General features: G+C 37.9%; 6 protein-coding genes, 2 long non-coding RNA genes, 1 other non-coding gene and 2 pseudogenes across 14 annotated transcripts; 5 read left to right on the top strand and 6 right to left on the bottom strand.

Moving 5' to 3' along the window:
* Nucleotides 1-3,079: 3,079 nt before the first annotated feature.
* On the bottom strand, nt 3,080-4,690 carry LOC103322568 (uncharacterized). Of its 2 annotated transcripts, XR_016123840.1 has the most exons (4): nt 4,460-4,690; nt 4,310-4,383; nt 3,704-4,234; nt 3,080-3,586 (listed from the first exon to the last, which is right to left on the bottom strand). XR_016123840.1 is itself a non-coding variant. In XM_008224496.3 (3 exons), the coding sequence occupies exons 1-3, from the start codon at nt 4,544-4,546 to the stop codon at nt 3,952-3,954; spliced, it is 444 nt and encodes a 147-aa protein (XP_008222718.2). In that variant the 5' UTR covers nt 4,547-4,690; the 3' UTR covers nt 3,080-3,951. The 2 variants fall into 2 exon arrangements, 1 of the variants encoding a protein (XP_008222718.2); XM_008224496.3 differs by having other exon boundaries at nt 3,080-4,234.
* Nucleotides 4,691-12,028: 7,338 nt separating this feature from the next.
* LOC103322567 (cysteine-rich receptor-like protein kinase 26) lies at nt 12,029-14,897 on the top strand. The gene is made up of 7 exons (XM_089045211.1): nt 12,029-12,884; nt 12,973-13,101; nt 13,176-13,303; nt 13,393-13,603; nt 13,715-13,952; nt 14,044-14,194; nt 14,307-14,897. The coding sequence occupies exons 1-7, from the start codon at nt 12,074-12,076 to the stop codon at nt 14,622-14,624; spliced, it is 1,986 nt and encodes a 661-aa protein (XP_088901337.1). The 5' UTR covers nt 12,029-12,073; the 3' UTR covers nt 14,625-14,897.
* Nucleotides 14,898-43,493: 28,596 nt separating this feature from the next.
* LOC148920366 (uncharacterized) lies at nt 43,494-45,008 on the top strand. Its single transcript, XR_016123839.1, has 2 exons — nt 43,494-44,320; nt 44,412-45,008. It is a non-coding gene; the product is annotated as an uncharacterized LOC148920366 (long non-coding RNA).
* A 4,361-nt stretch (nt 45,009-49,369) lies between these two features.
* Nucleotides 49,370-53,094, top strand: LOC103322566 (cysteine-rich receptor-like protein kinase 26; annotated as a pseudogene). Its single transcript, XR_001677439.2, has 7 exons — nt 49,370-50,387; nt 50,489-50,617; nt 50,900-51,027; nt 51,111-51,321; nt 51,414-51,651; nt 51,745-51,895; nt 51,983-53,094. The product of XR_001677439.2 is annotated as a cysteine-rich receptor-like protein kinase 26 (transcript).
* Nucleotides 53,095-53,698: 604 nt separating this feature from the next.
* LOC148920365 (uncharacterized) lies at nt 53,699-54,752 on the bottom strand. Its single transcript, XM_089044609.1, has 3 exons — nt 54,708-54,752; nt 53,926-54,627; nt 53,699-53,776 (listed from the first exon to the last, which is right to left on the bottom strand). The coding sequence occupies exons 1-3, from the start codon at nt 54,750-54,752 to the stop codon at nt 53,699-53,701; spliced, it is 825 nt and encodes a 274-aa protein (XP_088900735.1).
* Nucleotides 54,753-54,903: 151 nt separating this feature from the next.
* Nucleotides 54,904-62,667, bottom strand: LOC103322565 (Nucleic acid-binding proteins superfamily). 4 transcript variants are annotated; one of them, XM_008224487.3, is made up of 10 exons: nt 62,223-62,664; nt 59,922-60,081; nt 59,171-59,232; nt 57,632-57,791; nt 57,411-57,531; nt 57,181-57,262; nt 56,967-57,070; nt 55,472-55,550; nt 55,294-55,344; nt 54,904-55,177 (listed from the first exon to the last, which is right to left on the bottom strand). In XM_008224487.3, the coding sequence occupies exons 1-10, from the start codon at nt 62,484-62,486 to the stop codon at nt 55,094-55,096; spliced, it is 1,167 nt and encodes a 388-aa protein (XP_008222709.2). In that variant the 5' UTR covers nt 62,487-62,664; the 3' UTR covers nt 54,904-55,093. The 4 variants fall into 4 exon arrangements, 2 of the variants coding, with proteins under 2 accessions (XP_008222709.2, XP_088902700.1); XR_016124333.1 differs by lacking the exon at nt 54,904-55,177 and adding an exon at nt 55,654-55,783 and having other exon boundaries at nt 55,292-55,344; nt 62,223-62,667; XR_016124332.1 differs by lacking the exon at nt 54,904-55,177 and adding an exon at nt 56,618-56,687 and having other exon boundaries at nt 62,223-62,667.
* Nucleotides 62,668-65,705: 3,038 nt separating this feature from the next.
* Nucleotides 65,706-70,584, top strand: LOC148920364 (uncharacterized; annotated as a pseudogene).
* A 14,670-nt stretch (nt 70,585-85,254) lies between these two features.
* PDS3 (phytoene desaturase 3) lies at nt 85,255-97,013 on the bottom strand. The gene is made up of 14 exons (XM_008224486.2): nt 96,579-97,013; nt 96,348-96,480; nt 96,070-96,158; nt 95,475-95,532; nt 94,545-94,700; nt 90,854-91,002; nt 89,796-89,915; nt 89,209-89,422; nt 89,012-89,114; nt 88,369-88,416; nt 87,779-87,824; nt 86,695-86,882; nt 86,065-86,227; nt 85,255-85,682 (listed from the first exon to the last, which is right to left on the bottom strand). The coding sequence occupies exons 1-14, from the start codon at nt 96,771-96,773 to the stop codon at nt 85,641-85,643; spliced, it is 1,704 nt and encodes a 567-aa protein (XP_008222708.2). The 5' UTR covers nt 96,774-97,013; the 3' UTR covers nt 85,255-85,640.
* LOC148920363 (uncharacterized) lies at nt 91,533-93,782 on the bottom strand. The gene is made up of 2 exons (XR_016123737.1): nt 91,746-93,782; nt 91,533-91,575 (listed from the first exon to the last, which is right to left on the bottom strand). It is a non-coding gene; the product is annotated as an uncharacterized LOC148920363 (long non-coding RNA).
* A 37,584-nt stretch (nt 97,014-134,597) lies between the features above and the next one.
* Nucleotides 134,598-134,670, bottom strand: TRNAE-CUC (transfer RNA glutamic acid (anticodon CUC)). The gene has a single exon. It is a non-coding gene; the product is annotated as a tRNA-Glu (tRNA).
* A 163-nt stretch (nt 134,671-134,833) lies between these two features.
* On the top strand, nt 134,834-136,920 carry LOC103322562 (large ribosomal subunit protein uL10z). Its single transcript, XM_008224485.2, has 5 exons — nt 134,834-135,353; nt 135,431-135,499; nt 135,959-136,057; nt 136,145-136,537; nt 136,639-136,920. Exons 1-5 carry the CDS (start codon nt 135,096-135,098, stop codon nt 136,777-136,779), a joined length of 960 nt encoding a protein of 319 aa, XP_008222707.1. The 5' UTR covers nt 134,834-135,095; the 3' UTR covers nt 136,780-136,920.
* The last annotated feature ends 7,259 nt before the right edge of the window (nt 136,921-144,179 follow it).

The following is a 144,179-nucleotide window of genomic DNA, read 5'->3' as shown; positions in this document are numbered from 1 at the left end:
CCTAAAGGTCGTGAGCCACAATGACCAACATTTTTTGTGAGAATCCTTATTCTTAAATGTTAATATTTTATTACTTCAGTAAGTATTAAATTATAGTAATTGTATATATAAATAATAGTTGACTTTATATATATATAATATATAATTTAATTAATTACATATATAGCTCAATTTGATTGGTTCTTACAGTGAGTTTTGTTGGTTATTCTTAACTTCTAGTTTATATATGGAATCTATGGTTTTAATAATTGCTTTGCTTTTTTTTTTTCTTTCTAATGGGTGCTTTGATAAATTTTGGTTGGGTAAGTAAAAGATAAAGTAGGTCTCTACTTTTTTCAAAGAAGTTGGAAGTGTTATTCATTTGAGGCATGGATATTCATCTTTCATCTAATGCATTGTTCGGTGTAGTTGGAATTTTCCACTAGTTTGCATATCACTTTTGCTATCAAAGCATGAGGTGTCTACTTGATATTATTGGAAAGATTGTGTTTAAACTATGTGTGAGGAGCAAGCAAGTTGGGTGGCTTTTTTACATAGTGATGGCGTTATGTAAGCTGGAGGTGGCATGTTAGTTTTCATCTTATTAACACCTTCCAATAATATTCAATTGTTCAAACAAAAGGGTTTGATAGATATTTAGGCTTTTATTTGAACAATAAGTTGTTATGTTGTTATCCTTTAGTAGCCGCCAATTGCTTCATCCAATAGAAAATGAAAATGTAGCCAACATTCCTTTAGTATAAATAGGAGTGCAATTGTTTCATTTTGAAATGCACGGCATGCATGATTTGCATAGGAAACAATAAGAGATAAAGGAAGGGAAATACTAGAAAGAATTTGAGTGTGAATGCGGTGGAAATTAGGGAGTCGTCTTACAATTCTAGCAAAAGCTTTGGTGTCAAGTAAAGGGGTTTCTTTGGGACCTTTTGCGGGAATTGATTTCATTAAATTTCATGAGCACTATATTATGTGTGATATTATAATTTGATGGATGTTCTTGATGTTGGGTGTTTACGTGTTATTAACCATTTGAACAATGTTGGCATAATTATATATACATTGGTGATGTTTTAAATTGTTACATTGTTAGGATATGTAAAAGACATATTTATATCATGTCATAGAAATTGGCTGAAATTGTTGGATTGAGAAAATAATGATGGAAAAGAGGGTATATAAATAATCTTTAGTGCAGTTGAGTCTAACTATAGGTAGGTACTAGATCTCGGGGATCCCACAATGAACATGGTTTTTATTAGTTGATGCGGGACTGGCAACAGGGAGTTAGACAAGATGACTAACAAAAGGGGAATTATGAGATGATTGAGATGCATGTTTGTTCATATAAATGGACATTTGGGACCAAGTGGTATAAGCATGATATGGGACGTGTAGGTCTGCTTGTCCAATTAAATGAATTAACGGGAGTAGTTGAAGAGCATTCATGCACTATTATTATTATTATTAATATGATAATTGGTTGTGTGATTGCTTGTCACTTAATTTAGTTATATCAACTTACTATGGAAATGTTTATGTCCCTACTGAGTTCTGGTTTCGCTCACCCCTTAACAGATTTTGCAAGTGCTAAACCTGAAAACTAGGATTTGAGATGAACTGGTTTGTCTGTAGAAGTGTTGTGTACATAGCTTGTGGTTGAATAATGAGCTACTTGTTTAATAAACTCTCGAGTAATTCTTAACTTGTAAAATATTGTAGTGATGTAATATTTTGAAAACTTTACGCTGGAAATTCTATTTGGGAGATGTTTATTTATTTACTTTAAGTTCTTCACATTTTAATTATAGTTTTCCTTAAAATTCTATAATTAAGGGTGAATCACGTCCTAATCCAAATTTACATAAATTCATGGGTTGGGGAGTGACACTTTTTAGAGATTGCATTCATAGTTTAATGAATTACAAAAAGAGTACTTTTTTAGGGACTCATTTTTTATAAAAAAAAATTCTCGTCAATAGTGAGAGCCTTATTTAGTTATTTAATGACAATCCATGAAAAGAAAAAAGAAAAACTTTTTAGTGCATATTACATCCTCATCCTATAACTAAATTTGGCAACATGTTGCATTTTTGCATACTTTTTTATACAGTGTGAAACTTAGCTGACCCATTAAACTAGCATGTGAAGAATTGCAAAGAAGAATATGATACAACATGTTATCTATAAAAAAATCATTTTAAAAATTCACATGTTACAACAAATTTATTGTTTAAACGTTATACATAAGAAACATCTATTCTAAAAAGTCCAAATTAAATAATCAAAAGTCACAAAGGACCCATTAGTGTAATTGTTTAGAGCAATTGCTTCCCCAAGAGAGATTCTGAGTTCAAGTCCTAACATCCATATAATGTGTGTTAGTCTAATATGTTATCCCCAAGAGAGTTTCTTAAGTTAATACGAACATGCATAGGTGTAAGTTGGCTCAAGAAACCTCGAGTTCATATTAGATTTGGATGGACATCTATTTTGGACACATTTTCACTTTTAAGTACTTTGTGGATGTCTATTTTGGATGGAGACTTATTTTGGACACATTTTGATTTTTAAGTACTTTGTCAATGTCTATTTTGGATGAAGACTTATTTTGAACACGTTTAGACTTTGAAGTACTTTGTGGATGGACACATTTTGATTTACTTTGAAGGATCTTATAATGTTGGATTAAGTAATGTTAATGTCTATTTTGGATTGTATTTTGGTGAAGGATGTTGGATTGACTATTTGGTAAATGTTATTATGTTGCTTAAGTATTACTTTTACCATATTCATTTGGTATTTTCGGTGCCCATTTCTACATTGCTAAAAAGTTTTTCAAGAAGATATATTGCCATCAAAAGCTTTCCATGCCCATTACTTATACATCACAAAATAACCTTATAGAACAAAATATTTCTCTATAAATTAACACTATTTCCTCCATATTTATGACCACTATTACAAACATAAAACACACAACCACCTTGGTCTCTATAGATTGACTTGATTTGGTTTGTTCTTTTATAAGTTGAGCTTGATACGAGCTCAAACCATATCGAGACAATTTACAATAATAAACTAACATCAAAGAGATTGATATTTAGTACTAAAAAAATACTTTTAAACGTAAGCTTCAAAAATAAAATTACAAACATGAGACTTTAGAAACAATACAATGTTGATATAAACTTCAAAAAGAAGAAAGCATAGACAAAATGTTTTTAGTTTTGTGTGTGTGTGTGTGTTCTATTGAGTAAGTGAAGACGATAGTGATTGGAAGGGAAAATGCTGTGAGGATGCCATTTCACAGATTAACCCTTCCTTGCCCTATACCTCTTGCCACCTAAAATTAAAAACACAAACAATATATATATTACGTATCATTTGGTGCTGGAGGCACTTCATTTTGGCATGCATTTCCATTTTGGCCTGTCAATACAACCACTACGGGCCAGTACCAGACCTGAAAACTGCGATACATGAGGTCTGGACATGAGTTTATTGGCATCTCCTTCCGCTTCCATTCCCTCCTACTTTGGACCAGATTGTAACAAGAGACATGTCAAGAACCGGAACGCGGATGGACCTTCGGAAGTCCCAAAAGTGAAAATGCTTTAGTTACGGCCGAGTAAGATGAAAAAGATAGCATTTTGAACTTTAAAAACACAATCTGGCTTATTGTCCATGCCGAAAACCAACCCACCTTCTGGTTGAGGCAGTTGGAAAGCCAGTCATATATGTGCATCCAAATCCAGAGGATGAGAAGCAACATTTCACCAATTAAGAGGAGATCTTCTTTAGCACTGAACAAGCCGTAACTTTGGTTTGGAAAATGTGGAATATTTGTTCCTACCACCTTTCCACAAGCTTTGATTTCTTGACTGAACATCTATAATTACAGATAAAGAAATTGTACGAAGTTACCAGAACAACAGAACCCAATCTCTAAAATCAACTTCTGCCAGGGGTGTTATGGTTAACTTTCTTCCTTTTCTTTCCCCCTAACGATGGGGTCACTGGAGCTGCAGGTCTTTTCTTCTCAAACGCTTTGGTTCTGCTGTCTAAATCTTCATCGTCGTCATCATCGCTAGCAGCCGATGCGGCGGCAGACTCCTCGGCAATTTTGGCAGCAGCTCTTCTTCCAGCATCCAATTTGTAGTGTAATTTCCTTTCCAGGGGATCATCTGAAGGTACAAATTTGGATGGCCGGGGAACTTTAGCACCTAGTCCAAGCCTGAGAAAACCAATAAAGATAATTACACCCCCTTCACCCCAAAATAAAAAAATAAAAATAAATAAAAAAACTTGCCTAGCAGGTCGACTCTGTATTTCAAAATGCTCATCTTCTGCTGGTTCAGTCATGTCATTAACCCATTTTTTAGCCTGCATATTCGTAAATTTTCAATTTTGAAGCACAAACAAGGCAGTAACATTGCATTGGAGGATTAAATTATCATACCAATTCCAAAGCTTTATTCAATTTAATTATTTGGGGACGATCCTTTTTCTGCGACGTCTTGTTGGTGTGAGAACCCATTGCCGACATAGTAGCAAATCTGTATTAATCCACTGTCACAAAACTAGAAGCCAGAGAAAATTAACAGCAAGAGGAAATTTAGACGAGAAGCAAAAGATTGTGGAGGGAAGGAGGGAGGGAGGGAGGGAGAGAAGAGAAGAAAACCGAATTTGCTGCGGCTGTGAAGGAGATGGTGCGCGCGGCTGAATAAGATTTCTAGGTTTAGAAAAGATATTTTTTACAATTTTGACCCCAATATGTTATGTAATTTCAATATGTCCACAAACGTTTCAACAATTACGTTTGGACTCTAGTTTTTCTTTAGACAATTATTAATTGGTCCTTGCAGTGTCTTGACCTTGGGTTGACCGAGTTGAAATCTTTTGTACCCAATTTCTCTGTCTCCTCTCTATCCCCTATGTATTTGAGTGACACATGTCCCAATTTATTATTAAAGAAACACCATATTTTGTAGTTCCGTTTTTACCCCTGCCATTGGTAAGGAAGGGACGATGGGGGAGGGGAAGAACGATGGAGGGGGAACATTCAGCCAGATCTGTTTTTTAATTAATACAACAACATAAATTAAAAAATATAGTGTTTCTTTAATAATAAATTGGGACACGTGTCATTCAAATACATAAGGGACAGAGAGGAGAAAGAGAAATTTGGTATAGAATGGAAGATCTCAATTCGTCCCGACCATATCCAAGGCTTAAAGGTCGTTAGTCACAAAGACCAATACCTTTTTAGAGATTGCATTCACAGTTTCATGAATTAAAAAAAGGCAGTATTTTTTTAGGAATTCATATGTTTTCTTAATTTTTTTAGTCAACAGCGAGAGCCTTATTCAGTTACTTGACATTTCATGAAAAGAAAAGAAAAACTTTTAGCACATATTACACCATCATTCTATAACTATATTTGGCAACATGTTACATTTTGCAGATTTGTTTCGTAGAGTAAAAATTAGCTCACCCATTAAACTAACATGTGAAGAATTGCAAAGACAAACATGACACGACATGTTCATCTGTAATTTGAAATAAAAATCATTTTAAAAATTTATATGTTACAAGAAGTTTATTGTCTAAACATTATACATAAGAAACATCTATTCTAAATTGTCCAAATAAAATAATCAAAAGTATAAAAAAATAAAATAATAAGCATAATATATTTACTTCTTAACAAGTCACCGATGAGTTTTTAAAATAGGTACTACAGTGGCGGCCTCCCCCTTCCCCCCTGCTTGACACCTAGGTTTGAAACCCCAAGGAATTTCTTTCCTCTCAATGTAATCAAAAAAAAAAAAGTTAATACAAACACACAAGGGTGTAAGCTGGCTCGAGAAAGCTCGAGTTCATATTGAATTTGAATCGAATTTGGGTTATCTAAGCTCTGCTCATAAAAGGAACAAGACAAATCGAGCTTGGTTCGTTTAAGAAACAAATATTTTTTTTTATTGATAAGCTTGTGAACAAATCAATGATAAGAATTTTGTATTGAAATGAACAATAATTTCCAAGAAACTACATCCAAAAAAAAAAAAAAAAACCTCAAAGCATTTGTGTTTGCTTTCTTCTTTTTGAAGTTTTATATCTGCTTTGTAATTTTTTTTTTAATTAAAGAAAGTACTTTGTAATTTTTATATTAAAGAAAGTACTTTGTATTATTCTTAATATATTATATGTTTGTATTTTTATTTTTTGAATCTTATGTTTAAAAGTATTTTTTAAATATCAATCTCTTTGATGTTAGTTTATTATTGTAAATTAGCTCAATACAATTTGAGCTCATATCAAGCTCAACTAGTAAAAAAAAAATTCAAATCACTCTTCAAATTTTAAACAATTCAAGGTAGAACACTATGATATTCGACTCGACTCGTCTTGTCACACGCCTGTATGAATATGACATATTTCTAATGGGTATCTGACGAGTCGGCTCGATCCAAGGCAACGTTTAAGGTGGATTTGGAGCACCGATGCGTAATTTTTCAAAGCTGCCACAGCAGTAGTGAGTAATATTATATATATATATATAATATTTAAAAAATAAAAATAAATAAAAATAAATAGAAAAAATATGGTGGTGCTCTCCACACCCTAACATATCTATCCATCTCAACCCTAATCAATCCCTAATTTCATTTGAGATTTGTTTTTCTGAAACAGAAAAGCTGCTCTTTTATCACTCTCGACCAATAATCCACCCATCTCAACTGCCAACTCCTCTATTTCTCGATGACGGTGATTGAGTCTTCCTCCCATGTATAGATTGCTCATCTCTCTTCTCTCTTTATAGTGATGAATGCTTGATGCAAATTGCACGCGCCATCTTCCATCTCATCTTAGCCCAAGTATGATGTGTTATTGATGTCTATTCAAATCTTGGACCTCATCTCATCACCCTCTAGCAAATATTATTTTCCTTGATTTTGTTTTTGTTTTTTTTTTTTATTCTCTTGTATTTCTTATTGAGCCTAATATTTTCTAGATTTTATATTCTGCTGTAGTTTTTGAGTTGAATTAACTCTCAAGATCCACTTGGTATGGAATTTTAGATTGAAATTCCAATTTTTGGTGGGTCAGTTTCAATATCTATAAATTGAATTATTTTTTGGAAATTGAGATGAAAGATCTAGGTGATTTGAAGTATTTTCACAAAATTTTAATTCAATCCCTACCTAAATCTTAGAATACTCAATTTTAAATTAAAACTATAATTAAAGATATAGAAAAATTAGAGATTTAGATAATACTTTTTGTTGTAGAAAGTAGAGGAAAATATATTGCCACATGTTGAAATTCATCTACCGTCAGATTGCTATAAAATAGAACAGAAGGTTAATCATTTTATTAGTCTCTGAACTTTGATAAGAAACGAATTGCATTTGAGCTCCCATACCTCAATTTCCAAAATGGTTCACGTGGTCTTTTAACTTTAGTTTCATTTGGACAAATGGTCATGCCGTTAATTTTGTTAACATTTTTTGTTAAATGCAGGGGCAAAATAGTATTTTTATATTAAAACCAAAAAAATGAATAGAAAATCATATCTTTAAAATAACAATAAAATCAAATCAAATAAAAAACCAACAATAATAATAATAAATAAAGGTTGGGGGGAGTAGAAATTGGGCTAGAGGAGGAGAGAAAGAGTTTAATTTTTATTTTTTATTCATATTTTAATCAATTTTGATACAAAAATACCATTTTGCCCTTGCATTTAATAGAAAAGTTAACAAAATTGACGGCAAAATAATCTGTCCTAACGAAACTAAAGTTAAAGGATCACAAGAATCATTTTGGAAATTGAGGATTCAAATGCAAATTGGGCCTAAATTCATGAACTAATAAAACGATTAACTCTAAAAGAGATAAAGCTGATGTGATGTAGCCAAAAGAGGAGAGAAAAGATATGGGACCACTCTTTTGGATGGGCAACACGTGTATTGAGTTACCTTTTAATTTTTTTAATTTGGGGCTGCCCTTATAACATATATGTAGGTTTTAAAAATTTGAAAAAACTTTGGGATGGGCGGGCACCCATCTTGTCTTGTGCATAGATCCGCCACTATGAGTTTGTTCCTAATGCATGTCTTGATCAGTTCATTTTTGGTACAGTTTTTGTTCTCTCCTGCTGTCTGCATAATGTATTATAACAATCAATTTTTTTGAGTTAAATGTTGTTGAAGATTGCACATCAGCTAATTATTAGTTTTCACATTCACGTTGGGTTACTATGTGTTCAGGAGAATCTACATGAGAGACCAACCATGGCTTCAACTGTTCACATGTTAAATAGCCACTCTCTCGAGTTTGCTAATGATTATACAAATACAAAGAAAGCCAAATCAGAAATATATATATATATATATGAAAAAAAAAACATATTATAAAAAAGAAAAAGAGAGAAAAAAAAACATAAGAAAGAAAAAATAGAAGAGAACAACAACATGAGCAAAAATTTGAATTGCTCCTTGTAGGGTCTTTTGTTCAGTGCAAATGACGAATGGGCTTACCGCTGTAAGAAGACAACGAACAAAAATTCCCAAAAAGCCTGAGTTCGAAACCAAGCTCCCAAAAGGGTTTTTATAAAATCCGATGAGACTTTAGAAAAACACTCTTAGGTTCATCTCACTAACACCAAATAAGCATGATAAATCGATTAACGGCTTAGCCTGAGGAGCCTGTGGCATGAGAGCTAAGCTTTCACAAGTTTAACAATTTGAGAGAGAGAGACATAAATTTCTTATGGAGAACAAGAGCCTGAAGTGAACAGAGCAAGATTAGAACGATTCCTATCCTAAGAGGGAGAAGAAAACGAACGAAAAAGGAGATTGGGTGTCTTGAGTGAATTCTTAGATGCTTTGACAAAGCTTGGTTAGGCCTCTGAATGGGTTGGTTTTCTTGGTAGCAAAAGTCCCCTTTTATAGGCATGAAAAACCCTAATTTCGTCTAATCATTTCCCTCCCTTTCTCATTGCTTCCTTCCACTTAACCTTTTGGGTGAAATTCTTCCGTTCGAGATGCATGGGTAAGGGACCCTTTGTGGTTCCAATGGTTTGACGCATCTAGACCTCCCCATGAGGGTGAGGCGCCACCTGCTTTCTCTCTTTGGTTTTCGAAACGAAGCTCGAATGGAAAAGGGGACGGGTAGAGCCTTTTGTTCGATGGGTATTTGTCCTTCACTCATGAATCTCAGCTGGTTCTTGTCATGGCTCCTTGTCTAACTTGTTTGGAGTCCTAACAGGGATGGAGCACGACGCCAACTTTAGAAGGCTTTAAGCTGGGCTTGTGTGTATAGTGTCGGGTTATCAGTGTGTTATCTCCAAAGATCTAATGGGCTTCAAGCTTACCAAGTGACTTTAGTTTTTTAGGCATTCTATTTATATGGGCTGGGCTACTAGATGATTTCCTAAGGCTTTGGACCATTTCCTCTTCTCTCTCATGCTAACCCATGTGTTTGAGTTCTAAGAACGGACTTGAGTTTTAATGCCTCCAAGTGGCTTAAAACCTGCATTCTCGAACCCTCAATGGGCCTTGTGATTGCTTGTTCCTCCATGCCACAACCTACCTTAAGCTGCTTAATTTTTGTGGCTTGGGTCCACTTGTGTCATAGCTTGGTGCTAGAATAATGGCTCTTTTCACATGATGCCTATGCTTGCGCTTAAGTTTTATTATTCTGGGTCAAGTAACACTTAATGAGCATGTGAGCGTGATTTTTGTAAAGTTGGTGTATTTTATTTGGCCCTTCTGTATGGCTTACTTGGCGTGACGAGTGGTGGTAGCATGTATTAGCGGTCCCACAATGCCCTTTTGTTCCTATTAAGCCCATTTTATCTTCTTTTACTGCGTTGGGCTAAGAATTAATTTGGGCTAACCAAGCTTGGATTTTGGGCCTCAACACTCCTCTCCGCTCTTTATTAATAGGGTTTATATATAATATGCTATACTGATTTCGTATTGGGTAAGGCCTTGTGCACGTTTCTTTTGGGCTAGGACTTTTTAGAAAAAGAGCATGTGCATGCAACACAGCGCAACAAAACAAACACAGCAGCTCATCAAATAGAAAGGAGTTTCACTCGAGCAAAAACACAAACTGTTGGTGGGCAAACCAGAGGCAAAGTGCGCCACCACCACGTTGTTTTCCGACAAGGAGAGGTGCAACCGCACTTCCTTACGCCTTTGTGGATCACCACACTGCCGACACCAGCATTCTTTGCCCACAGCAGCATGGACTAAAGTACAATTCAGGGTTGAAACAATCTAGTGAATCTAGATGTGCTGAAATATCAGAAAATGAGGCTTCAATTACTGAGCTTTACGCTCGCTAGCTAATATGTTATGATTACTTACAACTGAGTTATTAATTGTCAATAATGTGTCATTATAGAATGTACATTATCGGTACATTGTGAATAATATCCATACATAATTCGTCCACTGATACATTGGGAATAATACCCTTACAAAATCCGTCCACCAATACATTGTGGATAATATCTATAAATAAAAATTCATATATTATAAAATTTATGTATGAACTTGGATCCTATCCCTGCATAATGGGTCAAGGTTTTATGCATCTCCTTTTATAGTTATTTGTCGCTGTATTAAAAGTCATGATTTCGGTGATCCCCCTCCATGTTTGAAGACTCGTCCACGCATGGGGAAAGAAGAGAGCAACACGTGTCCTTTCAATCCTATTCCAGCTCCACCTAGCTGGCACAAGTGGTCAACACCATGGGCGGAACCAAGGCAATGGCTGCCCTTGGCAACTGTAGCCTAGGGAAGGTTTGGGAAAAAAATAAATTAAATATATTTATAGCATAATATTTTAACTAAAAATAAATAAATATATATATAATTTCAACACCAATAAGCATAGTAAGAGGTCTTCCACATTTGTATTTGGTATCAAAGTTTGTCCCAACATCAATTTAAAAAAATTTCTATTAATTTGTCTCCAAAAAAGCATTTTACTACAGAAAATGGGTACAAAAAAAATTATCATTAGATTTTAAGCTAATAACTTTAACTAAATTAATCCATTAAAAATTTCTGCCCGCTTGGTCAACACTAGCATGACACGTGTCCCTTACCTGGCCCAAGGATAGTCGCAGGATCAGATTACCAGTCAAGGATCACGCACAAAATTTAGCCACATCATTTCTTGATTTCCAATATTTCCCGATCTCCAAAAACTCACCAAGCTCTGATCATAAACACATGTAGTTTTCTTTAATCACATCCAAATAACCATTTGATCTCAAGAAAAAAAAAAATCCCATTGCTTTGAGTTTGAGTAATGCAGTGGATTAAAAATTCTGGATACATTTTTATCTGAAAACTCAAAAATTTAACAACTCATTTTGGTTAGCTATTATTTGTAGCTTGCTGTGTTTTTGCTTGGTCTTGTGGAAGTGTATGAGATCCTTGATACGCGTGTTTGATTGAACTCAGCTCAAGTTAAATATTTTAGGGAGTTTCACTACAACACCTAAAATGGGGCTGAAATTATAAAAAAAACCCAACACCCAAAACACTTTATAAACACACCCAAAACCCATCATTACACACACTCAAAACCCATTTATAAACACACCCAAAAAATATACAATTGTTGATTTTGGGTGTGTTTCTATGTTTAAATAGTGTTTGAGTTTTTTTATAAATACATGTCTAGAATTTGGTTTATTTATAAATTTGTAAATATTTTATGTACATAAAGTAAAACCAATTGTGGTTTGTTTGAGAGGCCAAATTAAACCAATTTGTTTTGGTATCAATTTATCAAATGCCAAACTAATCCGGACTGGAAACAAGTTTTCAACAAAACACAAATCCAATCAAGCCACACACAAACCAATAAATTTCGGATTAATTTGGGTTGGGCTAATGGGTTTAGGCCCATATTAAAATATTAAAATAATTTTTGCATCACATTTTCACCGATGGACTGACGTGCCGTGTCTGACGAATATACCTCATGAAGAAAACATGGGGTCTGGCTAATGTCAGAAGAAATCATCTTTGGTTGAGCAAGAAAAATGGGTTCCTCAAGATCAATGCTTTTCTTCATCACTCTTGCTATTATTATCTTACACGCTGTTGATCCCACCATAGCCCAAGATGATGTCATGTGCACAGAAAAAGGTGAGTACTGCTGGAAATGCTCTGATACTGGCACCTACACAGCAGGTGACGAGTACCAAGAGAACCTCAACAGCGTCCTCTCTTCCTTTTCCTCCAACACCCAAAACAATTCCGGGTTTTACAGTTCATCCAGGGGACAAGACTCCAACAAGGTCAATGCAATTGCATTATGCAGAGGAGATCTCTTACAGGACTCTTGTCAGGCTTGTCTCAACGACTCTACTCATAGTCTCTTGCAAAATTGTTCAACTCAAAAGGAAGCAATCATATGGGCAGAGCGTTGTATGGTGAGATACTCATACAACTTGATATTTGGTATTGAACAAACGGACCCTTTTCAGCTTTTGCCTAGCCCAAACTATCCTAAAAATCCTGAACAGTTTGAGCTGGTGCTTACCCCCTTGTTGGGTATTTTAAGTGACAGAGCTGCGTCAGGGAATTCTCTTGAAAAATTTGCAGCAGGGCATGCAACTGTCCCTGGAGGTGAACCAATATACGCACTTGCTCAGTGCACTCCAGACATAGACAAGCAAAATTGCAGCAGTTGCCTTAAACAGTCCGTCACAGAAATTCCAATCTGTTGCGGTGGAAAGAATGGAGGAAGAGTCCTTAAACCCAGCTGTAATTTAAGGTATGAGAATAATAGTTTCTTTGCGTCTAAGGACGATTCGTCAGTAGATATTCCAGCTCCAGCACCTAAAGAAGGTATGTATGCTTATTATGGTTACCCTGCAAATCTTCAATTGTGTGGTGTGGTTTTGGCTTTTGATAAGATATCCCATCTGATTTTCAGCAAAAAAGAAGAGTAATACAAAACAAACTGTCATCATCATCGTTGTGGTTTTGGTTGTTTTTGTCACTATTTTCAGCAGCATATGCTTTTTCTTCAGAGTAAGGAAACGAAGGGTAAAACTTGAACAAGGTAAGTTCAACTCTGTTTATTTATCTTATCAGAGGTTTTGGAACTCTGTTTGCTAATTCATTTTCCCCTTTCAGATGAGAATTCGGAAGACGTGAGTCTGGTGGAATCGTTGCAATATGATTTTGAAACTATAAGATCTGCAACAGATGACTTCTCTGATGCAAATAAGCTTGGACAGGGTGGATTTGGAGCGGTTTACAAGGTAACGAAACACTATCACAAGGAAAAAGATTCATCATGAAGGAATTGTTTTGCGTAATTAACTTTTCTAATTTTCTTATAAACCTTCAGGGTAGGCTAGCGAATGGAACATATATAGCTGTGAAAAGGCTCTCTAAGAATTCTGAACAAGGTGATCGTGAATTCAAAACTGAAGTCACGTTAGTTGCTCAACTTCAGCATCGGAACTTAGTGAGGCTGCTAGGTTTTTGCTTGAAAGCAGGGGAAAGAATCCTCATTTATGAATATGTGCCTAACACCAGCCTTAATCACTTCATTTTTGGTATGTTTGCTCTACTTTTTGTCATAATTCATAATCATTTCTGCCTCGATTTTGTATTATAGGAAAGCATATTAACAAAATCATGTTTCATTTTGATGGAATTGTATTTAGATCCAATCGATCAAGCACATTTGGATTGGGAAACACGTTACAAAATCATAGGAGGCATTGCTCGAGGGCTTCTTTACCTTCACGAAGATTCTCGACTTCGAATTATTCACCGTGATCTTAAACCTAGCAACATTCTGTTGGATGAAGATATGAATCCTAAAATTGCAGATTTTGGCATGGCAAGATTGTTTATGATGGATCAAACTCAAGGAGATACTAACACAATTGTGGGAACCTAGTAAGTATCTGCAAATTTCAAAGCTAAATTACATTGTTGTGCTTGTTCACACCATAACTAAAATTTTAATTTGATGAATACAATAATGCAGTGGATATATGGCTCCAGAGTATGTAATTTATGGACGTTTTTCAGTCAAGTCGGACGTCTTTAGTTTTGGCGTGTTAGTTCTTGAAATCTTAAGTGGTAAAAGGATTAGCAGTTTTCAAAACGGAGAGAATGAGGAGGATCTTTTAAGCTATGTGAGTATGAATATAAGGTTTTACATTACCAAACTCTTTTGCTACCTAAAAAACATAACAAGAGAAAGCAGCATCATTTCTTCTTTAATTAATGTGTTTATGAACTTGATAGGCCTGGAGGAATTGGAGGGATGATACAGTGGCAAATATCATGGACCCAAAGCTGACGACAGGTTTAGGAATTGAAATGATGAGATGCATCCACATTGCATTGCTATGCGTCCAAGAAAATGTGGCAAGCAGACCATCCATGGCTTCAGTTGTCTCTATGCTTAACAGCCATTCTGTCACACTCTCACTACCCTCACGACCGGCATATTATTTGCAACAAAAGAGTGGATCAGACATAACAGGGTCCGATGAATCCAAAAACTCTATGCATGCGTCAGGAAATAAGAATTCAGATTTTACTGAACCATATGCTCGCTAGTGTGGTGGGGCTGAGTACGCATCAGGAACAATTTATTTTCTTTTCCTTGATATGTGTGTTTGATTGATATATTTGAACAACTGCAGCTCAAGTTAAATATTTTCTGTACATAAAGTAAAACCAAATTGTCGTTTATTTGAGAGGCCAAATTAAACTTGACGGGTGAGAAGCTTGGTTCTAGTTGGTTACTATGTTAGCACTAAAGTTTAGTTGGTGTCTTCTTGCTTCAAGTTGGTATGTTCATCGTTAATAAAATGGCTTCCCGTTGCTTCACTGTTATGCCTGTTTATCTTCTTACAGTTCTCTGTTGATCAAAAGCTCTGTGCATGTGTCAGGAATTAAGGACTCAAACTTTACTGAACCATATGCTTGCTTGCGGGGCTGAGTATATATCAGCCATATTACAACGTTATGGCTTGCTGTGTTTTTTGCTTGGTCTTGTGGAAGTGTATGAGATCTTGATATCTTTTAATAACTGCAGTTGAAGTTAAAAGTTTTCTCTACATATAAAACCAGTTGTCATGTCATTTCTTTGAGAGGCCAAATTAAAATTAGGAAAGAACTTGTAGAATTATAGTTTGGGAACATGGTGGAGTCAATTCGTTTTGGTATCAAATGCCAAACTAAACTGATCAATCCGAGCTGGAAACAAATTTTCAACAAAACCAAATCAAACCAAATCCAACCAACCAAATAACCAAGCCAACACAAGCCAATAAATTTTGGATTAATTTGGTATAGACCCGCCGTAGAGCATAGGGGAATGTACAAGGTAAAGTGTGGCTGACTCACATGCCCCTTAAAAGTCATGCAAGGTGCAATAAATTCTAGCTATTCTATTGAAGCTATAAGTGGAGACGAGTTGTTACTTGTGAATTGAGCAAGAAAAATGGGTTGCTCAAGATCTTGGCCCAAGATGATGATGCCTCATGTACAGAAAGAGGTGAGTACTGCTGGAGATGCTATGATGCTGCCACCTACACACCAGGTGACATGTACCATGAGAACCTCAATAGCCTCCTCTCCTCCTCCTCCTTCACCCAAAACAATTATGGCTTTTACAATTCGTCAATGGGAAAACACCCCAACAGTGTCAATGCAATTGCATTATGCAGAGGAGACCTCTCACAGGACCTTTGTCAATCTTGTCTCAACATGTCTATTGGTAGGGTCCTGCAAACTTGTTCAACTCAAAGGAAGCAATCTTTTGGGCAGAGCGTTGTATGGTGAGATACTCATACAACTTGATATATGGTATTGAGAAACAGTACCCTGTTAAGTATGTGCCTGGAGCAGAGTTTCTCAATAATCCTCAACCGTTTCAGCCGGTGCTTGACTACTTGTTGCATAATGTAAGTGACAGAGCTGCATCAGTGAATTTCTCTTTAAAAAAAATTAGCAGGGCATGCAACTGTCCAGGAGCTGGAATAATATCAATATATGCACTTGTTCAGTGCACTCCAGACATAGACGAGCAAAATTGCAACAATTGCCATAAAGAGTCCGTCTCAGAAATTCAAACCTGTTGCGGTGGAAAGCAAAGAGGAAGAGTTCTTAAACTGAAAATACCCAAAGGATGTCTAAAAATGCCATATGCCAATTTAAGATTATAATCAAATAAATAAAAATAAACTTCGGTAACAGGATTGATATGACTTATCAATCCTAAAACGTGTAGAGCATAAAATAAAAGAACACGCAGAGAATTATTTTACGTGGTAAAACCCCACCTATGGGGAAAATCCACGGGACTCCTCAGTCCAACACAAATACACTATAGAACGATGATTACAAGAAGTACTCACACACTTGTTCTAAACACATTCTAGGTAATGTTTGACTTCTTCGTAACTCAACTTCATCACGGGTTGATCTTGACACTTATGTTGAACGTAATACTGCCATGATTGCTTCAAGCTCAGAGGAAAACCACCACGGTCTTGATGCCCTCAACCGTATGAGTCACCGACATGCATATAAATGCAATATGAATGATGAAAGAATTTGATAAATCACCAAGTAAAACAAGGAACACTTGATGACTTATCTAAGAAAATAAGCACAGCAGCTTTCTCATAACAGATTCAATATTTTCAAAGGAAAAACCAATACGTTGAAAGCTCTACATGTTGAAAAGGAAAACCCCACCTTTTATTCAAGACAGGTTTTCTCTCTCAGTAGAGAAACCCACGTGACACACTTCCTATATGCACCAATGATTCTCCAAACCAATTCAACTAAGACTTCTAAACATGATGCTAAAAGGTCTCTTCCTTGAGACGCCAAAACAGCAGCCAAACAAATATCCAAATATCAATATAAATTCTAATTCGATTTACATGCTATGTGATGACGCCAACTAATGCAAGATGTGAGGAAACCTAATAACTTTCCACTACAGCCAATCTTTTAAAACAATATCTACCTAAACAAATTAATTAAACCAATCAAGTAGGAAATAATATCAAGAGATAAAATCTAATCCTATTAAAAATAGGATTAATATAAAAATACTTGAGTGAAAATAATTCCAACTAAGAATCCTATAATGAATGCATGATTATGTTATGATTTACCTGTTGTCAAGTTTCTCATATGGTCAGGTCATGCCTCGGAAGTATTGGGTGGAGAGAGTTGTGCCAAAACGTCCAGTAACAATTCCTCACAAACTAATTTTCAATATATGCTAAAGTCTAGGAAATGACAATACAATTTTCATACTAACAATCTTCCCCTTTGACATTTCCTAGACAAAACACCTATTACAACTCACAAGAAATTGCATGGGATTTAACAATTAAAACCCTACTCTAAACTCGAAGCTCTAAATCCCTGCACATTATAAAACAACAAAACCAGTGAAGCATGTGGGAGAAGAAATGTAATTCAAAGCAAAATTACAACATCAATCCCCCTTAATTCTAGAACACAATCTCTCCCCCTTTTTATCATAATTTCACAAGTCATCTCTCCTCCTTTTTGTCAGGAAATCCAAAGGGCAAGGAAAAAAAACATAAGGGAGCATATATAATAGCAAAAATAAGAGGAAAGAATTAGTTTGCAATCCCAACATATAAAGGCATAGAGATTAACCAATGTAGCATGTAAGAGGCTTTATCTTGTCGAGTGACAATAGCAATAACGTCACCAATTCGGGACAATGGGTGCAAAAGTCTCATCTTTCATAGCCAAGATCCATTCATCACATATTTCCAAAGAAATGTTCTTGTGAACATGCTGTGCCACAGGTTTGCAACTGACAGGGATTGATAATGACATTGCAATCCTCAGATTCAGTTTATCATGTGTCTGCCTTAGTAACATGAAGCATAGCCTGACTGCACAATTAAACAAGAAGCATAAAACTACACTATGTTTGAAAACAAAAAAATTCGTTTTTTTTAAATGAGAAAAAAAAGAAAAGAAAAGGAAAATAGGGAGCGTAAAGGAATAATGAGAAGTTAAGAATCAATACAAAACAAAAACAAAAGCAACACACTGAAGACAGAAAACTCAAAACAATCAAGACATAAAACACATTGCAGATGCAGACCCAAAGTTCTCTTGAAGATTTAATTATTTTCCATTCATAAACATGCCAAGTTTGTGGGTAAAGAATGAAAATGTCTTAAACGCATGTGAAGCAAAGCATCTCAGGGACAAACACAAGATAGCACACGAGACGCACAAGCTCACAGATAACAATGTAGGCATACTACAGTCGTGGTGAAAGATAAAAGGCACCAAATGAGTTTACCATCAAGGAGCAAAGGTGTTAAATGAACTCTTTTTCAATTAAGCACAAAGAATATGGCCACACAAGATGAATCACACCAAAGATTGCACAAACACTGAGTGCATAGTAAGTCTATAATGATTAGTTTATTTGAGATTTGAATTTTTATTTTATTTTATTTTATTTTTTACATGTTTGATGGCTCACTTTATTTAGCTTTCGACATGATCCATGTAGCAGATGGTCAATCAGTGTGCCCAAGTCAGATGACCATAAGCAACTGGGTGATGAGGCACCCCTAGGGAAATACTGTCCAAATCATGAAGGCTCCAAAGATAAGCAAGGATAGAAAACTAACATAGCCTGTTGACTCGAACCTCGACGTTGGTTAGACAAGAGGCCCGGTTATTGAGCAATGAGAAGTCACCATTTAAATATATATATATATATATATATATAAAGATCAAAAGCTTACGCACAGTAGTGGGATGGCAATCCAAAGAGAGATAAAAGCAAGTGAGGAGATATTCAAGGTACTTCAAAGAAAGGACTGTGCGGGTGCAATTGAAAAAAATAAATAAATTGATGGATAGATCATTTAATGAAGTTTATCAGGCACCAAGACAATGGAAACCTTTGTGTGAAGCTGAGAGTGTGAGTTCTCAATATAGTGCAGTGTCAAAGCCCAATCTAAGATCATCAAATACGTTCAGACAGTTACAGGATTGATACACCTTAACAATCCTTGCACGAGTTGGACAGATTTATAAACACAGAAAGTAATTGAATTATCATAAAACATGAGAGAGGCTTTGGCATGCAATAGACTCCACATTAATCTAAAGCACAGATACCTAAAGACTGTCTAAGGGATTTAGACAGTAGATTGTCTAGAGGTTTGGTAACAAGACATTTAAGATCCAAATTTTCTAAAGCAATGAGTTCATGCACAACATTAGTTGAGGCAAACATACAATTATGATTTTCCTTTTTCCTCCAAACTAACTTTGTCTTAGTTGACGGCAAATAATGAAAAGAAGATAGTTTGGATAAGTGGTTTACCTCTTTCATAAGATTTGAAATCGTATGTTGGATACTTACTCTTCCACCCATGACATGAGAATTTGAACTAACCAATTCCTTTCTAAGCTTATTACATCTTGGTCTTATATGCCCACGAGTTCCACAAAAGTGACAAATTGGAATGAATTTCTTGACTTCATGAGCGGCAGAAGGTTCAATAGGTTAAGAGGATTTGACAAACTTTGTTTTAGACACAGCGGAAGACTTATTACTTGGTTCAAATCCCAAGCTTCGTTTGTCACCATCTCTTCTTCCCATGCTAATTATCTTGTCAATTTTTTCTGCACCAATGGTTAAAGAAATAATCATTTCCTTTGAATTTTTAAGTTCAAGTTCAAGGGCTTTGTTGTCAGAAGTTAGAGATACAATTAATTTATTCTGATCAGTCAATTTTTTGTGCAAAAACATCAATTTTTCGTTAATACCTGCACTTACCTTCTCGGAATCTGTGTCAGGGGATTGAAACTCGTTTGCAATCCTGCAATTTTCTAGCTTTAGCACAACAACTTCTTTGACGAGCTCACTATTTTGTTTACTGAGCTTCTGAGAAGCAGCCAACAAATCATCATATTTGTTCATGATAAACTCAATATTTATATCTTTACAATCATCATCCTCATGTGATTCATCCAAGCTAACTGTGGTTATGAGTGCAACCGCCTTTTCATCATTCTCACATTCCGATTCACTATCACTCCAAGTAGTATGCATTGCCTTATTCTTGCCATCCTTTTGTTTCTTTAAGGTGTTGACACATTCAAGATATGTGTCCATAGCCTTCGATTCAAACATTGATCTTTTCTCTTGGATTCTTTCGTTCATTTGATATGCGCTTGCACACATGCCACGTGGCGACACGCCACGCCAAGCAAAGACTTTTTATTCTGCATCTAATCACACCACAAGTTTAAGTGGGCCCAAGTCACGCAAGATGCCTGGGGCTTGCTTGAGTGAGTTGTGGTATAGATGGTAATAAGTTGTCATAAGGCCCATTGATGAGCCGAGAAATGGAGGTTCCGGGTTGCTTGGGAGCCTCGGAACCCAAGCCCATTTCTTAGGCCCAAACATGTGGGTGAGCACAAAGAGAAAATATCCTAAACAAAATAGCCCAACCAAAATATCTTATTGACTCAACCAAAAAGCCCAACACCTCAAGCCAAACCTTGGTGAAGTTGGCCCATTTATTTGATAAGCCAATCCATTGTTCTAGAAGGCCTCACATAAATAAAATAAAGACTTGCAAAACTATCAACACTTTGCTGAAAAACGGAAGCCACGAAGAAGCATGGAAGACCACGCTGGTTGCTGGGAGGGAAGGAACAAGTTTTCAAGTAAGAAACTTCCAAATGACCAGGGGATATTGGAGCGCAGATCACCCTTTGAACCAACATGCATACCCATTTTTTTCCCTCATTAGACCTAGCCTTGGAAGAGGAGAGAAAAGAAGGAAGAAAGATGGCTGAAAAAAGGAGTCTGAAACAACCGCGGGAAAAGGGCTTTGAGCACCCAAAATCCTTGATTTTATGCAAATGGGCAGAGGAAATTTCACCAAAATAGGATGATTGAAGGGATGAGGGGAGAAAGGAAGGGAAAGACTTGGCCAAATTGGATAGAAACCATTAGGGTTTCTTGGAAAATTTCAGCTTCCAGCGGCTATAAAAGGGGGCCTCTTCTACCCAACAACCATCAACCACATCAGAGAGCAAGCTTCCTCTCTTACTCCCAAAACCCAGCAATTTCGTGCTCAGCCCATCATTTTCCCTTAGTTTTCCCTCTTGGCAAGCCGTTCTGACACTTGATGAGTCTCTGCTCAAGCTGCGGAGTAAAAACACTTCAGCCACATTTTTCTCTCTTTTTCCTCATGCTCAACCAAACCTCTTTGCAAAAATCCTTTCTCTCCTAACCTTAACACCCCATCTTTCTCCTAGAAACACTTAGTTTTCTCTTCAGTGCTAAACTCATGACAATTTTGCTCCCATGCCACAAGCTTCTCATGCCAAGTCAATAATTTATCTGTAAGTTGCTGTTGTTTTGGTTGGTGAAGATAACCAAGATGCTTCCTAAGGCTCTACTGCCCTTTCGAAGCATTTTGGGGCTTGATTTTTGAACTCAGACAAAGGGGACAATTTCATCAATCTGCCCTTTCCGGCAGCCCAGCCCATTTCAGTTGCCGGAAGGAAAAAGCCCTACAATCTCATAGGTTTGTATGGACTCTATGAGTTCTTGAACTTTCAAGGTGTTCAAGTCACGGATCTCTTCAATAGCCGTGATCTTTGGTTGAAATCGTTGAGGCAAGAATCTCAAAATCTTTTTCACAATCCTGTCTTCTGGAATTTTTTCACCTAAACTTGAACAAGCATTCACAATTACACACAGTTTAGCATAAAATTCAGAAAAAGTTTCATTCTCATCCATCATGAGTGTCTCAAACTATAAAGTGTGCATTTGAAGCTTGGCTCCCTTGACAGTATCTGTTCCTTCATGAGTAACCTGCAAAATATCCCAAGGTTCCTTAGAAGTATCACAACCAGATATATATTCAAATTGATCTGAAGAGACAGCAGTAAATAAAGCATTTAACCCTTTTGATTATTAGTGCTGTGTGCGACTTCTGCAAAGTGGTCCACTTCTCTCTAGTTTTGAGGACTGTGGTTTCTTCATCTCCTTTTCCGATCTTCTTTGTGGGTTTAGGAAATCCATGAACCACTATACTCCATACATGTTCATCTAAGGACCAAAGAAACGACTTCATTTTGGCCTTCCAAGCGTCATAGTTGTTGCAATCATAATATGGTGGATGTGCAATTGAGCCCGAGGAATGATCCATTCTAAGGTATGTTAGATCTTGTTGAGTATGTCCAGCAACTTGCTCTGATACCAATTGAAAATACCTGTAGGATGTCTAAAAATGCCTAGAGGAGGGTGAATATGCCAATGTAAGATTATAATCAAATAAATAAAAATAAACTTCGGTAACAGGATTGATATGGCTTATCAATCCTGAAACGTGCTGAGCATAAAATAAAAGAACACACAGAGAATTATTTTAGGTGGTAAAACCCCACCTCTGGGGAAAATCCACGGGACTCCTCAGTCCAACACAAATACACTATAGAACGATGATTACAAGAAGTACTCACACACTTATCCTAGACATATTCTAGATAATGTTTACCGACTTCTACGTAACTCAACTCACTGTCACGGGATGATTTTCGACCTCTTTATGTTGAACGCAATACTGGCCACGATTGCTTCAAGCTCACCGGAGGAAAACCGCCACCACGGTCTTGATGCCCTCAACCATATGAGTCACCGACATGCATATGAATGCAATATGAATGATGAAAGGATTTGATAAATCACCAAGTAAAACAAGGAACACTTGATGACTTATCTAAGAAAATAAGCACATCAGCTTTCTCAAAACAGATTCAATATTTTCAAAGAAAAAACCAATACGTTGAAAGCTCTACATGTTGAAAAGGAAAACCCCACCTTTTATTCAAGACAGGTTTTCTCTCTCAGGAGAGAAACCCACGTGACACACTTCCTATATGCACCAATGATTCTCCAGACCAATTCAACTAAGACTTCTAAACATGATGCTAAAAGGTCTCTAAAGACTTCTAAACATGATGCTAAAAGGTCTCTTCCTTGAGATGCCAAAACAGCAGCCAAACAAATATCCAAATATCAATATAAATTCTAATTCGATTTACATGCTATGTGATGACGCCAACTAATGCAAGATGTGAGGAAACCTAATCACTTTCCACTACAACCAATCTTTTAAAACCATATCTACCTAAACAAATTAATTAAACCAATCAAGTAGGAAATAATATCAAGAGATAAAATCTAATCCTATTAAAAATAGGATTAACATAAAAATACTTGAGTGAAAATAATTCCAACTAGGAATCCTATAATGAATGCATGATTATGTCATGATTTACCTGTTGTCAAGTTTCTCATATGGTCAGGTCATGCCTCATAAGTATTGGGTGGAGAGAGAGTTGTGCCAAAACTTCCGGTAACAATTCCTCATAAACTAGTTTTCTACCTATGCTAAAGTCTAAGAAATGACAATACAATTTTCATACTAACATAAACCCAGCTGCAATTTAACGTATGAGGTTAGTCTTTTCACTACTACAGTAAAGTGAAAAAGACGACCAGAAAAACACGATGGTCTAAGTGAAAACCGTCAAGTTGTTTTTTAAAAGACCACTTGTTTTATAAAACCGCCGTGTAATAACACATTAGACAACTAAAAATGGAGTTTCAAATGGCTGTTCATAAAACACGACGACTTAATTTAAAACCGACGCTTATTGAAATAGGATTTTCAAGAGGTAAAATCATAGCCAACAAATAACGGCGGAAGTTATGAACCGACCGACGTAGAAAGTAAAGACGACGGTTTCAAAAAAGCCGTCGTTTTACCCGGAAATTAACACGACCAAGTTTTCGTATAAGGCGTCGTATAATTACAAATAAATCCACGCGGTAAAATACAAAATACCGCCGTATTAAATTAATGTACAACTACGGCAAAGGTAAATATAACGACGTCTTTCTCGTATTTCTACGACAACATCTTTAAATCTTACCAAGTTGGGGTTTTAGCATATAACGACGTATTATAGAATTTAACGTCGTATTTGTCCACTTTATACGTCATACATTATATTTAAACCGTCGTCTGAATAAGAATTTTTTTTAACAATTTATTTCTTGGATTTTGTTATCCTACGTCGGTAGATCTACTTAACGACAAGAATTGAAATAACCACGACGGTTTATATAGAAAACCGCCGACATAATCAGATTATTCTGAGATCACAAGGGTTAGGAAATCTTACAAGATGGAACTCTGTTGCTCATCATAATCTTACAGAAAGACAATATTTTAGAGGTTAATGATGTATGTGTATTTGTGTCTTTGAGATACACAAACGCACATACACATTAACATCCAAAAATTGCTTCTGAAATTTGACGACGGCGCCTCAGATTTGCAATCAGAGAGACAATTTTTTGGAAGTTGATGATATGTGTGCGTTTGTGTATCTACACAAACGCACGCACACATCAACATCCAAACAATTGCCTCCTAAAATTTCATGACGGCAGCCACAGATTTGCAATCGAGAGACTTGAAGTGATGATGCGCAAAGCGCTTGTGTATCTACACAAACGCACACACACATTCACATCCAAACAATTGCCTCCTAAAACTTCACGACGGCAGCCACAGATTTGCAATCAGAGAGACAATTTATTGAAAATTGGTGATTTGCAATCAGATTTGTAATCAGCCATAGATAACCAACATTCAAACAATTGCCTCCCAAGAGATGAGGTGAGACAGAGAAAGGGGCAAGAAGAAGTTGAAACCCTAATCGAATACTAAAACTGAAAGAACCCGTGGAAAAAAACCCTATTTATAATTAAAAAACCAAATCCACGCCGGTTATATTACACATAACGACGCTTAACAAAAATAATCCTCACGGTAACAAATACATTACGTCGTTTTATTCTTACTTAAGACGACAAGAAACAACGACGGTATAACAAAAAAATTGTTGTTTTATATTTTTATTTGATTTAAATCAGTCACCTAGAAAAGAAACTTTACAAATTCTAGAACATTAATTTCTCGAAAAAACTATATCTATAAGGCAATCGCTTTTGAAAAATAAACTATAAGAAAAGGGAAAAAATTATATTTATAATTAAAAATAAAATCCACGTCGGTTATATTACACATAACGACGCTTAAAAACGAATCCACGTCGTGGAAAATAATACGTCGCTTTAGTTTAGTGTTATCCACGCCGGTATATTATAATAAAACGACGTATATTATAAAAATAAACGTCGTAAATTTAAAACAACTGTAGTGTTAAATATTTCTACCATGACGCGAGACGTATATTATAAAAATAAACGTCGTAAATTTAAAACAACCGTCGTGTTAAATATTTCTACCATGACGCGAGATATTGAGTTATCGACTTTTATTTAGGAGTTTACTACGGCGGTACCTACAACACTATCTGTCGTATTTATGTACCACGTCATAAGTTCAAATTAACGTCGTAGTTTGTCTATTAATACGTCGTCGTTCTATGTAAACCGCCATCTTATTACTATGAAACGGTTTGTATACATATACAACTTTTCGCTCAATTGACTTACACATGCACTGTTTCCAAACCCGAGAAAAATTTCAATCTCTGAGAAAACTTTTCGTCTTTTTTCCTTGTCGAACACTGTCGAGTATCTCATCGTCTTCCTCTTCTCTTTCGCGCCTCTGAACTTAAACACCAAAATCCGAGAGAAAGCTTTCATTGCACGCAAAAGGTAAGCTTTCATTTCTCACTATTTTGTTGCTATTTTGCATGCTCATACTGCTTTTGTTTTGGAAATCTTTTACCTTTTTATGGCGAAAATCATTTTTATTCTTTCCAAGTTTGATAAAATACAGTAAAGAGAGGGAAAGTTTCAACTTTGAACACAACTAATTCAACTAAATAATACGACGGTAGCTTTGTATTTACGTGGTTAAATATGTAGACCACGACGGTCGTCAGCGTCCTAGCGCGCTTAAAATTGATCTAAGTTGTTTTAAAATGACGGTCAATTTTTATTTGCTTGTTTAGTTGCAGGTTTGATTTCTCAACTATGGTTTTCGTTTTTCCTAATTTGATAAAATACAGAGAGAAAGAAAGTAGGGTTTGGTATCTTATATAGACGACGGTATCTTATTATTGACGCCGTGTGAATGTTCATACCACGACGTTATACTAAGATACCGTCGTCTATAAAAAGATGCCAAAGCTTTTTTTCTTTGTATTTTATCAAATTAGGAAAACAAAAACCATGTTTCAGAGAAATTAAACCTGCAATCAAACATTCACAGAGAAAGAAAAATGTTTTTGGTTTCTTATAAATACGACGGTAGCTTATTATTCACATCGTGTGAATATCCATAACACGACGTTATATTAATATTTACGTCGTGTTAATATGAATATCACGACGTCGTGTAAATATCGCTTTAATAAGTTCTTATTACGTCTTATTTAATATTGTTTCGTCGTTGTTTAAACATTTATATTGTTTCTTCTTTAAACATTTATTACGTCTGATGTTATGTTATTACGTCGTGTAAAATCTTATCATACGTCGTAGTTTATAAATAACCGTCGCTTGTGTTCTAATTTTTTCCCGAAATATTTTCACTTGCAGGTTTGTTTATTCTGTAACCATGGTTTCTCAAGACCAAAGTAAGGAGTTTGGAATGGTAACTCCTCAAGACAAGCCCTTGAAGAAGATGAAGTTTGTTTCATCTGCTGAGACAGAACCAAGCAGCACGACAACAATTTCTGAGGATTCAAAGTCAGGTCGAGGTATGAGCACAATGCCTCATGTTGTGAAGAGAAAATTGCAGAAAATCAAGCCAGTTGTTGAGTACAATAAAGGGGGAAAGGATGTGGCCTTGCACATACCTGAGATGCGTCCTACATTGGTGTGTTGGCACGCCCGAGTCCCACTTGTGGACAAGAAATGGGCTGAAATCCCCAATGATATAAAGGAGCAGATTTGGGAAGCCGTTGACATGGCTTTTGTGGTAGGTCAAGGGGCAAGACTCGGTGTTATCTTCACTGCCAAGAAATGGAAGGATTTCAAGTCTACACTGACGAGGCATTATATCCTTCCACACATCAAGGAGAAGGAGAAATTAAGCCAACCCTCAAGTATATAAATTCAGAGAAAGGAATGGGATGCCTTTGTAGCTTCAAGGTTATCTAAAGAATTTGAGTCCTGTGCATTCTCAACATTCAGATTAGGGAGAAACTTGAGTACAATCATCGATTGTCTCAAAAGGATATGCCGTTTGGAGGATCAATTGGAGGAAACCATGCCTGGGTAGAAATTGATCGATCTACCTTATGGAAGAAAGCTAGACAGACAAACATGGTAATATCCGGATCCAAAGGTGGCGAGAAAGCAAAATTAATTGTAAGCCTACACACTGCTTTAAATTTTATTAAACTGTATAATTTTATTACGCCTTATGTTATATTTTTCCGCGTGTCAATGATTTTACTACGTGAAATATTTTAAAAACGCCGTGAAAGATCTAAAACTCGAATCACAACTCGCTTATAATTATAGCATAAGACGTCGGTGGTTAATTTTTTCGCCGTGGTTAATGTTATTACTACGCCGAATATTTTCAAAAACGCGTGAAAGATCTAAATCTGAATCACAACTCTTTTCGTAATTACAGAAAAGGCGTCGGTGGTTTATTTATTGCGTCGTTTTAAACAACTAACCACGTCGGTTTTAATTAACGTCGTTATAAATATATTATAACGCCGATTTCTATATTGGTGTCGTGGTGAAATTATATAATGCGCCGCTTGTTTATAAATAACCGTTGTGTTTTCTTGTGCCGACTTTTTGTATGTCTTTGTTTTAGGATGAATTGCAAAAACAAGTGGCTGAAGGCAGTCTGAGTTTAACTGGCAGTAATGATGTGTTGACCTTGGCTTTGGGTCCCGAGCATCCAGGAGAGTAAGAGGGGTAGTGCTGGGATTTCCCTAGGCAATTCTTCAATTTACCTAGACCACAGAGGGTAAAGTTTGCTGATCAATTGAAGGAAAGTGTAAGAATTGTCCTTCAAGAAGAGACTAAGAAGATGTAAGCTAGAACCAAACAATTAGTAGAGGCTGAGAGGGAACATTTACTAAGTCGGCTTTCCCACCTCATCCCAATTTTGATCCAAGCATGCTTAAACAAAACTCAGCCCTCACAAAACCAAGGTCTCACAAAGAAAGTCCCAAAAATCCAATGTCCGATAAAGCAAGCTGTTCGGGCTGAAGGGAGATCCTAACATTTAGAGGATGAATGCTTAAATGGGGAACAAAGCAGGAAGAAACGGTAACATAATCAACTTTGAATTCTCTGTTTTTTTAAAACATTAGACGTCATATTATGAATAAACCCGTTGTTTTAAAAACATACCACGACGATTTTATAAATAACCCATCGTGGTTTATTTAAATATCACGTCGTATTTAGTTTACTTGTTTTATACGCCATTAGACGTCAGTACTTTGTGGTTTTTAGACGATTTATTTTAGTCCTTAACGATGTAATATACAATTACCACGACGTTTATTATTTACCATCGTTTAATAATTTTAAGACATCCATAATTCTTACATACCGTCTTAGGTTATGCCTTACACACTTACATTTTGGTTTAATTTTTTTACTCTCTGTACAATCTGCCTTATATATATATTTCTTTATTATTTAAAAAAGAAATTTGGGGCTTTAGATAATCAAGATGAAGAGAAGAAAGAAGAAAATAAAGATGAACAGAAGATGGGAGAAAAAAAAGATGAAGGAAGAAGGAAGAAAAAAAGAGAGAAAAAGATGAAGGCAAAAGGAAGACACAAATGATGAAGAGAAGAAAGAAGAAAAACAAGATGAAGAAAAGCATGACGAGGAGGTATATTCTCATAACTTTGCCTTTTAATTTGTTTTTCACATTTCAGACGCTCGATATTTTTCTTTAAACTGGCGTCGTTTGTTTTCACATTAGACGTCGGAATTTATTTTCTACGACGTAATAAATTATCTAAAACGACGGTATTTAATTACCGTCGTTTAAATTATAATCGTACGACGTTTTTAATTTAAACCGTCGTTTTTAATGAATTACCACGTCATTTTATTTTGCTTTATTTCTTTAAACAAGGTAATGAAGTAGTTGATTATTCAAATGTGGAGGTGCCATCTTCCTTACAATCCCTTTGTGGTTATGTGGAAACTACACTAAAGCCACAGAAGATCATGACCTTCAACATTGAGAAGGAGGTGTTTGGTGCAGATCAAGTACCTTCGTCTTGCATGAAGATATTACACAAGTTTGCAGTGCATGGAAGAAATTGGGGCTACCTGTGGTTGCAGTATATATGAGGTTTGTCCTAATCAAATATCAAACATTATATCATAAGACGTCGGTTGTTTAATTATTGCGTCGCTTTAAACCACTAACCACGCCGTTCTTTTTTTACCGGCCGTGATAAAATTAGTTATCACGCTCTGTTTCTATTTCATCGTGAAATTGTATAATACATCGCTGTGTATAAATAACCGCTGCTTGTTTTATATATTTAGGTGCTTATATGATCTTTTGAGAGAAGCAAATATGTGCAAGCATGGTTGGCTTTATCGACCTCGCTCAAGTTAGTGCCAACGCGCATTTGGTCACTAACGACAGATCACGAATTGTAGCAATCGACTTCGTAAACAGATGGTAAACAGATTTTCATGATGCCTTACAATCCAGGGTTAGTCTCCTTAAAAGGATTTTGTTTGTATGATTTTCACCAATTGACCACTTATAAAATCGCTTAACTAATTCGGTCGCTTGAAACATCTAACCACGCTGGTTATTTATTTATTGAGTCGTTTGAAACAACTAACCACGTCGGTAGTTAATTATCGTCGTGATAAATTTATAATGACGTCGATGATTAAGTTATTACGTCGTGTGAAACTATATAATACGTCGGTTTTTATAAATAAACGCTCGTTTTCCCTCCGGTGCCGACTTTTATATTAACCGCCGCTTTTTATTTTATTTTTGTGCAGCCGTCATTGGGTCTTGCTGATTGTGAGGGCAAAGAGGGAAACCGTCTATTTTCTGGATCCTCTGCCTGGAAATCGTGTGGTTGATGAGGAGGGCAAAAACATTGTGCAGGCTTTAAAAATTTATAATTTACATAGGCGTACCAGCCGTAAAGCACCAATTTGAAAACTCTGCAGTACACCAAAGCAACTCCAAAGAAGCAGTTGTAATGCGGGTATTATGTGATGCGCTTCATGAGGGACATCATCATGGATCCTTCCTTGGAGTTTGAGAAGAAGGTAAGAATAAAATTTTGAAACATTTTTTGTGGTTTTTTGTATTATCAACGACGGTCATTTAAAATTACCGTCGTTGAATCGATAGACTACGCGGTTATGAAAAAACATCGTCTGTTCGAATTTCTTTTTATTTTGTAAAGCTTAATAATCATTGTTTATGGATTGCTTTATTAAGGAAAGATCAAGCGCCATACCCCCAAGCAGCCATTGATAAAGTCAGGAAAGAATGGGCGTAGTTTGTTTGCCTTCATATGGATTAGAGGATTTTTGGAACACTTGATATTTTTATATGTACTAATTTTGTCTATAATATATAATGTACAAATTTTGTCTATAATATACATCCTTTTTTTCCCTGAAAATTTGCTGAGGTTTTCATAATATAAAAGAAAAAACAAATTGCGTAACCGACGTGTAATAACTTTCCAACGACATAATTATGTAAAAACCGACGTAAAATGATATTTAGACGTGATGGGACGTACATAAGACGTCGTTTTGATGACAATTTCGCCATGGTTTCGCTTTTAAACGACGTCCTTTTGAACAAGTAAGTCGTTTATTAGGGTTTAGGTTAATACCTTATAACGACGGTGATTAGGTCGTGGAATATGTATTTTACGTCGATGGTGAAACATCCGCCATGGTTTCTCTTTAAACGAGCGTCCTTTTTACATGTGAGTCGTTTATTATTATTTATAACGTCGTGGTTTGTTGTTGATATAAGAATATTTTATTATTTTTAATGCAAAATTTTAAATATAAATTTAAAATAAATTCAAAAAATTCAACTTCAACTACTATGAAGTCATTGATATATTTTCTTCCCCCTAAACCCCAAAAAAATGCAGTTTGTGTAATAAAAGATTAAAATGACCAACCTAAATAAAATTGTTTTGGTGAGTCATAGCATCACTTATATAGTTTGATGGTTTAGGGTTTAGGGTTTGGGGATTAGGGTTTATGGTTAAAGTATAATTTTTGGGGTTTATGGTTTATGTTTGTTATTTATTAGTATGTAAAACCATAAAATTTTGTATAAAATTAAATTTTACAAATATATAATTTATGGTTTTAAAGTTTAGAGTATTACTTTTAACGATGGTGATTGAGTCGTGGAATATTGAGTTTACGTCGTATGGTGAAAAATCCGACGTCGTTTCTCTTTTAAACGACGTTTTGTTTAAACGTAAGTCGTTTATTATTATTTACAACGTCGTTAGTTACTTAACCCCGCCGTGGTTTGTTGTTGATATAAGAATATTTTATTATTTTTAATTCAAAATTTTAAAAATAAATTTAAAATAAATTCAAAAAATTCAACTTCAACTCCTATGAAGTCATCGATATATTTTCTTCCCTAAAACCCAAAAAAATGCAGTTTGTGTAATAAAAGTTTAAAATGACCAACCTAAATAAAATTGTTTTGATGAGTCATAGCATCACTTATATAGTTTGATGGTTTAGGGTTTAGGGTTTGGGGATTAGGGTTGTTATTTATTAGGGTTTATGGTTAAAGTATAATTTTTGGGGTTTAGGGTTTATGTTTGTTATTTATTAGTATGTAAAACCATAAAAAAATTTATAAAATTAAATTTTACAAATATATAATTTATGGTTTTAAAGTTTAGGGTATTACTTTTAACGACGGTGATTGAGTCGTAGAATATTGAGTTTACGTCGTATGGTGAAAAATCCGACATGGTTTCTCTTTAAACGACGTTTTGTTTACACGTGAGTCGTTTATTATTATTTACAACGTCGTTAGTTACTTAACCCCGCCGTGGTTTTCATAGTTTTAACTCCTTTTTTGATTTTGCGTGGTACATAGTTTTACCACGACGCCTTAATGTAATGCGTCATGTTTAATGTTAAATTTTAACGACGCGTGTTTTTTTTCGTCGATGTTTTAAAAAGCGCGCTTTCTTAAAATATTCGCGGGACCTAAAATTTTCAGATTTGGCTCTTATTTTTATACTTCTAACCCTGAACCCTAAAATTTTCAGATTTCGCGCAACATAACATTTCGCTCTCTCACTTCATCTCTAATTCAAAGTTGGGCCAGGCTGTGTCAAATCCAATTTGGTCATAATCTGTGAGCTCTGCCAACCTATAAGTACAAACCCTCTCTTCCCCTTGTAAATTCATTGAATGATATATTACGTTGTTTTGTTAAAGGGTTTTAAGTATATGTTTTGCGATCTGTTAATAATGTTGTTGGAGGTATGGGTTCATGGATTTTCTGTTTAATGTTTTCTTGATCACTCTCTGTTATGTTGAATTGGGAATGGATTTCATTTTGTCGGATCTTTTAATCACTCTCTGTTATGTTGAATTGGGAATGGATTTATTGTTTTCATGCTTAGTATATGTTGGTTTCATGTATATGTTGGTTTCTTGTTGGTTTCATGTCTATGTTGTGTTCTTAATAAGGTTTTGGGATCTTGAAAATAAATTGGATATCGACGCGTTTTTAGTAAAAACCGTCGTTTTTATCTTATACACGCGGTGTTATTTAACTACCGTCGTAGTTATAATTAGACGACGTAAAATCCGTCGTCTATATATATCAAATACGCTCTGTTTTTGTTTAAAAACCGTCGTCTATGTTGTATATTACTTGCTATTAGACTTTATATAATCTGCTATAGTGATGGTCATTGCTTGTCTTTTCACTTTATTATATATAATAGGTATAGTGTCGAGATGGATAAGTCATGGATGCACTCGGATAGAAGATCGAAGGCATATGAGTTAGGGGTGGAAGCATTTTTGAACTTTTCTGTAGAAAATCTTTAACTACCACACATATCCGTTGTCCATGTGTTAAATGTGTTAATTTGAAATTATTTGGGGTTGGAATTATAAGGATCACTTATACTTTAATGGAGTTGACCAAAGCTATAAGAATTGGACATTTCACGGAGAACAACAAAGCACTACTAATGCTAGTAGAAATGTTGAAGAAGATGATGACCATAGTAGGTGCAGTTTTGTGTATGAAAAATAGAGATGGATGATAATGATTTTGGTGATTTTGGATCTGATCCTTATGGTTTGCCAATGTGATTGGGGATGGAGATCAACCATTGTACCTGGTTGTAGAAAGTACACGAAGTTATCGGCATTAGTGAAGTTGTATAATTTGAAGGCAAAATATGAGATGAGTGATTACATTTCTGAATTATTGATACTTCAAGCGATTTGCTTCCAGAAGGAAATACAATACCGGCCTCTATGTATGAGGCAAAAAGACTTTGTGTGCATTGGGGCTGAGTTGAGAAAATGCACGCATGCCCCAATGATTGCATCTTGTATAGGAAGGAGTATGAGGATTTAACTCATTGTCCTAATTGTGGTATCTCAAGGTGGAAGGAAGGCAAAGATTCAATCTTGAAGAGGGTGTGCAGTGAAGGTGGTGTGGTATTTTCCTCCAATTCCAAGGTTTAAAAGGATGTTTGATCACATGAGACCGCTAAGAGTTTGACTTGGCATCTGCTAGAAAATCAATTGTGGTTATATGTCTCATCCAGGTGATTCCCGTCTTGGAAACTTCTTGATGATAAATGGCCCGAGTTTGGTAATGAGCCGAGAAACTTGAGATTGGCTCTTTCATCGATGGATTCAAGCCCCACAGTTCTCTAAGTAGTAGATATAGTTCTGGCAGTTATCTTAGTTACATATAATCTCCCTCCATGGCTGTGCATGAAACGAAGTTCATGATGTTGACCTTATTGATTTCCGGTCCTAAACAATCCGGAAATGATATAGACGTCTACTTGGAGCCTTTGATTGATGATTTAAAATCTTTGTGGGATGGGATTGGAGGAGTGTATAATGCACATAATGGAGAATACTTTACACTCAGAGCTGCATTAATGTGGACAATTAATGATTTCCCCGCCTATGGAAACTTATCTGGTTGTGTTGTTAAAGGATATAAAGCTTGTCCAATATGCGGCGATGATACACCTAGTCACAAGTTGAAAAATGGCCACAAAATTTGTTACATTGGGCATAGAAAATGGTTACCGATCAATCATCCATATAGGAGGCAACGTGCAGCTTTTAATGGGAAACCTGAATATGGCACGCCTCCTGAGCCATTAACGGAGAAGAAGTGCTGCATATGGTTGAAGATGGTGATAGAGTTTGTTGGAAGAAGAAATCAATATTCTTTGATCTCGAGTATTGGAAATACCTTCCTGTGAGGCATGTCCTAGATGTTATGCACATTGAGAAGAATGTTTGCGATAGTATCATTGGTACATTGCTGGAGATCCTCGGAAAAATTAAAGATGGGATTCTTTGCTCGATTAGATTTATTGAACATAGAGGTCAAACCGACGGTGCAACCTTAGTATGGAGAAAGACGTACTGTTTGCCTCGGGCCTTGGAATTTGTCAAGAGCAGAGAAGAGAGAGGTTTGCAATTCTTTCTATGGTATGAAGGTCCCTGAAGGTTATTCTTCAAATATAAAAAATCTTGTATCTTTACAAGATTCAAGACTTCTTGGCCTTAAATCACATGATTGTCATACCTTAATGCAACAATTGCTCCAGTGGCAATTGCGTTCTGCTTTGGAGAAGACTGCAAGGTATGCAATAACTCGCTTGTGCTTCTTCTTCAATGCTATATGTGCAAAGACTGCTGATGTTTCCAAGCTAGATAAGTTGGAAGAAGATGTAGTAGTTACTTTGTGTTTGCTTGAGAAGTACTTTCCCCCTTCATTCTTTGATATCATGGTTCATCTAGTAGTACATCTTGTCAGAGAAGTTCGTCTGTGTGGGCCAGTATATTTTATATGGATGTATCCGCTTGAAAGATATATGAAAGTGCTAAAGGGGTATGTTCGAATCGTACTCGTCCCAAGGTTGCATTGCCGAGCGGTATATAGTTGAAGAATTTGTAGAGTTTTGTACCGAGCATTTATCGATGTTAGTACAGTTGGAGTGCCTTCAAGCCAAAAGATGGGAGTTTCAAAGCCATTATCGGGTTGCACAGTGAGCGAGTTGATCGGGACTCTGGAACCAAGCACACCTATATGTCTTGGAGAATACGGAGGAAGTCCTACTTATATCGAGTACGTATGAGTTTTATTCTTTAAGTTTCCATTTTAAATTATTTCTTATGTTTATCTTATATGTTTGGGACCATAATACTTGAATTTTGTGTCATATAGGCAACATATGATCCACATCCAGACCGCTTGTCCAAAATTTAGAAAGAGAACAAAGTGGCTGCAGGATAAGCACAATAGCACTTTCATTCAATGGCTACGCTTCAAGGTATATGTTATTGAATAACATATTGACTTTAATTTTCTTCTTTCTATGTTAGATTGAATTAAGTTATGATTAATTTGCAGGTTCAAAGTGAACTTAATGTGGAAGACAATCATGGCGTATCAGAAAATTTAAGGTGGCTAGCAATGTCCAAACATGGCGAGTGCCATTATATAGGAGCTATCTCATTAAAGGTATTAAATTCAACATCAAGGCACAAGATGATGTGCGGACAACTCAAAATAGTGGAGTTTATTTACTTGCACATACTATGCAAGTTGCTAGTGCCAAGGATAAAAACCCAATTCTCTCAAATATGGGTTTCTATGGTGTCATTCAAGAAATTTGGGACCTTGACTACCAAAAGTTTACAATCCCAGTCTTTAGGTGTGATTGGATTGATAATACTTCTGGTCTTGTAGTGGACGAACTTGGATTTACCCTTGTAGATTTGAGTAAAATTGGCATAGGAATGACCAATTTGTTTTGGCTTCTCAAGTCAAACAAGTATTTTTTGTTGACGACCCGATGCATCGTGGTTGGTCGATAGTGTTATCAATGCCTAATAGAGAATATAATGATGTTATTGGTGATGATGTCTTAGGTGATGTGAGAATTGAGTGTGAGCCATTTACTAGGGGATGCCAAATGTTGACACATTTGATGAAGTGGTGGTTGAGTTAGGAGTCAAAATATTCGAGATGGGTGTGAAGATATATGGGTTGAATGATGCTTTTAATTGGCGTGTATGCCATTAATTTTGTAATATATTGTAATGTGATTTCTTCACTTTCATTATACGAGGTTTTGGCCACAAAACAATCAGATACAAAAATTATCTGGTTCAGATTACAAAACACGACGGTTTTGATAAAAATGTGAAAACAAATCGTACATCGCTCCAATAAATAACGACGCGTTTTGGAGCATTCAACGACCGCAATATATTTACCGACGTCTTAAAGCAAAGTAACAATGAAGAACCACGACGCTATTGTGAAACAGTAATCCAGGATAACAAGTCGGACAAGCATAAAGAATCGCCATGTAATTCAAAATAACACGACTCCAATCCCATAACACCGACGTCTAAAAGACGAGAACTTTAACCTGAACGTTATAAAAGACGACGTCGTCATGAATTTACCACGTCGCATGTTCTTTCATAAACGAAGTGGAAAAGGATGAATTCACGACGGTATTTGAAGTCCATTAAATTTGTCGACGTTAAGATTTATGAATTAGACGACGTTAATTTTTTTAATGAAGACGTATAAATTATTAAACACGACGGTCTTTTTTATGGTATCGACGTTGTATATAGACGACAACGTCGTCCTTATAAATTACCGGTCGTAATTAATGATCCCATCATTTTTCCACGTCGTTTATTTTCAAAATATGACGTATAAATTCTGTAATACGGACTCTCATTTATTTGGAACCGACGTTGTTTATTCATTTCAACGTCGTCTAAGTAAATACATACGTCGTAATTAATGAACCTGACATCTATTTCCACGTCATAATTCGTAGAAAAATCGAAGTGGAAAATATATTTTACGACGGTATTTGAAGTCCATTAAACTTGTCGACGTTAAGATATATGAATTAGACGACGTCAATTTTTTAAATGAAGACGTATAAATTATTAAAGGCAGACAGATCTTTTTAATGGTGACGACGTTGTATATAGACTACAACATCGTCATTATAAATTACTGTGTCGTAATTAATGACACCATCTTTTTTCACGTCGTTTATTTTCAAAATATGACGTATAAATTCTGTAATACGGCTCTCATTTATTTGGAACCGACGTTATTTATCAAATTCAACGTCGTCTCTGTAAATATATGCGTCGTAAGTAATGACCCTGACATCTATTTCCACGTCATAATTCATAGAAAAATCGAAGTGGAAAATTTATTTTACGACGGTTGTGGGAAATGTTGTGACGTAGTAGGTGTCAATAACGTCGTCTATTAAGATTGTAAAGACGTCGTATTTATATTTGTCATCTGTTTCCTTTTTAACGACGTTTTTTTTGTTGGAGTTGGTCGCTCTATTCTCATTCTCGATTGTTTTTTATGTCTTTTTGCAGCACAAAGACGTCGGTTTTTATTTTTTGATGACGTTTTTTGTTTTAACAACGACGGTTATTCACCGTCGTGGTTTTGTTATGGAAAAGATGTCGGTGGATTCCACGACCATTTGAAAACAGAATACACGACGGTGAATTCCCGTCGTGGTTTTCCTTTTTTGTAGTAGTGTTTTTTTGGGTCTACAGCCAATTCGTTAGTAGATATTCCAGCTCCAGTTCCGTCAGCACCAGCACCTGAAGAAGGTATGATCCACGTCCTACAATTGTGTGGAGTGGTTTTGGCTTTTGATAAGATATCCCATCTAATTTTCAGCAAAAAAGAAGAGTAACACAAAACAAACTGTCATCATCATCGTTGTGGTTTTGGTTGTTTTTGTTTATTTTCAGCAGCATATGCTTTTTCTTCAGAGTAAAGAAACGAAGGTAAAACTTGAACAACGTAAGTTCAACTCTGTTTATTTGTCTTATCTGAGGTTTTGGAACTCTGTTTGCTAATTCATCTAATCTCAAAAAGAAGAAAAACTTGCATGTCTAAATAAAGTATAATCATGCAGTGCATGTATGGCTCTTGAATATGTAATTCATGGTCACTTTTCTGTCAAAACAGATGTCTTCAGTTTTGGGGTGTTAGTTCTTGAAATGAAGAGGACTTGTTAAGCTATGCGAGCATGAATTCAATCAAGTCGGTAGATTCCTTCTTTTGCCTTGTTAAATTTGTTTTCGACTATATTTTGATGTACTTTTATAGGCCAGGAGAAATTGGAGGGAGGATACAGTTGAAAACATCATAGATCCGGTGTTGACGAGAAGTTCATGAAATCGAAGCGATGAGATGCATCCACATAGGTTTACTATGTGTGCAAGAAAATGTGGTGGACTGACACAGACCAACCGTGGCTTCAGTTGTATCCACGCTTAACAGCCAGTCTCTCACACTTGCAGTACCCTCACAACCTGCATTCTATATATGAATCCACAACACTGGATCAGACAAACCGACGTTGACTGAGTCTGACCAATCCAAAAGCCTCTCTGTCTATGCATCAAAATCTGAGACTTGAAATTACTGAACCATTTTCCATCTCTCTCTACTACTGGATTGAAACCCTCCTTTTTGAAATGGTGGCAGCTTTCCTTTGAGAGCTAGAACAAAACCTCATCAATTTCCCAATAGTTGGATGGACAAGTGGCGGGTGGGCCTCCCACGATGCAGTGACATAAAGTGTTAATGTCCTAAAGCTTCGCCGATATTACTCATCAAATTAACAGGAAATAGCTCTAAATGCCACTCTTTTTATAATTGGGAAATTGGTGGCTTTACCATTAGCTCACTTAATTTATTCATTAATATTCTTATTTTGAAACTCAATCACAAATGCCCCTTAGAGCATTGTTGGCAGCTGGAAGGGCCCAAGAGGAGGGTTTTTGCGCTGGGGGAACCCAAAATGTGGTTTCCAGCAACAACAAGTTGCCAGGGCAACAGTGGGGCCTACAACCTGGCAAGCTAGGGGAGAAAGTGGCGAGCCCAATGGTCAGGATGAGCGCTCGTTGTTTAAATTTTTTTAAGTTGGTGCGTGCATTGCACGCCAAGCTTAAAAAAATTTTGTAACTATCGCGCCAACGGCATGATTCCACGTAATCGCATGCTAGGCCATCCGATCGCTTTTAAACTTATCAACGGCATCCATTTTTCGCAATAAAAAATAGAAAGTAACCCCAACACTCTATGCCACGGAAGCTCCCTGGGGCTCTCCGATTAGTTTTTCCAGCAATCCAACGGTAGGCAATTTTTGCCAAAAAAATAGAAAAAATGGAAATTTTTAAAAAATACTGAAAAAATACTGAATTTTTTCTATAAATACCAACCAATACTCTTCACTTTTAACACCAACTCTTCATACATTTTCCTCATTCTACTATTTTCACTTTCTAGTCAATTTTTTTCACTTTCAAGTTGTTTTTTTTCTCTTCAAGTTGTTTTTTTCTTATCATATTATGGGTTCTTCTAGTGAAACAGAGAAGGCATGGAGCATGACGGAAGATATTAGCTTGTGAGGCTTGGCTCCAAGTTAGTCATTGTCCCAGAACGGGCGAATAATGAGATCAAATTCTATCATATGTGGAAAAAATTCATCAGAGAATTTTGTGAAAGGGTAATTGGTTCGACCCGTGCGGATCAAGCATTATCTAGTAGGTGGAAAATTCTTAATAAAGAGTTGGGAAAGTGGAGAGATGCCTTGACAAAAGCGATGAACAACCATAGAAGCGGGCAAAACATTAGTAGTGAGGTAAATTATTTGTAATTTTTTATTTATTAATTTCTATGTCATATTAAATTTTATTTAAATGTTTCTTGCAATTTATATATTATGTTAATATTTTGTATTTCCAATATTAATATGAATGTTTCAATATTTATATTTTGTTTTATCTAATAAATGGTTAAAGTTTCTTACATTCCTACTAATTTTAATACTTGTTGCATTGCTAATATTTTTTAGTTTCTGTATTTTTTTTTTTATACTTGTTGCATCCAATATTTTTAAAGTTTTTGCTCATTTTTTTTTTGTATAGATTATGCAAGCACAAAAATGTTTTTGGTGCTACGGGCAAGGGAAAAGTTTCAAACCATACCCTATGGGGAGGTGGAAGAATAAGAGATTCCAAATTATTCTAAATAGTCCAACGATAGTGTTGAACGAGATGCCACCCATGAGACAATCCGAACGGATTCACCTATGGATTCCCGTGAGTCAAGACTCACCTATCGAAAAGAGCTGAGGCCTATTGGGGAGGAAAACCATATGAAGAGAGGGAGTAATTTACTGAATACATCTAAATATTTGAGAAGCTTTAAAGATGCAAGCCATGAGAATTGAAATGGATATGAAACAACAAGAACACGATAGGGCAATGGAAGTAGAATATGCAAAGAAAGGAGTATGTACGCCAAGAAAGATTGAAAAAATGATCGGGAAAAACCATGCTATGGATACAACCCATATGTCCCCGAAACAAAACAATTTTGAAGTTAGAACGAAGGATGTTATGAGACAAGACTTTTCGTGATTTGATGGACCTAGTAACACTGATTGGTTAAATGATCAAACCATTGTTAGTTTGCTTGCCTTTTCATTTCATTGTACCATTGTTAGTTTGATTGCCTTTCATTTCATTGTATTGTTTTGTTTAAAAATAGTTGTAATTCATGTATTTTATTTTATGAGTTGTATTCATTTCTTTAGTGAATGAAGAAAATATTCAACAACATTCCTTTTTATTCAAAACATTCAGCAACCCACAACCAAAGCATAAAAAATAAACAAACCACAATCAAAGCATAAAAAATAAACAAACCACAACTAAAGCATAAAAAAACAACAAAGCATAACTAAAAATACAACATAAACATAATACATTAAAAACACATCTTCACTTTACTTTATTGTCTCACATTGTTTTCACTACCCACAAATGCTCCATCAAGTCCATTTGACAATGTTCATGAATATATGACGATTGCATCTCCGTGTAGCGCTCAATCATCTGATGCATGAAACTATCGTCTCTAACTAACGGATCATGCTGGCACTGTTTCATTTGGCCTAGGTTTTTCTATAAATTGTGAGCATGCGGTGTTCTATTGATCTGGTTCATACTCATCTTCAGTAGCATCGTAATCATACTCATCTTCCACAATCATATTGTGGAGGATGATACAAGTCATCATTATACTCCTAAGCACCTCCTCATCAAATAGACGTGCCGCTCCCCTGATAATTGCCCACGGGCTTGAAGGATACCAAAGCACCTCTCCACATCTTTTCTGTACCCCTCTTGATAGGCAGCAAAAAAAATTTCCTTATGGGATCGGGGATGTGGAATTGATTTCACAAATGTTGTCCACCTGTAGATACTATCACTAGATAATACCAGCCTCGTAGACGTATTATTAATTTGATATGTAGTTGGGCTTCACCTCTTAGAACATCATTGAACACCGGGATTGACCAGACGTCTCAAATCATTTTGAGACGGCACCTAAAGAAGGCGCATAAACCCATGTATCAAAACCAAGAACGCCTTTGTGATGATGCTGCCCTTTCCGATTCCTATAATCCCTTGCCAAGCAGATGGACAATTTTTCCATTGCTAAAGGTATGCAGTCAATGCTACCAATCATTTTGTGAAATCCATGAGACTGCCTTTGTAAAGCCGCTGTAAGTCCCCTCAAGGAAGTCTACAGTAGTCCTCGTGTGTATTTTCCACTGCATCACAAAATCACACCAGCTCTCCAAAATAGTGGACTTCCCATCCGGGCAATCTCATCCACTGATCGCAGATGACCCATACGCCAACATTCAGATTACAATTATGAACTTTTTCTCGAAGCAGCCCACTTCAAAGACAATTTTTTTGAACAAAGTAGTCATCATAATTGCAAATATCATGTATGACTTTATTGAACAGACATGAAGGTATTCTATATCTTGCTCGAAATGAACATTAGAGTACAAGAGATTGGGATAAAGTAATCTCTATAAGATTCTTACCCGAGAATGTCTATGTCTGTCCATATCTGCCCGCCTTCTATGAACCACGGCGGCTCGTTTCTTTTCCTCCAAAGGCAACGCCACACCCAAGTTGCTCATCTAGTCTCTCTCAGCCTCTTTGCTTGCAGCTCTTCACGACTTGCTCGCCTTTTCTCGCTTTGCCTTCCAAAATCTCTTCCATGTCGTCTGACATTGAGAATAGAGAATGAAATCTAAAATCTGAGAAATGAAATCTAAAATATGAGAAATGAAGATGTAGAGAAGATATGGTGTGGGAGGTATGAGCTGAGCCTCTGCATTTATAGAAAAATTTAGGCAGATAGAGATGACACGTGGAATTTTAGAGGGTGAAAATCTTATCTGAAATTTAAATTCATTTGAAATTTGAAATGAAATTTATCCTAATTTGAATTTTGAAATGTATCTGAAATTTGACATTTTGAATTTATCTGAATTGAATTTTGAAATGTATCTGAAATTTGACATTTTGAATTTATATAAATTTGAATTTCAACGATCAATTTGAAATTTATCTGAAATTTGAAACCGAAAATCTGATCCGATATGAATAGTATTGACACATAGGAACCCAAAAATCTTATCCGAAAATATTATCCAAATTAATTGTTTAAGTAAACAAAGTTGTGAAAAAAAAAATGAATAGTATTTGCCATGGCAAGCCTTGCATTGCCGAAACATTAATTTTTTTTTTGTTTCAGGCGCACTATTCACATGAATAGTACCCGCTTAGCTCTCAATGCTGGCGGCAAGGGGCCAACTCAGAAGTGCTCTTATAAAACTCCTATTGATAGCCTATTGCCCATCCTTCCAATTAGTTTTTTTCCCACCGTTGTTCTTCCTCTTCTTCCTTCTGCCAAACCTCACAAAATCCACCTCAACCATAAAATCTCCCCTAACTCTATCTCCTCTTAGTTATATCTTCCAATTAGGAGCTGATTTCAACCTCAAAGTTGAACCCCAAATTTGGAATCGGACCCTAGCCAAGGCACGACTCGCCACCTTCGTTGTCGACCTCCACAACAAAGCCACAATCTTGACTTGCCACCTTCTGGTCATTTACTCCACCACGTGCCACGACACCTTCATTGTCGATCTTCACTGTGGTAATTCTGATATTGGTTTTTTTTTTTTTGGGTTTCTTTGATTGATTGAGATTATTGGGTGATTGCTTTCATTGTTTTGAATGAGACATTAATGGGCTTTTGTTGTGGCTTGCTGTTTCTATGATTGAATGAAATTTACCAACTATTTCATGTGGTTGTTAAGCTCTTGGACTTGGATACACTATTTTGTGCTTATGATTTGTCTTTGAAATGATGTATACACTGTTTTGTGATTGAGACTTGGACTTGCAGATCTCCTTGAAAGTAATGTATTCACTCTTTTGGGTGGTGTGATATTCGATATGAAATAACATTGGACAGTCAAGGTTTGGCAATTTGTAAGTAGTTAGTTAGTAATAGGATACCCTAGGTTAATGGCTTTGGGTTGGATTTAACTTTAAGAGTTCTTGATACATGCCTTTGCTGGAGCTTGAAACACAGCTAGGCTAGCTAAACCGTTTCACTTTGCATAATATTGGTGTTTTAAAATTGTTGTTTATTGATGTTTAATTGATGTTTTTTCTATATGGTTCCACTAGTTGATAGATTTTTTATTGGTAGTTTAACATGTGTTAACAAAAGAAAATTTTATGATGGTCATAAATGGACACAATTGCAATTTTGGTTTGCTACAATGGAAAATGGGTAACCTCAAATCATAGGAGGCATTGCTCGAGGGCTCCTTTACCTTCATGAGGATTCCCGACTTCGAATTATTCACCGTGATCTTAAACCTAGTAACATTCTATTGGATGAAGATATGAATCCTAAAATTGCAAATTTTGGCATGGCAAGATTGTTTATGATGGATCAAATTCAAGGATATACTAAGACAATTGTGGGAACCTAGTAAGTATCTGCAAATTTCAAAGCTAAATTACATTATTGTGCTTGTTCACACCAGAACTAAAATTTTAATTTGATGAATATAATAATGCAGTGGATATATGGCTCCAGAGTAAGCAATTCATGGATGTTTTTCAGTCAAGTCGGACGTCTTTAGTTTTGGCGTGTTAATCCTTGAAATTAAGTGATAAAAGGATTAGCAGTTTTCGAAACAGAGAGAATGAGGAGGAACTTTTAAGCTATGTGAGTAAGACAAGAGAAAGCAGCATAATTTCTTCTTTAATTAATGTGTTTATGAACTTGATAGGCCTGGAGGAATTGGAGGGATGATACAGTGGCAAATATCATGGACCCAAAGCTGACGACAGCTTTAGGAATTGAAATGATGAGATGCATCAACATTAGTTTCCTATGCGTCCAAGAAAATGTGGCAAGCAGACCATCCATGGCTCAGTTGTCTCTATGCTTAACAGCCATTCTGTCACACTCTCAGTACCCTCACGACCGGCATATTATGTGCAACATAACAGTGGATCAGACATAACAGGGTCCGATGAATCCAAAAACTCTATGCATGTATCAGGAAATAAGAATTCAAATTACTGAACCATATGCTCACTAGTGGGGTGGGGCTATGTATCAGGAACAATTTATTTATTTTTGGATGAAAAATTTATTTTATTTTCTTTGATATGCGTGTTTGATTGATATATTTGAACAACTGCAGCTCAAGTTAAATATTTTCTGTGCATAATGAGGTCATGTTACTTGCTCAACTTCAACCCCAGGCTCCTAGGATTTTGTTTGAAAGCAGAGGAAAGAGTCCTCATTTACGATATATATATATATATATATATATACATTTTCATATATATGTCATATATATGCCTAACACAAGTCTTGATCACTTCATTTTTGGTATATTTGCTCTGCCTCAAATTTCGTATAATTTATAGTAATTTCTTAAAGATTAAAAAAGTTCATATTTCATTTAATGAAATTGTATTTAGACCCAAACAATCACGAGCATTTGGATTGGGAAACACGTCACAAGATCATAGGAGGCATTGCTCGAGGGATTCTTTACCTCTATGAAGATTCTCGGGTTTCAATTATTCATCGCGATCTCAAAACCAACAACTTTTTGTTAGATGTACCCTAAAATTGCTAATTTTGGAATGGCAAGATTGTTTGTTGTTGATCAAACTCAAGGAGATACAAAGACAGTTAGGGGAACCTAGTAAGTACTGTGATAATATAGCAAGCTAATTTACACTTCCATTTTGTGCTCTCCTAAAGCTTCATTGAAAAAAAAAAAAAAAACTTGCACATCTAATAAATGGAATATAATTCATGTAGTGGATATATGGCTCCTGAGTATGTAAGTCGTGGTCGCTTTTCTGTCACAACGGATGTCTTTAGTTTTGGGGTGTTAGTTCTTGAAATTGTAAGTGGTAAAAAAATTAGTAGTTTCCAATATGGCTAGAATGAAGATGACCTTTTAACCTATGTGAGTATGAATACATTAAAGTCATTATATATTCTCTCTTTTGTCTTGGTCAAAATTGACTATATTGATGTACTTTTATAGGCTTGGAGAAATTGGAGGGAGGATACAATTCAAAACATCATAGATCCCGTGTTGATGTCAAGTTCACGAATCGAAACGATGAGATGCATCCACATTGGTTTATTGTGTGTGCAAGAGAATGTGGTGGATAGGCCAACCGTGGCTTCAGTTGTATCCATTCTTACATTGTTATCTTACAGTTTCTTCTTGATCTTGTGGAAGTGCTTGATATGCATGCGTGCTTGATATCTTTGTGCAACTGCAGCTCAAGTTAAATATTTTCTGTACATAGAAGCAAGGGTTAATTACAGTTTAGCATTCTATGGTTTCACCCTTAAGGCATATTAGTCCATATCTTTTCAATTTTAACAATCACATACCCCGGTCTTTTAAATTTGTTACAATCTGATTCCACTGTTAGGGTTTTTCATTATATCTATCTATTAGTTGCCTACATGGTATGGTGGGTCCCACATTTTAAATTTTTTTAAATTTTAAATTGATTAAAATATGAGTAAAATATTAAAAACCAAAAAAATAAAAAAAATAAAAAAAATCTCTCTCTCTCTCTCTCTCTCTTTGCAAAGAACCTAGAACCCAGCTCTCTCTCCACCCATGACAACACCACGAGAATTTATCAAAAATAGCCAAAACTTGACTCTTAATTTCAAAAATGTCAGTTTTTGCACAAAATTTCAAATATAGCAGAAAACTCACCTAAATAGACACAAATGCCCTCAAATTTAAAACCTAAATAAACCTAAAAAAGAAACCTTATTAAATAAAACTTTGGAATATTTCCTCCAAAACTTTTCCAATCACTTCTAGTTCTTTTTTGACTTTTTTTCCTTCCTCCGTTTGTTTCCAGCATCACTCCCTTTCTTTTCTTTTTTTATTTTTCTTCTCTCCATCTCTCTCTCTCTTTTCTTCTTCTCCGTCTACATATCTCTTTTCTTCTTCTTCTCATCTTCTTCTCTCCCATACAGACCAAAAATTGACAATGAAACCACAAACATTAGCTATAAAACGAAGTAGAAATTAATACAGCTTTTAAACTATGGAACAAAAATGAAATTAGAAATAGCATAGAGATATGATCTGTCTACAATGATATCAAATATCAACTTTTATATTACTACTATTTATTAAGCTATAACTAAATGTATCAATCGATCACAATATCAGTGAAATAACTAATACTTAATAATCTGCAGTATGCAATCTGCAGCATACAAAATCTAGCCTTCCATACCGTATAATAATAGCCTAGACACTAGCTTTGTAGTTCTATTTGATGTATTCTAACTCTGTAAACTGGCTTTCTCCTGGCACTCAAAGTAAAAGCAAGAACTTCAACATTTGAAACAGAAAAATTACAAAACTTAATGGATACCAAATAAACCTTAGACACATCCAAGTTAGTCAAAGGTCCATACTAATGAACTAATAACATTAGCATGTAATTACATCTTCTGCTACACATATGTCAGAATCATCATATTACTAGACTCGATAATTTTCCAAGCCTATCTGCACTAACCTTTGATGTAGGCTCAAAGTGAATTGACAATATTAAATCATAGCACTTTGAATAAGGCTCAAGGGTCCATTAACATAAATGTCGCAATCATGGACATTAAGTCAGCAAAACTAGAATTGAAATTTTATAAATATAGTATGAAGAATAAACAAAGAAACGAAGAAGAAATTGAACGAAGAACCAAGGAAGAGCTGCACTTGCGGCAATACATTTGAACAAACTCTACGTACAAAGATTCCCAATCTAATAGGGTTTTCTTTTTTAGGTTTATATTGGTTTTAAATTTGAGGGTATTTTTGTCTATTTAAGTGAGTTTTTGCTATATTTGAAATTCTTTACAAAAACTGACATTTTTGAAATTAAGGGTCAAATTTTGGTTATTTTTGATAAATTCTCCAACACCACCTGCAAACTATACCACACTCCAGCCTGCAACCACATCCCCACGAACCTAGAAACCTAGACCCGATTTCTTCCCCCCAGCCTGCACTGAATTCCAAATCTTGCTGATCAGAACCGCTTCCACTCTGCAACAGCTTGTTCAATCCAAGAGAAGGGTCGTCAATATCACTCATAATCAACCTCAGAATCGACTGCCAACATAGCAATTCTCCTTGTTGCTGTTTTGATTCCACTTTTGCTGCTGCTGCTGCTGCTGATTGTGGTGGTGGTGGAGATGTTGATTTTGCGGTGGCTGTGAATCTGAAGTTGAAGAAGAGAAATCTAACGCCCCCTTCCCTTGAAACTGCTCAAAGGGTAGGGGCATGGCCTTCATCTAACAAAATAAACACTGACCAAAATACAAACCAACCCAAGAACCCAGCAACCTCCAGTTTTTTCAAGACCAACAAAAACCCACCTCCCAAAAGACTCTCACAGAACAAAGTACAAATGGGTTCTTCCCAAATTTACAAAAACCCGAGAGATCAATGCTTAAATTTACAGAAGCAAAAGCTTTAATTTTTTAGGCCTAATTCAAATTCTGATTCAAACAAAGGCTACCCAAGTGCATGCACAGCTGAAATGAAATCTCAGAACACACAGACACCTAGCTCTTAGGCTCTTAGCTGTTGCTGCTGTTGTTGTTGCTCTGGTAGCTTTATGCCTATTTTTGTTGTAACAAAACAAGCTCTTGTGTTTGATGTAAAACCTCAAGGCTCAAGACCCATTTTTGGAACCATCTTCTTCTTCATTTCTTGTGTGTGGTTTGGGCCCTTTGGTGGGTTTTCTTCTTTCTCCTCTGCCGGTTCCTTGAGAAGAAATCTAGGTTGGGGGGAAGAAATCGGGTCTGGGTTTTTGGGTTCGTGGGGATGTGGTTGCAGGCTGGGGTGTGGTATAGTTTGCAGGTGGTGGTGTCATGGGGTAGAGAGCAGACAGAAGAAAGAGAGCTGGGTTCTGGGTTCGTTGTAGAGAGAACGCAGAGAGAGAGAGAGAGAAAATTTGAGAAAATTTTAATTTTTTGGGTTTTAAATATTTTATTCATATTTTAATCAATTTAAAATTAAAAATTTAAAAAATATGGGACCAACAGTGCCACATAGGCAACTAACATAGATATTTGACAAAAATCCTAACTACGCAATCATATTATAACAAATTTAAAAAACCGAGATATATGATTGTTAAAATTGAAAAGATAGCGACCATAGGATACTAAATTCTAATTAACCAATTGTCATTTATTTGAGAGGCCAAATTAAACCAATTTGTTTTGGTATCAATTTATCAAATGCCAAACTAATCTGGACTGGAAACAAGTTTTCAACAAAACCCAAATCCAATCAAGCCACACACAAACCAATAAGTTTAGGATTAATTTGGGTTGGCTAATGGGTTTAGGCCCATATTGCATCACATTTTCATCGATGGACAGACGTGTCTGTCCGACGAATATACCTCGCAATTGCTTTGTGCTTTCTGGTTGGCCTGCATCAGTCTTCCAATCCAAAGATGAAGAGTGAAGAAAACATGTGGCCTGGCTAATGTCAGAAGAAAATTCAAAGAGAAGACTTGATATCAAATCAAGGGTCAGGAAACCATCTAGACCTTGTATATTTTCAAGTCAAGAAATCATCTTGTAATTCCTTTAAGACGAACTAGTTGTTACTTGATGTGAGTTGAGCAAGAAAAATGGGTTCCTCAAGATCAATGCTTTTCTTCATTAATCTTGCTATTATTATCTTAAAGCCTTGTTGCTCCCACCATATCCCAAAATGATGGAATATGCACATTTAGAGCTGATTACTGCTGGAAATGCTCTGATACTGGCACTTACACAGCAGGTGACAAGTACCAAGAGAACCTCAACAGCCTCCTCTCTTCCTTCTCCTCCAGCACCCAAAACAATTCCGGGTTTTACAGTTCATCCAGGGGACAAGACTCCAACAAGATCAATGCAATTGCATTATGCAGAGGAGATATCTCACAGGACTCTTGTCAGGTTTGTCTCAACAAGTCTACTGATATTCTCTTGCAAAATTGTTCAACTCAAAAGGAAGCAATCATATGGGCAGAGCCTTGTATGGTGAGATACTCATACAACTTGATATTTGGTATTGAACAAACGGACCCTTTTAAGCATGTGCCTAGTCCAAACTTCCCTAAAAATCCTGAACAGTTTGCGCTGGTGCTTACCCCCTTGTTGGATATTTTAAGTGACAGAGCTGCGTCAGGGAATTCTCTTAAAAAATTTGCAGCAGGGCATGCAACTGTCCCTGGAGGTGAAACAATATACGCACTTGCTCAGTGCACTCCAGACATAGACAAGCAAAATTGCAGCAGTTGCCTTAAACAGTCCGTCACAGAAATTCCAATCTGTTGCGGTGGAAGGAATGGAGGAAGAGTCCTTAAACCCAGCTGTAATTTAAGGTATGAGAATAATAGTTTCTTTGCGTCTAAGGACGATTCGTCAGTAGATATTCCAGCTCCAGTTCCGGCAACACCACCAGCACTCAAAGAAGGTACGTATGGTTACCCTGCATATCTTAAATTCGATCGATGTCTTACAATTGGGTGGTATGGTTTTGGTGGTTGTTAATAAAGGAATCCATGTGATTTTCAGAAAAGAAGAAGAGTAACATAAAACAAATTGCCATCATCATCGTTGTGGTTTTGGTTGCTTTTGTCACTATTCTCAGCAGCATATTCATTTTCTTAAGACTAACGAAACGAAGGGTAAAACTTGACGAAGGTAAGTTCAACTCTGTATAATTGTAATAAGGTTATACTATTATATTGTAAACTAGTGGCTATGAGAAGAAAGCCAAGTCGGTGGACTTGGACAATGGCGGCAGCCTATACCTATAAATAGGTGTCGAGCCCTCTTGTAAATGAGTTGTGCATTTACGCGCATCATAATGTTTGGACCATTCTAATTATTTAACCGTTTAAGACATGATTCAAATATTGCAAAATTAGTTAAATGCACTACTTCTAAATATAGAGGTTAACAATCTAAGTTGTTCCTTTTCAGATGAGAATTCGGAAGACATGAGTCTGGCGGAATCGTTGCAATATGATTTTGAAACTATAAGAATTGCAACAGATGACTTCTCTGATGCAAATAAGCTTGGAGGAGGTGGATTTGGAGCCGTTTACAAGGTAACAAAACAATCACTTACACAAGAAAAGAAAAAAATAAATCTAAGCATGGTTTCCTTATTTTTTCTGTTTTAAACATTCAGGGTAGACTATTAAATGGGCAACCTATAGCCGTGAAAAGGCTCTCCAAAAATTCTGAACAAGGTGATCGTGAATTTAAGAACGAGGTCATGTTACTTGCTCAGCTTCAACACCGGAATTTGGTAAGGCTCCTAGGATTTTGCTTGAAAACAGACGAAAGGCTTCTCATTTACGAATACGTGCCTAACAAAAGTCTTGATCACTTCATTTTTGGTATATTTTCTCTGCCTCAATTTTCATATAATTTATAGTAATTTCTTAAAGATTAAAAAAGTTCATATTTCATTTAATGAAATTGTATTTAGACCCAAACAATGACGAGCATTTGGATTGGGACACACGTTACAAGATCATAGAAGGTATTGCTCGAGGGATTCTTTACCTCCATGAAGATTCTCGGGTTCGAATTATTCATCGCGATCTCAAAGCCAGCAATATTTTGTTAAATGAAGATATGACCCCTAAAATTGCTGATTTTGGAATGGCGAGATTGTTTGCTATTGATCAAACTCAAGGAGTTACAAAGACAGTTAGGGGAACCTAGTGAGTACTGTGATAATATGGCTAACTTACACTTTCAAATTGAAAAACAAAAAAAAACTTGCATGTCTAATAGATGGAATATAATCCATGCAGTGGATATATGGCTCCTGAGTACGCAATTCATGGTCGCTTTTCTGTCAAAACGGATGTCTTCAGTTTTGGGGTGTTAGTTCTTGAAATTGTAAGCGGTAAAAAGATTGGTAGTTTCCGATATGGCGAGAATGGAGAGGACCTGTTAACCTATGTGAGTATGAATACATTAAAGTCATTATATTTTCTCTGTTTTGTCATGGTAAAATTTCTTTTTGAATATATTGATGTACTTTTATAGGCCTGGAGAAATTGGAGGGAGGATACAATTCCAAACATCATAGATCCCGTGTTGACGACAAGTTCACAAATCAAAACGATGAGATGCATCCACATTGGTTTACTGTGTGTGCAACAGAATGTGGTGGACAGGCCAACCACGGTTTCAGTTGTATCCATGCTTAACAGCCAGTCTATCGCACTTCCAGTACCCTCACAACCTGCATTCTATATGCATCACAACACTGGATCAGACATATCTGCACTGACTGAGTCAGATCAATCCAAAAGCCTCTCTGTCTATGTCACAGCCTCACAGGAAATGACCCTTCAAATATAACTGAAGCATATCCTCACTAATGGTCGAGTACCAACCATTCTGTAACAAATTTAGGCTTTAAATTTTGGTTTATTTACTATGTTAGCACTAAAGTTTAGTTGGTGTCTTCTTGCTTCAGGGGACCTTTGAATTTCTGCTGTCTAATCGGCAGTCTAAAACGTACAGCCACTTCTTTGAGAAGAAGTGTCACTTGTCACTTGTCTTTATATTGGAAATGATGAAATATTGTCAAATGGTGAAACACCAATTGGTGCTTAAGGCGAAGAGTATGCATTCATAGTTGAGGCTTCTCAATGGCCTTTTTATAGATGTCTTCCAGGACAGTTGATGCCTTTCCTTTTAATAGGTTTAATAGAAAAATTGTAATTGCTTACATTTTACCAATGGTTTGAAACTATTCTCCTTGAACTCTCGCCTTACGATACCTTCTTTTCGGGATGTATATTCTACTGTCTATATCTCATTATATCTGCTCTTCATGGTATAATTCCAGCGTAAAGGATCTGATCTGTGGTTTGGTAGGCCTCTCAATCTCTGATCCTGTCATCCTGTCTGGCCTTGGAGCTGAGTTGTATGGACATGAAAGAAGAAAAAGATTGAGCAGCTTCTTTCTTGAGTGGCTTTTTTCTACAGTAGTGCCCACTTTGCCTTAGCTTGGAAATGTAGTTCAGAAGCTTTCACTTGATCAAAATTTTGTAATGGGTGTTTTGGTAACGTTTTGTTGTCTGCTCAAACTTCTTGTAATTAAGAATCTTTTATATTCTGCTTTTGTCAATGAAGTATATCTTCTCAAACATTCTGGTCTGAGTTCTTTGTTTTGAATATTCGGTTTGCATGTTCCCACTGCTCCCCAAGCTATACTCAAGCATTGAGGTTGAGCTCTAATTTTTCCTTTCTGCATGCAAAGCTTAGGCGGATTGGATTTTTCTTGTTGTGGAGGTTAAAAGCAGCTAACATGATTGAATTATTTATATGCTACTTGAAAATGAAGTCACCACTAGCTCTCTTGCCATCTTCAAACACAACTTTCAGTCGAAATAGGATTCAGATCTTCGGGAGATGATGGCTCTAGATTTACTGGGGCAGAATGAGCCATAAAGTTCATAGATTTCATGCAGCATGCTCTTGATCTTGACGATGGGTAGAGCTTGAAACGTACATAGATGGGGTATAACCATCAATTTGTTGACTAAAAAGTTGAGGCATGTTGGAGTCCATTTGGCTTTTATATTAACAAAAGAACTTTTGATCAATTATTTTGAATCGAAATTGGTTTGCCTCAAACATTTAACTACATTTTGATCCATCCCCGTTCTGGTTTCCCTTTATTTTGATTCTTTTATATTGTCGTTCCTTTTCATTTCGGTCTATATAATAGCTTACACCAACTGTGACTGGCTACTGGCTGTTGCCGGTTCCTTGGACGGCCTTCATGCCAGCAGAAAAACTCTCGCCTTCCAGGCTTTTTTCCTCTTTCTATGATGTAATAAGAGAAACCATAATAAGAAGGAAACACATCATTATTAGTCTCATTTTCTGAGAAGATGTTGGATTTCATTAGATAATCAGAACAAAACCCCATAATAAGGAGTACCACACACGCCGAGACTACAAGAGAGGCAAACATCAGTATAATCAGGAGAGTCCTCAATTAGACAATCTTGTAAACAAAGAGGTGGGTTAGAAAACCAAAAAGTTAAGTCCTCTTGACCAAGACTGAAGCACATAAGAAGATCCGCCACTTCGTTAGTTGTATGGGGAACAAAGCAGGCCGAGTAGGAGGGGAGCAAGTCGAGGAGCCATCTAATCTCTTCGACGAGAGCCCCTTCTACCGCATAACAGGGATTTTCCTGGAGGATCATATGGATGGCGTTTGAAGAGTCAGACTCAATAATGAGAGGCGTTATAGAAGCATCCATCGCAAAAGAAATACCAATTTTGGGAGCATACAAGTCAGTAGCTAGGATTGACAGCAAGCTAGGAGCACGCATTGCTACCGCCCCACATAGACGACCGTAAGAATTCCTGACCACTACACCAACCCCACGTAAACCAGAATTCAAGCTAAGCGCACCATCAACATTAAGTTTAAAATGGCCAGGAGGAGGAGTTTGCCACTTTTTAGCAGGAATTGGCAAAGAAGACCGCCTATGATGGATTACTAAAACCTTTTGATACTTAGCATCATAGTTCTTTACACTCAAAACTATTAGTTCAGGGGGAAATATAGGAGAACCAAAGAAAGCTGCATTTCGGGCATTCCATAAGAACCAAAGAGTAATGGTAAACAAAGAGTGTTGTGAGCTAGGGAGGGTATCCCATCCAGCCTACAACCAAATTGCAGCATCATGATAGGATAAAGTAGCAAGAAGTGGAGCCCAAGTAAGCGCGAAACAGAAGAACTTACCGTGCAGTTGTTAAGAGCATGAATCGCAGTTTCAATCTGACCCATACAACGAAAGCAAGCAGTTTCAATCCAACACAGTGGGCTAGACGCCAGAGGAAATGTTGCATTTTTTGTGGAACTTTAAGCTTCCACAGATTTACTAGTGTAAATTGGTAGTGTATTTGCTTTGGTAACCAAAACTATAAACTCAGTTCAATTGCACTGAAAACTGAAAACCAATTAATTTCTAACAGAAGAAAATTCGTGTTAACAATTTATCTAGTTGACCTATTAACCTTTTTAATAATATATATATTTTTTATACAGCTGATATCGGAATTTGACAAAAATAATGTCTATACAGAAAAACTCCTTTAAATGTAACTGTGGAATGTAACATGATTGATCTATGGCACACGCTCCAATACTCGTTGTAGTGCTTTTTTGATACCTTCCTGATCAAGTGTTGTTGTCAGTTGTATTTCCTGCACCTGAATCACAGATCGTATAAGCTACGTTTGTACATATGCATGTGCATTTGTATATGTTCTACATGTGTTGAGAGAGAGAGAGAGAGAGAGAGAGAGAGAGAGAGAGGAGAACGAACCTGCCTTCCTGCTCGAGCAAGAAGAGTAAACTTCTGGTTAACGGCCGGTGACTGTTTAAAAAAAAAGAAATATGAAGATTTTAAACTAAGAAAATGGAGTTACACTTAGATTGATTCACTGTACTTTAAGGAACTCACATCTGAAAGCCTTTGACCAAAAAAAAAAAAAATCACTCACATTTGAAAGCCAAAGCTGCAGGTCCTGTGAAACCACTCTTTTCTCAAACCCCTGGCGATTGATTCTTACATCATCTATGCTGGAACATGATATCATTCAAAGCAGCGAGCATCAGACATCAGTTTTCTTAAAAACCAAAGACTTCCTATGACTTTGAAGCCAGAGATCACATTTATACACACCTAAAAAAATATTAACCAATAATAAGAATAAGTTGAGACTGCAGAAAACCATTCAGACTCCCATGCACATTGTTTACAATCCTAGTAACCTCTCTCATGGCCTTCCTCATTTAGATATGCTTCTTCCATTCTGGAAGTAAATATTGACCATGTTAGGAATACTGTTGTTATAACTAATAATATTATGACCTCATATATTACAATTAGTTATACAACGAACGGATCACAATATAAGTAATGAAATGGGCAAATAATGTATATCATGCTACACTCTCCCTCATGTGCATCCCCATCCTACATGTTGGATCCGAAGAAATGGAGACAGAGAAACACACAGGAATTTGTTGGGCCAATAATGTATATCAAGTGAAAAACAAACACTATTCCCAACAGATTAATAGTCTGAACTGCAATAGCTTACCAATCAGTCTATGAAAACATACATGGTGACAAACCAATGCTAGAGAGATTTTCATGTCTAAAAGGGAGAATTTTGAATGATATATTTGACAATTATCATGATTCATGTTTTAACTTTTATCTAATGTGAAGCAAAAGGGGCCTGGACTACTTTGTTGCCAAAATAGTCATTCCCGTGGCCTCAATTCCATCCATAACTGCAAGTGCTGTCACCAAAGGAGTTGATTTTGACCCGAATTGCATGCATGAATCTTGAATGGAGATTGGTATTTAATCATTTATTTCTTTATTGACACTTCTTAATTATTGTTAACATGCACACAACATTAATCTATCTGTGAGCAACAGCAGAGTACCAGTTAGTAATACAAATATTTAAAAGTTTTGACCAGTTCAAGATTTTAACTTTCAGCAGTTTCTGATGAGATAAATGTTTTCTTGACACGAATTTTACAGTTTTACTGGCACATTTTCCACTTAAAAATAAAACAATCATTCCTTCATTTTGAATTGAAAGGTAGCATCAGGAAACAAATGTTATTACCAAGTCATCTCAGCTAATTCCCAGGCAGTAAGTTTCTTTTGTGTCATTAAATAGAAGACATCTGCTCCAGCTGTATAAAGATATTTTGCATACTATAACAAACAACCCAATATACACAAGTGTAGATATTGCAACCAGGTTTAAAAGATAGAACTATCAGATTTAATGTCTCCTAGAATAAATAAAATATCATGCAGCAACTATTATAGCATATTGGCCCACACTCCAAACTTGGCCATCTTGGAAATTTTCCAAATTCTAAATATTCATACAGATTTTAGTTTTTCAATTGAAGTCATTAAAATTTTCAGACATAGTTTTTCATAAACCAAGAAATGTGAAAACCTACCCATCTTCCCGTACTAGCTCTTCAAATATCGCTTCAAGGCCTGGAAGAGGTTCTATATTGCTGCTATTGTCAGTGCTCAAAGAATCAGGACCTACAGAGCCATCCTGTGAATGGTCAAAATCATCAAATAAATATGTAAGCAATTCAAATTACCAGTTGAGAACTATGAACATGACTACAAGTGATAAATCAGAGAGTTTAGCATGTTACAAACCTGTGGTATTACTTTGTCCAATGTTTCTAGAAGTGGATCTTCCTCCAACTGTTTAATGGAAAGTGTAATTCTTGACTTTACTCTGCATGGATTTTTAATATGAAAACTCATCACATTCATCTTATATCAGATCAAACAGTTCAGAAACATGGCTTTATTTAAGGTAATTTTTCATGTGTTTGTGTGTGTGTGTGTAATAACTAAAAGTACAATCATACAACAGAACTCACCTATCGATATTAATAATTTTGACCCTTACATCATCACCCTCATTTAAAATGTCTCGTACATCCTGAACTAAATCCCATGAAACCTCTGAGACATGTACTAGTCCAGTCAGATGATAAAGACCTGTTTCAGAGTTTGATGCCAATTAGGATTTCCTTTTTCTTTTTTTCTTCCCTATTTGAAATAAAGAGTAGAGTAGGTTATATAACTGAAAGAAAAATACCATCAGGAAATCGTAGGTGAACAAATGCACCATAATCCTCCATAGAACCCACCCTAGCTTCAAAAATATCCCCAACATGAATTTGCTCAGAAAACTTCGACCAGACAGCTTCCTTTTCTGAGAATATCAGTTTCTTGTGCTCTTCGTCTACTTGGATTACCTAAAATATCGAGAGACTGAGATGATTTGTACATTAAAAACAACTCTTTAGTGCATTCCAGCCAGGAAAATAGAAAATCTATATATTGAGATGCACTCTCAAATACTTGTAACAACAATATAGTTGTATCTACAGCCAATGAAATAGAAACTTAAAAATGAAATCTCATATCCTCCTCCTCTGGTCTTTCAAAAAGGGAAAAAACCAACTACAAAACCCAGTGTTTAACTTGGTGAGTACCTAGATCCGACACAGATGTCAAATATTTCTCTAACCATAAAAAAGTGGAACCTACTGATGCCAGTAAGTGGGTAACAATGCTAACAACATCAGTTTTGCATTCATATAGTATCAGTTTCATCTCCCTCTTCTAAGACTCTCGACGGCTTTTATCTAGTCCGCCTTCTAATATTTTTCATTAATCTCACCATGATTTATGCACTTAGAAAAAATGTTTATGTGCAACATACAAATTCCTTTCAAAATATTATACGGTACCTAGAAGGTCAAGATTGCAAGCAGATATTCCTAGGGCTATTACATGCTACACAGTTTTTAATGAGTAAGCCAAACATGAAGTTGGCATGTTTTTTTGGCCTGGCCGATAAGGTCACAAACAGATTGACCCAAATGACATGATTTTTGAACAAGCATTTTCGGTTGACCTATCAAAGCAATAATGGTCCAATCAGCATGTTAGTTGTAAAGTAAAATGATATGTACCTCAACCTAGTCACCACTCTCATTCACCCAGTTTTCTATTTAATTCAAATCTTCAATTAAGCAATTCAAGGGCTTATTTTCATGGAAATTATGTTTCTTGTTTCTTGTCACTTTTCTTATCTTTTCCATTTTCCAAGGATGTTGCAACCAAATTTGCAATGTCAAAAACCTTAAATCTATGGATCTCACACCTATCCTTTTCTCCACTGTCAGCATGGTTGTGACTGAACTAACCACTGTAAACATTAGTTAATTAGTGTAGCCTCCTTGACAATTTAGAGAGAAACACTTCAAGAATCAAACTGTAGAAAAAAAAAACTCTCACCTATAAACTACTAATACCGGGTGCAATAATAGTCAGGTGTAATAACAGTTGGGTCCATGGGCTTTTTTGCTTTCTTCAAAATGATGCTTCAAGTGTTTTTTACTATGGAAGGGAGTTTAGAGGGGATTATTTGTGAAAAGGAAATAAATAAAACCTCAAACACAGAAAATCAGTTAGAAGAAGAAAAGGAAATAAATCAAACAGAATAGACAATACAATAAATGACCCCCTTTTTAAAAAGTTGGTTTTTCTAAAAGCAGCCAACAATTTGGAGTGGAGGGATTATTTAACAAATTAATGATAAATAAATTTCTGTAATTAAATTCATTACCTTCACAGATATAAGTGAACCAGGTAAACCTTTTGCAATGTCTTGGAGGCTTTTTCCCCGTTCTGCATGAAATGGAATCATAAATATAACAGAATATAAATTGCAAGTACACTTCTTAGTAAACAAAGTAAGCAACACAAAACTCATTTCTTATGAGTGATGCAGGAATGGTACCCCTAATAATAGTGACTGAAAGTAAGAAAGGCACTGTCAAGGCACACTGAAAGTAAGAAAGGCAATGTCAAGGCACACTGCGTGCTTGCAATTTCTCTTCTAAGAAAGAGTTCAAATTTTGAATAATATACAAAACAGAGGAGCTTTGAAGGAAACTTCAAGAAAAATCCCATCTAAGGTTTATTCCTATATGGTTGTTGAGCTGGATGTAGGACAGGGAGTGGTGACCCCTGTAAGCCTTTTCCACTTGACACGCTCCACTATACTCGACGGTGGCTCCATACCCTTAGGGGCAGAAATACTATAAAAGAAATCAGAAAGGACACATATACAAAGGTTGACTTCCTATGTCATGACACATAGAACTACTACATTGAGTGAGAGAAATTACTCGTCCTAACAATTACTTTGGCCAAACTTGCCCGCAAAAAGTATTCTCAAACCCATCCACATTTCAAACCATGCGTCTCGATGGATAAATTATCAACAACATGATATCAAGAAAAATTAATTAATCAAAAAGTGTCTCAAAACAAGAACAGAACATGAAGAGCAACTAAAGTAAGGAAATCAATACCTTTGCAAAAATGTGATGGGCTCAACTGTGGAAATGGAAGAAAACCCACTAGAGAATGAAACCGAACCAGCAAACCTCCGCCGTTATATCCTTCAATCATCCCCTCATAGATTAATCCACTGTCACTATAAGCCTTTGCTACCTTCCAATCAGCAGATCTCTACTTCTTTGCAGTAATTAAGTATTAGCTCATAAAGTGTATGGAGAATTTAACTCCAAAAACAGACATAAGAAGAGAAATCAAACTAACTGTTGAAAACTTTTTCTATATCATGTGCTAGCTTCGGAAGTTTCTTCTGTGCTTAGTTCTAGTATGAAAACTTCCACTTGGCATTAAGAATTCTGGTAATTCAAACAAATTCATATACTGGCCATACTTACAATAACAATGGTGCAATAATATCTAAGGAATCAATGCTTCATGTTGTTCTATGATACCTAGTGTTGAGAATATAAAGTCCCGCATTGTGTATTCTAAGCCCTGTATCCCTATCTGTAAAACCTCAGGTGTCACAACTCATTGTCAATTTGAGTTGGATAATCTTTAACATGGTCTCATAGCAAAATACCCTTAATGTGTCAGACACAATTTGGCCAAATGTGCTCCTCCATTCACCGAGTTTAATTAAAACCAGCGTCTTTGGCTTAGCCTGGCCAGTGGCCACACGTGAGGCGACATGTTGCATTGGAAGTTCTAAAATCTTGGGTCTGACCCCTTGGTATCAAAATTCACAATACAGTGCAATGTGTCTTTCTGCCTTCCCCTGTACTATTTAATTTACTCACCTGAACCTACAGAGATGGAGTACCATTCTGCTCGAGAACCATGCAAACTATCTGGAAAAAGTGTTCCTCCTAAATTTTACATAATTCTTCCAGAAAAGCACATGTACTTCTGAACTGGTATATATTTGGGAGATAGTTTTCTTTCTTTATCGTTCTCTTCTATCCTAAATATGAACAAAGCAAAAACTTCTGGTAAAAGCAGTACAATGTTTCCAACATGTAGGAAACCAACCACTAATACCTCCCAAAGAGCCAAAAAGGGTTGTAGATTATTAGAACTGTAGGTCAGTTACAAGATGATAGGGAAGAATTTAATGGAAATACCTCAAATTTGACCCAATGCGTGCCTCTGTGTGTCCAAAAGTATCAACTACCATCTCAGCTGACTCTTATTATCATGCACATTCAATGTGTTCTGTTTGATTCAAAACAATTATAACTGCATCCCAAAGTTCTATAGTTCGCCTACTTCGCTAAGAAAAGTATGATAGGATAGCAAATAAAAGTGGATGAGAATAGTCATCACTATGAGTTCACGCAAGCATTACCACTTACTCAATCAATTCTATGGTATTTGCAATGTCTTCAATTATATTAACACATCATTTATATTGTACATTTTCAAATAACTAGCAATTAAGCTTGAAGAGTAAATGATAGAATCATCTTCTTTTTTCATTTGACATGTTTGATAACCAATAAACTTAACAAACAACAACAAGGTCTTCATGTATTAGGATATATCCTTAATAATTAGAAATTGCATTAGTTCTAAAGCCAAAACTAAGTAACCTTTTTTTAGAATAGGATAGTATTTAGGTGCATTAGTGTTAAGTACTTCAATATGAAAAAACAAAATATCATGCTCTAAGTCATCAGATGAAAACCTAAATGGTAATTCGAAATATAATACTTGTACTCTGAACCTTTGTCATTATGTTCATCCAACGGTTAGAATACAGTATGTTTCCTATTAAAGTACTTATGTTTATTATGCGTTGGACGGTCCCATTTTAAAGCCAAAAAATAAGGGTTTGCTAACATCCAACGAAACAGGAGTGCTCTAGTTACAACTTTCGGTCCAATGTAAGGATGTCAAACAAAACATCAGATTTACCTCTTATTGCTTCCAAGCATCCTTATTCCTAAATGTCTCCTTTTCATATTAACTGAATTATTTGTATGTCATTACCAGTAATAGCTTATGTCGCGCTCTGATAAACTTGTACTAAAATGATTAAATATAATAATAATATCAACAAGAAATGAGGTGCGGCAGATTCTTAAAAATAATTCATTTCTTATTGGTTGCTTCATTCTTTCCAAGAGGCAAATGGGGTTCTGCAAATTCAAAGCCAATACATATGTTCATGCTACACAAAATCAAAAACCCCAAAGAAAACATGGCCATTGGCCAAAGGTGCAGCGAAAAAAGAAACGACACCGAATACAAATCCAAAACAGATACTACCAGTAAAACCAATATATAAGAAGAAAAGGGAAAACAGAACACACCCGAGCCTCTTGAAGGTCCTCGTCTGTAGAGGCAGACGTGTCATGCACAAGGCCGGAATTTTCAGTATTGGATACTCTGCTCGCAGCAAAAACTGACGATCTTTTCCTGCAAAGAGACTTGTGAGAGAGCTTTGAGAAGTTGATGTGGTTGAAGACGCAAGATACTGAACAAGAATTATGGTTCTTAGAGGAGGCAATGGCATCGCCGGTAATAAAGAGCTGCGAGACTGAACCGAGTGCCAGAGTAGCACTGTATAGTGGCATTTCTTCGTTTAGGACGACAATGGAGACCAAACTCAGTGATTTGGTGACGGTAAAAGCGAGATTCGGATTGGGTTTTTCGAACCAGGTATAAGGAATGAATGATCGATTGGATAACGTTTCATTTTTGGTGGGGAAAAGCTTTTCGACTCTTTGAACGTTCCAAGTGTCTTATCGTAGCCCACATAAAATCTCTGTGCCCATTCCTGCCTAGAAGCCAAATATCATTTTCTTGTTTTCTTTTTTTTTCTTTTTTCTTTTTTCTTTTTATTATAAAGAAAACATGTCAATACGTACAATTGGGTGTTAGGCATCGGTCTTGGTGGTAGTGCCGACTATAGTACTGGAGTCACTGATTGAGCATCCCTAGACAATGTATTGAGGGTGAGGGTGAGGGTGAGGGTGAGGGTGCACTTTGGTTCATTCGATTTACATTTTAAATTGCGATGATTCATGGATTTTTTATTATGATTTTCTCTGTTATGATTTAATTAATTTTTATTTTCCACATGTTATCTCATCAAAATTTAATCTAAAAGACTTAAATTATACGTATCATCCTTAAAAATGTTTTGGCTCGATTATGGCCCTTATTAGACCTCAGAAAGCCATATATTATGGCCGCTATCTCACTGTTGCATGTGATGTGAGCAAAGGCAAACCCACCTTGCCTTTCAATACGTGGCAATCACATTGGCGTGGCCTTTTCCAACTCCATCGATGCATTATATATGCATATATCTGGTAGTGCATGATGTGGTGTACCTAGCTAGCTACTAGCTAGGTGCATTGTACCCTGCATTTGGGAAAGTATAGGGTTTATGGGATATTGGGGAAAGAAAAGATGGATGAGCACTTGGATTTTGAGGAGGAGACGTGTAGAGAATGAAGAAGAAGGAAAAAAAAAACATGTTAGAGATGTTAAGTTGGAGTTAGTCAAGTTAGGGTTTTTTTTCCAATTTTTAGTTAGGAGTAAATTGAATTTTTATTTTAAGGATGACATGTCCAGTTTAATAAACTAAATTAAATATCGGGCCAAATCATGGCTTACGTCCTATCACTTGCATAATGGCCCGAGCTAGCCCATAACCCAACATCGAGTTCGGGCTAGCCTATCGGGCATGGGCCATATGTGTACAAGCTTATCATTATATAGAGCATTTGCTCTAATAAAAAAGAAAGAGTTGTTAAAAATAAAATTACATAGACCGAAGGAAGAAAAATGAACAAACTAGTGAGACCAAAACGTTTTTGCCGAATAATAATTCCGGAGCTCGGTGTTCATCTTTGCCATGGTTTCGAAAGACACCATTGTCATCTTTTTAGGGATTTTTTTTTTTTGTTCGTTTGTTTTTATTTTTATTTTTAGGGTTAACGACAAAAGACACCATGCTGTTTTAGGGTCATTCTCGAATTGGACCCCATAGTATCAATTTTATCAATTTACGCCCTCATGTTTTGAACATCGTCCAATTTCATCATTCCATTAAGTTGACCAGACGGTCAATCATTAATTGCTCGACGTGTCACCGCGGGACCCACCCCACTAGCGCTTTGACCATTCCACACATGCCACCTGAAGGGCGTTTTGGGTTTGTACAATTAAAAAAAAATGAAAAACTGAACATTGTGCCCAAAATTGGGCACGCTTTGCAAGAAGACGATCAAAGAAAAAGCCCCAAACCATCGTTTGTCCTTAACCTCAGTTTAACCTAAATCCTAAATCTCCATAAAGTTCTACGATTTGAAGAAGTGAGAAGAAATGAGTTGGGATTTGCTCCAGCATCCTACTCGAGAAATGAGAAGAATTTTGTCTGCGCTCTACATCCATTGTACGGTAAGTTGGTTTAAATTTTTGCGATTTGGGATATATGTGTTGAATGGGTTAGAGGTCGTATGGGTTATTCTGGTTTGAATGTTGTGTTTTATAGGGTTTAGTGGAATAGTGGGAGAAGTATGAAAGATTTTGTCGAATATTGGTGGCCTTCTTGCATATTTCAAATATAGGTGCTACATTCTCACCAGTCTTCCAAGCTAAGCATGTGCTGGCAATGTCTCACCGCTTTAATACTCTAAGTGCATTCTGCTTTTAATCCAATGCAAAAGTGTTAGGTGGAAGGGTGTGCTAACAATCAATCACTTTATTTACTTTTAAACATCCACACAAAAATGAAAATATAATTTCTAAACTTATATAAACCTCCACAAATAAAGTTGTTTAATAAAAATTTGGTCTTTTGTATGATGGTCCTAAACTGAAAATAATTGAAAAGTGAGTTATGGTTTTTGTGTAATGTTTGAATACCGTGTTTTGTGTTGTTCCTATGTTTTATGTTTGAACTGAAAATAACCCATGTTTGGGACATGATAATATGTAGGTGATCCTGAATTGTTTTCAAATGTATCATGGTGGTCAAATCTGTGAGTACTTACTATTATGCTTCTGGCAGTGTAGCTTGGTTTGATTATTGTGACAAGGATAGAATGTCAATGACTGAGATAGACAATATGGTGAGGGAGTTAGGCTATGTGGGAAAATGTGATTAATTAAAAATGGGATAAATTTGGGGTCGGGGTGTTACATATAGTATCCCTATGTATAGCAATGGTGGCCTAACAAAGCTTAATGATGATCAAGATGTCATAGACATGCTTGTATTTGTACCAGAGACAAGGCTAATAGACATCTTCCTACATCATGGGGTTGATAGTGTTGAGAGGGAATCTTTTGCCACTGTAGAGAAAGGGAAAAGTAAAGTCAATTTTGTTTTTGGGAAAAGGAGGGCAAGAACTTTTGGTAAAAGGAGGTGCAAAAATGTAAAAAAGACACGTGATAAAGAAGACCAAAGTGAAAATACAGTGACTGATGGACTAGTTGAGAAAGAGGTTGTTGAAGAAAGTGTAGAAAAGAGCAAGTTATCAAGATGTCATCCAATGAAGACAAGAAAAGCAAGGAAAAGGACCACAATCTGTCATGATGAGGAGGAGTCAGTAGACAGTATTGACTCTGATTTTGCAAACCCTAACTTCAGTTGTGATGATAATGATGATGATATCGATTTTGATGAATGTGTGGACAAACAAACTGAGTGGGTTGGAGATGGGGCAAAAGGAAAAGAGCTAGAGTCAACAAATGCTGGGGTTGAATCTTGGGATTGGGGTGTAGATGTTGAACTAGATTCAGAGAAGTGTGATTCTGATAATGTGCAGCCTACATATTAATCTGATGATGACACTCCAATGATAGATAGATGGCCAGAGTTCAATCCGACAACTGACATGGCAGATCCAGAGTTTGAGGTTAGGATGAAGTTCAGTGATTGTAAAGTTTTTAGATCGGTTGTGAGAGAACACTTTATAAAGAGGAATATGGATGTTGTATTTGTGAGAAGTGAGGCTTTCAAGCTAAAGGCAGTTTGTGCATATCCAGATTGCCCATGGGAGATATATGCTTCCAAAATGCAGCATGAGAAGACCCTGCCGGTTAAGAAATATGAGGGTGAACACACTTGTGGTATTGTTTGGGAGAACCCCACTATGAAGTCTAGTTGGCTCAATGCCAAATATATGGAAACATTGAAGCACAATCCAAGTTGGCCAGTTAGCTCATTCATGGAGACTGTGGAGAAGGATTATAACACTAGAGTTTTTAGGCAACAAGTTTATAGGGCAAAAGAGAGGGCATTGAGGCAGATTGAGGGAATATACATAGAACAATACTCCAGAATTTGGGATTATTGTGAAGAGTTAAGGAAGACCAATCCAGGAACAACAATCAAAGTTCAATGTGATTTCAATGAACAATTAGGTCATCCAGTGTTTCAAAGGTTATATGTGTGCCTAGGTGCATGTAAAGTAGGGTTCATTGCTGGATGCAAACCCATTATTGGATTGGATGGCTGCTTCTTGAAGGGTGTATATGGAGGGCAATTTTTAGCAGTAGTTAGTATAGATGCTAATAATGAAACATGAGTGATTGCGTATGCAGTGGTTGAGTCTGAGTGCAAGGACTCATAGGTTTGGTTTCTAGAATTGCTAGTAAAGGATGTAAAGATTGTTAACCAGTTTGGATACACTTTCATATCAAACAAGCAAAAATGATTATTACCAGCTTTTGAGTAAGTTGTTCCTAATAGTGAACACAGGTTTTGTGCAAGACATATGTTCACCAACTTCAGATTATAATTCAAAGGGAAAGCTTTGTATGACAAATTCTGGGGTGCTGCAAAAGCAACAACTGTTCCACAGCTTGCAAGACAGATGAAAGGGCTGAAAAACCTTGATATGGATGCTTATGCTTGGCTGACTGAACCAGAAAAACCTCTCAGGCATTGGTCTCGATCACACTTCAGCACTCATGTGAAGTGTGATATGCTTTTAAACAATATGTGTGAGTCCTTCAACTCATTCATATTGGCATGCAGAGATAAGCCAATACTAAGCATACTTGAGATAGTTAGGTGTAAGTTGATGAGGAGGATACAAGGTAGAAGGGACAAAATGAAGAATTGGACAAAGGAAATTTGCCCCAAGATTTTTAAGAAGATAGAGATTAATAAAGCAAAAGCAGGTGGTTGTGTGACTATGTGGTCAGGTGGAGGAAAATTTCAAGTTGGCAGTGGTGGGATTTCACAATATATTGTGGACTTGGATTTAAGGACCTGTTCTTGCAGAGAATGGGATTTGACTGGTTGGCCTTGTGTTCATGGAGTGGCAGCTATAAATTACAATGGGGGCCTGAACGTAATGGACTATGTGGATGCATGTTATCACACTCAGACATATTTCAAGGCATATGAAAACCTCATACTACCTATGAATGGGATGGAGTTGTGGGATATAACTAATATGCCACCATGTGTGCCTCCTTCATACTCCAAACAACCTAAAAGGCCAAGAAAGGCTAGAAGGAAGGAAGCAGGTGAATGCAGCAACAAGGCCAATGTTGTTACAAAAGTTCAAGACTCATTAAGGCGTGACCAATGTGGAAGAAAGGGCCACAATAAAAGGACTTGTCATAGGAATCTCCCCCCAAAAAAGAAAATAAAAAAGAGAAAGGCTGAGGTAAACATCTAAGGATGAACATTTGTTAATGTTATAAATTTTAATGTTTTTGGAATATGATGCAACTAACAATTTATTATTTGTTGCCTCATCCTAGCAAACTACTCAAACAAGTGAAGCTGGTCCTAGTACAAAAACAAGGTGAGCTAAGCCTGCAAGATATGTGCATAAAGGAAAATGGAAAAGAAAGGCCACCATTGTAGCTGGAAGTTCAAATGCACGACCAACTTATTCAGCTGCTCCATCCTCAACAACCTGCAAGTGGATCTGCCTCTCTTGCAACTGGATCTGCCCCTCCTGCATCAATTGAAGCTTCAACTGGCAATTCTTATTTATTGAGGAAACGACCTATGGTTGTGGGAGCATCAGACTTGAGCAAGGAATGATGATGGTGTTGCACACTTGTCTGTATTGTATTAGCTGGTTTGGTTATTTTGAGCATGAGACAGTTTTACCTTTATTAGCTAGCTGGATTAGGTTATTATGTTATTTTGGAAGACAAGTTGCCTTGTGTTAGGAAGATAGCTTTTGATATTTTGTAAGACAGGTTTTGTTTTTTTTTTTTTTAGAACACAGGTTGTGTTATTTTGGAAGGTTGTAAATGTTGTTCTATGACCTATTATGTTGTAATGCTGCAAGTGGATATGTTATTATGTGGCCTATTTTGTTGTAATGCTGCAAGTGAAAATCAATTTTCTCATATGTTGTACAAACAAGTTGTTTGACTGAACAGGCTATTGCATTACCAAAATTTCACATTGTATGCAGATTACATAGCCATTCCCATTACATAACCAAAATGCAAAATGTTCATTCTCATTACATAACCAAAAGCACACTGCTTTCCATACCAAAAGCAAGGTGCAGACCTAACCTAAAGCATAGTACTTCCCATACCAAAAGCACAGTGCATCCCTAAAACACCCCCTTTCATGCCAATTCCAAAGTCTTCAGCTTCAGTCCATCTGATCCACCATTCCCTCCAAAGAAGGACATTGCAATAAGCATCCACAACACCACCAACGCTGCCCAAAGAACTTTCTCTCTGCGTCTAGCCTTTGCTAGTGAATTTTCCAACTTACCCCGCGATTTTAGCAACCCCAGAATCATAACTTTAGACCTTTCACACATTTCCACATCATACCAAACCCAGAAATCACAACCTCCTCTACCCTGCACAAAACCCACTCTGTAAATTAACATTTGCACCTGCTACAATTCAAAATCTAATATTTTGCACCAAATCCAGTTTTTTACCTTTGCACACACATGAATCGCCTCACAGGATTCGAAATTGTCCATGAGGTTCGGATTCTCGCATTCTTACCACACCAACACATCATCGCCTTATGCTCCATTTCTCCTTCGTTTTCTGGATTAAGGAGCCAATACACTCAGGCGGCTCACTTCTTCGAAATCGTAGATCTGAGCTCTCAGCTATGGAAATTTAGGATTTACGTTAGGGTTTAGGACGAATTTGGGGCTTTCTCTTCGATCTCCAGCTGAGGTTGAGAACGAACGACGGTTTGGGGTTTTTTCTTAGGTCGTCTTCTTGCAAAGCGTGCCCAATTTTGGGCACGATGTTCATTTTTTTGTTTTTTTAATTGTAGAAACCCAAAATTTCCCTTCAATTGGCATGCTGAATGGTCAAAGTGTTGGTGGGGTGGGTCCCACGGTTGCCACGTTAGCAATTAACGATTAACCGTCTAGTCAACTTAACGGAATGATGAAATTGGACGATGTTCAAAACGTCAAGGTGTAAATTGATAAAATTGATACTATAGGGTCCAATTCGAGAATGACCCTAAACCAGCAGGGTGTCTTTTGTCGTTAGCCTTTATTTTTATTATTATTTGTGTTCCACCTAAGTAGTGAAAAGGGATTTGGGCTTGGGCTTACACAGGTGTAGCCCATACCAAAGTACTATACCTCTAGAACCTCCTAAAGATTTTCTTGATAAAAGAAATAGAAATATTGGACCACAAACGAAATTGAAACGTTTTATTTCTTGAATTCCATTCTTGAGGGCCAAAAAGAACCAAGAACCATCTTCCCTCTCAACACATCCAAATCGTCATCCTTCTGAATCTTTCGTTCGTGATTTATGGTTCCCTTTCTATTTTATCAAAGGACATCAATGTCTGAATGCTAGCTTTACTCAAGGAGCCAAATGCAAACGAAACAGAGGCTACTCCGGCTCCGACTCCGGCATCGGCGAAGGTGATGATTCGGAATTCTACGGACGAAGACGTCAACCTGTTAATAATTTGCCCCTGTTGTACTTTAATTGAAATTTGGAAGTCTACAATGGCAGAGTCTTTGTTTGATCTTCTTCAACCTCACATCTATGAAGCCAAGGCCGATTAGGTATATCATATAATTCGTTTTGGATTTTATAGAAATATTCGACCATATAAATTCAGTGTATTATATCACTATATTAACTTCTTTTAAAAGAATATGATACTTTCTAGCATGTGAACAAGTTTCAATTTTACATTTTATTTCATAGTGTTCTTTTAAATTCAGTGTTCTTTCTTAATTGTCAAAGCCAACTACTAGTCGAATTGTATTTTTTTTGATGAACAATGTCATTGGCACACCTGCCTAATGATTGAATACTTCACATATCTTTTTATAGGGTTATGCATCTTTTTTGTGGGGAGAAACAAGGGTGCATAAAGTTGTGGGTGGGAATGAAGCTGAAGCTGAGGGTGAAGATGGAGCTGAAGCTGAGGATGAAGAGGAAGGGAAAGGTAATGATGAGGTTGGTGGGTTGGAGAGAGGTGAGGGAACAAAGGAACAAATGCCCTTACACATCTATAGGATCACAACCGATGATGAATCCCATTGTCTAGGAGTGGTGCTGATTGTTGAGTGCGAAGATGCACACGAATTACATGAGAAAGTTCTAGATGTTATATTTGAAAATGGGGTTTTGGAAGAATATGACACGCCTTCGATTGAGGAGTTCACAGTGCTCTGTCTTCAAATAAATGGAGGCAGTTTCTTGAGGGTCAAACCTGAAATTCCTTAGGGCATCTTCTGACACTTAGTGGATCAAGTATCTTCTTTTGATGGGACTTTGTTAGACATTTATCGAAGAACTAAAGATGAGGAAACTGAATTGGTTGGTTGGAAAGGGGTTCGGATTAAAGATTGCAATGGTAACATAGAAGCTTTGGATGAAATGGTCATGAATTATTTTTTAGTTCATGGTGATATTGATGCATGTATCTTGATTTACTATACCAAGCTTAGGAATGGATTTGATAAGGAGCTAAGTTTGGAGATCGAAAGGGATGTATTCACCCATTTGGTGTGAGGAGTTGTTGCATTCTCTGAAGATCCTTGGTCTGAGTGGTTAGATGGTGATGAGAGATACATTGATTGAAAGCCTAAAAAAGAAGATGGAATTTTGGTGTCAATGTGTAGGATCGCCATAGATGGGAAAGGCACTCAGAAATCAACCAAGTGTTTTAAACTTCCAATCAATGTATCTCTCATCACCATCTAACCACTCAAACTCAGACCAAGGATCTTCAGAGAATGCAACAACTCCTCGCACCAAATGGGTGAATACATCCCATTCGATCTCCAAACTTAGCTCCTTATCAAATCCATCCTAAGCTTGGTGTAGTAAATCAAGGTACATGCATCAATATCACCATGAACTGAGGAATAATTCCTAACCATTTCATCCAAAGCTTCTATGTCACCATTACAATCTGCAATCCAATCCCTTTCCAACCAACCAATTCAGTTTCCTCATCTTCAGTTATTCGATAAATGTCTAACAAAGTCCCATCAAAAGAAGATACTTGATCCACTAAGTGCCGGAAGACGCCCTAAGGAATTTCAGGTTTGACCCTCAAGAAACTGTCTCCATTTAGTTGAAGATAGAGCACTGTATACTCCTCAATGGAAGGCGTGTCGTATTCTTCCAAATCCCCATTTTCAAATATAACATCCATAACTTTCTCATGTAATTCGTGTGCATCTTCGCACTCTTCGATCAGCACCACTCCTAGACAATGGGATTCATCATCGGTTGTGATCCTATAGATGTGCAAGGGCATTTGTTCCTCTGTTCCCTCACCTCCCTCCAACCCACCACTCATCGTTACCTTCCCCTTCCTCCAATTCATTTTCCCTTGATCTTGTTTGGTCCACGAGAAAACTGAAGGGAGGAGAAAGGACAAGGGAATGTGAAATTTACATATTTTGTCATGTAGTTTGTAAACATTTACGTTAATTTTGCCGACTAATTGTGGTAAGCTTGATTGAGTTGTTCTATATACTTTCCCTATACCCGTATGTCAAATTGTAGATACTTTATTTAGGCTGGTGTTGATCTTTAACACTCCTCCTCAACACCAGCTCACATCCTTTGTACCACATTGAGCTGATGTCGAAAATTCTTGAACTTTCCCGTGCTTAAACCTTTCGTGAACGAATCCACAACTTGATCATCTGTGTTGATATGTCTCATCTCAATATCTTCTTGCAGAACTTTCTCTCTGATAAAATGGTAGTGTATCTCCACATGTTTGGTTCTTGCATGAAAGGCTAGATTTTCCGCCAAATGAACAGCCGATTGATTGTCACAGTATAACAACACTGAATAATCTACTAGTTGATGTAGATCATTCATTCAGCTATGTCAACCATGTGATCTCTTGAACTGCCATTGCAGCTGCTCTGTACTCAGCTTCCGTAGTTGACAAAGATACCGTCTGTTGTCTCTTACTACACCAAGAAATTGTTCTTGAACCAAGCTTAAACACGTACCCAGTAGTTGATCAACGAGTATCATGATCTCACACATAATCAACATCGCAATAACCAACTAGTTTGCAATCTTCACCTTTCTTGTACAATAGACCATAATCAATTGTACTCTTCACATACCTCAGTATTCGTCGAACTGCATCTAAATGAGACTTCTTTGGATTTTGCATGTATCGACTCTTCACTCCAACTGTATATGAAATGTCAGGTCGAGTCAGTGTCAGGTGGATTAGACTACCCACCAATTGTCGATACATCGTTGCATCTTCCAAGTCTTTGCCTTCATATGTACACATCTTGACATTAGGCTCCATTGGCGTTGAGATTGGCTTACATTCAAGCATCCCAAACTTTTGCAACAAATCTTTTGCATATTTCTGTTGACACAGAAATATCCCTTCTTGTGTGCGATCGACCTCTAGCCCAAGAAAGTGCTTGAGTTGTCCCAGTTCTTTCATCTGGAAACGAACTGATAAATTCTCCATTGTTTGGTAAATTTCTTCCTCTTCATCACCAATGATTATTAGATCATCCACGTATACCAGCACGATAGCTAATTTTCGTCCATTAGCTTTGATGAATAGACTAGAATCTGCATGTGCCACTGAATAGCCACTTCGAGAGAGAAATTCTGCAATCTTATCGTACCATGCTCTTGGCGCTTGCTTCAATCCATAAAGTGCCTTTTTCGGCTTTCACACATACTCGGGATGGACTTCGTTCTCAAAGCCCATTGGTTGAGTCATGTAGATTTCCCGATCTAATTCCCCATGCAAAAATGCATTCTTCACATCCATCTGGTACAAGTTCCAGTCTTTGTTGGCAGCAAGTGCAAGTAAGACTCGTACAGTCATAAACTTTGCCACTGGACTAAATGTTTCATCATAATCTAGTCCATACTGCTGAGAGAAACCTCGAGCCACCAACCGAGCCTTGTATCTTTTGACCGATCCATTAGGACGACGCTTGATCTTGTACACCCATTTGCAGGATATAGGTTTCACATCTCTTGGCTTTGTCACCAGATCCCAAGTTTGGTTTTGCTCAAGCGCAATGATCTCTTCTCCCATAGCTTTAACCCATTCGGAACTCTGTGATGCTTCTTTAAACGTCTCAGGTTCAACTGCTTCTTCTTGTTGGATATTTATCCATTATTGTTATTTGATTTATTTAGTTAATTTGCTTCTGCTAATAATCCCTATTTGTCAGGAAACATGGTTAGTGTTTGACCTAATCTTTAGGAGAATCCCAATAGTCTAGGGTTGTTAGACGTGGGATATTTTGTTGCTTATTTTTCTGATTACTTGTTTCTTGTATGGCTATTTATGCCAGTCTTTGGAGTCAATGAAATGTGAACATTCTCTCAGACTTTTCCACTCTTTAGCTTTCGAATTTCTAGTTCTTAACAATTGGTATCATAGCCCCCCACTGGGCCTGGTTTGAAAAAAGCAGCTTTCATCTTGCAAAGCAAGACTCAATGGCGTCTGAAAACAATTTTGTGCAACCTGCGATTCCACGCTTTGACGGTCACTATGATCATTGGAGTATGCTAATGGAAAATTTCTTGCGATCCAAGGAGTATTGGATTCTGGTTGAAACCGGCATCGAAGAGCCCGCTAGTGGGGCTATCTTGACAGAGACGCAGAGAAAGACATTGGAGGAGCAAAGATTGAAGGATTTGAAGATAAAGAACTACCTGTTTCAAGCAATAGATCGTGCCATCCTGGAAATGATCCTCAAGAAGGATACTGCTAAGGATATCCTGGGATTCGATGAAGACGAAGTATCAAGGTACAGCACGAGTAAAACGTGCCCAACTTCAAGCTCTTCGTAAAGAGTTTGAGATTCTCCACATGAAGGAAGGAGAGTCAGTTAATGATTACTTTGCAAGGACATTGGTGATCGCGAATAAGATGCGTATTCATGGCGAAAAAATGGAAGATGTTGCAGTCATTGAGAAAATTCTTCGCTCAATGACACGCAAATTTGACTATATGGTGTGTTCCATTGAAGAATCGAATGACATTGACAACCTTTCAATTGATGTGTTACAAAGTTCATTGTTGGTTCATGAGCAGAGGATGACTAGTCATGTTGTGGAGGAGCAAGCCTTGAAGATCACCACTCATGAAGGAACATTTCCAGGCAGAGGTAGAGGACGCGGGGGATTTCGAGGAAGAGGCAAAGGCAGAGGACACCAGCTTTCCTACAATCAAGGAGCACAATTTGACAAGGCAAGTGTGGAATGCTTTCACTGTCACAAGTTTGGGCACTATCAATATGAATGCCCTGACAAAGAGAAGGAAACTAAGGTGAATCTTGCTGAGACCGAAGAAGAAATTCTCTTGATGGCTTACATCGACAAAAAGAAGAACCCATCAGGTGATACTTGGTATTTAGACTCCGGCTGCAGTAATCATATGTGTGGTAATAAACTCTTGTTCTCTGATCTAGATGAAAATTTTAGAGAAAATGTGAAGCTTGGAAATAATTCTAGCATCTGTGTTATGGGTAAAGGGAATATTAAAATTCGGTTGAATGGTAGCATGCAAACAATCACTGGCGTATTTTATGTCCCAGAACTAAAGAGTAATATGATTAGTCTTGGTCAGCTACAAGAAAAGGGTTTCGCAATCCATATTCAGAAGGACAACTGTCAGATTCATCATCCGGAGAAGGGGCTTTTTGCACAAGCCCAAATGACAACAAATCGGATGTTCCCTCTATGCACACAGATTCCACATGATGATCAAACTTACTTCACTTCAACCACACAAGAGGCAACATGGTTGTGGCACTATCGTTATGGGCACCTAAACTTTAATGGATTAAAGACCTTGGAGCAAAAGAAGATGGTAAGCGGACTGCCTCAAATTCAGACTCCTTCAAAGGTATGCGAGGATTGCATTATTGGAAAGCAGCATCGTGACTCATTGCCAAAAAAGAGTACATGGAGAGCTACAGAAGTACTGCAATTGGTTCATTCAGATATATGTGGACCAATTAACCCAACGTCAAACAGCAACAAAAGGTACTTCATTACATTTACTGATGACTTTAGTCGTAAGACATGGATTTATTTTTTGGGGGAAAAATCTGAGGCCATTGTTGCATTTAAAAGATTTCGTGCACATGTTGAAAAAGAAACTGGAAATTGCATCAAGATTATTCGTATTGATCGTGGCGGTGAATTCACATCACATGAATTTACTAACTTATGTGAAATGAATGGAATTCGTAGACAGCTTACAGCAGCCTATTCACCACAGCAAAACGGGGTGGCAGAGAGGAGAAATCGTACTATTATGAATATGGTACGACACATGTTGACAAAGAAAGACATCCCAAAGAAGTTCTGGCGAAGCTGTCAACTGGAGTGTTCATATTTTGAATAGAAGCCCCACACTTGCAGTTAAAAACATGACACCTGAAGAAGCATGGACCGGACGCAAACCAGCTGTTGATCACTTTAGAATATTTGGATGTCTAGCCTATGCACATGTACCGGATCAAAAAAGAGGCAAACTTGATGACAAAAGTGTGAAATGTGTCCTACTTGCTGTTAGTGAAGTATCAAAGGCATATAGGCTGTACAATCCAGTCACTCAGAAGATCATTATCAGCCGTGATGTTGTGTTTGATGAAGGCAGTAGTTGGAATTGGAGCAACACAATATCTGAATCAATTCCATTTGATTTAGATATCAATGATGAAAGAAGGACTGATGCACAAATTCTAGAAGATATCTTGCCAAATGTTCCAGCAAGAGAAAACATAACAGAACATGAAGCACAAACTTCCAGAGGTATGATGTCAAATGTTTCAGCAAACGAACCTTCTGAAGGTCAACCTTCAAACTCAGATACTCAACGGATCAGAAAAAGGCCTGTTTGGATGATAGACTATGTAAGCGGAGATGCATTATCGGATGATGATAATGTTGCTCATTATGCTTTGTTCGCAGACAATGATCAAGTGCTCTTTGAGGATGCTGTTAATAATATAAAATGGAGGAAAGCTATGGATGCAGAAATAGAGGCAATCGAGAAAAATGATACATGGGAATTGACTGATCTTCCAGCAGAAGAAAAAACCATTGGGGTTAAATGGATCTTCAAAACAAAGCTCAACGAGAAAGGAGAGGTTGACAAATACAAAGCGAGACTGGTGGCAAAGGGATACAAGCAAGAATATGGAGTTGATTATGCTGAAGTCTTTGGACCTGTTGCAAGACTTGACACCATTCGTTTGGTGGTATCATTGGCAGCACAGAACTCTTGGCCAGTTTATCAACTTGACGTGAAATCAGCCTTCTTGCATGGTGAGTTAAATGAGAAAGTTTTCATTGACCAGCCTCCAGGTTATGTGCAAAAGGGGAATGAGAAGAAGGTGTTCAGACTGAAAAAAGCATTATACGGACTGAAACAAGCACCCCAAGCTTGGTACAGTCGTATAGATGCTTACTTTTCTAAGGCAGGATTCCAAAAGTGTCCTCATGAGCATACTTTGTTCGTCAAATCTGGAGAAGGAGGTAAATTTTTGATTGTCTGTCTGTATGTAGATGATTTGTTATTCACTGGAAATGATGAAGCCATGTTTGTTGAATTTAAATCATCTATGATGAGTGAATTTGATATGACTGATTTGGGAAAGATGCGTTACTTTCTTGGTATTGAGGTAGTGCAATCATCTTGTGGAATCTTTATTAGCCAGAGGAAATATGCTCAGGAGGTTCTGGAAAGATTTCGAATGTCAAATTGTAATCCAGTCCAAAATCCAATTGTACCAGGTTTTAAGATTACAAGAGATGCTGAAGGAGAGAGCTTTGATAGCACCTATTACAAGCAAATCATTGGAAGTCTAATGTATTTGACAGCCACTCGACCAGACATAATGTATGTTGTTAGTCTCCTTAGCAGGTTTATGGAGAAACCAACTGAACTTCATTATCCGGCTGCAAAAAGAGTGCTCCGCTATTTGAAAGGTACTGTGGATTATGGGCTGTTTTATAAGAAGGGAAAAAGCAATGAGTTATTGGGATTTAGTGACAGTGATTATGTTGGGGATTTGGAAGATAGAAAGAGCACATCTGGTCATGTGTTCATGTTAAGTTCAGGGGCTGTTTCATGGTCTTCAAAGAAGCAGCAAGTTGTCACTTTGTCTACAACCGAAGCTGAGTTCATAGCAGCTGCTTCTTGTGCTTGTCAGGCTGTATGGTTAAGAAGAATACTTGAGGAATTACATTGCATTCAGAAGAATCCTACACTGATAACAGTTCAACGATCAAACTTTCCAAGAATCCAGTGCTGCATGGAAGAAGCAAGCACATTGATGTCAGGTTTCATTTTCTTCGTGATCTTACAAAGGCAGGTGTTGTTGATCTAGTTCATTGTCAAAGTCAAGATCAGATTGCAGACATATTGACCAAGCCTCTGAAGCTAGAAGCATTTGAGAAGCTGCGTGGTCTACTAGGAGTTTGGTCAGGTCCTACTGTAAACTGATTGCTTGAATAGCATTCAGTTTAAGGGAGGGAATGTTGGATATTTATCCATTATTGTTATTTGATTTATTTAGTTAATTTGCTTCTGCTAATAATCCCTATTTGTCAGGAAACATGGTTAGTGTTTGACCTAATCTTTAGGAGAATCCCAATAGTCTAGGGTTGTTAGATGTGGGATATTTTGTTGCTTATTTTTCTGATTACTTATTTCTTGTATGGCTATTTATGCCAGTCTTTGGAGTCAATGAAATGTGAACATTCTCTCAGACTTTTCCACTCTTTAGCTTTCAAATTTCTAGTTCTTAACACTTTTGCTACAGCTGCGTTGGCGTATTTAGGATTAGGCTTTCGTACTCTTGTTGACCTTCTGGGTTTGTGACTGTGGAGTCTGTAATTCCACTTCACTGGGTCTAACTTCTTCTAGTGTTTGTTGATGCACACCAGTTTGCCAAAGATTTTGAATAACTTCTTGCTCGTCATCGTCACCATCAAGGGAATCTTCATGCTCATTTGAACTCGGTTGGATTGGAACAATTTGCTCCCCCATCTTCTATTGAAGCTTATCTTCAATTTCTCTCGAGTCTGGTAATACCTCCTTTTCTAGGGACTACCGCGATGATGCTTCATCAAACACCTTCCATTTGTAGGGTCACAACATTTCCACCCTTTTCTCTAGCTGTCGTATCCCACAAAGATACACATGATTACCTTTTTGTCGAACTTGCTACGTAGATGACTTGGAACAAATACGTAGCACACACAGCCAAACACTCAAAGTAACTGACTGTAGGTTTCATATCCCACAGTTTCTCAAAGGGTGAAACAAATTCTAACCTTGGTTGAGGAAGTTTGTTGATCACATGAGTTGCGGTTCTCATAGCTTCAGCCCAAAACCTTCCAGGCACATTCTTGGCATGCAGCATGCTTCGACATATCTTTGCAAGATGCCAGTTCTTTCTCTCTACTACTCCATTCTGTTGTGGTGTGTTGGCACACGTGGACTGATGACATATTTTACATTCTCGTAGATACTGGCAGAATTCATTCGAGGTATATTCTCCTCCATTATTTGTGCATAGACAAATAATCTTTTTCCCCACTTCCCATTCAACTATCTCTTTAAAATCTTTAAACTTTGAAAATGTGTCGGATTTTTCTTTCATAAAGAAAACCCACACATACCTAGAGAAGTCATCAATGAATGTCACCATGTATGGCATCCCACTAATCGATGGTTGCTTCACTGGCCCAAACACATTAGAATGGATTAATTCTAACGGTTCTTTTGTTTTGAACTTGGACTCCTTGTATGGTTGTTGATGCGTCTTACCATATTGGCATCCTTCATAGACCATATCTGTTCTCACGTCAAGCTTAGGCAAACCCTTGAGCATTGACTTCTTCATCATCACACTTAGCTTGTAATAGCTAACGTGGCGCAGTCTCATGTGCCATAAATCTGCTGTCTCGTTCTTTCTTGTCTTGTCTACATATGCAGACTCTGCTGACATTACGTAGACTGACTCTAATCGTCGTCCCTCCATTGTCGGCATCCTTAAGATCTTGAGGTCTTGATACACCTTCACATCTCTTGGACCGAACAGGACATAGTGGCCTAATAATGTCAGTTGCACCACTGACAGTAGATTCTTCTTCATGCCTGGAACATGGTAGACGTCTTGAAGCGGCACCTGGTTAGAGTTATGTCGTGGTACAACTATTGTCTTACCAATGTGGGTTATTGGTAACCTTAAGTTGTTGGCTGTCACTACCACACGATTGCCCTTGTACTCAGTCAGGTTCTGCAACTTCTCTTTATCATCAGTCATGTGATTTGAGTAGCCTGAGTCAACGATCCAATCATTCTTGTAGTTAATCCTTTCAGGTGACATCACAATGAAGGCTATCTCCTTTTCCTCAATAGCGAGAGATGCTTCCGCGTCCCAATCATCCTCAGTTTTCTCCTTTGAGTTGGAAGTAACAATATTACTGTCAACAGGCCTTTTGTTGGACCAACAATCTTTCGCCATGTGACCCTTCTTTCCGTAATTGTAGCATTTAACTTCAAATTTTTTATTATTCTTGGACTGACCACGGTTGCCGTGAAACTTTGAAGCTCCCCCTGACAGAGAACTTCCTTCTCCTTGATGACCTTTCGCCTTGTCACCGTATCTTTTAGATCCACCACCAACATGCTGCTTAAAGTTGCCTTTACTTTTGTTGGTGTAAAGCGCTTCCTCTTCACCTTTTAACGAGACCCCTCCCATTTGCTTAGCCATAGCTTCTTGATCGGCAAGCAAATTTTCAAACTCAACAAGTGATGATTGAGTAGGCTTCCCTTGTACAGCGGCAACAAAGCCTCGGTATTCGGGTCTCAGACCATGGATACTTATTCTTTTTATCCTAGATTCCACAATAGTAGTAGTAAGATCTAAATCAGAAATTTCACGGCAATGGACAGTAGCTCGTTCTCAAGAAGTTGTAGTCTTGTGTCATTCCTTTTTGAAAAGAGTGTTGCAAATGTGTCCCATGCTTCTTTTAGTGTTTTAGCTTTCCTTATGTGCTCTAACATTTCTTCTTCAATTGTTGTCTTTAGGGCAAACATGGCTTTACCTGCTTTGATCTTCAATTTTCGCAAAGTGTCATTGTTGTCTTCTCGTGGTTGTGTAACATCATTGCCCCCGATGACATCTCAAAGATCTTGACCTTGCAGATAAGACTCCATACATGTTGCCCACGTGTTGTAATTTTTGTTGTTGAGCTTCGTGATTCTTCCAACTACGTGAAGATCACCCATCGTGTCGGCAGAATTCCTGCAGTACCAATCAAGTTTGATCTAAAGATGCAAACTTGTAGAGACAAACTCTTCACAACTCAAAGAAACTCCTGCAGAATCAGTCACTGATTGTCGCACTCTGATACCAATTGTTGAGAAAAATTTAGAGTACAAAACTCTAATGTAGACTTGTTGGAGACAAAACAAGTAAACAATACAATTTACTTGTATTAGACTCACAAAATTTTACAACAAACAACTCTCAAAGGAAAGACCAACTCTTACAAACACTCTTTCTCACTTCACTCACACTTCTCACAAGAACTACTTGACTCTATAGTTTATTGCTCACTCTCTACTTACTCACACTCACATTCTTGACTCACTTGACTTCTTGATTACATTGCTTTGTTGCATTGCATGCCTATTTATAGGCATTCTTTGCCGACATCACCAAGTCCACCGACTTGGTTTATTTATTTCCAGCCACAAGTGTGTGGCTTTCTAGAATAATCTTCATAGTTCATGTAGTTGCCGACTTTGCTCTCCACCTTGGCTATATAATATTAGCTACATAATTGTTTAACCTTCTAGACTATTCTCTCGAAAATGGCTGCCAACTTTCTTTGTGCATGTGAATATTTATTCTAGCCCCATATTTCTGTTTTGCACTAGAAAACTCTACAATCTTCAACTGTCTAATATCTCCTCTTTGTTGACCGACATTTCACTTCTAGAGTTGTGTAGAAAATTTCCCTTCAGTATTTCTATGGGGTAGATACTTTATTTGGGCTGGTGTTGATCTTTAACAATGTTTAAGTTGCAGTTTTGATTTTGTGTTCTTCTGTATTTTATCCGAAACCAACAGAACAACGTTCTGCAGATGGTTTATGAAACTAAGTTGTATGCATTTCAACCTTGAGATTTCAGGTCATGATGGTAATTTGCTTGGGTTTTAGAGTTTTGATTGGGATCAGTGTTGGATTCATATTTGGCTTGCTATTAGGCGTATTGAAGTCTGGATCAGTGTTGGATTTCATGCAGTTTCGGTTTTGCTAATTTTATAAATAGAGTTGCAACTTCTTGTATTTCAAAGACACATCTTTAATTCCGTCAATTTTTCCAAAGAAAAATAGACTTTGACTGGATGATTGGGGATATTTAGGATGGTTTAACTTCATTGCCAACATCTAAAATATTTCAAATCGTGCATACGTAAGTTAAGTCAGTTGGTTAGGACAATAAGCCTGCACATTTGCATAATCTTGAACGAATTAGTTCGAGTCCCCCTACCCGTATGTTAAAGTAATTTAGATTAGCGCTCGTATAATTTTTTTTTGGTCAAAAAAAAAAAAAAAACCAAATCGTGTGCAAACCACATGCTATTTTTGTCGACTAAATTGATAAAATAACAACGTGATGTCGAACTGCAACATATCCAAATTATAGGGGCAAATTCGGTAAAATAACAATTGCAGGGCCTTGATGAAACTTGACCCAAAATACAAGGGCCATTGGCGAGCCTTTCTATTTTCCTATGAAAGCGCAACCGTCCATTTTGTATCCGAGGAAAAATTTTAAGATTAACAAAAAATGTCCACACTTTAAAAAACTAAAAATGATTCTTGTAAGTTGAATACTTAATGGAAAAGACTCACTGCGATTCCTATGTTTACAGCATTTGCCAATAAGAATTCATGATCTTGAATGGAAACATTTCAGGGAGGGAAAAAAATAATTAAACTTATGAACAAGAAAGAAAAGAACTATTAAAAAGACTTTTCAAGAAATTCTTAAATGAAAATCTAGAGCCCATATCTGGTTTGACAAACAGTGGGTTATGCTCAAGAAGGCAGAATACCAGCAGTCGGTTTGCTTGGCCAAAACACTTGGGAATGTGATTATGTACCACTGCTATGGTTGTAGGGGTTCCAGCCTTCAGGTCTGATTGGTGGTGAAACGGCTTTCTGTTAATTGAGGAACGCTTAGGTTAACCTGGGAAGGAACAAAGTAGCCTCACTTATCTAACTCTGAACTCATACAAGCATACAATATTCCATTGCTTTCGAACATACCTGATGGGCTTAGAAAAATCATGCATGTTTGAACAGTTTCATGCTGAGCCAATGAAAGTATACAGCAACGACAAGGACCGGGAGAGTCAAGGGCACCAAAAAGCAATAATACCTATTATCAGACAAGAAACTAAGTTAGAAAATGATGAAGAATAGGAACTTCAGTACGTTATCTCAATGACAAAAATCCAGTAAAAAACAGAAAGTCATGTTGAACTTGAACTTTCCAAATCAGCTTAATAGGTATGGGCACCAAGTCACTTACTAACACTCGAGAGTAAATAAAGCAACTGTCAATCCAAATGTTATTTTGTATAACATAAAAATCCAATCATGTCATAATGGAACATCAACGAATTTCTGATAATCACTCAATACCTTAGACTTTCTTCTCTATATAAAAAGATAAATATACATATATGAACAACAATATCCCTATCTCTTGCCATGCACAATTCAACCAGCCAACGCAAAAGATTGATAAATTGACGAACAAAGAAAACTGTCCCATTTCATGGCCAGAGCAAGTTCAAAATTTTCCTTTGTGGATATCACTCCACATTGGGATTTTGTACAACATGCAGTGACTGATAATTTGGACTTTTTGGCTACCATCGAAGCTGACAGTTAAGATTTTGCACACATTGATTTTATTTTGCAAGCATATGCGTCATCTTATGTGTTAGCTTTTGTGGATTTCTTCGGTGCTTGCTTTATTGAGCACAATAAGCTAATACCTTTTGTATCTACATAATTTAAAGGATGGCAAAACAACAGTAATTTCAGCCCCTCAGAGTCATTAGTGCTGAGACGCTATATTTGGATGTGTGATCTACCATCTCTCGAGTCTTGACTATTAGGAGTGATGCCTAAAAGCCCCTACATACCTCCCACATACAATCAAAACCCAGCTTTTCACACAGATTATGGCATCCTAAAAAGCTGTCATTTCCTCCAAAAAATAAAACCCTCTTCTTTAAAGTAACCTAAGAAAACATATGATGTTGAATTACATTGCAGGAAAACTGCCTCATCAACACAAATTTGCAGGCAATCTCTACCTATCAAATAAAACCCAAAAGGAAAGTCTATAAATCTGTCCCAAACGTAGCGCTCAGTGTAATGAAACCCTATTCTCCTAACGACTGACAACAATACAGAAGAAAGCCACCAGCTGAAAACTAATAAACTCACATATATATTGTTATCATAAAGCTAAGCATTCATTAAATAGATCAACTAAGATCATATTGACAGAAAGAAAAAAAAAAAACAATATCTGCTTACCCAGAAAAAGAGAACATCAATTATATAAATTGGCATTTTTTTCTGATAGGTATCCAAATGTTATTATTGGATCACTACTGCATCAAACATATAGGTACTTGCATATTGCAACTTAATAACTTATAGAAGAACCTGTTATTTTTCTCTAATAAGTATGTCAAATCATATGGCAATTTTGTTATGGAATGAATGATAAATGGAGTTTAAGCTAGTACATTGGATTCTGGGACTAATTTTGAATATGAATTAGCATTGAATAGTAACAGAAGAAAAAAAAACATATATATATATAGGGGAAAAATAATACAAAATCACTTGGCTGAACCGAAAACAAGCAATTACCGGTCATTTTGTATGGCGGAGAGGATAATATTATCTGAAGGTGGAAGAATCTTGGATAAGACGGTAGCATAGAGAAAACCCAGAAAGAAAACAGAGCCGGATGCGATGAAAAACCATCCCCAAATCAAATTCTGTTGCATTTTACTTTATTTCCGCCCACTCTACACTTACATCTGCAGCCAAAAAATAAAACCCAAAACTCGATTTTTTTGGGTCTGGTGCTCGTATGAGTAGAAGCGCCAAGGAGAAGGAGGAGAAGCTGTGGAGGAGAAAGCCCAGTGGAGAAGCGCGAAGAAGAAGAAGAAGATGCGAACGTTTGGGTCTTTGTATTTGTATACTTCGCTTCTATGCACAGTATATTTGATCAGTTCACCCATCAAAACTTGAAAGCCCCATTTTGCCCCTTTCTGAGGGTAAAATAGAGGCACCCAGAAGTTTAAATCTCAGCCCTTCATTATTTCATTCAACGGTTATCATTTCTCATCCGCTATGGAAACTTGGAACTTGACTTTGATTTTGTTGTCCTTAGGGAAACTTGGTATGACTAAATGAAGGTAGAATACACTGGACGCATATGTAAAGTGGGGACTGAAACCAAATTTGTAATTACAAGGTGAAATTCTTAATCTAGTTCGTGCAAACCATTCAAAGTTCAAACCGGTGTGGCCAGTTTCTTCCAACAACTCATTGCCGGTCAGCTCAATGGAAGGAACTGTATTTGTACGGAATTTATCCGCCGAATGATTGAATATAGATTCACACATTGGAAAGAATAATATAACTCATTATGAGTCGTAACGTACCACCACATCACAACTCTTAGGGCTCTTTGTACTGCTTAAATTTCTTCATGATAATAACTATGAAGCCCTCGCCCCCAGAGAGGATATTGTTGAGTGTAGGAGAGTAGCTAAGCACAAGATGGGTAAGGTTGCGTTCTCTGTTAATCCCGTGCAATCAAGTATAATATAATTCTTAAATTGTAGAGTAACATTTGGAAAACAAAAATACATATTCATTTGGTTCTAGGATGGATTTACCTCTTTCCTTTTCCAAATCTAATGGCTGGAATGACCATAGATAAACGCTCTGATCAGATTATATACACGTACACGCTCAATGATAGGGTACAAAGAATAACACCATTTTTTAAGAGATGCACCACCAAAGTGCTCAAAGAATTGTCTCCACATACATTGCCTTAACGGGGATGATTAGTGCCTAAATTGTTGTAATCCAATCGTTTACAAGCACTAAGAAATTTTTAAATTATCATCCAGAAAAAACTGCACAGCTTGCCTCTACTTCAAGGTTTTTCTGCCTCAGCCACCCTTGTTTGTCCCCGAGCAACACAATTCGTAATCCTGCTTCAACACGCCAGAAATTCAGCTTTGTCATCCAACTTAAAAGGACTTTGCTCTAATTTCGTAACCCGAGGACAACAGAGCATCTATAATCGTAATCTCTTTAACCAAAAGACAAAAATCTATTATAAAGGCCTACATGAAAACAACAATAAACTCATTCCTAAGTTCAACCATAGAAAGTTCCAGTGCAACAGGAATTATGTGACTGGACGTCAAAAAGAATTCAGAAATTACAAAGGATGCACGTTAAATATTCAAGAGATCTTTTTCGTTTTTCACAGACCATGTTTGTAAGATATCAGTTTTAAGTAAATTCAGACATAGATGAACATGAGTGTTCATCAGGCCATATAAATTCCAGTGTCCTGATGGAAATTACCTGTACAATTGCTTGGGCACAAAGTTTCCCTGACAGAACAGCACCTTCCATTGAGGCTAAATACTTTTGTTTTGTGTAATCACCAGCTAAATAGAAACCCTCTAGGGGAGATCTTTGCAAGGGACGGCAAGGTTCACAACCTGGTACAGTTTTGTAAACCGACCTGAGACATAAATCAGTCATAATCAGTTAAAGCACAAACACCCATAACCAAGTCAACCAAGGGCACGTCAGGCAGTGGCCCAATGGTCATGCCTCCTTATTCCTAGGGCATAGTTCTGGTTTCAACTGCTTACGACATGGCAAGGGAACTCCTTATGCAGAGTAGCCCCGCTAAATCAACAAGTAAATAAATTAAAATCCAACTCTTCCAAGTGAATTTGCTCCCCCGTAGTTTCCATTAAAGTTTTGTGTGAAAAATTAATAGCTAGAAATTTCCACATTATATATAAAAAGGAAAATTTTAAATAGGCGGTATGAGACAATATGTTAATATTTCAATCAAACAAGTTCACGTGTAACATAAAGAACCCCTGGAATTTATTTCCATTGCGTACTGGCAACATGATTTTTCAAATAATATTCATAAACATTCATTCAGGTTCAAAACTAATGGCTATAAATTCAAACCTTGGTGTTTTCACAACATGGTACTTCAAAATCTTTGCTTTGCTTTGATCTGCAGCTATCTCATCAGGAAAGAGTTTTGCAAGTTCTTTGAGTGTAGCATCAATAATTTCTGAATCACTGCGTGAAATCCATTCTTCTGCTGGTGCAAAAACCAACTCCAGCATAGACTGGTTTGGATTGTAATATTCCTGCAATGAATTACAATGAATCATGTCCCCAACCCAAAAGTAAACTAAAATGAAAATGAAACTAAAAGGAATTGAAATGAGTTATACTTGATACTAAGAGAATATAATGAAAATCCATTAACTGATTTTTCCTGGATAAGGAAAACTGATACAATATTCTTAGTACGTTGACATAAAAAATTATGCAGGAGGTAGCGTGGAACAATATCCATCCATAAATGAATAGGTCTATTATTCATGCTTATGTGCTTCATCCATGGTTCCATAAAACAATATTTCTCATTAAGCAAAAGAACATGTTATTCCCTTTCCTTTTAAATTTCTTTTGTGGTAAGAAATTTCAAAAGAATCAGTACAAGGATAGTAAACAAGGATAAAAATTATATCATCTTTCTCTCATAATTGAATGATATACTTTCTCAGTCTTTTCGATCTAAATTCTTATTGCACAACCTAGAGAATTGTCATCTACCTCTAAAACAAATTATTTATGGTTTATGTTTAAGTCCCTAGACATATGCTTGTAGCTCACCTCTCTCATGACTAAAAAACCTCCAATAAATCAATAATAATATATAAACCGGGTCATGACCAGTCAGGATGCAAGTATTATTCTATACAAAACAAATTCAAATTTTGAAAGATTCAAACAAAATGGTTATTTAACATTGAATGAGAAAAAGAGACAGTATTGTTCCTTTTTCTCAAAATGTTTTCAACTTCGTTGCTATTAAAATGTTTGTCACTATATGCAAGATTTTGTGTTTTAATATTAGTTTCTCTAAAGATACGAAATGTATAGTTACATTATTAGATGCATGGTAGGTAGAAGTTAAAAAGAAAAATCAAACAATATCTACTGTGCTTACTAATAAGGAATAAATAACAGATTTTACCTTACATGTTACGGACATGTCAGCATAGACACTTAAAAGAGGACTTCTGCATTAGGGGAAAAAAAAGACCATGTCACAGATGAAACAATACTGGCACAATAAAAAGAGGCCAAAGGCAGCAGACAGCATTATAAGAGTTTGGATACATTATACACCAAATAGGCTGTATTTTTTGTAGTTTTCTTTTTAAATGAAAATATTATCTAAACAATCCCAAGTTTGTCATTAAATTATAGATAAATTATAAACTTGGGATTATTTAGATGATATTTTGGCCTGGACGGGATGTCTTATTTTGGCCTCCATTGTGGATTGAAAGAAGATAAATTATATCACCAACTAAAGAAGATAAATTCTTTCTAACTTCAAATGTCTTGGCCTGGACGGGATGTCTTATTATCTTTATGCAGCCCTTACAATATTAGAACCAACATTTTGTCATATATTATCCTTGGCTGAGTAACTTTAACATGGCCAGTCAGAATGTCAAGCTGCAAGCAGCAAACCTTCAAAGAACCATGAGATACACACGGAAAGTAAGCATCACTGTAATATCTATGCTAAACTAAACAACTAAGTATGAGTAGGACCTGCTAAAAAGTAGATGATCATATGTGTTCTTCAGCTTTCTGTCAAACCTGTAATTAAAAACAATTCATAGCATCAGATTAGCATGAATATTACTAACATATTACTTCAGTGAAACAGAGAGTAACTTCAGACCGAAATAAAATGACAGAGAGAAATTGAGTAAAATAAATAAATCAATAGCAGGTTTCACATTACATTTGGAAATCACATTTTTGGGCCATTCTAAGCAATACAACCTGAAAGGTATGGCTTTCATTGGCAATGACTGATTGACAAGGACTAAAGTGAGAACCCCAAAGAGGTTAAGAAAAGTACCCATAGCCAATCCCAGTCTCTTCTGATAAAACTTGTATTTAACTTAAAGAGACATCCTAAACTATTTTTTCTCATTTATTGAAATTTCCAGGCCAACAAAAAATTGAAGAAAGAAACCCATAAATTAGGCCAGTTGTCAATATACACCATCCAGTTCTATTTTCTGATCATGAAAAATTAAGGAATCAATACTTATTAAGTGAAAGAGAATGTGCGTGCGTTCGTCTCTGTGTGTGTGTGTGTGTGTGTGTGTGTGAGAGAGAGAGAGAGAGAGAGAGAGAGAGAGCTATTTGCATTATTGTTTAATATCAGTTAATATCCACTCACCATATGTGAACATTGATAACTGGAACGCCAACTAGTTTCTCCAATTTCTTGAAATATGGGATCTCTTTCCAGTTATCAGGCAATAGAAGCTTTAGGATATCAACTGTTTATAAGAAAACCAAACAACCACCTTAGGGAAACTGGAAATATACACTTAAGTTCAACTATATTATCTGAAAAGAAAATTTGTGCCACACCTGGAGTCGCGAATACATAGGCATCTGCTTCAATCATGCTCCCATTATTTAGTACAAAACTCTTCACGGTCCCATCTTTATTTAGCTCAATTTTCTGTATTCGGGAATTAATTCGGACTTCACCGCCTAATGACTGGATATGATCAACAATTGGTGCACAGAGTCTCTCAGGGGGACTACCATCCAAAAAAGCCATCTTGGAACCATGTTTCTCCTATACATGTGTTTGCACAGTCTACTGATCAGGAAGTGCTAGGTTGTAACAAAAGTTGTCCTCTAAGTAATAATATAGTGATCGCATATAGTGCATACAGAGATGGAACTCATCCAAAAATAAAAAATGATATTTCACAAGGAGTGATATTCAGGATAAGTTGCTTCTGAGATCTGACCTATGCTCCATCTAACATACAAAGGAAACTATATATTACACGGTTCTAACTTGCATTCATGATGCACATGAAGCTATACCATTATATCGTGAACTGTTCTTCTTTCACACCAATCTTTTATGGATTGGAAGAAGAACAAGATTCTTAGTAAAAGCAATCAATATGCATTATTGAAAGTGAGGGAATTCACCATACCTGAAGGAATCGGTTCAAAGCAATCAATATGCATTGCATTGAAAGTTCATCAGGGTTAATAAAGTTCAGGGCCTTTGACATGGCAATAAACACCTCAGTAGTCACTCGATCCGGTATGCCCTGAAAGAAAAGGAGAAATCACAAGTCATTGTTTTTTCCCTGTATAAACCATCTTCATCAAGATAACAAAATTCAATCTGATCATCCAATCTCGCATTCAACCAATACGACAGGATCGTATGAAATATATGACTGACCTGCAAATCATAAAAAAAGTCGATTTTATTTCATTTTATTTTTTGGCTGGTAGTTGTTTCAATCAATTAATTAAACAAAAATTGTAAAAACACTGAAGAAAAATCGCTTTCTGTTAACACAATCTCAGTTTTTTATTTCTATATCTCTTATTTTCTCACTGGAGATGTAAATTTTGTGGATTCAGTTATAATTAATTAAGAGTACATACAAGTTTGTGCCTATTTTCCTTTGAAGGAGAAAACTAGTTCGGTTTTTCTAGATTTCAACAAGTTTGTCGAAATGTCTACCTCTTCAAATCTTGAGGCTCACACTGCCACACTGACATCTTGACCATTATGAAGCAAAAGCTTTAAATGGAAAACCAGATACAAGCTAGTCCCTTGGATTTTAGCCATCCAAACTAGTGTCAGGTTTTGTATGTGCCGTAATAGTTAGTCTCTTATACATTAATAATTGACAAGAAGTCGATCTCCTTTTCATAATTTCATTGTCTATCTGCTAGTACTGGGAACGTTGACTAATATTAATTATTCTCAGCAAACTAATATGATTTGGTCCTCTAATATTTTTAGTAGGTACTTTATCTGAGCACATCTTGTACTGAGATCAACCAGCCTTGGCTCATTTCATGATTGTGAAACTGAATGACCAAAGAAGCAGGTTTGGTCTAACCCTTTACTTTTCAACTCATTACAATATCTGCTCATGGCACATAAGCTCCTAGCTATATATATATACACAAACACGTCTAACTCAGTCAATAAAACATGCAAAAATATTTATCAACTATATTAAAGTACCTGTTTCCTCATCCAATCTTTTACACTCAAGCCATCTTGGGCTTCAACATAAGCCTGCCCACCAAGAATTGCTGGCAGTAGTCCAATTGCAAACTTGATTTTCTCTGGCCAAGTCAGCATCTCATTGTTCTTCAATATGGCCCATATTCCTGCCAGCCACAATCACAAACAGCTCAAAAAAGTAATAATATATACGGAGAGATGTCCTCTCTCTTCTCACTTTATACAAATATTATATATATGTCTACTCTCTCTATATATAATATATATTACACAGAGAGATACAGATACAAGAGACTTTTTTTTGGGGGGGGTGAATAGATAGGTTAGTGATCCCTTGCCAGAAATCTGGCATGTTATGTCCAGAATGTTAATCAGGACAGGACCACACATTCAGGCATAATATTACCTAATGATGGTTTTGATTCTCAGTCTAATAACATAACTCTGACAAGAAAAAAATTCCCTACATATATCTTACCAAACAAAGAAAATATTTTACTGCCCATCAATTACGACTCTTAACAGCACAAGCAAAGAATGAATTTACAATCGCATGCATCATTTAATCTAAGCATAATTCAGAAACAAGATATCTAATCATTAGAATATAGCAGGCTGAATCCTCAAGAATACATGCATGTAGATCATGGAAGCACCAGCGTTGTCTTCCAAGAAGCTTAAACTTTTAATATTACTTTTTATAAAATATCTAAAGACACCTGTATAAATATCTAATCATTTAATCTAAGCATAATTCAGAAACAAGATATCTAATCATTAGAATATAGCAGGCTGAATCCTCAAGAATACATGCATGCAGATCATCACCAGTGTTGTCTTCCAAAAGCTTAAACTTTTAATATTACTTTTATAAAATATCTAAAGACACTTGTATAAATATATGGCTTTTTATCACAAATGGTCCTTAACGTTTACGAAATTATCACGAATGGTCCTTGACCTTTTTTTGTGACACTAATAGTCCTTAACGTTTGGATTTTTTATCACAAATGGTCCCTGCCGTTATAAATTCCGTTAAGTGTGATGTGGAAGGTAAGTGGAGCCCACATGTCCAATCACATTGTGACATGTGGATTAAAAAAATAATTAAATACATTTTTAATGAAAATTCCATATTTTTTTTCTGCAACTTTTCATCCCCTTCCTTACTCCGTCTCTCTCCCCCTCTGCTCTCCACCCTTGCTCTCCATCTCTTCTCCCTCTGTTTTTTTCTTTCCCTCTGCCACCTGCAAGAAAAAATATAAGATATACAAGTTGCTCTCAGGGACGGATCCACAGAGGAGCAAGGGTGGTCAAGTGACCCCTGCAACTCTGGGATCTGCCATTAGAGGGGAGAAATTTGACCTCTGCAAATTGCTCGATGAAAGTCCCCAAAGAGCAGCGCTCTTCTCCCCAGTGTGCAGCACTCTTATCGACCTCGCAATCTGATGCTCGTTAGCTATCTGTGAGTTGCTCATTGATCCGAGATTTCAGTTTAGCTTGAAGTATTTGACAGAAGTGAAGATAACTGCTTGGTGATATCTTCACTTTGATCTTCAATATTCTTCACTTTGAGTACCCATTGGTTGGTCTGTAGGGAAAATTTTAAAAATAAAAAAAACCGGCTTCTTTTTATTTTAACTTTGATATTTGACAAAAGTGAAGATTACTGCTCGGTCAGCCCATCATCTGCACATTTTGTACGGATATTTGGCAAAAGTGAAGATTACTGCTCGGTGGGACTGATATTTGATGCTTCATTTTGTATTTGGTTGATTAAATATTGATGGAATTATAAAATTAAGATCTTGAAGTATTGGGCTTGGGGAAATTAAGGCATTCCCAGCTATTTGGTTTGTCTTGGCTGAAATAGATTTCTTAAGAAAACGAAACAACAGAGAGGCTCAATTAGTCTTGGCTGAAATAGAACAGAGGGAGAGGGAAAGCACAGGAAGGAGAGAGGGCAGAGGAAAGAGAGAGAGAGAGAGAGAGAGAGAGAGAGAGAGAGGCTAAATGATTTTTTAATGAATTTTCATTAAAAAAAATATTTCTTTATTTATTTAATCCACATGTCATGATGTAATTGGACATGTGGGTTCCACTTTTCTTCCACCTCAGACACTTAACAGAATTTTTGACGGTAGGGACCATTTGTGATAAAAAGTCCAAACGTTAAGGACTATTAGTGTCACAAAAAAACCTCAAGGACCATTCGTGATAATTTTCGAAAACGTGAAGGACCATTTGTGATAAAAAGCCTAAATATATTTAAAGTTACTTAAATTTTGTTCAATTAATGAAAATCCAGAATATGGAACAATAGGAAATTGGAAATTGGAAATGAATGAAAGACAAGAAAACTCATCTGAGACCACTTAAAGATACCAGGGTCGTGCAACTAAGGGGAAAAAAATTTATGCATTAGCCACGGTTCCTTGAGCCTATTCCATAGTTCAATGGACCGCACACCAGGTCCTTTTTCTCCCATCTGGTTCTCGCTGGTCTTGAGCAGTTGGCTTAATCAATATCTAACAGACTTGAAGCTCAAATTCATCCTGAGTTCTGTTTTCTCTAAGACCAAAGCCTAGGGCTAGTAAAATTTGGATCCATTGACCTAACCAAATGAAAAATGGGCCCAAAGATAACCAACCATCTCTAAACAGGGAGATATTGAGAGGGAAAAAAACACAAATCAAGAGCAAGTTCATGAAAGAAACAGAGGGCTATAGGAATCAGAAAAAAGAAATAAAAGAGACGGAACAAGACAAGAGAGAATTGGATTCTTATTAATGACTTCAACTGTCCACACTTACAATTCTTTGTGCCTTTTCTCAGAAAGCATATTGATTCTAAAATAGTGTTCGACTGAAACACCATTGCCTATTTGAGCACTCAAATTCTGGAATTCAATGCGTATTTCATGCTTGTCTTGCATTGTGTGTTTCCAACAAAACAACATGAAACTACATATTTGATTATCATTTCTCTCCCTTGTATGAAAAGCACCATGTGCCTCCAAAAAAATTTCTACTTTCTTGACAAGAATTCACCTAAAAGACCCTGCTAAAGATACCCAGTCTCCTAACTCCCAAACCTTCTTACTGACTACGGAGTAAAATAATCCGAATTCACTAGATGATAATTAACATTCTCGTACTATTTTCATCCATCCCACAATATAAAAAAATATCTCTTCACATTATTAAAGACATAGGTTTAAGAGGACCAACTCGGAATTTATCTTTTCCTTGGGGAACATGAAAAGGTGGTGAACTAGACAACACTCTTGATAATCTCTACCCTTCAGGAAGAAATCAATTTTTCCATCCCACCAATCTTCTCAGATTGCCACCTACAACCCAATGCTGTCACCAAGCTCCAAACTACCAATGTCATCCACCAGAGTAATTTAATTATGGGTTATATGAATTTTAGAGTAGTCTTTGACTATTGGTAAAATCCCAGAATCTTCTGTTAACAACATTATAATAAAGGGTTGACAGTGTGAGTGTTGGTTATCAAATATGGACAGTCAGACAATTAAGTAAACAAGGTTTTGCAATACTTCAATCTACTAAAGTTATTTTGTAATGTTTGTATAAATCAAGCTGCTTCCAAAGAATGGAATGAATTCCTGCAGTTGTAGAGAAAATATTGTCAAATTTCAAGAGGTGGCTAAATATCTTACCATTTAAGGGTGCTGGTAAAACTTCAGGGAAATCAAACCGGCTGAACTCTCCTGGTTTGCTTGGCATTGCAAATATCATAGAATGCTCCTTCCACTGCAATCGATCATCAATACCAAGCTCACCAAACAGGTTCTGAATATTCGGATAAGCCCCAACTTGCCAATACAAAAAATATATATCATAAGAAATAGAATACATTACCCGGCTGCTCTATGTATAAGCACTAGAGACATCAATAGTCTATTCTTAAAGAAAATTCTTAAAGAAAAGTTAAAGAACCAGTTTCATTAAGCACTAAATACATAATGTAGATTCATCTTGGATAGAAGACAGACAATGAAAAAGATACTGGAAATGCTTGGGTTCGAACCCATACATACAACAGGTGGCAGATTTTAAATTTTCTGATTTTATAAGTACTGCTTATCAACCCTTTTCCAATATAATTCTAAAAACTTGGTTGATTAACATTTTGATACGTCCACCTAAAATTAATTTTATTCACCCCTCTCTGTTGCAACTTATATATTAGCTAAATTTTTGTATTGATATAGAATATTACAAATTTATATATAAACCAATTTTGGTCAAAAATGAAATAGGCACTTTATTTAAAAACTTTATCTTTTCAGAGAATACAATGGTTCACTTGCAAGCACAATCGCCTGCCGGTGTAATTTTCTCAGCCTTCAATACTCTATGAGAGATTTTTGTTTTCTTCAAACAGAACAGAAAAATAGTGGACTTGATACCCTTACACAGTCTGAACTTTGGAAGGAGAACAATGCAAGCTAATAATTACTGGGAATCTCATTTCCCAATTTATTATACTTTATCATCCTCTCCCATACCAGCCACCCAAATGTAGCATGATGATTATTAAAGTTGAAAAATAGATTTTTTATAAGTGAAAAAACTATTAAACTCACAGAAGATATGCAGGCCTGTTTCGTACCAGTCTCCATCCTTATCTTTCCATGCTGCCACCTATCAAAAAACTGGATATTTCAATAAGCAATTAATAGAAACAACAAAAATGTCAGAGATATGAAGTTAGAATGTGGATAAATATTGGACAGTGCTTCCAATTGGGTACTCATTGGCCACTGATTTTGGGAGCACAAACAAGGACATAATTATAAGTTGGAAGACTAGAAAGCACAGTTATAAGAGTCAGATTCGCCCCTTGTAACTTTCCAAGAGCAAATTCTCTATCTTTGCACTTTCTCTTAGATAGATTTTCCCCACTTGCTTATGTTTTCCTTTTGTGCAGGTTTTCCAGAACTTAGTGTCTTTCTTTTTGGCAAGTTATAGTAAATTTATTTAATTATGTAAGACCGTCCTTCCCTTGCAATTCTAATAATTTTTTTCTGTCCTATCCTTATGTTTTTTTTTTCTTTCTAAATTTTAATAAATGATATTTTCTCTCTAATCATTAGCCGCAAAACATATAAAGTTATAACTTCTTCAAGCTAACAGCAATATGGTCTCAAAAGTGAGATAAAGTTATAGCAGCTGAAAAACCTTTCCGCCTAGAACATCTCTTGCTTCCAGTAAGATAGGTTTATGACCTGCATCAGCCAGATATTTTGCAGTTGCCAGACCAGCCAAACCTGCAAAAATTCAGAACAGAAAAAATATTAATCACATAATGAAAGATAAAATGTTATATCTAGTATCCATAAATTTTGAGTTCACTATAAGACAAGCTTAAATTGGGCATGAGCATCCAAAGAAAAAAAGGAAAAAGAAAACCCAATGCAATTTTAAGAATATATAATAAGTTTGTATATCATAATCACCTGCACCAACAATCACGACCTTCAACGGCTTAGCTGGACGAGGAGAGGCTCGGAAAGTGGAAGAGAAATATGCAGCTTCTAAGAAATTAGCAGTATTGTCAAGGTCTGGTCTTGCATAATCAACGCAAACCACCTACACACCATTACAATTACACGCAAAAAAGTTTATTACCCTTTTAACAATTTAACAATTTAGCAACTAAACCACTCGTACTTCAAGAGAAAACAAACCTTCAAAGGGCAAGCACCATTCCTCGGCCTTCCATAAATAGCTTGTGGGCTTAAAAATCTACAGCTTTGAGCCATAAATTCACTACCTTTAAATGAAAAGTCATCGCATCTAGGAGTGTTTCGTAGCTTTTGAGTGTTGATGATGCTAGCTTGGCAGCTCAAGTTAGCAGCAGAGACACAAGCCCACTGAGACATTTTATCAAACAGGTTGGGCACAGAACAGGAGTCTCAGCTGCTGAGCGAAGAAAGGGAGCTTTCTTCAGCTCCAATTGTGGTGGGGGAGAGAAGAAAAAGGGAGGAGGAGGATGGGTTGTGTGAGTGTGGGTGGGTGGGTGGTTGTTTGTGGGTGGAACGCTGAACACATGAGCTTGTTGGGTGAGTTTCCGTCTCATCCTTGGCCAGTTGTGAAAATGAGGCTTGGAATCTGCCAAAAGTGGCATTTTGAGTTTGTGGGTTAGGTCAGCGTTATGAATATTCCACTAAGCGCGGTAACAGTTGAAGACACCCAATCACGGATTCACAGTGCATGCCTTTTCCCTTCGCACAATACCTTAAATATTTACATCAATGTCCCTTGAAATTGCAATTAAATTTTACTTTGCCCCTCAAACTTAAAGTGTTCACGTACCCGTTTGACCATGGTTTGGTGATTCACTTTGCTCTACCGTCAACTCCATCCAAAATGCTATTAAAACTGATGACGTGGTATGGGTGTTTGTGTAATTTTGTACCATGGTTCATTATACATTAATTGAGGCGACGTGTCAAGTGGAGCCCACCTCGACATAGATAAAATTATAATTAAATATTCTAATGATTAAAACTAATCTAAAAATTAAAATAAAACATTAAAAAATTTAGAACTAAAAAAAAATCTCTCTCCTTAGAGCATCCACAATCATGCTCTCTATTTTTTAGCTAAAATTTAGCTAAAAATATAATAAAGCTATTTTAGGAGCTCTTTAAAAATATTCAACTCCAACCATACTCCCTACTTTGGAGTGTCATAAATGCTATAACTCTTTTTTAATTGGTCCATCTCTATTAAAAAATAAAATAAGAAATAATTAACATTAAATAAAGGTTTGAAATATTTATTAAATAAAAAAGCATTAAATTATAGGGAGCCACTAGGAGTTCTTTCTCTCTCCTCAGATTTAGGAGCTCCTAGAGAATTCCCTATTTTAGAAGGTGGATAGGGAGCATGGTTGGAGTTGCATTTTTACAATTCCTTCCTAAAATTTGTCTAAGGAGGTGGTTTAGAGAGCCCATTGTGGATGCTCTTACCTCTCTCTTTATCTGATCCTCTCACCTAGATCCCACCCACACCCATCCCTCTACCCAGCCGCACCAACCATTGCCCTCTCTCTCTATCTTCCAAATCGCTCCTTCTCCTCCTCCTTTCTTCAACAACCATGAAAAATAATTAAAAGAAAAAAACATGCAAGTCATCATCTCCCCTTCGTATCTCCCTCCTTCTCCTTCCCCTCCGCCTTCCACTCCCCTCTCTCTCTCTCTCTCTCTCTCTCAGATAATCAACAATTTTGTTGAAGAACACAAACACCATAGCAGAATGAACGGGAAAAAAAAGGACAAAAGGAGATGACCACAGCACCAGAGAAAACATAGGAGACCAACGCGACAATGGCAACCTACAAGTATATACAATTAAAAACCCAAAATTTCCCCATACAACTTTGACTCCCAAACAATGGTGCCCCATCCCAAGTTCTGCTTGGGTCAACCCTAGAAAATCAGATCTTGTCCCCACCCCGACACTGTCGACCTCTTCATTTTTGGCAAATTTTGATTTGGGGATTTTGGGGGCAAGCTCAATCCACTGTTGTGCTGAGTGGTTGAAGGTGCTAGGTGGGGTTGGGTTTGTGGAAAGGGATGGTGTGAGTAAGTTGGCTGTGGTTCTGTCATACTGCATCCCAAAAGGGATTTTTCATAAACTTAGTATGCAGTGCTGACAAATACTTACGAAATTGAATCAGTAAACATCAAATCTATCATGCATACTTACTTGGTTGCTAAGCTCTTAGGCCCCGTTTGGTTCATGGAATGAATTTGAGGGGAAATCGTTTCCCATATCATTCCCCAAAAAATGGGAATGGAAGATTCTTTTCTCACGTTTGGTAATATTGGGAAAGTAACCGGTAAATATTACTTTATTTCATTTCCCATGTTTGTTTTGAGTAGGAATAGAAAACAAAGTTTGTATAAATTTTCAATTATACCCATATTAAATCAAATAAAAAAAATGCATTTAATGATATATTGTAATTCTAAATTATTAATAGGGATAAAATGGTCATAAAAAATATGCATTTAATGTTAGCTCATTTTCCCAAACTTTCCCATAAGGAGGGAAAATAAAACCCAAGTTGGGAGGATGGCTTCACTTCCCCATGAGCCAGACAATGATTTCTCATACCTAGACTTACCAAACATGGGAACGCAATTGCTTTCCCATTCCCAAGTCTCTTTTCCCATGAACCAAACGGGGCCTTAATATTTCCTCCATTACCAATGGTAATGTAGACCGGTGTGGATTGATTTTTCATGGGAATGCAAATACCATTTAAGATGTTGTATGAGAAATTGGAAATACGATGATGTGGTATACACAAATTAGTGACTTATCAAGTTATGACGTCTTGAATCTTGAGAGTGTATAGATGAGAGGATTAGAGGAAGATTTTTGAGTTTTTCTTTTAAGTTTATTTTTAATTTTTAGTTATTAAATTTTTTTTTTTTTAATCTATGTGGAGGTGGCCTCCACTTGTCACATCACCCACTCAATTGGTGTAATGATCCATGTTTATGAAATTACCAATAAGCCCATGCCACGTTATCAGTTTTAACATAGTTTTGAATGAAGTTGACGGCAGAAGGCAAAGTGGATTACCAAACCACGATTAAGCGGGGTAAGTGGGTCACTTTAAGTTTGGAGGGGCAAAGTGAGATTTTACTGTAGTTTTAGGGGGAATTGGTGTAAATAAGCCTTAAATTTAATTCAATAAATTTAAAGACTAAACAATTGTATGAGGTACGACCCAAAAAAAGAAAAAACAATTATACGAGGTTCAATTTTCAAGAAAAAGTCACTTTTGGTCCATATAGTTTGCCATTTTTACCACTTTGGTCTTTGTCGTTTCAATTTTGTCAATTTTGTCCCTGTAGTTTCAATTTGAAGAAATTCAAGGAAAATCCTCAATTTTTGTCTAATTTTTTTTAACTTCTGTTAGTTGTGGAGAGGTAATTCAGTCAACAAACTACATATTGATGAACTTAACCGTACTGCACTTAAAGTTTGGAATTTCAATTCGTGAGTTAAATATTTTATATCATTAGGTAAGAAGACAAATTCTAACATCTTAGATGTGAGTATGCAATTTGTATGACATATTGTTCCCCTCTTTTTGGCCAAGCGGCCGACGGAAGGAACTTTTGGTCCTTCTTCTTTTGGATGCGGGCGTGCCACTACCAAGCCCGAAATTGGGCTTGAATGGAATCAAAATAGATGGATGTGTTGCGCTTCTAACTTCGAGCAACGATTGATCGACCAAGCAAGGAACCTCTTCTTGGCCTAGATTCTTTCACTTTCTCGAGCCTCGAGAATGGTTAGGTTTCGTACGGATGTTTTGTGATTTTTATGGTTTCATGTAAAAATAATGCAATTAAACTAAATATGCGTATAAACGTAAAGACAAGAATTGAAATGCGATAAAATAAATCAAAGCGATAAGTAAAGCGAGAACGAAATAAAAGCAATAAGAATAATAAGAACGAAAAGGAAATAAACTTGAAATTAAATTTAATCGAAGTGCGATAACAATTAAATGTAAAGGAATTGAAATAAACTTGAATTGAAACGACAAGAAATATAAACTGAAACAAGAATTTAAATGACAAGGAAAATATAAACTTACACTAGCAAAACGAAGAACTCACTACACTAGGTGCTTGAAAAATAAAATCCTAAGTCTAGGAAAAGAAAAGTGCGAGACGAAAGATAGGTTTGTCTGTCTGATGTTGTGTCTCCGATGTCTTCATGGAGCAAGGTTTATATAGGGCACTCGTCAGCCCATGGGCTGGCCATTGAATGGCCAAAGGTCAACCCTTCTTAAAATTCTTTCCTTTCGAAGCTCCCTAAATCCGTGAGATTGTATTGAAGGAGATATTCTGACATGCTTGATTCTTCCTTGTTTTGGAACACTCGGATTTCTTTCCTTGTGAGGCCCTCCGTCACGTGCACATAATCTTCCGAAAATCTGGGCTTGAAATTGATGGCTTAGAACTTGGGCTAAGACTTTTGATCTCTTGGCATAACATGAGGGTGCCCTTCATGATCTTTGAAGTTCTAAAGCACATTAGTTAGCCAAGGAGCTTAATTCAAACTTTATTTTCATTTATATATATACATAAATATATGTATATATATGTATATACAAATTATAAATCCAAGCTGCTGGCCCATCCACTATATATAGAAACATGCATATAGCAATTCATGTTTGTTGACTTCAATAACAAAAAGGCCCACGTGTGTAATATATATATATATATATATATAACTTTAACTTTCAGACCCTACAGACTTCGGTGGCAATAATTCTAACATCCAAAACAACACAAGTCGCCGCCACTCCTTCAAGATTCGGCCGCATGCTTACCAATCCATATATATTTAAATATATATTAAAACAGTCGTTTTAATCCTAAAAACTCTTGGCCGATTTGTAGAGTTCTCAAAGACCTCAACCTCCAAAAAGCTCGGCCGCATTTATCATTTCAAAAACAACTCGGCCGCATTCACTTTTGACTTGTGCCCAGTTTGCAAACCACCAAAGGGCCCCAGCCACACTTTTATCTAATTAACAACACAGCAGCCCTATTTTTCCAAAACAACACTCGGCCGCAACTTTCTTCCTCCATTCCAAAAACTTGGTCGCCAACCTCACTTTCGATCGCTCTCCAGACCTCCTCACTTCATCCAGCCACAAATTTGAGAAGCCCGGATTGCTACGGCCTCCAAACTTCAAAGCCCAGGCCAGATTTTAAACTCCTAGCTCGGCTGCACCTTGCAAGCTCCTGTTCCAACAGTTGCCCAACTATTTCCAAATCTGCCCATTGTTCCTTCAACTCTAGCCCGACCAATTCTCGTGCCCGGGTGGATTTCTACCACCCCTAAACATTGCCCCCCGAGTTGCTTAGCTCGGAATTGGTGTAGAGGTAAGCAAATTGAAACCCAAAACCTTTCAATTTCTGAAATTTGAGATTTTTCTTTCTTGCTTGCCTTGCACGTTATTAAATTTTGAATCGGGTAGGAATTTAGAAAGACACCAATTAAATTGGCGGAACCTTTGAACTTCCTATCTGTTAAAAACCCTAGATATTACAAATATTCAAGAGGTCCCTTTCATTTTCACAGAAGCACTTCCACCATAGCTATAGGCTTTTAGAAGGTTTTCTCAAAACCCATATCCTCTCCATCTTCACATTTATCATTTCACACACCAAATCCACCCGAACCAACGTCAAACTTGAAATTTGCAAGTTTCTAGGTACGTTTCACTAATTCTTGGTTGATTTTGGTATGATTTTAATGCATCCATAGCCTTCAAAGTTTAGACTTGAAACTTTGAATATGTGAATAGTGCCATGATGTTCTTCGTGTTCTTGATTCGAATCTTGTTTGCTTCACTATATTTCTCTTTGATTCGATTTTACACCATGTTTGTAGGATGGAATCCATTCCAAGTGATAGTGGCCAATTTTTTGAAGATATGAAGGTGGCCATGGAAAAAGACTTGGGCAAGCAAGTATTTGCCTATTTTCTCAATGCCTTTCCCAACTCCGCCCAATATATTCTTGGCCCATTTTTCTCTGCCTATCCGGAGGAGGTGGCCAAAGTGTGGGTGACGCAACCAAGAAGTGGCCCAACTTATTTTTCAAACTTCACATGGGCATCCGTTTGGGAGAGCACCAAGCCATTTAAAGGTTGGCCGACGGGAACCCCCCTCAAATCGGATCCCATAGCAACAAAATAGGCCCCATCAAAGAAAGCATCATCCGCCACCGAAGCCCGACCACTCAAGCTCGGCGAATGGCAAGTTTGATTGGTATCATTGGTTCAAGGCTTTGGAACCAAAATTGAAGGGCCATTAGAAGAGAATTGGGATTTATGATACATTGCTCTTATGTGCGGGAAACCCATTTCCTTACGACCGATCTCTCGTCATTTGCGGCCTTATGCTTTTGCTCTTCCTCCACCAATTGCATGAGGCTCCGTTTTGGGATGATGATGCCCAACTTGCTACACTTGGCCGCTATCGCCGGCCTCCGCCCTCATGGAGAGGATTTCTCGGCCGCCAACCTTCCGGATGGCAAAGTGGGCTTAGATTTTCACAAGTCAAACAAGAACTCCGGGAGCTAGGTGAAGACATATCTTGGCCATGGCTGAGATCCCACCGACCCTTTATTCCATCAATGACGTATCCTACACTGAGCATGTGGCTTTCCTTGTGATGTGGTTGTGCAAGTTCTTGGCATGCCCAAAATCAAGTGGCGGGATCACAAAGGAATTTCAAGCCTTGGCGGAGGTACTTGCGGATGGCCATCAAGTGGCCATGGGCCCAATCTTTCTTGCCTATCTTTATAGAGGGCTCCGTGAGGTAACCACTAAACCCATGGATTATCATGCTTCTGGCCCTATATGGATTTTTCAATTGTGGCTCCAGCTATATTTTCCGGAGTTAAGTCCTACCACCATTTGCCCAAACGATAAAGCACTTTTGGGTCCGCCTTTGCTCAATGCCCCACGGCGGAAGCATTTTGTGGAGGATTGCTTCCGCTTTTTCTATGAGTGCCAGGAGAGGGCTAGGGAGCATCTCTCTATTTGCCTTGATCACCATTTCCCGGATTATCTAGCCCTGGATCTTTCCTCATATCCCACGGTGGAGACGAAAGATGAGAGACATAATATGTGGGCGAGCATCCTCATCAGCCGAGATCTTCCATGCGGCCTAATGGTGAACAAAGGTTGCAACTATCATTGTGGTGGTGAGCTTTATTATTCCGCCACTGCCGGCTACCAGCTTGGTTTTATACAGAGCATCCCTATACCACCCATGGATTCCATCAACCTACTTTCCTCTTGGGGGTGGAATTTAAGGATGCAAAAGAAGTCACCACTTTGACAGATTTCAACCAAGACTTGGTGAAATCCTTCAGTATTCCGATTAGAGATCCTCGGTTTGGTGATTCTAACATTTTTATCCATTGGTGGAAAGAAATGTCGGCCGGTTGGTTTTCTCAACCATGCTCAGAGATTGAGGATAGGATCTTCAGGCATTGCCCATGCTCATTAGTCTTTCAACAAGAGAAAGAGAAGAAGAAGGCCCAAGCAAAAGGTAAAATATTTGCACTTTCTTCTTATTTTAATATTTGGCTATCTTTCTTTTTCCTAACCCTTCAAATCTCATAGCTGACACCGCCGAGAAGGAAAATCCTCCCACCAACATTATTGAGAGAGAGAGCTTGGCTAAATCTGCCAATGCAAATTCACGGGGCGAGAAAAGGCCCAATGCCCCCATCCAAGGTAAGCTATCCTCCATGATTACTTTTGCCCTTTTAAATATTTGCACTTCTAGCTTTCTAAATTCTTGATGGGCATATTTAAAAGCTTAAAACTCCAACTTTTTAGGAGATAGCCCACTTGAAATATTTTGCCTTCTCAAACATTCTTTCGCCCGTAAAAGTTCTCAGGAACCTCTCACCTCAAGGTTTGGCGTGCACCTCTTTTTTTTTTTTTTTTTTTTTGATAATGTGACTAAAATAAATAAGCTTTTTGCAGGTTCCCCAAAGCTAGCAGATCATCCTTCCTCTTCTCATTCGGTCGGGGCCGTGCAATCGGCCACCACTTCATCCGCCGCTCTAGTAAGCCTATATCTCTACATTCTTTCATTCATTTAATTTTGAAGGGCAAAAACTCACCCTTATGCCCGAAACTGTAGGAAACTCAACCTCCCACACTTGAGAAGGGAATTGGGGCACAAGTCATGACTTCGGTGGGCGAGGATGAGGTAAATCCATCTCCTTAGCCGTTTGAGTTTTCTTTTACTTCTTTTGTGCTTACTAAATTTTCGAACTTAGTCGGCTGAGATCACTACCACGGAGCACCCGGAGGATGTTTCCACGGGGTCACACGAGATTACTCCCATGCCCGATGATCACGCCCATGAGCACGTGGCGTGACCGAGGAAGACTTCCCACATGTTCCAATTCTCGGTTCATTGAAATTTCATACTTTTAAAATTTCTTTTACACTTGCCCCAATTTCTTATTTTCAATGTTTGCACATGTTAGCGGGCCATTTTTGGCCCTAACCTTTCTTCGGCCGATGCCACCCACGAGGCCAATTTCAGCTCCTCTTTGCCATAAGTTCGGGCTCTCCCTTGACCCGCCCTCTCGAGGCGCCCCAAAGTGGCCCAACTTTTCAGGTGATCTTACTCTCCTTAATGTTTTTTCAAAGCTTTATATTTGTTAGAGAGTTCACATCCTCCTTTTTTAGGCGGATGTGGTGGAGTCTACTGCCATTATGGTTGACCATGCGATCGTTACTAATAGTGTGCCTTCCACTATTCCCACCGATGGAAGTGCACCACCTGAGCCCATCCTTATGTCGACCTTGGGAGCTCTTACCTTGGTTGTCGATGCTATTCCGTCCGAACTCCAACTTGAGGTATGCCCCGAATTTTCTTGTTTATTTCAAATAAACGGGCCATTATTGTAATCCTTATACCCTTGTGCTAGATTGGCGAGTCTTCATCCTTTGTGCTTGCCCAGATTACCATGGATCTATCGGCGGAGGATGGAGGAAACTTGGCCACGGTCCCCCATGAAGAGGCCCCTCTACCATCCCTTGATCAGGTATGAAACAAGAAATACATACATATGCACAAATGCAATTTATTTTCCTTACTTGAAATATAATGCCCATTTTTCTTGCAGCCCTCTAGTGATATTTTTGACTTCCTAGATCAGTGGGATACATCTATATCCTCCGCGGAGGCTTCCACTCGCCTTGCCACTTCTTCCACATTGACCGGGGCCCTACTAGATTCCGGGTGAGGCCATACTGTCATACAGAAATGGAGACCTCATGTTCTTGGAGGACAAAGATGAGAGAAGCAAGCTCAAGGCCACATTGAGACTTTGGCGAGTTCGCTTTTTCCCGATCCACGCTGGCGGCTATGATTACTCATCTCTTTGGTCGGTGGAGAGATTTGCCCCGCACGCCGTCCTTTCTCGAGGAGCAAAGGATAGGCCAAGACTTGAGCAGCGTATTACCTCATGTAGTGCCACCATGAGGAGGAGATCGAGATTGCCCACCAAATGCAAATGTATACATGGATATCGATGAGCGGTGAGGCGCTTCAAGAAAGGAAGGTGGCATTGTTGCCAAAGTCTCCGAGATTGTCCGAGCAATAGGCCTCTCAAGGCTCAACCGGCAGATGCAACGGCGCGGAGCGTATCGAGAGAGAAGTTGATGATTGATCTACCTTGTCCGCGGAGATACCTGCAATGGAGAGCTTTAGGACTGCCCTCCGCACCCTTTTCCCTGATGCTTAGGTTCATACTTGGCCATTGGTTGGCCCGTTTTGTACTTAGCTAGTTTTCTTTTATTCGGTCACCATATGTGGTAGAACTAGCTTATTTATTATTTCTTGAACCTTTGGTGGATGCTTAGGCCATTACTTGGCCCCATTTTGTAGTAGACTTTTGCCCACCTATATATATGTGATATCTTTTGGAAGAGATCCTTTTATGATGCCCACTCTTCCAATCAAAAATCATTATTTTATTATGACATATTTCTTCGTGGCGGACTATCTCTCCGCCATTTCCCAAACCGTTGGGTAATATTTTTCAAAATCGACCATTGATCGGCGCGTCATGGACCCGACCATTTTGGTCACTTAACTTGTACGCCCCCTTTCCTAACACTTGGTGGACGAGAAATGGCCCTTCCCTAGTTGGAGACCATTTGCCAAATTTTGGATCCTTTGATCCCACCGGAAGAATGGTCTTCCATACAAGATCTCCGGCCCCAAAACTCTTGGCCTTGGTCTTCTTATCGTACGCTCGAGCCACAGCCTCTTTTTGGGCCTTCAATCTATCTAAAGCCCCAAATCTGACCTCGTCTAGGTTGTCTAACTCTTGTGCTATGGCTTGCCCATATTCATCCTCACTCCATTCAGCATGGCGAACCACCCTTAGGGACTTAACCGAAATCTCGAGTGGCAAGACGGCATCATGACCGTAGGTGAGGGCGAATGACGTTGTTTGCGTGGCAGACCTCTTCGAGGTTCTATACGCCCATAGAGAGTTGGAAAGAAGAGAGTGCCATTCCTTGGGATTTTTATCAATCATTTTTTCCAAAATCCCTTTTATCACCTTATTACTAGCCTCCGCTTGGGCATTTGATTGGGGATTGTATGAGGTGGATTGAACCATCCTAATTCCCCACTCGCGGCGGCTTGAAAGCCTTCGCCCATGAACGCCGTTCCTCGGTCAGTCATGAGAACTCGGGCAAGCCAAATCGATGGATGATATTCTTCTCAATGAATTCTATCACCTCGACTTGAGTAACTTGTTTGAGTGGGACGGCCTCCACCCACTTTGTGAAAAAATCGGTGGCCACTAATATATACTTATGTCATTTAGTTGACTTTGGGTGGATTTTGCCAATCACATCCATTGCCCAGCCTTTGAAAGGCCAAGCCTTGACAATCGGATTCATTGGTCCGGCCGGAACATGTTGGATCGGCCCATGTCTTTAACAATCTTTGCAACCCTTAGCATATTCAATGCAATCTTTGAGGATGGTCGGCCAATAATAGTCGTGCCTCCTTAAAAGCCACCTCATCTTGATGCCAGCTTGATGGGCACCGCATATCCCCTCGTGGACCTCGGTCATTGCTACGAGTTGTTCCTTTTTGCCCAAACATTTCATGAGCAAGTCATCGGAACCTATGCGGAACAAGACTTCATCCCTTATCACATAATATTGGGCCCTCTGCCGAATTTGTTGGCTATATGACCCATTTGGATTTTTCAAATACTGCATGATGTCGTGCCTCCAATCCTTCGGTGCTATGGTTAACACCATAACTTCTGCTGGAACCCCTCTTTCAAAGACGGAGGGAGAGATCGCTTCTCAACTTTAAAAGCTCCTCGAGAGCCCATCGAGATTTCCACCCGGATGCTAATTGGGCCATGGCGTTGGCCTGAGTGTTATGTTCTCTCGGTAAGTGGGCGAGTCTCACATCATCGAAATCTTCCATCAATTGGCTGGCCAACGCATGATATCAAGCAAAGCTTGGCTAGTCACCTTGTAGTCGCCGGACAATTATTTTAAGACCAACATTAAGTCTCCCATGATCAGGGCCTCGTATTCGGCCGATTGTTGGTACAATCAAAGTCCAATTGAAAAGAATAATGAGTTCGGAATCCTTTGGGTGTTTCAATGATGACACCTGCCCCGCCCATGTTAAATGTTCGAGACCCGTCAAAAGGCACCATGGAAATAAACTCAATGTGCCCACCTCGAGGAAATCCATCTATTCCATTTCAACACAAGGGTGGGCCGCCAAGAAATCGCCAAAGCTTGCCCCTTAAGCCTCTGGGGCATATATCTGAAAGTGAATTCCGCCAATGCCATTGTCCATTTTCCTATTCACCCTCTAATGATTGGGCAAGTGAGCATATATTTTATCAAATCAGTCTTGGCGATTATATGCACCACGGAGGGCAACATGTAATGCCTTAACTTGGTCGCAAAGTAAAATACAGGGTCAAGCAAAGTTTCTCCACCGAGAATATTTCTTGGTGGCCGTAGAATTGGGCCGAGGTAGTATACCGCTTGCTTTTCTTCTCATCATTGTCTTGGGCAGTAGACTTCGATGGAGTTTTCCGCGGCCAAATATATAGTTTCAAGGGTCGGCCCCGCTTTGGTGGAATGAGCACCGGAGGCTTGGCCAAATATTCTTTAATGGCGTCAAATGCCCTTTGGTGAGTCTTCCCACCGAAATTTCTCTTCATCTTTGAGCTTTAGCAAAGATGAGAAAGGCTTAACTTTCCCCGCTGAGTTGGCTATAAACCTTCGAAGGAAGTTAATTTGGCCTAATAAACTTTGCACTCCTTTCTTGTTTTTTGGAGGGGGCGCATCAATGATAGCCTTCGCACTTATTTTTATCAATCTCAATCCCCCTTTGGTGCACCAAGAATCCTAAGAAATTTCATGGATACCCCAAAAGCACACTTTTTGGGTTCATTTTCAATTGATGCCACAGCATTCTTTCAAAGGCCGGAGGTCATCCAAATGGCCTAGTCTAGACTCCGATTTTATAACAACATCGTTGATGTAAACTTCTAAATTTCGACCGATCATGTCATGGAAAATAGCATTCATTGCCCGTGATATGTGGCCCCGGCATTCTTCAGGCGAAGGGCATCATCACATACTCAAAGTTCCAATGGATCCGGGCACTTGAAAGTCAGTCTTGTGGACATCCTCCTCGGCTATAAAAATTTGGTTATAGCCGGAGTGCCCATCCATGAATGATAAAATTTCATGCTTGGCCGCCCATCGACTAATAGGTCGGCCATGGGCATGGGATATTCATCTTTGGGAGTTGCAAGATTAAGATTGCGAAAATCAACACATATTCTTATTACTCCCGTTTTTTTCTTTACAGGTACAATATTTGAAAGCCATTCTACATATCTAGCTGGCCTAATAAATTTGGCTTTTACAAGCCTTACAATTTCTTCCTTAACCTGTAATTCTATTTCGCCGATATCCCGGGTGGTTGCTTGAAGGGCTTGAAATCTTCCATCGATGGTGCGTTTATGCTCGACTAAGTCACGACTCAATCCGCATCTCGTGTAATCCTGCCGGCAATCCTTGAACTCTCTCAAAGCTCTTCCATCTTGGCCCGAAGTTCGCTCCATTAGACCACTGATGTAAATCGTCGATGGTTGTCTTCCGTCCCCTGTTGATTTCTAACAAAGGGTCTTGGACTTCGCCTTCGAATCATCCATCTCGCTTGGTGCCAACTCTACTTCTTCGAGCTCAAATGCATCATCCTCCGAGCCTTCATGAAGAAATTCCACCGTTGGCGGTGGATCCATGCCGGGCCGCTCTTTCGGCCCAAAAACCATATAGCCGCCTCAAAGTGTCTTCCACCTCGCCTTCTTCTCTTCCTCGATGTTTGTATCACTCATTGAGGGAGAAAAAATCAGCTATAGTGGGATGCTCCCATCCGCTAGGCACATGTGCCCCAAAGTCTATCAACTTTTGGGCCGAGACTCCCGTAGGTCGACCGCCTTATCTGACCCCGTAAAATAAAGAGGCCCAATGTCATCTTCATAAAACTTTGCCTCTACCGCATTGGCGGAGGCCATGAAGGGCCGTACATCGGCCTGAACAATCTCTACACTTCCATCGTCGTGCCAAAATTGTAAAAATTGATGAAGTGAAGAGGGCACGCACATGGACTTTACTCACCGGAACTCTATCGAAATGAGCTCCCACATACAAGGGCTTAAGGTGGGAGGACATTTTCTTTGGTGGGCATGTCATAGCACACCTTCTCGGGCACTTTTTCCTCCTTTTCGGACACCATGATGCAAGGTTGGGCATTCCCTTCCTTTGGAGTTTCTTGGGCCATCCCAATTTCTTTGGCCCCTTCCATTTGGACCATGGACTCAACCTCATCGAACACATCTCCGTCCATAAAATTAGGTTGATCCGGCCGAGCTTCGAAAAATAATAGGAGTGTAACAACCATGGCATTTACCTCGTCAAAGTCTCCAAACTTTACTTTGACCTTGCCCACTTTTAGCTCATTCTCAAACTTGGCCATCTCTTCATTCCGTTCTTTCTCTAAGTGTTCCATAGCTTCCTCCAACAGATCCTCTAAGTATTCATCGTCCGTATACTCCTCATCTTTCCCATATATCTCTTTGTCTTCGGCCACCGAACCTTCGAGATTTTCCAATGGCTCCTTAGCTTCTTCCTCACCTGTGCTCGGCCTCTTCTTCTACCATTAGTTGTCGACCATAACTTGGTCTTCTTCCGCCTAGGCTCGCTTACTATTTTATGGGGCACATCCTCACCTTCTTGGACCATGTTTTGGTCATTTTCTTCTTTACTTCTCAACCTTGGTGGGTTGAGCCACTTTGGTCATGGTCGGGCCTTTGACACTGTAGGCTTGGCTTTTGGTGGAGCCGCTCTTGCCTTTTGAACCTTGAGAGGTTTATCTCCTCTCCTCTTGGCTTGGTTCACTAACTTCCACTTTAGAGTTAATTGCCTCAAAAGCCCCAGTCAAATGGGCCTCCATTTCGGATTGGCTCTTCCAGGTCGTTACCACAACCTCGCCATTCACCCATTCTCAACGATTTTCATCTCCTCGCGATCGCGATTCGCCTCCAAAGAAGTAGACGGCGATCCCCGCCAACTCCAACCTCCTCGGTCGAATTTTTCACGGCTCGACCAATCCAATTGGTTGGGCTTGCCTTTTATTCGCCCAATCTAATTCTGCCTTGCAAGTGGTGGCATATTGCCTTTGAGCCCTTCTCGTTTGAGTCTTGCTCAAAGGTACATGCGGGAGTTTTGGGCCCCTGCTTCTATACCATTGGCCCACCTTTGTATTTGGAACCTTGAAAGTTGGGACACCACTACTGTCTGCGGGCGGGGTCTTGATACATATGCCACATCTCGACTTTGCCTTCTCCCACCGAAATCCACATGCTTCGGTTTTGGCTTGAATCAGGTGAATCAATGTCTTTATATCTTAGAGGGGCATGTTGATTTCTCCTCTTCGGCTGATATCTCGGCCTCTCATACCTGCCTTGGTACTCATGCAATAGCCGTTTGTTCGACCTTACTTCCATTTTGCCCTGGGCTATGTGGGCCAAAATTCTCGGTCGGACTTGTTATCATCTTCTTTTCAAAACTCCTAGATATGTCCGCTTGGACTTGATCCTTGGTTTGCTCCTTAATCAGCCCATTGGTGAGTTCCTTGGTTGGCCCCTTGGGCTTTGGCGAAAGGCTTCGAGAGTCACCTCACATTGGCATCGACTACATAGCACAATGGCCTTTGGAGGTTCTTCCTTGGTTGAAACTTTTGTCTCGGGAACCTTGGCCACCTCAGGGTACATTTTAGCCTTGCCCTTCGCCTTAGGATCCGCCGAATTTCCCTTGCCCTTCTTTCGCAGCCCTTGCTGAGCCACCCAAGTCCTAACCTAGGCCTAGGTTGGTCTGGCCTTGGGAAGTTAGCATTCACCATGTTGACTTGAGCATTTGGGAAAGGATTTTGGTCGACGCCCATTGTAGCTTTCTCCGTAAACTTCAAGATCTTCCGATCAATGAGATCCTGCACGGCATTCCGAAAAACCAAACAATTGTTAGTCGTATGAGACCACACATTGTGAAACTTGCAATAAGTTTTATTTCTAAGTTCGTTAGCCGACGGAATATCATGATCATTAGATAATTTTATGATCTTTTCTTTCAAAAGTTGGTCGAAAATTTGTTCGGCTTTAGAAATATCAAATGTGTAGGACTTAGTCACGACCGCCTTTTGGGAGGTTCCACTAAACTTGGACATTTGGGCCGTGGTCGGCCTTTGATCCTTAGAGGCTTTAGACAAAGCCTTGCACACATATGGCCCTTTGGCCACAATCTCGGACAAGTTTACCTCGCCGACTGTTCTTCCTCCTCTAAATAAACTTCATCACCTCTTTCTTCCTGAGTCTATATCTCCAATGTCTACCGCTTGGACAGTAGTCCTACACCCTAAGGTTTGTTGAATCCTATAAAATGTCGCCCGGGTGCGGGCCTTTTTGTTGCTCCTCCTTTAGAAGGGTCAGATCGATCTACCAAGTAAGAGATCATAAATGTCGCTGAACTCAATTCCTTCAATTTCTTTCTGAGGTCAACAACAATCCTCCTTGGGCCAATTTTGCAAACTCGTGCTTCGGCATATTGACCGTACACCTAGCCCTTGCTTCTTTAAACCGCCCCAAATATTCTTGGACCGACTCACTTGACTCCTGACTTATCTTTGCTAAGTCGGCCATTAAGACTTCCCGGCTCCGGTCGAATAGAATTGCTCGTGGAAGACTTGCTCCATAACTTCGAGACGGAATTTTGTGGAAGCTAACATACCATGAAAAAGCTGCCCCTGTAAAGGGTACTCGTGAATAGCCTTAGTTTCAAGGCCTCGCGATGCCCAATCTCCGCAAGCATTGGGCCGTGAATCGCCAATGTGCTCAACCTACGATCGAGCCCATCTCCCTAAAAATAGTGCGAAATCAGAACCTGAAGCCTCGAAATTCCTCTTGATCAAAATGCTCCGATATGGCCTTCTAGAGATCGCCTACCAATCCTCTAGCATGGGGCACCATATCTTGAATCATTTGTTCGATCAGCACTGCCAATTGCTTGATTCCCTAGCAATGGGTTGTTAGCATTCCCGGGTTAGCTTCCAACCACCAACTCAATTGGTTGATATGGGGCCTCACGAGATTGGCCTCCACCACTTGGTGAGCTTGTGGGCGGAATTGATTATATGGCGAGAACATTGAAATTGGTTGATGCCGCCCGATATGGGTTGTTGCCCATCGGCGGAATATTAACCACTGGGCTTGGTTGCCAATGTGGATTAAGTCAGCGGATTTACTCAAAACCATTTGGTTGGGCCTCTACTTGTGGCCCAACAGTGCTCCAATAAGCGCCCTTTGGTTTCCATTTTGGCCATTTTGTTGGCCTAACCATCGATCAAATCTCTCGTTGATCCGAGCATTTTGAGTGGCCATCGTTTGGGCCATTGTCTCCATGACACGCATGAGTTGTTGGAGTTCCAATGAAGTGGCCGGATTTGGCCTCAATCTGGTCCTCTAGCGACTCGTAATATCCTCAACCACCACGTGATCGCGTGGCCAACGGCCGTGTTTCGCCGGGCCATTTTCTCTTGAGTGGCCGAACATTTTGTGGCTGAGTATTCGAAGGGAGTGAACCAGCCATGCTTGTCTCTTATTCCGACCAAAGTCTAGATTCTTCAAATTTTTGATCTCTTCTACGATTCCTCCTAGTGTTTACGACCATACAAAACCTAGTGGCCCCACTAGGCGTACTCAAATTATGTTCCTCTTTCGGCCGGGCTGCTACTGGAAGGAACTTTTGGTCCTTCTTCTTCTTGGATGCGGGCGTGCACCACCAAGCCCCTAAATTGGGCTTGAATGAAATGAGAATAGATGGATGTGTTGCACTTCTAACTTCTGAGCAACGATTGATCGATCAAGGAGCCTCTTCTTGGCCTAGATTCTTTCACTTTCTCGCTCGAGAATGGTTAGGTTTCAGACGGATGTTTTGTGATTTTTATGGTTTATGTAAAAATAATGCAATTAAACTAAATATGTATAAACGTAAAGACAAAATTGAAATGCGATAAAATAAATCAAAGTGATAAGTAGTAAAGCGAGAACGAAATAAAAGCAATAAGAACAATAAGAACGAAAAGGAAATAAACTTGAAATTAAATTTAATCGAAGTGCAATAACAATTAAATGTAAAGGAATTGAAATAAACTTGAATTGAAATGACAAGAAATATAAACTGAAACAAGAATTTAAATGACAAGGAAAATATAAACTTACACTAGGAAAACGAAGAACTCACTATACTAGGTGCTTGAAAAATAAAATCCTAAGTCTAGGAAAAGAAAAGTGCGAGACGAAAGATAGGTTTGTTTGTCTGATGTTGTGTCTCCGATGTCTTCATGGAGCAAGGTTTATATAGGGCACCTCGTCACCCCATGGCCATTGAATAGCCAAAGGTCAGCCCTTCTTAAAATTCTTTCCTTTCAAGCCCCCTAAATCTGTGAGGTTGTATTGAAGGAGATATTCGACATGCTTGATTCTTCCTTGTTTTGGAACACTCGGATTTCTTTCCTTGTTCACACGCACATAATCTTCCGAAAATCTGGGCTTGAAATTGATGGCTTAGAACTTGGGCTAAGACTTTTGATCTCTTGGCATAACATGGGGTGCCCTTCATGATCTTTGAATTTCTAAAGCTTTAACATTAGTCAGCCAAGGAGCTTAATTCAAACTTTATTTTCATTTATATATATACATAAATATATGTATATATATGTATATACAAATTATAAATCCAAGCTGCTGGCCCATCCACTATATATAGAAACATGCATATAGCAATTCATGTTTGTTGACTTCAATAACAAAAAGGCCCACGTGTGTAATATATATATATATGTATATAACTTTAACTTTCAGACCCTACGGACTTCGATGGCAATAATTCTAGCATCCAAAACAACACAAGTCGCCCGCCACTCCTTCAAGATTCGGCGCATCCTTACCAATCCATATTTATTTAAATATATATTAAAACAATCAGTTTTAATCCTAAAACTCTTGGCCAATTTGTAGAGTTCTCAAAGACCTCAACCTCCAAAAAGCTTGGCGCATTTATCATTTCAAAACAACTCACCGCATTCACTTTTGACTTGTGCCCAGTTTGCAAACCACCAAAGGGCCAGCCACACTTTTATCTAATTAACAACACAGCAGCCCTATTTTTCCAAAACAACACTCAGAACTTTCTTCCTCCATTCCAAAAACTTGGTCGCCTCACTTTCAATCGCTCTCGGACCTCCTCACTTCATCCGCCACAAATTTGAGAAGTCTTGATTGCTATGGCCTCCAAACTTCAAAGCCCGGGCAGATTTTAAACTCCTAGCCCAGCTGCACCTTGCAAGCTCCTGCTCCAACAGCTGCCCTATTTCAAATCTGCCCAGCTGTTCCTTCACTCTAGCCCGACCAATTCTCATGCCCGGTGGATTTCTGCCACCCCTAAACACATACGTTCCCTTATTTATCTTGACAACCAGCCCAATCATATGCCTATATTGATTATCATATGCCTAAGAAGTTCAAGTTTAGATGATATAAATTAATATGAACTATTGTTTTTCAAGAAGCAAGTAAGAAATGGAGAAATCTTGTAGCCTGCTTGTTCACTTTGATAAAGGAACAACAACAATTGCAAATGAAATCAAGAAATCTCTCGAGGGAAATGATGTGGATGCAAAGATAGATGCAATGAAAAAGATAATCATGCTTTTGTTGAATGGTGAAACGTTACCTCAGCTTTTTATTACTATTGTTAGATATGTCACTAAATAAAGGGTCATTACCGATCGAAGTTTTCCGCTGGTCCCAAAACTCTGTCGCAAAAAGTGGTTTTTGGTTCAAGAAATGTTGTTTGTTGGAAATATGTCACAAGCTCGAAATATATTTCGACAAACGAAATGCTCTTTCAGAAAATGTTGTATGGTCGTCTGAAATGTAATTTATTTTGCCGGAAGCTTTGGTGCCAACTTTACTAACGACCAAAAGTGCGTTCGTTAGAAATAGGATGATTATTTTCGAGGGGTTTCCAATTCCGTCGAAATTTCTAAGGATTCTCCTTCCGTCGGAATTGTTTGACTATTGTCGGGGGGCTTCTCCTTTCGTCTAAATTGTTTGACTATTTCCAAGGAGAAACATGTCCTCTCGGAAAAAGTTCGAAGGTCAATTTCCCTTTAGAATAAGTTTAAAAAATATAATCAATAATTATCCAACTTAACTGTTTGATCTCACATGTTAAAAGTTCCAAAGCTCGTTAACATTGCCCACAGTGGCTGTCATTTATTTTAGAAATAAAAGACAAACAAAATTGAAAATTGAAAACTCATCCTAGTTGTATATAATAATAAAAAATTGATTGATAATAACCAATCACACTCCATAATAGATAACTAAAAATAGACAATCCAAAAAAAATAGACAATCACAATTACATAAGAACTTATCCCACAGTTGTAAGTTGAATCACATCCCTTCTTCAATTAATTTCATTGTCTTCAACATCATTTTGGATGGCATGTATGCTTTGATTTTGAGTCTCTGTTTCTTGGTATGGCTCCCTCTCATCATTAGTCATCTCATAACCATTTCTTGGAATTGTTTGCACTATAAAACTCCAAATCTTATTTTTAACCCTTTCACATAAAAAAAAATTTGAGTTGCTTGGCTTGCTAATACGAATGGCTCTTGAGTATTTAGCTTACATGTTGTATTAATAGTGATTATTCCATAATGATTTATCTTGTAACTTGTTCCTTTTTCGTGTTGTGTCATACCAATTACAATTGAACAATACAACTCTATTTCCTTCTATGTAACAGAGCTAAACAATGTCTACTAAGATTCCATACCAAGGCACATCGCGTCAATCTGATTCTCCCCCTCAACCATAACTCCACTATTTTGTGTGTTTTTTTTAATTCTCATTACACTGCAATGTATGAAACCTAAAACCACTATTAAACCAGGATAATAAGTTACTCGCCTTTCAGGACCTCGAGCCAAAAAAAGCAATTGCTTACTAACTTTACCATCGTTGTATAGTTCTATGACTTGCATAGAAAGGAAAAAATGGTTTTAAATAAACATATGTAATAGTCAATAGTTTTTCCAATACAATATTATCCATACCCTTTTAGAAATCTAGTTTGAAAATTGAAACCTACGTGACTCCTCCACATTATCAATACTAGACTGGATTAGAATGTTCTTATGTTATCTGCATACATAACAAATGATTATATTCAAATTAATACAGTGACATATTAAATCTAAATAAATAGTAGCATATTAAATACACAAAGAATCTATAGTGTTGAAGATTACTTACTGGACAAATTGGAAAGCTTCATCACAATTTTGCAGGACATAATGAGTGGCAGCCTAAAGCTTGACCAATGTTGAGAAAATAAATAATTGAGGTGTATCATATGACGGTTGACCTCCATCGCCGTTTCTATCTCTTGTATTAAACTTAGTTTCAACTCGATGCAAATAGCGAGAGCAAACACTCATCTCCCAAGACACTTTATGCAATAGACCCTTCTGGATAAGCCTTATTATGAACATAAGTCTTTAGTTTATGCAAATACCTAATTACGCCGTAAATACTGGAATTAGAGAATCATACATTAGCAATTAAACAAACTATAAATAAAATTAATATCTAAACATTAAGATTACCTTTCTACGGGATACATCTACCTAAATTGTACTATGATTTGTACCACCTTGCAAAACCCAAACAAATGTGTTGTATAGCAGTGTAGCTCGGAAGTTCGAGTGTCATATCCACAAAGAGCGGTGTAAAGAAAATAACAGAGTTGAAAAAGAACAATTGTGATTGAGAAGTAGATTTAAGCAGGATTTGATTTAAAGAAAATTTAATTGATTAAAACAATAAGGCATTGGGGTTCCACTTTTAATATAAGCATGCAACTCTTATTAATTTGACCCACAAAATATTTTCCATTGTAGTTGTTCAAAATTGCTAAAGTTCTTTTTAATTTTCTTTAGAAGTATTCTAAGCATAACTTGTACCATTGGCAACAAACTATCAAAAAATAATCTTCCTCGAAATTCTATTAATCTTAGTAATTATCTCATCTTTTAAAAGCATGAAAGTTTTTACTACACAATGGGAAAAACATGATTGAACCCATGAATAGATTATCAAACATTCATCAATTAATTAAAAAGAAAAAAAAACAACAAATTCACATTAGAGCTTAAGTTTGGATCAAACTAATAAAAATTACATACTCATATTAAAAGCTTTCTCCCTAGCCTTAGCTAGGGAGTTAGTTCCCCATAAAGTAAAACTAAAACAAATTAAAACTAGAAGAATTGGAGGAAGGAGTGAGCTCAAGAAGTGGAGCTTGGTGTGTGTTTTGAAGCTTGAAGACTTCTCTATTTATAGGGCTAAGAAGGAGAAACATCATGATGGATTCCAACACCACCATTCTTATGTTAATGCAATACCTAACTCCCACTTCATATTGCCTATGAATTGGCATTGAATTTGAGCTTCTTTGGAGCGGATGACACCTCACAAGCATGTGAATTCAATTTCTTCTTGTTTGCTTCCATCCCATACTTATTTTCCTTTCTTCTTTTGACACGGGTGTGGCACTTCATGCATTCTTTTCAATTCTTTTTTTCTTGTGCTAGTTGCACTTCTTCCTTCATCATCATTGCTTCATGGGTACGTTGAAGTTCTTTAATTGGCCACTAGCATATTATCTTTGGGTGGCACACTTCTTGGCATGCAAATTGAGTTGGTTTTCACAACAGACAAGCCTACATAGTGTTAGCGAGATCCTAACTTAATTAAGAGATTTATTTCCTAGTTTATTATGACTATATTTCTTTCCTTTTGTACAGATATTGTGTAATTAGGATTTTATCTTTTTTCCTAGTTTGACTCCACTAGGGTTACATCCTTATATTATAAATACCCTTTTTTGGAGAATGAAATACAACCTGAAAATATTCTACCCATATTGTTTGAATTGGCATCAGAGCCAACTTTTCTGGTGACCTGTGTGTTGTGCCCACCCGTGTTCTAGCCCAATATTTTTTTTTCTACCTATGTCGTGTGTGCCTTCCTGGGTTTATGTGTTGTGCTGTAGTGTTCGTGCCTCTATGTGTTCGTGCCATTCCTGTATTCGTCCATTTGCCGTATTTGTGTCTTTGCCTGTGTTTCACTGTACTTTGTCTTGTTCATGCCTCTACCGTCTTCGTGCATCTGCCAGTATTTATGTCTCTACTGTGTTCCGTTGTATACTCCGTCGTGATCTACAGCAATCATGAGTGGTGCTATTGCTACTTCTTCTGCAAAATTATGTGTTTCTAACTCTATTCTAGGTACTGGCTTCAATACTTGGATAATTGACATTGGTGCTTCTGATCATATGACTTATGATGCTAAATTTTTTGATAAGTTGTCTAGTAACACCCGTGACCCATACATAACTAGTGTTAATGACTTGCCCTCTCCAATTACTAGTGAGGGCACAATCTCTCTCACTCCTACTCTGTCGTGTCCTTGTCTCGTGCGTTATTAGTTCCCAATATCCATTGTAACTGGTTATCTGTTGGTCGATTACTTTATACACTTAATGCTTCTGCTACTTTCTATCCTACACATTACACTTTTCAGGATCTCAAAACTCATAAGACAATTGGGCATGGTAAACGGATAGGGGGTTATATTATTTGACATTGTTTTCTACCCCAATTCGTGATCTCGTCATTAATACTATTCAAAGTTGCAGTGTCAAAGACAAACAATAAATTTGGTTATGGCATCATTGCTTGAGACACCCATCATTTGACTACCTTAAAACGTCTGTTTCCATCTTTATTTCGCTCTTATGATGAATCCAATTTTAAGTGTGAGACACGTATTTTGGCCAAGAGTCATCGCACTATGTATCCTTTGAGTGACAGTGAAGCTGCAAAGCCTTTTAATTTAGTGCATTCTAATGTGTGGGGTTCAGCTCGCGTTATTTCGAACAGATTTCGTTGATTCGTCACATTTATTGATGATTGTATCAAACTCACTTGGGTTTTCTTGCTGAAAAATAAACATGATGTTGCTTCCATCCTTCCAGAGTTTTGTAGTATGGTGTCTACTCAGTTTCATGCTCTGGTCAAAATATTCCGGACTGATAACGGAGGCGAATATGTGAATAATACTTTGGCTTCTTTCTTTCATGCTCAAGGTATTATTCACCAAACGACTACCCTTTTTACTCCTCAACAAAATAGTGTGTCTAAAAGAAAGAACTGACAATTGCTTGTAGTTGCCCGCTCACTCATAATGGATATGTCTGTTCCCCATCATCATTGGAGGCATGCTGTTCTGTCACCTGCCTATTTGATTAATCGTACTCTTAGCCGGGTTCTTGATTTCAAGACTCCGCATGATGTGTTTGGTAACCATGTTTCCCTTGTTTCCATCTTCAAGTTGCCCCATAAAGTTTTTGGGCGTGTTGCCTATGTTTATGTCTACTCTCATCAATGGAGTAAACTTGATCCTTGTACTCTGCAATGTGTCTTTATTAGCTACTCTTCTACTCATAAGGGTTATAAGTGCTATCATCCACCTACCCAAAAGGTGTATGTTACTTTGGACGTGACTTTCCAAGAAGAAGTGCCCTATTATGTCTCTCTCTCTCATCTCTAATTTAGGGAGAGATGGGGAGTGAATTGGAGAGTCTTAGACTTGAATTGGAGAATAATGTGTTTGAAGATACTACTCTCGAGAAGGAAAAGACCGGTCGCATTGAAGCAAGCGACCGGTTGCCCATATATGAAGATGAAACATGTGGTCTCTATGAAGAAACTACCGGTCGCCCTTTGGAACTTGACTAGTCGCCTATATTTGGAGATGAAGCAGGTGATTTCGGTGTCGAAACGATCGGTTGCATTGAAGCAAGTGACTAGTCGCTTGTATCTGAAAATAGTGACAGTGATTCTTGTATGGATGAGGTCGATGCAATACCCCCCATTTGCCCTGCCAGTGCCCCAATCTACTCGTGATAGTGAATCAAGTAAGGTAATGTATAATGATCTACATGTGTCAACTTATCAATTACCCCCATGAACCACTCGTGGGAAACCTAAAGTACAATATTCTCCTTATATACATGCCAAATCTAAATATCTCATTAGTCATGATGTGTCAACTCCTCGTTTGTCTAAGTCATATGCATCATATTTGTGTTAATTATCTAGTGTATGTATGCCAACTAGGCTGCAGGATGCTTTATCTAACCCCAAATGGATGGATGTCATGAATGTTGAAATGAATGCTTTGAACAAGAATAAAACATGGGATTTAGTTCCTTTGCCACGAGGGAAGAAAGTTGTTGGATGCAAATGAGTGTTTACTTTGAAGCATAAGGCTGATGGTTCCATTGACCGTTACAAGGCTAAATTGGTAGCAAAATGTTATACTCTGACCTATGGAGTGGATTATTTGGATACCTTTGCTTCAGTGGCAAAGCTCAATATTGTGTGCATACTATTGTCCCTAGCTACTAACTGCGATTGGCCCTTATTGCAGTTCGATGTCAAAAATGCGTTTCTACATGGTGACCTCAAGGAGGAGATTTACATGGATCTCCCTCCTGGTATTCCTGTAACCTCTAAGAAGGGTGTTGTGTGTAAGCTGCGAAAGTCTTTATATAGATTGAAAGCAGTCTCCAAGAGTGTGGTATGGGAGATTTACAGCATCTATGAAGAAATTTGGGTATGTGAAGAGTAACTCATACCATTCTTTGTTTCTAAAGCATCATAAAGGTAAATTGACAGCTTTAATTATCTATGTTGATGATATGATTGTGACTGGAGATGATCACACAGAAATGCAAAATCTTCAGAAGTATTTGGCTTTCGAGTTCGAGATGAAGTCATTGGGTGATTTGAAGTATTTTCTTGGGATTGAAGTTGCTGGATCTAAGCATGATATCTTTCTGTCTCAAAGAAAGTATATTTTGGATTTACTTGCAGAGACTGGAATGTTAGATTGTAAACCAATTGATACCCCTAGTGAACAAAATCATACGTTGGGGTTGTATCTTGATAAAGTCCTTACAGATAAAGAGCATTATCAATGACTTGTGGGGAAATTGATTTATTTAGCTCATGCATGTCCTGATATTGCATATGCATTGAGTGTAGTGAGTCAGCTTATGCATTCTCTTAGTGAAGATCATATGGGTGCTGTGATGTGCATTTTGAGGTTTTTGAAAGTAACTCATGGCGAGGGGTTAATGTTTTGCAAGTATGGTCATACAGATGTGGAAGGGTATACATATGCTGATTGGGCTGGTTCAATCACTGATAGACGTTCTACGTCTGGGTATTTCACATTTGTTGGTAGTAATCTTGTTACTTGGAGGAGTAAAAAGCAAAAAGTGGTGTCTAGATCTAGTGCCAAGGCCGAGTACTATGGGATAGCTCAAGGTGTGTGCGAGTTACTATGGTTGAGAAGATGGTTGAGGGATCTTGGGTTTGGACCCCAGAAACCCATGGATTTGTATTGTGATTAGAAAACTGCAATTGCAATTGTGCATAACCCCTATGCAACATGATCGTACAAAGCACATGGAGGTTGATTGACATTTTGTTAAAGAGAAGTTGGATGCTGAAATTATTTCTTTACTGATTGGGCTAGTTCAATCATTGATAGACGTTCTACGTCTGGGTATTTCACATTTGTTGGTAGTAATCTTGTTACTTGGAGGAGTAAAAAGCAAAAAGTGGTGTCTAGATCTAGTGCCAAGGCCGAGTATCATAGGATAGCTCAAGGTGTGTGCGAGTTACTATGGTTGAGAAGATTGTTGAGGGATCTTGGGTTTGGACCCCAGAAACCCATGGATTTGTATTGTGATTAGAAAACTGCAATTGCAATTGTGCATAACCCCTATGCAACATGATCATACAAAGCACATGGAGGTTGATTGACATTTTGTTAAAGAGAAGTTAGATGCTGAAATTATTTCTTTGCTGATTGGGCAATGGTTCAATCACTGATAGACGTTCTACGTCTGGGTATTTCACATTTGTTGGTAGTAATCTTGTTACTTGGAGGAGTAAAAAGTAAAAAGTTGTGTCTAGATCTAGTGCCAAGGGCGAGTACCATGGGATAGCTCAAGGTGTGTGCGAGTTGGTTGAGAAGATTGTTGAGGGATCTTGGGTTTGGACCCCAAAAACCCATGGATTTGTATTGTGATTAGAAAACTGCAATTGCAATTGTGCATAACCCCTATGCAACATGATCATACAAAGCACATGGAGGTTTATTGACATTTTGTTAAAGAGAAGTTGGATGCTGAAATTATTTCTTTGCTGTTTATATCATTTGAGTATCAACTGGCAGATGTTCTTATGAAAGCTATGTATACTACGGTCTTTCTCAACTCACTTGACAAGTTGGGCATGCGTGATATCTTTGCTCCAACTTAAGGGAAGTGTTAGCGAGATCCTAACTTAATTAGGAGATTTATTTCCTAGTTTATATGACTATATTTCTTTCCTTTTGTACAGATATTGTGTAATTAGAATTTTATCTTTTTTCCTAGTTTGACCATACTAGGATTACATCCTTGTATTATAAATACCTCTTTTTGGAGAATGAAATACAACCTAAAAATATTCTACCCATATTGTTTGACTCATAGGAAGCCATTGATATAAGTTAATAAAATAACAATAAACCAATTTGACCAAAAAATATAAATGCATAAGATTATTGAATTACCAATTATAATTGCTTTTAAAATTAAATGTTAAGGGAAATAAACTTGTATTATTGTAATATTATCATACTGGACCGGCCACTTCGCCTCATGTACCCAGTGGTAAGTTAGGTGAATTGTGGTGTCAAAAAAGGCATGAGGGAATATTTTTTCCAACTTGCATAGAGTTATAACAATTTGATTTTCAAGAAGATTCAAGTCATCTTCTATTAAAACTTTAGCATACAATTCCTTGAAAAAGTACGATAATTCAATTAAAGACTCACTTACATCTTTGGGCAATAAATATTACGTTTTGAAGCATTCACACATCAAGACAAATTTTCAGAGTATTCATCTTTAACTTTCAACGCCATTAACCATTGACATAAAGTTTTGTTATCATCATTTGACAATATATAATTGTCTGGGATAAAATAGAGCATACCATCATCTCCTTCTTCTGGATGATACCTCTGTCTTATACCTATTTCTTGAAGATCAAGACGAGCATTTAAAGAATCTTTTGTCTTTCCATCAATGCTCATCATTGTGCCAATCACATTCTCAAATACATTTTTCTCAATGTGCATGACATCTAAATTGTGACTCACCAAAAGTGTTTTCCAGTAAAGAAATTGGAAAAGTATCGAATATTTTTTCCAATTATGATCTTTTCCAAACCCATGTATTGTATGTTTTTTTTTTCATCCTTGCCATGTGTTATTTATCTTAATTCACTAAATTCATTTATCACATCATCACCAGATGGTCTCTTGGGTGCAAGTCTTCTTTCCCTTGTATTATCAAATTGGCATTGTTGATTACGCCATACGTGGTCAGACGGTAAAAATTGTCTATGACCCAAATAATATGTTTTAGACTCATGAGATAATTGACGATGTGAAGTATCAAATGCACAATATGGGTATGCCGATTTCCCAGACGTACTCCAACCTGACATGTATGCATATGCTGGATAATCATTGATAGTCCAAAGAAGTGCAGCTCTCATCTAAAAATTCTGCTTTACATATATATCATACATTTCAACACCAATTTCTCACAATGTTCGCAACTCGTCTATCAACGGCCTTATGTATACATCAATGTCATGACATGGACCCTTGGATCTAGGAATAAGTGAAGTCATGAAAATATGAGGCTCCTTTATACACATCCACAAAGAAAGGTTATATGGGTATATGAGATTTGGCCAAATATTATAGTGCAGATTCATGTTCCCAAAAGGGTTAAATCCATATGTTAACAAACCAAGTCTTGCATTTCGAGGTTACATACCAAATGACTCATGAATTTGATCGAACGATTTCTAAGCCTCAGAATCTGTCGGATGCCTCAACACTCCATCTTTTACACGATCATTAAAATACCATCTCATATCTACATCCGTCTTGGATGACATGAATAATCATTGAAGTCTCGGTGTGAGTGGAAAATATCTAAGCACCTTTCATAGAACCATTTTATCTTTCTTTTTGCTACCTTTTCCATGTCTCTTCCATCTCGAAAGCTTACATGTAGGACACTGTGTTGTATTTTCATGCTCCTTATAATAAATGATGCAATCATTATTGCATGCATCTATTTTATTATAATGAATACCCAAATCTGAAATAAATTTCTTTGCATCGTTGGTGGTTGTAGGTAACTTCTCACAAAAAGGAAATGCATTTTTCAACAACGTTAGCAAAATACCAAATGCTTTGTTGCTCATAGTACCGGTACCTTTGATATGCATCAGGTTCACAACAAAAGAAAAATTAGAATACGACTCACAAATAGTGTAAAATGGTTGTTTTGCCTCTTTTAACAATTTGTAAAACTTGTGTGAGTCTCCATTTGGATCTTGTGGGCAAGCTTCTTCTATTAAATGATGCATATCATCATCTTGCTTCATACTGGCCACATCATTTCCATCATTGTCACTATCACTTTCATCAGTATCCATCATTGTCACCATCACTTTCATCATCATTTTTGGGCGTGTTTCCCCCCTCCCCCCGCTCTTTTTGTTTTTTGGGCTGACTAAATATGGAGGAAGTTCTTGGATAATACAAAAAAGTTAAGTAATTATTTTCTCTACACAAAAGGAAAAATAATTGACTTCCTTAGCATAGTGAGATGGGAAACAAAACTATTAACTTCATGAATTTGGATTCAACTGGCCTAATTCGAATTTGGATTGTAAACAAATTGGATTTGGATTAAATTAGCCTAATGCAATACCATATCGAATTTGGATTCGAATTATCATATTTAACACATCAATGGTTTGTTTAGATTTTCAAATGCTATTTAAATACTCCGCAATTTGTTCTACATCAAACATATCATGCAATAAGTTCATCCAGTTTTGATCCATCAATGGTTTCTTTAGATTCTCAAATACTCTTTCTCACAAGTTCTTATAATTGATAAAGATGACAGGACCCGCCCCAAATTTCTCGAAATACGTGATGAACCATGCAGTTTTTCCTACATCTAACCGATGTCGGGCCCACTTACTAAAAACATCATCTTCTCCGAAACAAAGAAAAACGGGTCGAGACTCCTACCGAAAATTCAACAAAGTCTCTCCTAAAAAATGAACTTTACGAAAATTTTCTCTAATGAAAAACAACATAGATAATAGTCCAATTGCTAGCATGCACAATGTAATAGCACACAAATTACAAAATAGGCCTCCAGACTTAAATTCAGCCCTACACAAGCAATATCAGAGCAGTCTAAGAATCTCCAGTTAAACAATCAAAGTAAAAGTTTCAAAGGAAATGGACAACAAGTGTCCTACAATTAAGTCGAGGCACGAGAAGAGAAAGGCTCGGCCTAGTTGTTTGGATGAAGTCAAGCTACTACATGGGGGGTGCAAAACAAAAAATTGTGAGCGGACAAAAATAAAGTTTTTACATAAGTGAAAACAAACATACTAACCACCACAGTTTTGGAAAGCGATGCCAAAACATGCAACGGAAACCATGTATATACATAATTGGCTTTAAAAGCAAGGTATCCCATAATCCCGATATAGCATAGTAATACCCAAACTTAACTCTACCTTTTTTCTTTACCAGACCACTCTTTTCCAAAATGCATGCCCATAGGCACAGCAAGCGAGGAAGAATCCTCACCAGTAAATAAGAATAAAATTGTATATATATATCTACACATATAGGTATGACCTCTACCAAACTTGTACCGAGGAAACAATCCCTTGTACCGAGGAAACAATCAAACCAAGGGATTGTCTGATTAGACCACATGAAAGAATCCTCAATAACCATGTGGCTAAGGAACGAGTCGTCCAACTAAGGGACTGGGCTCCCAGACACGCACATCATAATCCTTAATACTTGTGCAGTTGAACTAAGTCCTACGAGCACAGATTGCCTATTAAAGGCCTACAGTAACACCCCATCAAGAGTGCTCGGGTTCCAACATATCCAAGTATCCAAGTGTAAAGGAGGTACATTAGGTGGTGCTATCAACACTCCAATATATCATATTCCACATCCTAACTCATATACCATGACCATATCCCAAATTCCAAATATTCCAATGTACCCAATCCCATATACATAGACATCCAGACAATAATAGCGTACATAACCCAATACCCAAATATATATATATATATATATATATATAAAGATACCCAACTCCCACAAACGATACAAAACCAAAGTTATGACAATATAATAACTCCATAGTCTAAATAATTAAAAAAATAAAATATATATTTATATGCATGACATTCCATTTTTGAAAATAATGATAATTTAAAAACAAAGTCCACTCACACATAATCCAAAATTGTTTAACCTTGAGAGGGTCCTACCTGTTGAGCATGTGGAGCTCAAGTACCTATTTTGAAGAACACGAAGACTTAATTAAATAAAACACTTCGAACGAGAACTTTGAAACAAACTCCTAACTTTCCCTGGACTCAAAGTGTGTGTGTAGGACTAACGGGGAGTTTCTAGAGCCAAACTAACGCTTTTTGAACGGCGACTTCGGAAAACTCAAGGTCAACTTTTTGGTCAAACTTTCCAAATTGGTCAATCGGGCCCACAAGGCCCACGACTGCTGATTTCCAATCCGAAAATTTCTACGTGATCCAAGAGGTACATAGAACAACATATTTGAAATTGGAACCGATCAAACGGTCCAAACCTATCAAACACAGATATCGCATAATAGGTGCAATATCCGTTCGACTGTCAAATGGTAACCAATTCCAAATCCGAGCATACAGTCGTGCTTTGAATGACATGTGGACTATCTTAAAACACAATGGGCTGACACACAGTGGCCTATGCACCACCAGCAAGGCGTGGGTGTCTTGAGAAAATTCCTACGACGAAAAATTCTCAAAACACCCTACAATATAGCTATACCAAAAGAACAAGTACAACTATGAAAGCATCTCCAATCTTATCCCTTATATTGAACATGTTGTCCTCATCACATAGATTGAAGGGTATCCCTCTCACTTGCACCCAAAACACCACTTGCTCAACCCTGATTTCTTCAATCGCTAAAGCCGAAAGCCAACGCCTCATAGAGAAACATTTTTTCATCACTTGTTAGGGGCCATTGTCCACCAACTACTGGCCGTCTCTTCATCTTTGATAGTAATAGCAAATATATTATTATGAACCCATCATACCTTGGCTTCACCATAATTATGCCATGCCTGTAGCAGTATGCTCTTAATAGCTCCTTTATTGGGCATTTTATCTGCTACCACTACACCTATAAGTTTGAGGCCATCATCAAAGGTATTTATCCCAAGAGACTCTTCCAGGTGTATCACAAGATCTTCATGGGTTAGATAAGCTATCTGGTACCATGACACAGTGGGACGAAGTGCTAAGGTAATGAGTGACGATTGTTTATTTTTGAGATAGGTAGTTTGTTTTTGTCAAGGGATGAAACCGCTTTCGTAAGTGAAGAAAGTTTGAAAGTTTGAAAGTGAAGAAAGGATTTGAACACTTGGACAAATAGGAAGTAAACTACAAGAACAAACAATTCTGATTGCTCCAAGATTTCGATAATACAAGGAATTTTGGTTGATTTTGTGGCCCATTTAAACAAACTCAGATCTTGGTTGGTGAGGTTCTTAAAAATGGTAGAGTTAAATGAGGTTGCTGGGGGGGATAAGTTCCGAATTGAAAAGGGATTTTCAAAACTAGATCTGTAGGGGGTAGTTGCCATTAAGACAAATGAAAGCTCAAAACTTTGGGTACCAATCTCTTTAGACAAGCCCTCCAAACACGCAAGATCTCTAAGACGAGACACCACGAAGAAATTAGATCTTGAGTAGTTGCCCACTGAGATGAGGACTAAATGTTCATATCAGAGCTAGGGGTTTAGTGAACAATGCTTGACAAATCCTTCGGCCAAATTCTATGATTACGTCGGCCCCTAATTGGGTCTGATCATTGCCTCTTAATCCTGAATCTTATCCTGGCTATTACAAAGGGAAGGAAAATGTTCAAGTTTGAAGCTTCTTGGATTAACAACAAGGAATGTCGTGGCGTTGTGGATGGGTGTTGGAATGAGGAAACTTAAGGGAGTAATCTCCAGAAATGGATTGCCAAGACCAGTAGGTGTAGAGGAAAACTTAAAGCCTGGAACCGATCGAGCCAAAGGAATAATAGTAGGCAAATTGAAATTCTCTCTGAGGAATTGTGTCGTCTCCAAGAAGATTGGAATAAGAATATTGATAAGGTGAGCCAAATCAAACAATAGATAAATGAGATTAGGATGAAAGAGAAACAATACTGGCATCAAATCTCTCGGATTCACTAGCTAACGGTTGGGGATGCAAATACTTCTTTCTTCAATCAAACTACAGTTCAAAGGAGGAGGCATAATAGAATTTTCAGAATTATTAATGATCATGGCTAGTGGGTTTATGGTGACAGAATGGTGCGAAGAACAATTGAAGATTATTTCAAAAATATTTTATCTTCTAGTGGTCCCCGAAGTTGGGGAAATGTTGTAAACTATATTGAGAAAGTTGTCACTCTGCAGTCGAATTTGGAGCTGATACAGCCAATCTTGCTTGAGAAGGTTAAGAAGGCAGTGTTCGAGATGGGCTCCTTAAAGGCCCCTGGTCCGGATGGCTTTCAAGGTACATTTTACCAACATTATTGGAATACGATTCATGCTGAGATTCTGGGGACTGCAGATGGGTTTATGGCTGGAGCTATTAATCTCCAAAGGCTCAATGATACAAGTATAACCCTCATTCCAAAAGTCCCTATGCCTGAGAGTGTTTCCCATTTCAGACCAATCAACATATGCAACTATTCATACAAAATCCTCTCAAAGGTACTTACAAACCGTCTCAAGCCTATTCTTCCTTGCATCATTTCGCCATCATAGAATGCCTTTGTCTCAAATGGACTAATTCAGGATAATATCTTGATTGCCCACGAGGTTTTCCACTACTTGAAGCTCCGTAAATCCACGAAAAGTTTTGAGATGAGAATTGAGCTGGATATGAATAAAGCCTATGGCAAGGTGGAGTGGGAATTTTTAGATGAGGTGATGAGGAGGATGAGTTTTTGTGAAAAGATGGATAAGTCTTGTAATGGGATGTGTCAAATCTATAGCCTTTGCAATTATGAAAAAGGTCAATCGAGGAGGCGGTTCAAACCTTCAAGAGGTATTAGGCAAGGAGATCCTATCTTTCCATATCTATTTCTCTTTGTAAGTGATGTCATCTCTCAAATGATATCCAAAGTTGTTGATTCCAATGTTTTATAGGGCATTAAATTTGGCCATATAGGTCCTTCAATTTCTCACATCTTATTTGCTGATGATATGTTGGTGTTCCTTAAAGCCACCAAGTCTTGTTGTGACCAACTTATCAATCTTCTTAATGATTTTTGTGAAGCCTCTGGCCAGCTCGTAAACTTCTCAAAATCATGCTTGTTCTTTAGTCCAAATACCCCTTGAAGCAATCATGAGAGAAATTATAAGCTCTCTAAGAATTGGAGCTGTCGAAGATCCCGAAAAATACCTTGGTATTCCTACTCTATAAGGAAGAGCAAAGAAAGATGCCCCAATGTACATCAACGAAAGGATTTGCAAGAAAATCTAGGGTTCGAAACAAGGACTACTCTCGCAGGCAGGTAAAAGGTCTTGTTGAAGGTTGTGGTCCAGGCTATTCTGGCCTATCCCATGAGCATTTTAAGCATTTTTCACATTCCTAATTCCTTGTGTAATGAGTTTAATTCCATTATGGCCTACTTCTGGTGGGGTCATAAGGAGCAGAAGAGGAAAATCCATTGGGTTAGTTGGGAGAAGTTGAGTTTAGCGAAGTAGAATAGGGGAATTGGCTTCAGGAACTTTCAAGAGTTCAATTGTTCCCTCATAGCCAAGCAATGTTGGCATCTCCTCACCGAACTGGATGTGTGATGGTTAAAAATTCTTAAGAGTAGATATTTTCCCCATTCCAACTTCAGGGCAGCTGAGCTTCTTGGGCTTGGTCGAGTTTGCTTGATGCTCGTGACCTCGTTCTTAATGGTGCTCAGTGACAGATTGTGGATAGGTCGAAAACTAGGGTGTGGATTGATCATTGGGTCCCGTCTCTTCCAAATTTGCATCCCCATTGTACATCCCTTTCTGATTTTAATCCAAATTTAAAAGTTGCTTCTGTAATGGACATGTCTACTGGCACCTGGAATTTGGATTCTATTAGGAGGTTGATAAGCGAAGAGGAAGTTGCGACTATTGTGAGGGTCCCGATTGGGTCATTCTTACTGTTAGTTGTAGATTGATTTAGCCGTGGGAGAAATCGGGAAGTACATTGTAAAGTCAGGTTATCATTGGCTGCATGGGCGCTCCACTAAAGGGGTCATGTTGGCGCCTCTTCTTCCTCTTACATTGATCCTGGGATGTGGAAACTCATTTGGAAAATTGATTGTCCTCATAAGATTCAGAATTTCCTCTGGTGTGCTTTGAGGAATAGTCTGGCAACAAATGAGAGCCTTTTTAAAAGGAAATCCATTAATTCACCTACTTATAGCCTCTGCAACTCTAAAGTGGAATTTGTGGAACATTTCTTGCTTCTTTGTCCATGGTTGCTCCAGTTTGGTTTGGTAGTAGCCTAAACATTCAAATATGCAGAAATGAAATCACAACTTTGAATAGGTGGTTTCATGATATTCTCTTTCGTGATAGGTTGGGCAAGGTGGATAGAGCCCGATTTGCATCATCTTTGGCCTTCACCTGCTGTAATATATGGAAGTTGTGCTGTAAGGTGGTCATAGAAGGCAACTGTGATTGCATCCTCTTCTGCTATCTCTGATTTTTTTTAGAGCAAAAGCTCACGTAGTGGTAACTAGAGGGCTTTTCGCTCCCCTATAGTAGAGAGAATTCATACATGGTGCCCCCCTTCTGCCTCGAAAATTAAAATAAACATTGATGTAACCTGGTATGCAAATTCTCAACGAGGTGGCATTGGTTTAATTGCTAGAAATCATCTGGGATCTTTTATTCAGCCAAGGTGTGTCCTTATTCGGCTAATTTGGCGTTGGAAGCAGAAACGTTAGCTACTATTGAAATGTGTTTCTTTCCTATTGAGCATCAATTTCGTCAGGTTCAGTTTGAGATGGATTGTAGAGAAGTGATTCGTGGAGTGCAAGGAAACATTTCGAGATGATAGTGAGAGCTGTATCATTTCCCCTGTAAGATAAAGGAGCAGCTTGGTCATCCAAATTTTGTTGATACTAGTTGGGCTTGGTGTCCAGGAACAGCTAATGAGGTAGCAAATCACATAGCGACTCTGGCAAGTGCGAGGATGAACCCTATGACTTGGGTCAATAGGCCACCATCTTCGCTGGTGCATCTTCTCAACAATGATGGTCTCCCTTCCCCTCCCCCCTCTTCTTAGTTGCTTGCTCGCACTCTGCAAAGTTAGACGTTGCAGCCTTAGTGTGGGTGGCCTCTTTGATTATTTGCTTCTTTGCAGGTTGCTTCGTTTATGTAGTTGGTTGTTTTTGTTTGTCCTACCTACTGGCTGGGACTTTCCCTATGCTTTGTTCTTGTTTTCGGGGGTTTGTCCTCTGTTAATGAAGTATCATTTTCAAAAAAAAATAATAATAATAAAAAATCGAAGATTATGAGAACCAAATCAAAAATTTCAACAATTGATGACTATTAGACAAACGGAATATATATATATATACACACACAGCTTCCATTGAGGGATCTCTCAAATAAGCTTATTTGAGGAACACCCCTTGTAGGGCCCACTCCGGATTGTATTTCACTACTCCAAATCGTCTATTTTGTAGATACACATTCAAAGATCATCTCTATAAAAAATCACTTGAATCTGATATCATTTGACCATTCAATTGAGTTATTGAAATTTTAGTACTTTCTTGAAGCACCGTGTTCATTGATTTTGTAGGACACAATTGAATGTCGAAACGGTTTCCAATTTGTCTAATTTTTTGTAAGGATGATCTATGAATGAAGACCTAAAAAATCGATGGTTTGAATCATTAGAAAAAAAAATTGTAGGGTACCCTAAAGGGCGCTTCAAATAAAATTATTTGGGATCCTCAATAGAAGAGGAGTATATATATATATATATATATATATGTATGCCAGTGGGCCCCACACCCACGGTAATGACGTTTACTCTTATTCATTGCTTTCTCTTGTCCTTCCTTTATTATATATGTGAGTGCCAACACGACTACTTCATCATCGTCAGCCTTCATCATAAAATAAAAAATATAAAAAAAATTCATTTTTTTGCTTGCTCACTCAATATTTGTGCAAATCTTTCTTTGTATATCCAATATTTTGAATCCCTCCTATTTGAACTAAATTTCTTTGTATCTTTCTTTGTATATCGAATATTAACATCACCTAATTGTTGTGCCAATACTTTATTAACTTCAGAAATTTTGTGACGAGGTCTCAACAAATGTACCATTTGAGGGGAAGTCAAAGCATGATTGTGGCCCTCCACAAATTTAGAAATTATGTATTTCATTCCTTCTCTTATCTTCAAAACTGCACTTCTCAAGTGATTCAAACTCCTGCCCAATTTTTGGTACATGCTGATGAGGATTGAAAACTAAGTTTGAATCATTTTCATTAGTATCTCCCATAAATTCATATGTCCCAAGTCCTTCATTTGGGCTTTCCATGTCTAAATTTTCATCTATTAAAACAAAAAATAACAAAAATTAGAATAACCCATACATTTGTTATTTCCAACGAAACCCAATCTTTTTAGTAAGCAATCCCATACCATAAAGAAAATGAGAAAACTTTGTATAAGGAAAATAGAAAAGACCCATATATCATAAAGTAAAATAAAACAACGAACATGTAAAATTATGTTGAAGTATAAAACATTTCTCACCTATGATATTGCAAGACAAGGGATGAAATGAAAGCATAAGGATAAATTTTGGCTCAGATGTAGAGAAAACGTTTGTATTGCCATCGAATATGACAATGAGTTCTCGTAGTTATGTTTTAAATTCACATTGTAGAAGTGATCTGATGGTCAATAGTGGAACTTCATATTGACTCTGCACCCAAACACTCCGTAATGGAGAAAGACCCTATACATGTACATATATTAGCAATACCTAGCAGCCCCAAATCAAGAGCATCTAAAATAATAAAAAATAAAAATAAAAACATGAACCATATAAAACTTTAGTTGGGAGACAATTTTGAAACAAAAAACAAAATACATTTCCGTTGCCGGGATTTGAACCCGGGTCTCTCGGGTGAGAGCCGAGTATCCTGACCAACTAGACTACAACGGAACTTGTTAAACTTTTCGGCTACAAATGATTTTCAATGGCATGGTTTGGTTCGTTGGTGATTTTGTTTCTTAGGCTTGCATGGAGTTTCTCATGTCATTTGGGCCTTTTTTATTGACCCTCAAATTTCCTTGTTTTAAACCCAGGTTGGCCCGTTTCAAAATGAGCCAGCCCATTTTGGGCCATTTGAGGGCTCTATAAATTAGAACAAACCAAGTTAGGGTTTCCCTCAACTGCTCTGAGAAGAATTCAGTACACGCCGCTTCAGCAGTCTCCCTAACCCTATAATCTCACGAGAAAGAGAGGTTAAAGGGACGGCACCGTTGCTGTCCGCCTTGATAGAGCCTTAGCCTCGTCTTGGCCCTCGATTTTGGTCAATCTCTAACCCCTATTTTCAGTAAACGCATACTCTCAATCCCAAAGCAGAAATGGCACCAAAACCCTCCAAGGCCGAGAAGAAGATCGCATACGACTCTAAGCTGTGCCAGCTTCTCGATGAGTATGGCCAGATCCTCATCGTGGCTGCAGACAACGTGGGCTCTAATCAGCTGCAGAACATCCGCAAGGGTCTGCGTGGAGACTCCATTGTTCTGATGGGGAAGAACACTATGATGAAGAGGTCAATCAGAATCCATGCTGAGAAGACCGGAAACAATGTATACCTGAACCTCGTCCCCCTTCTTGTGGTAAGCTTCTATCTGTTTGTTCTTGCTGCTTTCGTTTTAAATGTTCATTTGTTGATTCTTGTTGGTTTGTGTATTAGGGCAATGTGGGTCTGATTTTCACCAAGGGTGATTTGAAGGAAGTCAGCGAGGAGGTTGCCAAGTACAAGGTACGAACTTTCGCTTCCTGTGTATTATTGTATTTGTTCGATTTCAGGCTCTTCTTAATATTTGTGGGTTATAGATGTGATGATTTATAATTTATAATTGTTTACAATACACAATGAATCCGCACTAGTTTGGTGTGTAGCTCTTTAATTGGTATTAGATTTAGTGTATTCATCAGCCATACAAATGGGTTTTAGCCATAAGAACAAGACTATACTTGAGTAAATCTTAAGTGAAGGAAATGAGTTCTAAATGGAATGGTTTTGTTCATAGTATACATGTGGTTTGTTTGTCTTGTTTAGGGTATGCCTCAAATTGTATATATTGACTCATGCTTGTTTACATGCTTAAGTGTGTTATGTTTCATGATACTTCGTTGATTGTTTTCCATTCATTTTATTTGTATGTTTTACGGCATCTGGGTGTAATCTTCTTGCTGTGTTTTTCCTGAATTTAAATAGGTTGGAGCTCCCGCTCGTGTTGGTTTAGTTGCTCCAATTGATGTCGTTGTCCCTCCCGGAAACACTGGGTTGGACCCGTCTCAGACCTCTTTCTTCCAGGTCTGTGATAAGATCCTTTCACCATTGTAACTTTTTCACTTTCCTGTTGATGATCAGGAGTTCTTACTTGCACGTTTTGTATTTCAGGTCTTGAATATCCCAACCAAGATTAATAAGGGTACTGTTGAAATCATTACCCCTGTTGAACTTATCAAGAAGGGTGACAAGGTTGGGTCTTCTGAGGCTGCCCTCCTTGCAAAGCTTGGAATTAGGCCATTCTCTTATGGTCTTGTTGTCCAGACCGTTTATGACAATGGTTCTGTCTTCAGCCCTGAGGTTCTGGATCTGACTGAGGATGACCTCATGGTGAAGTTTGCTTTAGGTGTCTCCATGGTCACTTCATTGGCGTTGGCCATTGCTTACCCAACGCTTGCAGCTGCCCCACACATGTTCCTTAACGCATACAAGAATGTGCTGGCAGTGTCTCTTGCCACAGAGTATACCTTCCCACAAGCAGAGAAGGTCAAGGAGTATTTGAAGGTACTGTGCTATATTCCCAACTGATTGTTTTCGATTGTTTGTGTGATTGATTTTCTATTCCATTGCTAGTGCATGTGATTAATTGTGGAGTGCAAATGCAGGACCCTAGCAAGTTTGCTGCTGCTGTGGCCCCTGTTGCTGCTGATGCTGCACCAGCTGCTGCCGCCAAGGTGGAAGAGAAAAAGGAGGAGCCTGCTGAGGAATCGGATGAAGATATTGGTTTCAGTTTGTTTGATGATTAAGTAGTTAGTATTATAGTTAAACTTTGAGGTTGTTAAGTTTTCGCAGATTTAGATTTTTGCCCTGGAACTATGTTATGTTTTGGCTTCTGTTGGATACATTTTTTTATTTTCGTATGACTATTTTTAATTTTTGAAAGTTTAGTCACTTGATCTTACCCGTGGAGGTGTTTATCAGTAATGTGTTTTTGCTGGGTTGTCTCAACTCTGAAAACACTACCGTCTTTAATAGTGTAGCTTTGTTCATCAAACGTTATTTAGGTGAGCTTTTTGTTATGTAAAAATATCGTTTTAGGTTGTTTTCTTCAGTTCAGTCTCACCTAGCTCCTTCTTCTTCTTGTAGAAAAATGGGGTAAAAAAGAAAAGCTTGTCTAATTCATTGGGTGGAAAAGAAAAATGAAATCCTCCTACTTCTTGGGTCAAGTTGAATCCTGACGGGGAAATGTTAGGGGTTTTTTGGGGCGTGCTGGTTATTATGGAGGTTTTTATTTTCGTGATTCTACTGGTTCGATCGGTTTTGATTGAGCTGTCCTGCAGCTTCTATTGGATGGGGATCTGCTCTTGAGGCTGAACTTTTGGATCTTGTGTGATGCAAAATCGTTATATAAGTGAACGTCGTCTTTTGCAAGGCATTAGACGACAATTTTCAAACGACAGTTCTAGTGTAAAAACTGTCATCTATTAGAGTTTCGTCGTCTGGTTAAACTCGAGTCGACAAATTCAGTAATAAAATATCGTTTAGATGGATCTTAGATGACAGTTTTGAGTCTTGTAACTGTGATAGTTTGTGTACATTGCTTTTCACAATTTTGGGTTTTCATTTGCATTTAATGGACTATTTCAATGGTGTCATACACTTTGGTCCATAAATTTACCAAGTTATTCTCATACAAACCACAACACCAAATATGAATATCTACCATAGAAAATAATTCATCAAAAGCCTTTGGAGCATAGCATACAAACCACTTTCTTGCAAGGTTACAAACTTTAGCTATAGATAACCGAACCCATAGCTTTCCAACCTCCTACTTGTTAGCATTAAACGTACGTTCTTGGTCTCTTCCAAATGCAATGAAGTTGCTGTAAAATAGTACCCATTTACTCTGCAAACAAACCAACTCTTACTCATTTGGCATGGAGTGAGATCTTTTGTCCTTGTTAATGACCTTAGATCATATATCTGTACAAACACCTTCCTTTGAACTATCCATGATTCAATATATAATAAGCACCTTCCTCTGATACCACATTCTCTGCACGCAACACCGAAGATATGTAACTTGGTACATGAACATGAAGCACTTTAAAAAAAAAAACATTAAGAAAGAACTGACTACCTATAGCCAACTGCGACACAAATTTTTTTTAGAATGCTGATTAGCATAGCAAACATATACAACCCAAAACCCAAAAATGACATGCAATCACACAAATCAAAGTTACCATCAAAGATAGAAGAGAAACAACACAGGACAAGTCAGAGAAGTAAGCATCAAAGAACTTATATATGCTGGTAATTCTGCAAAATTCAACAAAAAAATAATTATATTTTAGGTAAAAATGGAACTATATATGTAGGCTCCAACAGATGCAAACAAAAAACGACCAATTTTTGGGAAAGAAAGAGAAAATTGAATTATACTCCAAGCATCGAAAAAGGAATGTAAGCAATCAAGTCAGGCCAAACTGATTATTAGTAAAAGGTTACGATAAAGGGAGGGGTTGCTAACCTGTTTTGAATCCGAAGTACCCTTTTCCTAGAACCTCCAGATATGTCTTGGAGGAGAGAGAGCCAAGCGGTAAAGTCGAGCGAACGAGAGAGAAAGAGAGACTAAGCAAGATTGAGAAAGACAGAGAGGTGCAATAAGAGGGATTATTGCAGGAGTTATTATACTCAAGTTAATGAGCTTCAGGTAAAAAGACGAAAATAGAACTCTATATATGTTTAGCGGGATTATATATTAGTTATGAGCAATATATACTACCAAATACTCTCACCAAATAGTGTTTCATTCATTAAAATATACGAGTCTTGTTGACGCTCAAAAATGGTTCGACACTTTTGAGCCCAACTTAGTGATGAGCAGTGATGGATGATGGGTGAAGGTGAGGAGGACCTTCACCAAGTGAGTGAGAGTTCGGGGAAGCGATAAATATACAGAAGACAAGAGATACGTGGTTTATCCTTAATGAATGGGCTACGTCCACGGAGAAGTATATTCTCATTATTATAATATTGTGTATTTACATTTGTACATGGAGTTGGACCCAAATATAAAAGTAAGAAAGGAGAAGGCCATGACTAAAGATCAAGCCCAACCCCAGATCCTTTCCTAAGTAGAGAGTGGTCTCCTTTTATAGATGAGGGGGAGTCTACACATCTTGAAATATTCCAATGTGGGACTCTTTGCCTTACTTATATTTGCTTCTAGTTACTTGGTCAGATATGGTATAAACAAGTATAATCTGCATTTTTGTTAGTTGATAGCATGTTATAAGAACTTTTAGGATATAATATATTGGCATGTGTAACACAAGGTTCACATATATGTTGTGGAGTGTATAGTATAGATAAATAAATACGAGTATTACAATATAAGTGGAGGTACTTTTTGGTATAAACAAAAGTCCCCTAAGTTCTCAAGCAAGGACGTACTTTTTGATTGAGGACTTATAATTTTCAATGCACTGACTGAGCAACACCTTAGTCTTCTTCCAAGTAGTGTGGTGTCGATGGTGCCGAATGATGACAGGGTGCCGAAGGCATCGCTCGTGTTGAATGATGGCGGGGTGCCAAGGCATCGCTCGTGCCGAATGATGACGGGTGCCGAAGGCATAGCTCACGCCGAATAAAGACGGGGTGCCGAAGGCATCGCTCGTGCTGAATAATGACAGGGTGCCGAAGGCATCGCTCTCATCTACTTGGTCATATATGGTATAAACAAGTCTAATCTGCATTTTTGTTAGTTGATAGCATGTTATAAGAACTTTTAGGATATAATATATTGGCATGTGTAACACAAGGTTCACATATATGTTGTGGAGTGTGTAGTATAGATAAATAAATACGAGTATTACAATATAAGTGGAGGTACTTTTTGGTATAAACAAAAGTCCCCTAAGTTCTCAAGCAAGGAGGTACTTTTTGGTTGAGGACTTATAATTTTCAATGCACTGACTGAGCAACACCTTAGTCTTCTTCCAAGTAGTGTGGTGTCGATGGTGCCGAATGATGACAGGGTGCCGAAGGCATCGCTCGTGTTGAATGATGGCGGGTGCCAAGGCATCGCGCGGCCGAATGATGACGGGTGTCAAGGCATCGCTCACGCCGAATGATGACAGGTGCCAAGGCATCGCTCGTGTTGAATAATGACAGGGTGCCGAAGGCATCGCTCTCATCTACTTGGTCAGATATGGTATAAACAAGTCTAATCTGCATTTTTGTTAGTTGATAGCATGTTATAAGAACTTTTAGGATATAATATATTGGCATGTGTAACACAAGGTTCACATATATGTTGTGGAGTGTATAGTATAGATAAATAAATACGAGTATTACAATATAAGTGGAGGTACTTTTTGGTATAAACAAAAGTCCCCTAAGTTCTCAAGCAAGGAGGTACTTTTTGGTTGAGGACTTATAATTTTCAATGCACTGACTGAGCAACACCTTAGTCTTCTTCCAAGTAGTGTGGTGTCGATGGTGCCGAATGATGACAGGGTGCCGAAGGCATCGCTCGTGTTGAATGATGGCGGGGTGCCGAAGGCATCGCTCGTGCCGAATGATGACGGGTGTCGAAGGCATCGCTCACGCCGAATGATGACAGTGCCGAAGGCATCGCCGTGCTGAATAATGACAGGGTGCCGAAGGCATCGCTCTCATCTACTTGGTCAGATATGGTATAAACAAGTCTAATCTGCATTTTTGTTAGTTGATAGCATGTTATAAGAACTTTTAGGATATAATATATTGGCATGTGTAACACAAGGTTCACATATATGTTGTGGAGTGTGTAGTATAGATAAATAAATACGAGTATTACAATATAAGTGGAGGTACTTTTTGGTATAAACAAAAGTCCCCTAAGTTCTCAAGCAAGGAGGTACTTTTTGGTTGAGGACTTATAATTTTCAATGCACTGACTGAGCAACACCTTAGTCTTCTTCCAAGTAGTGTGGTGTCGATGGTGCCGAATGATGACAGGGTGCCGAAGGCATCGCTCGTGTTGAATGATGGCGGGGTGCCGAAGGCATCGCTCGTGCCGAATGATGACGGGGTGTCGAAGGCATCGCTCACGCCGAATGATGACAGGGTGCCGAAGGCATCGCTCGTGCTGAATAATGACAGGTGCCGAAGGCATCGCTCTCATCTACTTGGTCAGATATGGTATAAACAAGTCTAATCTGCATTTTTGTTAGTTGATAGCATGTTATAAGAACTTTTAGGATATAATATATTGGCATGTGTAACACAAGGTTCACATATATGTTGTGGAGTGTATAGTATAGATAAATAAATACGAGTATTACAATATAAGTGGAGGTACTTTTTGGTATAAACAAAAGTCCCCTAAGTTCTCAAGCAAGGAGGTACTTTTTGATTGCGGACTTATAATTTTCAATGCACTGACTGAGCAACACCTTAGTCTTCTTCCAAGTAGTGTGGTGTCGATGGTGCGAATGATGAGGTGCCGAAGGCATCGCCGTGTTGAATGATGGCGGGGCGAAGGCATCGCTCGGCCGAATGATGACGGGTGTCGAAGGGCATAGCTCACGCCGAATAAAGACGGGTGCCAAGGCATCGCCAGTGCTGAATAATGACAGGGTGCCAAGGCATCGCTCTCATCTACTTGGTCAGATATGGTATAAACAAGTCTAATCTGCATTTTTGTTAGTTGATAGCATGTTATAAGAACTTTTAGGATATAATATATTGGCATGTAACACAAGGTTCACATATATGTTGTGGAGTGTGTAGTATAGATAAATAAATACGAGTATTACAATATAAGTGGAGGTACTTTTTGGTATAAACAAAAGTCCCTAAGTTCTCAAGCAAGGAGGTACTTTTTGGTTGAGGACTTATAATTTTCAATGCACTGACTGAGCAACACCTTAGTCTTCTTCCAAGTAGTGTGGTGTCGATGGTGCCGAATGATGAGGTGCCAAGGCATCGTCAGTTGAATGATGGCGGGTGCCAAGGCATCGCCGGCCGAATGATGATGGTGTCGAAGGCATCGCCTTGAATGATGAGTGCCAAGGCATCGCCGCGTCTAATGATGACGGGGTACCGAAGGTGGGAGTGGATGTGCTTTTGAAAACTATTATCAACTTGCTGTTCAGCATGTATGACATTATGGTTGTCTTTGTGGGCTGCGCAAATCTCACGGCCTGGTGCTCCGGGCCGAGGGGATGTGCTTTAACACGTAACATCCTTCTTTTGGATGCGGTGTGGTCGTGTGCGGGCGTGCAAGCACATCTATCGCATCGAGATGGTGATGAGGTTTGGGTCGAAGATGGTTTAAATGATGCGCTGTTTTGAGTTCGACTCGATCAAACGAGACCGAGAGAGGAACCGATCTCGACCGTCGTTCACGGCTTGAGCTACAAGGCCGTTTAATGGTGGTGTTGGTGGCGGGTTTTAGGCGGTGCTCCGGCGCGTTGCTCAGAGAGTGACGGTCATATAATATATGGGGTGAATGAGATGACAACAGAGATGGTGCTCCGGTGCCTTGAAAATCAAGGGTCGTATGTTATATTGATGAATGGATTTTTCTTATAAATAAAGGTATTGAAAGTGCATTACAGGAAAATATAATTTGCTCTGTAGGAGGCTTTTGGTTTAGTGTTTGGACCCTTTGAATGTGGTCTTGAGTTTAGTATTTATAGGGGGAGTCCTAGAGGGACAATCGAGGCTGAAAAGATCTGCGTGGTGGAGCCTGATCGGGGTAAGTGGATAGTCAAATCGGCATCTGGGATCGTGAAGCATGGTGGTGTGACTCCCATGGATCCGGGTAAATCTCGCCACCGCCCTGATCGTGGGTTCTGCCCCCTTGGCCGTGGTAATGCATTTAATGCCCTAGTCTGGTGGTTGGTGATCTGACCTCAAGTTGTAAGCATACTTGTGAGAGTGCTTGTGCCTAACCACTCTGATCTCTATTACCAAATCCTGACTTCACTTCCCTTCTTTCCTCGTGCATTAAATGCTTCTTGCGACTAGTGGGCTTGCTGCGATAGTCAGAGGCATTACTTCATTAAATAGGGCGTGGGACCCTGAGGCCACGTGGCGATTTGACCGCAGTACCTTCGGCCATGTCTTTATCGCCCGCGCTTTGGCTTATAATACGCGGTGCGAGTCCGAGAAGAGTCTGCCTTCTTAGCTTTTCTCTTGTTTTCAGGAGGGCGAAATGCCTAATGAAACTTGACCGTTTCGGTTCATGAGTAGGTGCTAGGGTCGAGAGGAGGTCCCTTCGGTCAGTTTATGACCATGATTTATTAGGCACAAACATTGCCCCAACGTCCCTGGATTCTTCGGTCGCAGCCTGGGCAAAGGCCAAATGGATTCTAAGGGATGGACCTTTGCATTCCTCCCGGCGATTGACTAGCGCCTTAAATGCCTACGCATTTATTGCGCAGTACGCCTCGTAGGCCATCATTGCCCAAACTTGCGCGAGCCGCCGCTTCGCCTCTCGTCAAATGAAGCGACGGCTCGGCTTTGACACGCCATCGCTACGCTTGAGCAGTGTTAGACGCTACGCTCTCGAGAGGATCGTGCCCTTTCATTTCAAACTCTAGCGCCAATATAAAAGGCCTATTCTTCTTCATTCCTTCCTTACGCCTTCAGAATTTTCAGACGCCCAAACTTTGCTAAACCCTTCTCTCAATTCCTCAACCCTTTCGAACTCCACGCTTCAGTCCAACTCTCTCGCCATTATCCCTTTGTTAGTAGCCAACGACTTCGCTTGTTTCCTTTGTATTTCGCAAAAACTTACTAACTTTTCGCTCTTTTTCTTTTAACACCCCTTACTTCAATCTGCTTCAATGGCCTCCAACACCTGTACATCTATTGAAGCTCGGTCCCAAGTCTTCCTGACCGAGTTCAAGACATCGCCGAGAAATCCAGGCTCTGGTCCTTCCAACATCGCACTCCTCGACCGATGATGACGGCACTACCACCGATTCTCGCGTCCTCGCCCTCCGTAGATGGCGGGATGCCGAGAGGCCGTGGCTCATCCAAGAACAATCTGTGGACCTCTCGCCTTTGACCGGGGACTTCTAAGATTGAATGTCGCCAGCCGCAGCCTCCAATGGCCAACCTCGATCGCCACTCGCCATGAACCGGTGGCTCTTGGCCACACCCTATGCTTCGGGTCGTCGGCCACGAATACTATGAACCTTCG

The sequence above is a fragment of the Prunus mume genome, linkage group LG2 (genome assembly GCF_029339155.1).
Source record: "Prunus mume cultivar Tortuosa linkage group LG2, ASM2933915v1, whole genome shotgun sequence".
NCBI classification, from domain to species: Eukaryota; Viridiplantae; Streptophyta; class Magnoliopsida; order Rosales; family Rosaceae; genus Prunus; species Prunus mume.
This window is presented reverse-complemented; position numbering and strand designations above follow the sequence as displayed.

What these genes read in the sequence shown, in the direction of transcription:
- LOC103322568 (XM_008224496.3), bottom strand. Translation starts at nt 4,546, where the DNA reads ATGTCGGCAATGGGTTCTCACACCAACAAGACGTCGCAGAAAAAGGAT. An exon ending in TGAATAAAGCTTTGGAATTG is followed by an intron (nt 4,384 to 4,459) that starts GTATGATAATTT and finishes ACGAATATGCAG; the next exon opens with GCTAAAAAATGGGTTAATGA. An exon ending in ATACAGAGTCGACCTGCTAG is followed by an intron (nt 4,235 to 4,309) that starts GCAAGTTTTTTT and finishes TGGTTTTCTCAG; the next exon opens with GCTTGGACTAGGTGCTAAAG.
- LOC103322567 (XM_089045211.1), top strand. Translation starts at nt 12,074, where the DNA reads ATGGGTTCCTCAAGATCAATGCTTTTCTTCATCACTCTTGCTATTATT. An exon ending in AGCTCCAGCACCTAAAGAAG is followed by an intron (nt 12,885 to 12,972) that starts GTATGTATGCTT and finishes TCTGATTTTCAG; the next exon opens with CAAAAAAGAAGAGTAATACA. An exon ending in GATTTGGAGCGGTTTACAAG is followed by an intron (nt 13,304 to 13,392) that starts GTAACGAAACAC and finishes ATAAACCTTCAG; the next exon opens with GGTAGGCTAGCGAATGGAAC.
- LOC148920365 (XM_089044609.1), bottom strand. Translation starts at nt 54,752, where the DNA reads ATGGGTCAGATTGAAACTGCGATTCATGCTCTTAACAACTGCACG. An exon ending in ATGCTCTTAACAACTGCACG is followed by an intron (nt 54,628 to 54,707) that starts GTAAGTTCTTCT and finishes ATTTGGTTGTAG; the next exon opens with GCTGGATGGGATACCCTCCC. An exon ending in ACTCTCCTGATTATACTGAT is followed by an intron (nt 53,777 to 53,925) that starts GTTTGCCTCTCT and finishes ATTACATCATAG; the next exon opens with AAAGAGGAAAAAAGCCTGGA.
- LOC103322565 (XM_008224487.3), bottom strand. Translation starts at nt 62,486, where the DNA reads ATGCCACTATACAGTGCTACTCTGGCACTCGGTTCAGTCTCGCAGCTC. An exon ending in TCACCTACGATTTCCTGATG is followed by an intron (nt 57,532 to 57,631) that starts GTATTTTTCTTT and finishes ACTCTGAAACAG; the next exon opens with GTCTTTATCATCTGACTGGA. An exon ending in TGCAGCTTTGGCTTTCAAAT is followed by an intron (nt 55,345 to 55,471) that starts GTGAGTGATTTT and finishes TTTTTTAAACAG; the next exon opens with TCACCGGCCGTTAACCAGAA.
- PDS3 (XM_008224486.2), bottom strand. Translation starts at nt 96,773, where the DNA reads ATGTCTCAGTGGGCTTGTGTCTCTGCTGCTAACTTGAGCTGCCAAGCT. An exon ending in AACAGGCCTGCATATCTTCT is followed by an intron (nt 94,701 to 95,474) that starts GTGAGTTTAATA and finishes TGTATTGGCAAG; the next exon opens with TTGGGGCTTATCCGAATATT. An exon ending in AAGATTGGATGAGGAAACAG is followed by an intron (nt 89,916 to 90,853) that starts GTACTTTAATAT and finishes CTTTTCTTTCAG; the next exon opens with GGCATACCGGATCGAGTGAC.
- LOC103322562 (XM_008224485.2), top strand. Translation starts at nt 135,096, where the DNA reads ATGGCACCAAAACCCTCCAAGGCCGAGAAGAAGATCGCATACGACTCT. An exon ending in AGGAGGTTGCCAAGTACAAG is followed by an intron (nt 135,500 to 135,958) that starts GTACGAACTTTC and finishes GAATTTAAATAG; the next exon opens with GTTGGAGCTCCCGCTCGTGT. An exon ending in CTCAGACCTCTTTCTTCCAG is followed by an intron (nt 136,058 to 136,144) that starts GTCTGTGATAAG and finishes TTTGTATTTCAG; the next exon opens with GTCTTGAATATCCCAACCAA.